General features: G+C 37.6%; 1 protein-coding gene across 1 annotated transcript; it reads left to right on the top strand.

The window, feature by feature from the left end:
* The first annotated feature begins 36447 nt into the window (after positions 1-36447).
* MANEA (mannosidase endo-alpha) lies at positions 36448-110336 on the top strand. The gene is made up of 5 exons (XM_055535457.1): positions 36448-36604; positions 45087-45665; positions 84105-84214; positions 104047-104123; positions 104971-110336. Exons 2-5 carry the CDS (start codon positions 45125-45127, stop codon positions 105638-105640), a joined length of 1398 nt encoding a protein of 465 aa, XP_055391432.1. The 5' UTR covers positions 36448-36604; positions 45087-45124; the 3' UTR covers positions 105641-110336.
* The last annotated feature ends 33843 nt before the right edge of the window (positions 110337-144179 follow it).

Here is a 144179-nt window from a genome sequence, read left to right as displayed (position 1 = left end):
AATCTGCCTACTATGTGAGAGACCTGGGTTCAATCCCTGGGTTGGGAAGATCCCCTAGAGGAGGGCATGGCAACCCACTCCAGTATTCTTGCCTGGAGAATCCCCATGGCCAGAGGAGCCTGGTGGGCTATAGTCCATGGGGTCGCAAAGAGTCAGACATGACTGAGCAACTAAGCACAGCACAGCACATGGACTGAATATTTGTCACTGTTTTATTATAACAAAGATGTCCTTCAAGACTGAGATGAGTAGGGGTGGGGTGAGGTTCACAGAGCAAGTGGGTAATTGCAAAGGGAGAAATACGGCAAATATTCAGGGATAAGAGAAAATTATTTCTCAAAAGTACAAGTATTTTGAAATATGTATCTATGGTTAGTAAGTATACAGAGATTAGGAACAAGAATTATAAGAAAGGAGAAGCAGGATTATGTAATGAATGGACATCTCACAAAAGACTCTGGATGTTTTCCTGAAAATATCAATAGGTTTCATATTTATTTAGCTTTATGACAGGATACAGGGCAGGAAAACACAGGGCTATAATGTCTTCAGCTTATCTTCTTCTCTCTCAGCAATGACATGTGCATAGGTATTTTTGTTTATCTCACCACAAGGATTTTTGGGTCCCACTAATGAGAGCCAACGTATATAGGGGTCACCTTGTCACATGGAAGCTACAAGCTATGTCTTCCATCAATTCTTTATACCATTTCATTCTTCAATCCCAAACCTGCTCATCAACATGTAGTTCTCCCACCCCAGAGCTGACTTCACAAAACAAACAGAAATACTATTTCTCATTTTTCTCAGCTCCACTCCTTCCAAGGAAAGAGTGCTGTGGAAAACTGAGACTGTTCTCTGAGAGGCTGCCTCAGATCAGCTGACATTAATTTCTTTCTCTCAGCTTCACCCCCATGACCTCAAATCAATATTTTCACAAAATATATTCCTTAAGTGTTCTGTGATATTTTTTCTGACTGACACATCTAATGTTTTACATGCAGGAAAAAGCAAGCTAGCACAGCTATAACCATCAAGATTTGTGCTATCCAGTAAAGCGCAGGTAACATTTCCCTAAAATATGTTAATTTGAGCAATGTGCTTCCTAAATCTTTAGACACTTTTTAATCAGTTGCATGTTGCCCTCTCATTCACTAGTACTTGCATCTTTCAAAAATTATTAGAGATATTTATATGTGTGTTTTATTTCTCTAAAGTCAAATTTACCATTTTGTCAGGACAGTTTCCTAAGGGGTAATGTCAATTGGGGGTTTTAAATTGGTTTCCCAAAATATCTCTTCATCCTGGGGGTCATCATTAGTATCCATTTCATTTTCTTTGATTTCCATATGTAAGCCCATAAAATACTTTATTATGCCATATAGCAGTAGATGAGACACTAAAGCAATGCTTAGCACACAAACCACTTGTTAATATTACACCAAATGGCAGTCGATAAGATAGTACAATAATACTTAGCACACCAAACATTTGTTTGTATTGCAGTGTAATTTCCCAATACTTCCAGCAGAATCATCTCTTGCCCATAGACTATATATTTTCAGTGACAGGGATGGTCACTAGAGCAGTCAATAAATTCAGGATTCCTTCTGGCCTGGAGGCCTAATCATTCTCATCTGTGAAGGAACAGGTTTTTATTGACACTGGTTCCCACATATTAATGTAGAGTACAACTCATTTACCCTGTAAAGAGAACACGGTGTTGTTCTTTTATCTGCTCCATATCCACTAACTGTACAGCATGAAATGCTTCCTCCTTTCAAATTCATGGCACATATGCAATAAGGGAATGATAAAGAGTGTGCATTCCCGCAGTACCCTACTATAATTTAGGTGGCCCTTAGCATTTCAATAGCTGGTGTGGGCTCTAAAACACCCCAGCATTGCTCTTTAAACACAATAGCCATCAAGCACAGTAGAGAGCCCTTCTGGGTGAAAATACAGCCCCTTCCCAGAGTTGTTGCTGGGCAGAATGTCCCAAGTGGCTTTTTCTTCCCTCCAGGTAGCAACAGAGCCTCATTAGGTCCTTCTTTCCCCATTCCTGGAAGTAGATGGTAGGTCCGCAGAGATAAAAGATAACAGGTCAGTCTCTACCACTGGGCAATAAAGCTACATTTAAGTTGAGTCTTAGCTTGTTCACATTAGGCAAAGTGACCATCTAATCTAGGATTGCCTTAGGAATAAATATAATTAAATTGAAAGGAATACAGTATCTTAAGTAGTAAGGCTCCATTCAACAGGAAGAGTAAATGCAATCCTGGTCTAAACCACTAGATCATGGCCATGTCCGACTCTGTGTGATCCTATGGACTGTAGCCCGCCAGGCTCTTCTGCCCATGGGATTCTCCAGGCAAAAATATTGGAGTGGATTGCCATGCCCTCCTCCAGGGGATCTTCCTGACCCAGGGATAGAGCCTGTGTCTCTTACATCTCCTACATTAGCAGGCAGGTTCGTTACCACTAACACCACTTGGGAAGCCCAAACCACTAGATCAGATAACTCAAAAGAAAGGAAAATTTTGTGAAGTCTGAAAGAAAAAGATTAGTGCTACAGCTTCATTCCCACCCATTTACTCCTATCACATAGAAACCTTCCCTAAAGGGTTTTCATATTCCAATGAAGCACATACTCACTGAGCCAGACTTTCTTATCCTTCTAAACATTTGCACACACTGTCATTCAAATCCAAATGTTTTAACTGCCAATTCTAATTTTCAATTAAGCCACTCCTGTGTAACTGATAGGAATCCATGTCCATTATACATTGTGATTTTTGTCCCATTTTGATAAACAGGCTATGGTGAATGTATTCCCTATGAAATATGAACATAGGACCCCAAATACTTATCTATTCCAGAAAAGACCCAATGAAATACCCCAAGAGCCGTGAGCAGTGTTCTATGTAATTTGCCATTGATGCCCTTGATCCCGTGGAATTCTCCCAGTGCCATTTTTGGACTTTTTTTTCCTCTTGATAGCATTGAGGACAGTCTGTCACCATACTAGTGGCTTTCCTGAATGACACTGATATATGCCATTGTTTCATCCACCATGGCACTGCTTGAGCACTACTGTGCCAGCTCATGTCATATACCCAAATATTTCCCCCCAGGGGCAGACCAGGGCACCTGCCTTGGCTTTCCAGTGCCACAAACAGGTTCTCTTGGTGCACATCCAACAAATGCAGTTCTCCCTAGGGTTATCCACAAATACACCCTTTCACACCAAGCTTCTCTTACGTATGTATTCATCAAGGAACCATTTGCCTGCACATTTATGCAATACAGCCCTGGGCTCTGTATGCATCTCTATAGTCAAACATTTCCCTGAGGCCAAGAACTCAGTTTTTCCTGCTGTGTCACATATGCTACTCTCAATTCAGCCCACTGTGTATACTTACCCTGTATCTAGGACTTTAACAAATGACTCTCAGGTAGCAGTGGGCTTCTATACCAAGTTCCACCATTCAGTAGAACTCCCACCAATGAATTCAGCAGGTGTTATGCCTCAGTAGGTTTCAGACCCTATGACACTAAGAGTGGGTAAAATCTTCAGAAGCTCCACTGTAGAGGCAGAGATGCTACCTACTCTTAGATATTATGGCACCCTTAGAGCCAATCTCTCTAACATGTTCCTAAATGCACTATTTGTATTTTATCAGGAAACTTGTGCAGCTCCTTCCTGTTGAGATCTCTTTGTAATACAATCCATGACTTTAGAGGTAACTCAAACCTCAGTTGGAGAAGGCAATGGGACCCCACTCTAGAACTGTTGCCCGGAAAATCCCATGGAGGGAGGAGCCTGGTAGGCTGCAGTCCACGGGGTCGCTAAGAGTCGGACACGACTGAGCGACTTCACTTTCACTTTCCACTTTTATGCATTGGAGAAAGAAATGGCAGCCCACTCCAGTGTTCTTGCCTGGAGAATCCCATGGACGGAGAAGCCTGGTAGGCTGCAGTCCATGGGGTCGCACAGAGTCGGACACGACTGAAGCGACTTAGTAGTAGCAAACCTCAGTATCATCTGATGCTGCTCAGGTATGAGGGCCGTTTCTACAAGACCAAATGGTGTGCTAATACCTGACTCTCACATGAGCTCTTTTTAGACACAATATCAGGAATATATTGGTCTGGAAATCTAGCAATCACCTTCAAGTAGCATTCTAAGGCTTTTGCCAGGGACACATCCATGTGTGTTTTAGTAGTGGCCTTACCTAAAATTCCTGGCTGTTATGTCAAGATTATAAATCCAAGATGGGCAACTTGGGCTACCCTCTGCTCTGGACCACATTCAAGCCCATTTCTTTCACTAGTCTCTTTGTAGATCAGGGCCAACAGGATTCCCAAATATGGCATATGTGTCCTCCAGAATTCAAACAGCCCTTTGAGGCTTTGTGTCTGTCTCTTACTGAAAAAGACCCAGAAAGGATAGCAATTTGCTCTTCACTGTTTGTGAAATGCCTCTGGTAGTCCTAGCCCAGATCATTTCTAAAAAAAGGGCTGACTGAGCTGGGCCCTGATGCTTAGCCAGATTATTCAGGGATCCTCAGCCAGTCTCATCTCGACTATAGTTTTTAAATTACCCCACCTCCTGTCTCAACTTCCTTTCTGAGAAGGAAAGTATATTATCAACTCCATGAATCAATAGATAGGGCAGTAACTGAGTCCTGCAGAAAGTGAGTTACCTTAAAGGAAGATGGTAAAGTATATGTAACATAATCTCTGTGGTGTGGATACACACAGTGGTTCATATACTGGGGAGATTTTGAGTCTATGACCAAATGCCATCAACACTGGCCTGCTTAACTTCCTGAAAATTTTTACCCTCTCTGGAACATAGAAACTTTAGGCAGAGTTGTTTTATTTCTGGGTTTTCTCACAGGCCATACAGGATGAAGATGAACACTAGATCCCAAGACTTCTTTAATCAGGACCAAGACTTCCTGTTGCCTTCCTAGAAGGTGGTACAGTTTAGTCTTTGCTAAAAAAAAATGTTTAAGGGAATTATAAGGACTGCCATTAAGCTGATCCAAACCTGACAACGGGCAGGTGTCTCGAACATTCAGCTACAGACCAGTAAGGGCAAGACCTTTGTTCATGTAGCATATCCTTTCCATTTATAGATTCAGGCAAAGGGAATGGCACTACTGGGTAGCTCTTCCTTTATCACATTTCTTTCAGGAGTCTTACTCGGACCATGGCGCCTCCTATCAAAACATCTCCATCTCTCCTTAGCTTCCTTTTTTGACCTCTTAGTGTTGTCCTCTTGCTCCCTGGAGATGTATAGTACGTTATATAACTTATTGTACTTATAACACTTATTTCAAAAAGTTTTTATCAACTCTAGGATATTCTGCTTTAACCAAAGCACATGGCTTTGGAATTTCCACTGGGATAGGGCAAAATGTCCTAGCCTTCATGTTAATCCTCTATGATTTCTACTGCCTTAGTCACAGGGTACATTTAGCAGCCTGAATCAACAACTTTTGTTATTGTTCCCTAACAGCATCACTGGACTTAAATTCATCCAGGATGGGTTAAAGGGAACATATCTCACGGGATTTACTAAGGAAAGCAGCTGCCCAGATATGGAGCAGATTTTCCTCTTTACACCTATTGTTAGTGAGCTAATAAATCTTTTGAAAGAACACCTTAAATTTCTTCTTTTTTTAATCCCTTGTCCTAACTGCCACCTAATAATAAGCATATCTAATTTACCCTTTCCTCAATTCTTTAGCTGCCTCTCTCCCAACCTGTCCCACTTTGCCTCTCTTTGACTTTTGTTTACCAGTAATCCAAGAGAGAAATCTATGTAATGCAGCTACCCTGGCATCAAATTCTCAGCAGAATCCCTTCTGTTTCTTACATCACTATATTTTGACTCAAGGATCCGAAAGCCAAACCTATTTCTAACGCCATTCTCTAGCACCACAGATGTATGTGGGTATGAGTTGGCAAGCAGGCTTAAGAGGCACAGAGAGGATTTAACATAGTACTGGATGCTTGAAAGTGAAAGTGAAGTTGCTCAGTTGTGTCCGATACTTTGCGACCCCATGGACTGTAGCCTATCAGGCTCCTCTGTCCATGGGATTTTCCAGGCAAGAGTGCTGGAGTGGATTGCCATTTCCTTCTCCAGGGGACGGTCCCAATCCAGGAATCAAACTCGGGTCTCCTGCATTGTAGGCAGAAGCTTTACTGTCTGAGCCACCAGGGAAGCCCTGGTGGCTTCCCTGTATGCTTACTTGGCATTATACAAGGGCCTAACGCAGAACATGCAGTAAGTTCAGCATGTCTATCTCATTTTCATCTCATTTAAGCAGCTACTCAGGTATACAAAAGAAGAGGTTTCATTCGCAGCCTCAGCCACATGGACAGGATGGCTGCCACAGATGAGAGCCAAGGTACGTGTGGAGGGTGTGCAAGGGTACATCCTTGATACATAGAGGTTTCTCAGCCTCTATTCCCACCAAGTTTTAGATCACAGTCATCACATAGGCTTTTTGTTAACTCAGCTCTCCCCCGCCGCCCCCCGCAACCCAAGGCAGATGTGTATAACCCAGACAACAAATGAGACAGACAAAATATTCCTCATTTATCTTAACTCTACTGTTTCCAAGGAAACAGTACTATGAGAATTGAAGATTTTTCTGAAAGAGGCTTGATATTCAGAACTGATAGTTACCCTTTATTCACAACAGCTCTCTCTCTGCTGCTGCTGCTGCTAAGTCACTTCAGTCGTGTCCGACCCTGTGTGACCCCATAGACAGCAGCCCACCAGGCTCCTCTGTCCCTTGGATTCTCTAGGCAAGAACACTGGAGTGGGTTGTCATTTCCTTCTCCAAAGCATGAGAGTGAAAAGTGAAAGTAAAGTCGCTCAGTCGTGTCCAACTCCTGGCAACCCCGTGGACCGAGCCCACCAGGCTCCTCCGTCCATGGGATTCTCCAGGCAGGAGTACTGGAGTGGGCTGCCATTGCTCTCTCTCTACATATAAACAAAGTTGTTGTTTAGGCAAGAAATCTGGGCTAGAAACATGAATCTGAAAGCTGTCTGTATATACATGCCCACAAATGCTTGGAAATGGATGAATTAACCCCTGAGGAATGAGTAGCTTGACCAGAGTTGTCAGCTTTCTATGAAACTCATACAGTTTCTATGAAACTCATGTTAGAGTCATTAGGATGAGTGGGTGAGCTTTTATATTCTTAGGTCAGTAGTTCTTAGCCAGAAAAAAAAAAAATTCATCCCCTCCTGGCCCCCCACCTCTGGACATTGAGCAGTGTCTGGACATTTTTTGATCACTGTGACTGAAGATGAGTACCACTGGTGACTAATGGGTAAAGAACAGGTATGCTGCTAAACATCCTGCAATGCATAGAACAGAACTCCACGATAAAGAATTGTCCTGTCCAAAATGTCAATAATACATGTATATTAGTTGCTCAGTCATGTCCTACTCTTTGCGACCCCATGGACTATAAGCCCACCAGGCGCCACCGTCCATGGAATTCTCCAAGCAAGAGTACTGAAGTTTGTAGCCCTTTCCCTCTTGAGGGGCTCTTCCCAATCTATGAATCGAACCCAGGTCTCCTGCATTGCAGGTGGATTCATTACCATCTGAGCCACCAGGGAAGCCAAAGTTTAAAAAACCCTGTGCTAGCGACTTCACTTTCACTTTTCACTTTCATGCATTGGGGAAGGAAATGGCAACCCACTCCAGTGTTCTTGCCTGGAGAGTCCCAGGGACAGGGGAGCCTGGTGGGCTGCCATCTATGGGGTCACACAGAGTCAGACACGACTGAAGCGACTTGGCAGCAGCAGCAGAGCACAGATTAGTCATTAGATGTAGGTCAGCCTAGAGAAAGTGATGCAGGTGAGGATACTCTTCAGCTTTGAGGTGTCTGCTGGCAGCATTTCCAGCAGCTGGGTAAGTCATTTGTTTCTGAGTAGAAATGCAGTAGTGCATCATGGCATCTGCCATGTCTGTGGAAGCCTGCTTTTGACCAACTGTTGGGATCAGCAGTGTATTGATCATGCCTCTTTAATTTCTGTGAGTTCCAATGCTTTGGTATCTTGGAGTCTTGCTGACTCTGGAGAGATTGCCCTTTGCATGTGCAAGCCAGTTCTTAGGGATGTTAAGTGATTAGCTCAGGAGCACACTTTTGTATGCAACCCAACCAATCTTGGAGCTCTCACACTTCACCCCCTCCTCTCTCTCTCAGGGCCGTTACCTCCCTTCCCTAATCATTCCAGATTGACATACTATCTCCTTTCCCTACTCACCCCAGAGCTAGAGACAGTTTGAGACAGCCCCAAAGCCTCTGACATTATTCAAACTAGCCAATCCTAAACCTGCTTTTCCTGACATGCCTATCCCTTCACACAGATATGGAAATAAAGGCTCTTGCCCAGGTTTTTTTTTCCTGTAACCTCTGCTTTCAGACCATCCCTGTGCTTCCTGACATGGCCCTGTGTATCATGTTATGTGCCTCCTCTTGAGAACTGAGAGTAATAAGCTATCTTTTTCATGGTAATCATCTCCTTTTCTTTTTGCCTAACCATAACTAAATAACGAAACCTGCATTTTAAAACAAGTAGGTGACTTGTTTAATATACTGAGTAAATAATATATTAAATAATTAAAATATATTAGGAATGATTGATATATTTTTATTCAGTTTTTTGGCTTATTTTCTTCCTTTTCTTATTTTTTTGTATTTAAAGCATTTTTAAAATAACAGTTCGGCTGCAGAATAAGTATTAATTTTTTCTACCATGAAGTGAAAGTATTGTGACCCCATGGACTGTAGCCAGCCAGGCTCCTCTGTCCATGAGGATTCTTCAGGCAAGAATACTGGAGTGGGTTGCCATTCTCTTCTCCAGGGGATCTTCCTGACCCAGGGATTGAACCTGGGTCTCCTTCATTGCAAGCAGATTCTTTATTGTCTGAGTCACCAGGGAGCTGTAACTGAGTATTAGTTATTAGTACATTCCATCTTTATGGACACAGAGCTTCTATCAAATATTTAGTAACATATTCTCATTGATATTGCCTTGTAAACAATCAATAATCCCCCTTGATCCATATAAATGAGCCATGCATTGTTTATTTCCAAATAATTAATTTTCAGCATTTGGTATTAATGACTATTCTTGTATTATGATCTAATATCATAACATGCACAATTTCAGCTTTTCTGTAATTTAACTGTTTTGTGACCTGTTATTTTTCCAGTAAATGATCCATTAGTTTTATTTGTTGGAGGTTTTTTAATCAGAGTTGCAGTTTCAGTATCTGTGATTGGTGTGTTCATATTTTTTATGACTTCTTAGTTCAGTCTTAGAAGGTTGACCCTTTCTAAGAATTTGCCCTTTTCTTCTATGTTGTCCATTTTATTGGCATATAATTGTTTGTAGTAGCCTCTTATCATCCTTCCTATTTCTGTGGTGTCAGTTGTAACTTCTCTGATCCATTAGCTTTGGGAAGGAAATATACATACCACCTATTTAGAACATACTTGGTCTGTCATTTAAATAAATTATAAATGAAAGTATTATCTAGCCTTTATATTTTTACCATGTTTTCTACATGGTTCTTTAAAACTTGGAAGATCTATCTCCAAAGCTGCATTATAATTTTCCAATTTTTCCTTGTAAAGTTTTATTGCACAGTTTTTACTTCAAATGTTTTGTAATTATTTCTCATATCAAGGTTTATGCCTCTAATATCTTCATGGTGAATGTATCATTTTCCAATATAAAATGACAGTCAATTTCTTCTGATTCTGTGATGATTTATTTGCCTCAAAATCTAATATAGCTGATTTTAATATTATCCACTCTCTTTTGTTTGCCTTTATACAATATATCTTTGGCAGGTTTTTTCCTTATCTTTTTATTATTATTTGGATGGGTCTTGGTGTTGACTTCTGACAAAATGTAGTCCACTGGAGAAGGGAATGGCAAACTACTTCAGTATTCTTGCCTTGAGAACCCCATGAACAGTATGCAAAAGCAGAAAGATAAGACACTGAAAGATGAACAGCCCAGGTAGGTAGGTATCCAATAAGCTACTGGAGATCAGTAGAGAATAACTACAGAAAGAATGAAGAGACGGAGACAAAGCAAAAACAACACCAAGTTGTGAATGTGACTGGTGATGGAAGCAAGGTCTGATGCTGTAAAGAGCAATATTGCATAGGAACCTGGAATGTTAGGTCCATGAATCAAGGCAAATTGGAAGTGGTCAAACAGGAGATGGCAAGAGTGAACGTGGACATTCTAGGAATCAGCAAACTAAAATGGACTGGAATGGGTGAATTTAACTCAGATGAACATTATATCTACTACTGTGGGCAAGAATCCCTTAGAAGAAATGGAGTAGCCATTATAGTCAACAAAAGAGTCCGAGATGCAGTACTTGGATGCAATCTCAAAAATGACAGAATGATCTCTGTTCATTTCCAAGGCAAACCATTCAATATCACAGTAATCCAAGTCTATGCCCTGACCAGTAATGCTGAAGAAGTTGAAGTTGAATGGTTCTATGAAGACCTACAAGACCTTCTTGGGGACTGGAATGCAAAAAAAAAGAAGTCAAGAAACACCTGGAGTGACAGACAAATTTGGCCTTGTAGTACAGAATGAAGCAGGGCAAAGGCTAATAGAGTTTCGGTAAGAGAAAGAACTGGTCATAGCAAACACCCTCTTCCAACAATGCAAGAGAAGGCACTACACATGGACATCACCAGATGGTCAACACTGAAACCAGTCAGCAAAACAAGACCAGGAGCTGACTGGCTCAGATCATGAAATTCTTACTGCCAAATTCAGACTTAAATTGAAGAAAGTAGGGAAAACCACTAGACCATTCAGGTATGACCTAAATCAAATCCCTTATGACTATACAGTGGAAGTGAGAAATAGATTTAAGGGACTAGATCTGATAGACAGAGTGCCTGACGAACTATGGACGGAGGTTCATGACATTGTACAGGAGACAGGGATCAAGACCATCCCCAAGGAAAAGAAATGCAAAAAGGCAAAATGGCTGTCTCAGGAGGACTTACAAATAGCTGTGAAAAGAAGAGAAGTGTAAAGCAAAGCAGAAAAGAAAAGATATACGCATCTGAATGCAGAGTTCCAGAGAATAGCAAGGAGACATAAGAAAGCCTTCCTCAGAGATCAATGCAAAGAAACAGAGGAAAACAACAGAGTGGGAAAGACTAGAGATCTCTTCAAGAAAATTAGAGATACCAATGGAACATTTCATGCAAAGATGGGCTCGATAATGGACAGAAATGGTATGGACCTAACAGAAGCAGAAGATATTAAGAAGACATGGCAAGAATAAACAGAAGAATTGTACAAAAAAATCTTCATGACTCAGATAATCATGAAGGTGTGATCACTCATCTAGAGCCAGACATCCTGGAATGTGAAGTCAAGTGGGCCTTAGAAAGCATTACTACAAACAAAGCTAGTGGAGGTGAAGGAATTCCAATTGAGCTATTTCAAATCCTGAAAGATGATGCTGTAAAAGTGCTGCAGTCAATATGCCAGCAAATTTGGGAAACTCAGCAGTGGCCACAGGATTGGAAAAGGTCAGTTTTCATTCCAATGTCAAAGAAAGGCAATGCCAAAGAATGCTCAAAGTGCCGCACAATTGCACTCATCTCACACACTAGTAGAATAGTGCTCAAAATTCTCCAAGCCAGGCTTCAGCAATACGTGAATCGTGAACTTCCAGATGTTCAAGCTGGTTTTAGAAAAGGCAGAGGAACCAGAGACCAAATTGCCAACATCTACTGGATCATGGAAAAAGCAAGAGAGTTCCAGAAAAACATCTACTTCTGCTTTATTGACTATGCCAAAGTCTCTGACTGTGTGGATCACAATAAACTGTGGAAAATTCTGAAAGAGATGGGAATACCAGACCACCTGATCTGTCTTTTGAGAAACGTATATGCAGGTAAGGAAGCAACAGTTAGAACTGGACATGGAACAACAGACTGGTTCCAAATAAGAAAAGGAGTATGTCAAGGTTTTATATTGTCACCTTGCTTATTTAATTTATATGCAGAGTACATCATGAGAAATGCTGGGCTGGAAGAAGCACAAGCTGGAATCAACATTGCTGGGAGAAATATCAATAACCTCAGAAATGCAGATGAGACTACCCTTATTGCAGAAAGTGAAGTGGAACTAAAAAGCCTCTTGATGAAAGTGAAAGAGGACAGTGAAAAAGTTGGCTTAAAGCTCAACATTCAGAAAACTAATATCATGGCATGCAGTCCCATCACTTCATGGGAAATAGATGGGAAAATAGTCGAAACAGTGTCAGACTTTATTTTTTGGGGCTCCAAAATCACTGCAGATGGTGATTGCAGCCATGAAATTAAAAGACGCTTACTCCTTGGAAGGAAAGTAATGACCAACCTAGATAGCATATTCAAAAGCAGAGATATTACTTTGCCAACAAAGGTCCGTCTAGTCAAGGCTATGGTTTTTCCAGTGGTCATGTATGGATGTGAGAGTTGGACTGTGAAGAAAGCTGAGCATGGAAGAATTGATGTTTTTGAACTGTGGTGTTGGAGAAGACTCTTGAGAGTCCCTTGGACTGCAAGGAGATCCAATCAGTCCATTCTAAAGGAGATCAGTCCTGGGTGTTCATTCAAAGGACTGATGCTAAAGCTGAAACTCCAGTACTTTGGCCACCTCATGCGAAGAGTTGACTCATTGGAAAAGACCCTGATGCTCTGAGGGATTGGGGACAGGAGGAGAAGGGGACAACAGAGGATGAGATGGTTGGATGGCATCACCGACTCAATGGACATGAGTTTGAGTAAACTCTGGGAGTTGGTGATGGACAGGGAGGCCTGGCGTGCTTCGATTCATGGGGTCACAAAGAGTCAGACAAAACTGAGTGACTGAATTGAACTGAACTGAGTGGTTTTGTATATTCTAGAAAGCAGCTCTTTCCTTCATGTTACAGGAAAAATTAGTGTTGTGGCTGGTGCAGACATTGGGCATTGAGACCTAGAAGCTAAGGCTAATGACATTTAGGCTTACACATTATTTATATGTTGTGATAGTTGACTATATGTGTCAACCTGTCTGGATCAGGAGATGCCGATTTATTTCTGGGTGTGTTTGGGAGGTTGTTTCCAGATGTGATTTGCATCTGAATCTGTGAATTCAGTAGAGTAGATAAATTTCCCCATAGTTGGCATCATCCAATACACAGAAGACCCGAATAGGACATAAAAGAGTAGTGAGGAATTTGTCCCTTCTTTTCTACCTCAGTGCTTGAGCTGGTGCATCTCATTTCATCTTCTCTTACTCTTGGAGTGGGACTTACATCACCAACTTCCCTTGAGTCTTGGGTCTTCACATTTAGACTGAATTACACCACTTATTTTTCTGGATCCCTGCTTTGTAAGATGGCTGATTGTGAGTTTTCCTGACCTTTATAATCTCATGAGACATTTCCCTACAATCAGTCTGTGTATCTATGTCTATCTAACCTACTGGTTCTGTTTCTCTGGAGACTGCTTCCTTCCAAAGGCAAAGTATCATCATTACTTATGCTTCCTTTTTAAGTTCAAAGAAAATTGTAATTTGTAAAGATAATACTGCTTGTCTTGATTTGGGGGTTATGAATATATTAATATTTTTATGGATATCATACTTGGAATTTGGGAAGACGTCATCAAGCATTGCTAACAGAATTGATTCTGATGCTTATGTTCATTACTTTAATGCACAGCACAAATCCTTACAACATTTTAGGTTTCTGTAGCATTTACTCCAATAATTTGCCCAACACTATCATCACCCAGTGATTTAAAATAGAACATTTTTTTTACCTATAAGTCCCTATCAGCTTGTTTCCCATTTCCCTACAACTGGTGTCTCCCAACCCCCACCCACAACACTGCAGTTTCCAGAACAAGCCTATTCTAATGACTTCTAGCCAAAGCTTCTGACAGTAACCTTCGTCACCTGTGCCGCTTGTCGTGCTATAGTTTTTAAAAATTTGCCTTTGTTTCATTCTCACATATGAGTTACAGCAACTGGGCACTGTGTTTTCCCCTGAGGCCTCAAATCCCTCTCTTGGTTACTTACCCAGTATTTTAAATCCTCTGGGTTTACTTATCTCCTGAAACAATGGGAGGGGCCGTAATCTTGCCCTGTTTAAGGTCTGCTGCCTGGTCTGAGGAAGACATTCAGCTGCTGCCTGTCTGCCTCTCTGCTTTCTGGCTGGAATTTCTAAACCTGGTCCTCTCAGTAGGCTTCCTCTGACACCACAGCTTCTAAAGTTGCCATCTATTATGATTTCTTTTCAACATTATAATCTATTTCCCAAAATACACTCTTCCTGACTCCTGGAAACAAGCTCTGTTTCAAAATTTTCATTATACCTGGGTCAAGGTCAGGATTTCTCTAGGATTATCCAAACTCTATTTCCTGGGCCATACTGGTCATATTAAAAAAATGAGAATGTGCCACATAAACAACACATTCTTATCTTTGAGATACACTTGATGTTTCCTTCCTTCTCCTTCCAGCCAAGTCCATAGCTAGTCCATCCCTAAATATATTTCTAATTCCATTAGAAGACCCAGGATGAAGTCACCATTATATTTACCTAGAATAAAATAGCCTCTAAGGTGCTCCCCAAGTTAACTATTATCTCTTCCCCCATCTCTTCTGCATAGACAGCAAAGAGGATACAATCACCCCCTGTTTCAAAGCCTTCAGGGTCCTCCTCATTGTTTTCACTTAGGCCTTCTGAGCCTTTTCTTTGACTAATACCTTCAGCTTCAACTTCTTTTCCAGTTACTGTTTCTCTCTCATTCATTAAGTTCCAGCCATACTGGACTGCCTTCTGGATTGTGAAAGTGTGATTTATAGGTCTGTGTATTCAGAACCCTTTCACCTTCACTCTTGTGGACAAATAGTAGTAAATCTATCCTTTAGGTACCAGTATCTCTTCATATAGGACCGAACTTTCTGTTGGATTACTGTTATATTCTCTGAGAGCACCCTGTACATTTTGTTAGTAGCATTTCTAGCTTTTAGAAAAGTTCTTAGTTTCCACGCTTGTCTGATATTTGTTTCTGCCATTATCCTGTAAACTTCATGGTGCTATTTGGTTCATCAGTTCCAGACTAGACCTAGCAGTATCTTGTACAAGTAGAGACTCAAAATATTTGATCAATGAATGAAGAAAAATACATGAATGTGAAATGTAAATGAAATGTTAGCAATTTACCAATAACATTAACTATTTCTTATTAATAAATTATATACTTAGTGATGGGGCTTCCCTGGTGACTCAGATGATAAAGAACCTGTCTGCAATGCAGCAGACCCGCATTTGATCCCTGAGTCAGGAAGACCCCCTTGAGAAGGGAGTGGCAACCCCCTCCGGTATTCTTGCCTGGAGAATCTCATGGACAGAGGAGTCTCCAGGCTACAGTCCATGGAGTCGAAAAGAGTCAGACAGGACTGAATGACTAAGCATGAATATGATGCTTGGTGACAATGCTAGGTATTGTGTTAAAATATTAGTCCACAAGGAAGTCTATCAGGATTTTCTTTGTATATAGGTGGGAAAAAAAGAGAGAGGGGTCGAGTATTGGGGGTGGGATATAGTTTAGTGAAAGGAAACAGTTGATTTAATAAATAGTGGGCCTAGTTAAGTCAGTTCTGTAAACATAACCAAAGCTTCTTAAAATACTTAATTTTCATAAAAAGTTTTATCTGTAGTTGGGAGAATGTAAACATTTTTATTCTTTATACATGATACTGAAATAGATATAAAAACATATTTTACCAAAATTCATATAGCAAGTAAGAAGATGAGTACATTTCTGAATTTTCATTCCTAAATTTTCTCTGCAAAACTGCTGATAAAGCAGGTTCCTTCACCCTCCTCTCACAACTTATTCTGAGACATCTAAATAAGTCTGAATAACTCTCCTGATATCTGTCTTTCTAATGCAATTTCCAAAGACTCTGTGGAGTTATGCATCACAGGTATGAGATGTGTGATGTCAGCTGCTCTCAGAGAATCAGCTAGTGACCTGTGTTTAGCTCCCTGTGCTTTTCCCTTTCCCCTACTATAGATTCTTGTTTCTCATCCTATGAGTACTGGTTTTGAGACTTCTTGAAGGTGTTGGAAAGGTTTTGGCAAAGATGCAGATGTAAAGATGTAAAGATGATTACAAAGATGTAATTCCTGGGTTTTACCTCATAAATTTGAATTTGGTCATCCTGAACCAGGGCCTGAATATCTGAATGAACACTCACTAAAAGGTCACAGCTGGTCCTCCTTATGCAGATGGTCCATGCTGACTAAAAAACCATCAGCTAACTTCTGTTGTTTTTCATCTAATCCTCTATTATCTGAAGTTAGCACAAGCATTCTTTGGCTTAAGGTCACCAAATTTTGTCACTGAAGCTAGTTGCTGCTGTACAGGGTCAGCCTTATTTAAAAGAAATATTGGTTTCTACAAATTAGCATTCATTAAATTAGTATTACTTTTGAGAACTCATATGAATTTTTCAATTAACTTTTTAAAAAGCTTAAATTCTTTTATTCAACTATCAACTTAATGAATACAGACACTATGGGTTCAATTTTTGAATTTGTATATAAATTTTTTATTCTACCACTTTGACAGTACAGGTTCAAATATTTTCAAAGAATGAAAGCATGATTTAATAAACTGTAAATGAATTTGGCAAGAAAAGTAAATGTCCATTAATTTTCTTTAACATTGTTTTAATAGCTCAAAACACAGTTTTATATAGATAAAAGTGGCATTCTGCTACAGTTTCACGGACATATTATGCTGGATTACCTGTAAGAATCCCCTTTCCTATCAAAAATGGTGATAGAAAAACGACTTTACATCAAACACTTGACTAAAATATCTTTACTCATCAGACTTCTAAGAGTCAAACTGCAGGTGGTCCAGAATTTACTTTAGATGTCTCTATTTTTCTCCATTTTAAACTCCTTTCAAGCAAAACAACTTAAAGGACTATCAGGAAGCAATTTGTTGGAGATTATGTCTTTAATCAACATAGAGAATTAATTCAATGACTATAATACATCATCTGGATTCAGTTACACATCTAGTTTTCTTTCTAGATGAAATACCTAATTTTCCTGCAGTTCATTAAGTATGATATAATGTCTTCTCTTTTAAATTAAATTTAAATCTAAGTCAATTATTATTTTTCACATTAAATACTATTCTTTACTCCAGGTCAAGACATATAACCTTATATTCTATCTAAAAATCATGTCAGTACATGATCTCAGTACAATTTTTCATAATTCTAAAAATCCTTATAAATTCTACCTTTATGATTTGCAAAAACAAAATTTAATCTATATTTCTTTAATTATCTATGTCAAAACTAAGGCAGTATGTATTTATTTACTTCAAGATGAGTAAATCAGTATAGGTTGAGCTTACCCTTCTAATTTTTAATTTATACATCTACATGATTGAAACAATTTATTATAATGTTTAAAACTTACTATAATTTTTAATTTTGCCTATTTTTTCTTTCAAAATGTTCTATGTCATTTTCCTTGTTTTATACCAAATTAGAATTATTTTTGCAATTATATATTTAAATGTTTAGTGATGCCAGGCACAATTAAATGCCCTAAATCATATTAATTTAAAATAAAATGCTTTTTCTTGATTTTAATAGAACTGTGAGCTCATTAACGTCCCTGGTGGCTTAGACGGTGTCTGCCTGCAATGTGGGAGACCCGGTCTCGATCCCTGAGTTGGGAAGATTCTCTGGAGAAGGAAATGGCAACCCACTCCAGCACTCTTGCCTGGAAAATCTCATGTACGGAGGAGACGTAGGCTACAGTCCATGGGGTCGCAAAGAGTCTGACACGACTGAGCGACTGAGCGATGAGCTCATTGTTAAAAAAATAAAAGATGTAGCAACAAATTTAAAATTTTCTGTAATCCAGAGAAAAGTATCTTTTTGGTTTTATTTTCTGACTTTATAACATATATGTAAAAAATATTCTATAGGTACCCATAGTATTTCACTGTTATCGTATAGCCTGTTTTTCACTTAGCAAAGACTCATGGTTATCTTTCCATATTATTCTGTATCTTTATATATGATATGGATGTGTTTACATGTATATGCTGCTGCTAAGTCGCTTCAGTCGTGTCCGACTCTGTGCGACCCCATAGACGGCAGCCCACCAGACTTCCTGTCCCTGGGATTTTCCAGGCAAGAACACTGGTGTGGGTTGCCATTTCCTTCTCCAATGCATGAAAGTGAAAAGTCAAAGTGAAGTCGCTCAGTCGTGTCCGACTCTAGTGACCCCATGGACTGCAGCCTACCAGGCTCCTCCGTCCATGGGATTTTCTAGGCAAAAGCACTAGAGTGGGGGTGCCATTGCCTTCTCCGTTATATATGTATATACAATATATCTAATATTTCAATTAAAACACAATATGCAATTATGTAAATATATCTTTCCATATATAATCAATAATGTTATGGACAGTTAGATTTGCTGATGGTTTTTGCTATTATTAACAGTACTATGATAAATATCCTTATTTTTACATATGGGTCCAGTTACCTTCTGTAGGTCTAATTGTGGAGGAAAAATTGAACCAAGGTATTATTTTAAAGAGTGGCATATACTTTAGAATGTTCACAAATGTTTGAAAAAAATGTAGGCGAATGCTGCTTTATCTATACTATGGATATAATAGTCTATAAAGTTATTTTATCTTTTTCAATCTGAAAACAATTTTTGAACTCTTGAATTTGAATTGTATTTTGTTGACTGTATGTGAAGATTAATTGAAACTGGGTACATAACGTGCAGAACCTGATACAAAATGAAAGTGCAAGGACTTTGTTGGAAAAAATATTAAGAATTTCAAGCCTGTGACAGAAAAATATCATATCGAGCATGAGGCCTTTATAAGCTTGGGACCCACTGTGATATTGAAAGTTTCAGACTCACAAGTCTGGTTCTGGCCTGGGCTTTTTAAATGTATGTTAGCCCTTTCAGTTAGATTTCTGTTTCTGACTGCTATTTGACCATGGTTTTTACCAAGTTTTTAAAATTCTAGTGTATTTTTTTCAGTTCATTTCAGACAGTCAGTGGTGTCCCACTCTTTGCAACCCCATGGACTGCAGCATGCAGGCTTGCCTGTCCATTACCAACTCCTGGAGCTTGCTGAAACTCGTGTCCATGGAATTAGTGATGCTATCCAACCACTTCATCCTCTGTTTTCCCCTTCTCCACCTGCTTTCAATCATTCCCCATATCAGGGTATTTTCCAACAAGTCAGTTCTTTGCATCAGGTGGCCAAAGTGTTGGAGTTTCAGCATGAGTCCTTCCAATGAATATTCAGGACTGACTTCCTTTAGGAATGACTAATTTGATCTCCTTGCAGTCCAAGGGACTCTCAAAAGTCTTCTCTAACACCACGTTCAAAAGCATCAATTCGCTCAGCTTTCTTTATGATCCAACTCTCACATCCATACATGACTACTAGAAAAACCATAGCTTTGATAGATGGGCCTTTTTTGGCAAAGTGATGTCTCTGCTTTTTAATATGCTGCCTAGGTTGGTCATAGCTTTTTTTCAAGGAGCAAGGGTCTTTAATTTCATGGCTGCAGTCACTATCTGCAGTGATTTTGGAGCCCAAAAAGATAAAGTCTGACACTGTTTCCATTTTCCCCCCATCTATTTGCCATGCAGTGATGGGACCAGATGCTATGATCTTAGTTTTTTGAATGTTCAGTTTTAAGCCAACTTGTTCACTCTCTTATTTCATTTTCATCAAGAGGCTCTTTAGTTCTTCACTTTCTGCCATAAGGGTGGTGTCATCTGCATATCTGAGGTTATTGATATTTCTCCTGGCAATCTTGATTCCAGTTTGTACTTCATCCAGCCCATCATTTCACATGATGTACTATACATATAAATTAAATAAGCAGGGTGACAATATATAGCCTTGACGTACTCCGTTACCAATTTGGAACCAGTCTGTTGTCCCATGTCTGGTTCTAACTGTTGTTTATTGACCTACATACAGATTTCTCAGGAGCTAGATAAGGTGGTCTTGTATTCCCATTTCTTGAAGAATTTTCCACAGTTTGTTGGGATCCACACAGTCAAAGGCTTTGACATAGTCAATAAAGCAGAAGTAGATGTTTTTCTGGAACTCTCTTGGTTTTTCAATGTACAAAGGATGTTAGCAATTTAATATCTGGTTCCTCTGCCTTTTCTAAATCCAGGTTGAACATCTGGAAGTTCACAGTTCACATATTGCTGAAGCCTGGCTTGGAGAATTTTGAGCATTGCTTTGCTAGCATGTGAGATGAGTGCAATTGTGCAATAGTTTGAGCATTCTTTGGCATTGCCTTTCTCTGGGATTGGAATGAAAACTGACCTTTTCCAGTCCTGTGGCCACTGCTGAGTTTTCCAAATTTGCTGGCATACTGAGTGCGGGACTTTCACAGCATCATCTTTTAGGACTTGAAATAGCTCTACTGGAATTCCATCACCTCCACTAGCTTTGTTCATAGTGATGCTTCCTAAGGCCCACTTAACTTCACATTCCAGGATGTCTGGCTCTAGGAGAGTGATCACACCATCATGGTTATCTGAGTCATGAAGATCTTTTTTGTATAGTTCTTCTGTGTATTCTTGCCAGCTCTTATTAATATCTCCTGCTTCTGTTAGGTCCATACCATTTCTGTCCTTTATCGAGCCCATCTTTGCATGAAATGTTCCCTTGGTATCTCTAATTTTCTTAAGAGGTCTTTAATCTTTCCCATTCTATTGTTTTCCTCTATTTCTTTGTATTGATCACTGAAGAAGGCTTTCTTATTTCTCCTTGCTATTCTTTGGAACTCTGCATTCACTTGGGTATATCTTTTCTTTTCTCCTTTGCCTTTCGCTTCTCTTCCTTTCTCAACTATTTGCAAGGCCTCCTCAGAAAACCATTTTGCCTTTTGCATTTCTTTTTCTTGGGGATGGTCTTGATCACTGCCTCCTGTACAATGTCACGACCCTCTGTACACAGCTCTTCAGGCACTCTGTGCATTAGATCGAATCCCTTGAATCTATTTGTCCCTTCCACTATATAATCCTAAGGGATTTCATTTAGGTCATACCTGAATGGTCTAGTGGTTTTCCCTTCTTTCTTCAATTTAAGTTTGAATTTGGCAGTAAGAAGTTCATTATCTGAGCCACAGTCAGCTCTTGGTCTTGTTTTTGCTGACTGTAGAGAGCTTCTCCATAGTTGGCTGCAAGGAATATATTCAACCTGATTTTGGTATTGAGCATCTGGTGATGTCCAGGTGTAAAGTCTTTTCTTGTGTTGTTGGAAGAGGGTGTTTGCTATGACCAGTGTATCTTTTCAGTTATTTGTAAAAAATTTAGTCTCATGCCTAAATTATGTAAGCATTATCTAATTTTTCTTATATGTATATGATTTTTTCTTTATACTTAAATTGCATGTAAATATTTAATCTTGTTATATGTCTTTTTTTACTTCAGGTCAGAATTTAACTGTATTTTCTTTTCACCAAACTAGTTATTCAGTAGACCTGATATCATTTATCTTGTAATCTATATTTTCCCCAATGATTAGAAATGCTACATTTTTTTCACATGCCAATAAAAATATAGGAACAAATTTCTAGATTTTCTATTCAGTTCCATTGATCTAACTTGTTTTTCCCCCAAGCCGTGCTATTTTAATTACTGTAGCTCTATGATTCCTTTTATTCCTCTACTTTCAATAATATTCGTTTATTTTCTTGTTAATTTTCTAACCTGTATTTTTTGTTTCATCAAGTTGGTAATGGAACCTTTCAGATTTTGATTGCAAAAGCAGTGAATATGTTGATCCAACTGCATAAATGAATGCCTTTTTATTGTTTATTTTTAATTGGAGTATAATTACTTTACAATGTTGTGTTACTTTCTGCTGTACAGCATTGTGAATCAGCTATATGTGTACATATACTCCCTGCCTCATGAACCTCCCTCCCACGCCTCATCCCAACCTTAGGTCATCATGGAGCACTGAGCTGAGCTCCCTGTGCTTCCACTAGCTGTCTTCTTTACACATCAATGTCTTCAAACATTAACGTTTCACACATGAAAACAAGATGTAAACCTCCATATTTGTGTTTATTCATGTATTTCATTAACATATATTTTTTTTCTTATGGGCCCCACATATTTTTAAGTCAATTCTTTTAGATTTGATCTTTTCGAAGGAAAAAAAAAAAACATGCAGGCTGTTTTGCATGTTACTCGTGTTCGTGGTCATCATGTCCTTTCTTCTAGAGGTCTGTTTTTCACCTTCTGTGCCAAAGGGAAAGTCCACCATGGACTGTATCAGGTTCTTGTAACTGGCTGTCAGTTGAATTCATAAGAAAAGGATAGCTTCAAGTACTTGTCAGAATGTCATTTACAATTTGCAGATGAGTGACTTTTCTGCTAGAAGAATTTGGTTGAATTCTCAAGTTTTCTCTTCAGTGGGCCCCATTTGATCATTCACTTAGAACTTCAGTTTAACAGATTGGCAGGGTGTAAGATTTTATTACCTATTCACCTACTCATTTGTTTAGCTGCCTAAAGAGAGAATCAAGAGCTATACTCTCAGACCACCAAAGTCTAGGGAATTTTATTTTTTAAATTACTTCATCCAGTACAGTATCAACTACCTATTACAAAATTGCTTAATATAGATTACTCTTTCATTTTGTTGTGAACTTGCCACACTGGTAAAAATTTTAAAGAGACTGAAAAGAAACAAACAAACAAAAACCTCCCTGCTGGCTTTCTCTTTGTCGCATGCATGTATATTTTGCCTGCACTTGTACCTTTTTATCTATAGGCCTTCATTTATGGACTCTGGTCTAAGCAATTTGGATGTACCTTTGTATTTGGACTTTACACATCCCTTTTCTATTGAAACTCCTTGCTATTAGTCAGACAGATTAGAGAAGTATGACAAACTGTCCCTTAGGGTACTTTCCTGTCTACTCTTAACTGTGTTGAATCAGTAGTCTCTGGTTATTGACCTGTGGTAGGGAGTAAGGCATGAATTATAGCACACATCTTCAGCCCAAATCCTTGAAACCTAGAATACAGAGACTTTTATAGGATTTGAAATTAGTATTTTGATTATCATTTTGTCTTACTTTTTTTTTTTTACTTCGAGTCCATTTAAATTTTTGACAGTGTAAGACAGACACTTTTATATTTATCTCATTTGACTAATTGATAGGGCATACTATTTTAATTAATTCCCTAATGTCAAACTATTATTCCACTGTGAAAATGAATCTAAATGTGTTGTGGTGTATTATTTTTTTAATGTACTAGTGGGTTCTGTTTCATTTTTAGCTCTCATCTTTTTTTCTATATTTCCTATATATAATTTCATCCAGTTTCCCATCTCTACTTTATGGATAAATCCCAGATCTTAGGCTTCCCAGGTGGCTCAGTGGTAAAGACTCTGCCTGCCAATGAAGGAGATTCAAGAGATTCCAGTTCAATCCCTCCAGTGTTTCCTCTGTCCTTTTGAATAAAGTACAAATTCTTTAACATGACTTAGAGAGCCCTTATGGATTTGGCTCCTGATTCCTTTTCCGGTGTGAAAACTTACTATTTCATATCCCTAAGAAGCATCCAGATATAATGAAGATCCCCTGGAGAAGGAAATGGCAACCCATTCCAGTATTCTTGCCTGGGAAATCACATGGACAGAGGAGCCTGGTGAGCTATAGTCCATGGGGTCACAAAGAACCCAACATGACTGAGCACACGTGACACACGTTGCACACATGCACCCACCCATCCACCCACATATACCCAGATCTACCTACTTTTGCTTTTCCCATAGGCTCTGGTTCCACCATTCAGATGAGTGTTTACTCCTGCTTTGCATATTATGATGATGCTTTTAAATCAAAGCAACAGGTTCAAAACTCCATATTTTTCCATATCCATTGCCTTTCCATATCTATCTCTCTGTATGCTCATTCATCTGTTCATTTATACCTTTATTCATTGTTGTATTTATTGAATACTTCCTTTGTATCAAGTCTTGTTGCTGGATATATATTAGTGAAGATAGCTGACAAGTTCAGTCCTCTGAGGAGATTTTCACAGAATCAAGAGACATGCATGCAGCATACAAGTTAGCAGTATGGGATGGCATGAAAAGTGCCAAGTCATGATGATATTGGGATAGAATAAAAGAACAAAGGGAGCACCTAATCCTGACTTGGGTGTCAGCAAAAGCTTCTTAAAGGAAGTAACATCTAAGTTAAGTGCTAAAGCTCGAGTAATACTTTATCCATGTAAAAGAGAGAAGGTAAGGAAGTACCTTCCTTCCTTCCAGGTAAGGAAGACAGTGAGTATAACAGTAAAACAAAACAAAACAAAAATCATGGCACACAAGCATGTCTAGAAAATAGAAAGAAAGAAAGTGAAATCACTCGGTCGTGTCTGACTCTTTGTGACCCCATGGACTGTAGCCTACCAGGCTCCTCCGTCCATGGAATTTTCCATGCAAGAGTGCTGGAGTGGATTGCCATTTCCTTCTCCAGGGGATCTTCATTATATCTGGATGCTTCTTAGGGGTATGAAATAGTAAGTTTTCACACTGGAAAAGGAATCAGGAGCCAAATCCATAAGGGCTCTTTAAGTCGTGTTAAAGAATTTGTACTTTATTCAAAAGGATAGAGGAAACATTGGAGGATTAAAAAGAAGGATAATTTGATCAAATTTGAAGTTACAAATATCATTTTGACTGCACTATGAAGGTTACATTCACACTGAAAGGCCAAAGACAGAGGAAATAACAATTAGAATGAAATGAGAGATGATGAAATCTTTGATTGAAGCAATGACATTAGAAATGGAGAAAAGCTAAGGACATTAAAATATATTTTGGAGGTCATGGTGATTTCATTAATTGGGGCTTTAGAGGGAGAAAATTCAATGATTTCTATCTTGAATAATAGGATGTATAAGGATATCTGTGTGTGTGTGTGTGTGTGTGTGTGTGTTTTCTTCTGACCAACTGGGTGTCCTACAATTCAGTTAAATTCTGATACAGACTACCCTGGAGGTAGCAGCAGATGCCACAGACCTAAAGGCTCAGTCCTCAAGTTTTCCATCACTTCAGATGCCAGTTGCAAGAACTGAGTTACCATGTTATCCTCACTTCTGTCTCACTAAGCTAGAGAGTTGGCGTTTCCACAGTATGCACATCCTCTATTTTCTAGTCTCAATAATTTCCTAGAATAACTCATGAGGATCAGGAACACACTGTACCCACTATTACTGCTTTATTATAAAGGATAAAACTCAGGATTAGCCAATGAAAGAAATGCATAAGGCAAGGCATATGGGAAGCGACACATAGCTTCCGTGCCCTCTCCAGGTGTACCACCCTCTTAACACCTTGGCATGTTCACCAGCCCAGTAACTCTCTGAACTCTGTGGTTGAGGGGGTTTTATGGAGGTTTCATCAGTTACCTCATTAGAATAAAAGTTGTTTCTATAACCCCTATCAGTCAGGAAATTTCAAGGATTTTAGGAGCTGGGTGTCAGGAATGGGGAACTAAGACCAAATATTTATTTTTGTTATACTACAGCCTTCTACTAAGAAGTGGAACAGAAGAACAGCAGGTTTAGAAAGGAAAAATTTGAGTTCAATCTTAAACATGTTGCACTTGAGTTTCTTTAAGTATAAGCATAAATAATCAGTAGAAAGTGAATGGGTCTGGAGTTTAAGAGAAAAATTTAAATTGGAAACTTTGCCTTAGTGAGCCTTAGGGCATGAAAGGTTATTAAAAGCATGAAACTAAATGAAGATTGCCAACAGTGAGTACACCACATGAAAAGAGAGAGGCTCCAGATTCTTCAACCAAGAAATGGAAGCCTGCAAAGAAGATGGGGAAGGTGAGTCATCAAAAAAATAACAGGAAGAATCAGGACTAAGCTAATATATTTTGAGCATGTATGTTCACTGAGCATTGAGTGCAGTAAGCACTTTGCATGGATTGGTTTATGTAAAACCACGGAGTGTAGAGTCAAGAAGTCAAAGGAAGAAATTGTTCAATATAGATGAAACCAACTATAGAGCTGATTACAACCAAGACCTTAATTATGGTAGAGACTGCCGTGTGTTTATTGTATTTAGTGCAAGGAAGCCTCTGGAAAACTTGAGAAAAGCAATTTCTGAAAAGTATTAGAAGCAATAACCATCCGACATTAGGTCTAGGAAGTAATGAAGGGCAAGTAAATGTTTCTTATGAGTACTGCTAGTTCAGTTCAGTTCACTCAGTGGTGTCCAACTATTTGAGACCCCATGAGCTGCAGCACGCCAGGCTTCCCTGTCCATCACCAACTCCCAGAGCTTGCTCAAACTCATGTCCATCTAGTCGGTGATGCCATCCGACCATCTCATCCTCTGTTGTCCCCTTCTCCTCCTGCCTTCAGTCTTTCCCAGCATCAGGGTGTTTTCTAATGAATACTGCTAAAAGTGAAAAGTGCAAGTGAAGTCGCTTAGTCATGTCTGACTCTTTGCGACCCCATGGACTGTAGCCTATCAGGCTTCTCCGTTCATGGGATTTTCCAGGCAAGAGTACTGGAGTGGGTTGCCATTTCCTTCTCCAGGAGATCTAACCCAGGGATCAAACCCAGACCTCCCACATTGTAGGCAGACACTTTACCCTCTGAGCCACCAGGGAAGTCTACTATTCTACGTATCCAGAATTGAAAACTTGTCTTCATTTTGGATCTATTTCTTTCATTTGTTTTCTGATATTAATTCTAATTGCACAATGATTGTTGCTTCTCTCAGGCTTGTCCTTGTCGTTGACACTAAGAGGGCCACTGTTGTTCAATCCTGGTCTCATACTCCCGCACCTCAAATTCGGCTCCTGTTTAGGTAAAATCATACCATAGTTATTATTTAAAGTCTAGTTCAAACGCTGCTTATTTGACCAATAATTTCATACTCAAGCAATTATCTTTTCTCTAAACTCTTATAAGGCTTCATAGGTACCCTTTTTGTGATTTTCACAGCTTTCAGCTTTGAGTATGACCACCCACATACATGTCTTCTCTCCATTTCTACGTGTTAACTTCATTAGAACAGAAGTCATACTTATTTTTAAATTGTACACAGTTCCTTAAATGGAACATTTAAGTACTTATTTTGTTTCTGTATAATTTTGAACTTTTGGACCTTGGGCAACTCCTAAGGCTTCTGAATATTATTTCTTCCAAAAAGGGATGATAATATTATCTGTTCTGCCTATTAATATTGCAGAATGGTTTTGAGAATTTACAAAATGAACGCTTTTAAAAATGCTTTAAAAATGGTAGCATATACCCCATTAAGATATAAACAATTTATTATTTATACTGTTACTATCACTGTGGCATAATAGTGTTATTAGAATTATTATTATAGTGATACCAATATGACTATTCTATGCTAAAAATGGCTGGTCTATTTAGTTATGTAACAATTCAGCCAATTAGTAGTTTAAAGGTTAATGTCCTCAATTCATAGCATATAACACCTGTGGGAAAGTATCTGCCAATTGATTTTCATGAATAATTCAAGAAACATATATTTTATTCAGAGACCATTTCTTTCCCTGGATGTTTATATTAGGAGATAACTCTGGTGATTTTGATTAAGTGTCTTGAGCCTCATTCATCACTTTGCTATTCTTTTACTTTTTAAGTGCAAAATTAATGTGTGCTTATTGTAAAAATGCAAACCATTCTTAAGAGTACACATAAAAACTAAAACTCCAATTCCCAGAAATAACCACTGTTAAAAAGTTCTGCTGCTGCTAAGTCTCTTCAGTCGTGTCCGACTCTGTGCGACCCCATAGACGGCAGCCCACCAGGCTCCCCTGTCCCTGGGATTCTCCAGGCAAGAACACTGGAGTGGGTTGCCATTTCCTTTTCCAATGCATGAAAGTGAAAAGTGAAAATGAAGTCGCTCAGTCATGTCCCACTCTTAGCGACCCCATGGACTACAGCCCACCAGGCTCCTCCGTCCATGGGATTTTCCAGGCAAGAGTGCTGGAGTGGGGTGCCATTGCCTTCTCCGTAAAAAGTGCTTGGTATGTGTATTTCCAGAAAATTGTTCTATATGCACACATATTTATTTTTTATTATCATCAATATTGTTCCCTATTTTTCTCTTTCCTCATCCCTGTGGTTCTGTGTATATATTTGTGTGACATGACTTAGTGACTAAACAACAACAATGTACATACACACAAAGGTATATATATGTATGTGTTAGTCACTCAGTCGTGCCCAACTCTTTGCGATCTCATGGATGGCAGCCTGCCAGGTTCCTCTGTCCATGAGATTTTCCAGGCAAGGATACTGGAGTTTGCCATGTCCTTCTCCAGGGGATCTTCCTGACCCAGGGATCTAACCCAGGTCTTCTGCACCACAGGGAGATTCTTTACCAACTGAGCTACACACACACACACACACGCACGTGCGTGCACATATATGTATATTAAGTGTAATATAAATATTGTGGTTGGAGAAGACTCTTGAGAGTCCCTTGGACTGAAATGAGATCCAACCAGTCCATCCTAAAGGAGATCAGTCCTGGGTGTTCATTGGAAGGACTGACGTTGAAGCTGAAACTCCAATTCTTTGGCCACCTGATGAGAAGAGCTGACTCATTGGAATAGACCCTGATGCTGGGAAAGATTGAGGGCAGGAGGAGAAGGGGACGACAGAGGATGAGATGGTTGGATGGTGTCACTGACTCGATGGACATGAGTTTGAGTGAACTCTGGGAGTTGGTGATGGATTGGGAGGCCTGGAGTGCTGCGATTCATGGGGTCACAAAGAGTCAGACACGAATGAGTGGCTGAACTGAACTGAACTGAGTGGTTTTGTATATTCTAGAAAGCAGCTCTTTCCTGCGGTTAATGAGGTTGCAAAGAGTTGGACACGACTGAGCGACTGAACCTAACTGAACTGATTCATTTTTGATTCTCACATGTATTCTAATGTGATATGTTAGAGGGCCACCTATGATTTTGTGAGAACATACTTGACGTAGTAGATTTTCTTGGGCTTCCCTGGTGGCTCAATAGTAAAGAATCTGCCTGCAATGCAAGAGACTTGCAGGGGATGTGGATTTGATTCCTGGGTTGGGAAGATCCCCCTGGAGAAGGAAATGCAACCCACTCCAGTATTTCTGTTGGGATTATCACATGGACAGAGGAACCAGGCAGGCTACAGTCCATGGGTTACAAAGAGTTGTAGACAACTGAGCAACAAACCAACCAACCAATCAATTCATCTTCCAAAAAGCACTTACTATATGTTGGATGTAGGAGACACTGCTGTGAGTCAGACATCTCTGCATCTGCAGAGATGGAGCTTAATACAGTGGGAGGTAGACAAGATGTATTATACAAGGCACCGACCTACTTTTTAATTGAGCTCTCTAACAGAAAAATGTTTTATCAGAGAGTAAATGCATGTTGTTTCCTTTTCTCTTTTAACAAGAGAAATTGCCAGGTACTTCTTAGAATAAGCAGGCACAGAAAAATCACCTTGCAGCAGACACTGTTGAGAAGAATTATTTGCAGACTCTCATGTATAAATAGAGAATGAGTGGGCTCATCTATCTTAGGAAATGGCAAGCCTTCACCCCCCCAACCCCACCTTTCAGTGACTTTATAAACTGCTCCTGTTTTATGTAAGGAGAGGGTGGTGTTATGGAAGAAGACAAGTTGGGTCAATTTGGTTAAGGAACCTAGGGCATTCTAAAAAGGAAGAAACCCAAACACTAATGCCTTAGGAAATAACTCTAATAAAACCTAGATTTCAGTGGTGTAACATTGGGAGTTTGGCTGATTAGGATATGAAGCTAATACACTATCACAATATGTGAAACTTCCTCCCCTCAAAACACCAAGAGGTTCTGGATCAACCCATAGAGTAGTTTCACTCAGGAAGTGCTCCATCTCTAGGCTGGCCCAGCTTTCAACTAAAGGCATGTATCTGTCTCAACTCCCACCATTCCTGTGAAAGGAACAGGGTCTCCCTCAGAAAAGCTGGTCAATACCCAGCATTGGTGCATTCACATCTAGCATCGCCCGATACCCAGAGGTGAACAATCTGCCACCTCTATATGGGAAGTTACGACACTGGAACTCTCTTCTGTCTCCATCAGTCAGGACTACCAGGACCCAGGATAGTGCTTGAATCAGAGAATGAAAAGTGCTTTTGTCAAGGGATTTAACCTGTTTAGTTAGTGTCTTAATTTGCTCAGGGATGCTATAACCAAATACTATAGACAAGATGGCATATATATATCATTTATTTCTCATAGTTCTGGATGCAGCTGGATATCCAAGATTAGGGTGCCAGTGTGGTCAGGTGATGATTCTCTTCTGGGTTGTAAAATTCTCATTTTATCCTCCTATGGCAGAAAGGGGCAAGGGATCTCTCTGAAGCCTCTTTTATAAGGGCACTAATCCCATTCATGAGGGCTCTGCTCTCATGACCTTATAACTTCCCAAAGGCCCCCACCTTCTAATACCACGACGTGGGGAAGCTAAGGAGATACACACATATAACCTAGGCTTAGCTAAGCAGATTATTCCTGTCCAAAATTTAAATCTTGAAGAAATGAGAGAAATAATACAGGCAGAATTGAGAAATTATTCACTGTGGTATTAACGACTTTGAGGGTTCAGTACATCCTGAAACTATCAGTGCCTTAATCTGTACTGTGGTATGAGACTGTGCTCCCAATGCCCAGCTCCTCTGGGTTCCTGTCCATTGCCATTGCCTAAGTACTGATACTAGCCTTTACCTTCATGCAGTACTGTATAGCTTTTCATATAAAGTCTATCTGTGTTTAGCTGACAGATTCAGCTTCTATTCTCTGCAAAAAGTAACTGACTAATGGGAGAGTCATGCGTGCATGCTCAGTTGTATCTGACTCTTTGCAACCCCATGGACTGTAGACCACCATGTAGAAATTTCCATGTAGAAATTCCATGGAATTTCCCAGGTAATAATACTGGAGTGGTTTGCCATTTCCTACTCCAGAGGATCTTCCTGTCCCAGGGGTTGAACTTGGGTCTCTTGCATCTCCTGCATTGACTGGAGGATTCTTTAACACTGAGCCACCAGGGAAGTCCAGTGGGAATAGAGAGGATGTAAAAATGAACTAAAAAGACATCTCAAGTGAATGGCAATAAAATGGCGTGATTTAATCTAGGAGATTCTAATAAAACTTCCAAGACTGGAGGGGAAAAACAGACTTGAAATATAGCTGGTCTTCTCTATCCACAGGTTCCACATTTAAAAAAATTAAAATTACTGACAGTTCCAGAAAACAAAACTTGAATATGCCACATGCTGGCAACTCTTTACAGAGCACTTAAATTGTATTCACAACTATTTACATAGCTTTTACATTGAATTAGGTATTATAAACAAACTAGGTGTGATTTAAAGTATAAGGGAGGATGTTCCTGGGTTATATGCAAATATACCATTTTATATAAGGTTCTTGAGCATACTAAGATTTTGGTATGGGGGGGACGTGGTTCTGGAACTTGTCAATCCTCTGCAGATACTGAAGAACAACAACTGTATTCAGGAGACAGATAATAAGGACAGTTTGGGGACTAGGCAAATAGTACATATCAGGAAGTAGGGTTAAATAATAATGACCTGTGTGTGTGTGTGTGTGTGTGTGCGTGTGTGCTCCATCATGTCTGACTCTTTGTTGGCCATGGACTATAGCCTGCCAGGCTCTTCTGTCCATGGGATTTCCCAGGCAAGAATACTGGAGTGGGTTGCCATTTCCTACTCCGGGGGATCTTCCCAATCCCATGTCTTGAACCCATGTCTCCTGCTTGGTAGGTGGATTCTTTACAACTAGCACCACCTAGGGAGCCCAATAATGACTAAGTGATCTCCTAATTGTTCACTCTTTTATCACTCCCAAAAATTGTTTGTTGGATTCTTGTTATATGGCAACAATTTTTTTGGCTCTGGACACTTAAAGATAAAATGGCAAAATCTATGTAGTCAAGGAGACACTAGTCTTTTCCAGAGGAGTAGTGAATTTCAAGGCACAAATTTCTTTCATTAAAAAAAATTTTTTTTTCTATTCGATTTTCTTTTTTTCAGTTTTATTTATTTTTTTACTTTACAATATTTTATTGGTTTTACCATACATTGACATGTATCGCCATGGGTGTACATGTGTTCCCCATCCTGAATCCCCCTCCCACCTCCCTCCCCATCCCATCCCTCTGGGTCATCCCAGTGCACCAGCCCCAAGCACCCTGTCTCATGCATTAAACCTGGACTGGCGGTTTGTTTCACATATGATAATTTACATGTTTCAGTGCCATTCTCCCATATCATCCCACCCTTGCCCTCTCCCTCAGAGTCCAAAACACTGTTCTATACATCTGTGTCTCTTTTGCTGTCTCGCATATAGGGTTATCATTACCATCTTTCTAAATTCCATATATATGTGTTAGAATACTGTATTGGTGTTTTTCTTTCTGGCTTACTTCACTCTGTATAATAGGCTCCAGTTTCATCTACCTCATTAGAACTGATTCAAATGTATTCTTTTTAATGGCTGAGTAATACTCCATTATGTATATATACCACAGCTTTCTTATCCATTCATCTGCTGATGGACATCTAGTTTGCTTCCATGTCCTGGCTATTATAAACAGTGCTGCAATGAACATTGGGGTACACGTGTCTCTTTCAATTCTGGTTTCCTTGGTGTGTATGCCCAGCAGTGGGATTGCTGGGTCATATGGCAGTTCTATTTCCAGTTTTTTAAGGAATCTCTACACTGTTCTCCATAGTGGCTGTACTAGTTTGCATTCCCACCAACAGTGGAAGAGGGTTCCCTTTTCTCCACACCCTCTCCAGCATTTATTGCTTGTAGACTCTTGGATAGCAGCCATTCTGACTGGCATGGCTGTTTGGCTGTGCTAGGTCTTCATTGCTGTGTGCAGTCTTTCTCTGGTTGCAGCAAGTGGGGACTAATCTCTAGTTGCAGTGCATAGGCTTCTCACTGCGGTGGCTTCTCTTGTTGTAGAGCATGGGCTCTAGGGCACATGGGCTTCAGTAGTTGTGGCACATGGGATTCATTGCCCCACAGCATGTGGGATCTTCCCAGACCAGGGATTGAACCTACATCCTCTACATTGGCAGGCAGATTCTTAACCACTGAACCACCAGGGAAGTCTTCCTTTCAATTTTTAATTTGACCATTTTGATATCTCTCTCTCTCTTGGGCAAATTATTGTAATCCATTTATTACTTTTAAAAATTGACAGAAATAGAAATTAAGTAAAATTTCCTATGTCAAATAATACTAGAAGAATGAAAGTAAAAGAATGTGGATCTTAAGGGCTACATTCTCTATTTTATGAATACATACCTATTTGCTAGTTATGATTAATCATAAATTTAAAAGTTTATGTAAAATAATACAGTACAGAAAATAAGGAAGTGAGATTCCACATATGACAGTAGAAAGGCTGGTGCCATCAACTCTGCCCTGCTAGTTACCACTTGACCCAGCTGTCCCGAGCATGTATCAACTTGGACTCTCAGAAAATCCTTCTTCCTGAGATACCCAGGCTTGGATTAAAATTCTATTGCTACAATTCTAATAGCCCTCTTGAAACTGTAATTGAATAGAATAGGGAGTTTAAAGCATGAAGTGGTATAAACTCACTAGCCAATCAGAAAAGGAAGAAGACAAAATGTATCTCTCATGACCAAAATGATACTGATGTCTCACCATTTTCCAATTCCCCCATTACTTCAAAAGAAAATAAAGGCATGCACTATATTATAAAACAAAATTACATGATGCAGAGCTGGGAAATAACACTAGTACATGGAAGATTCACAGGGGTTTACTTACAAAGAGTACTCAAAAGGAGACTGTGCAAACCTCGTCCTCCCTCATAGATGGATGTTACTAATGGATGGTTTCCCAATCTAGCCTCAAGCCACAGTGGCATACACTGTGGTCTTCTGCCAGCATAACTGTTGGAGCCCCAGTTTCCTGAGACTCTTTATAGAGTGGTGTCTTTTGGTGAAGTGAAATTAATTAGTTACGGAAGAGCTTCTCATCTAGGGTGCCATCAATATGTGTGCCAAAATATCAGTCTCCTTCACTCTAGGATTTACCCTGTAGAGTCTGGGATATTCAGAGCCACAGATCCATCATGTTCACTGCAAGCAGGCTGTTTGCCTCAAAGCTTTATGAAAATATTCTTTTTATCTGTTTGGCAAAATGTAAACAAGGATGGGAAACACCAGGCAGAACCAATACTCACTAGTCTCTCTAGGAACTCTGGGAGTCTGGTGGCACAATCCAGTCATTATTTACATAGACCTCAGTAGGCCTCTGCCAATTCCATTCCAATTAAATTCAAGCAGAATTTTTGGGTCTTGGGTGATTCATCTTAATCTTTATATGAAAAAGCAAAGAGCCAAGAATAGCCAAGGTAATTTTAGAGAAGAATCATATGGAAGCAGGACTTGGAAAATGTTTGTATAGGGTGCATGGGAGTTCATTATTTTATCTGTATTTTTCTGTGTTTGTCTAAAATATTTCACAATTAACTTAAATTTAGAAGAAAATAAAAGAGTGTAGTTATAGACTCTGATTGTTAAGACTCTTGTAAACAAGAAAGTAGAGAGCACAAAATATAACCTAAAAAGTTGTTCAATTCAGCTAGCAGTACCTTAAAATATATAGCATTTAGTCATCAAAAGACACCATAAAAAATTAAAAGACAACCTGCAAACTAAGAAACACTATATGTAACACATACATCTGACAAAAGAGGAGTAATTAAACTTTAAAAATATATAAAGATTATCTGCAAATTAATTTTAAAAAACAAGTCAACCAAAAAATGAGCCAAAATAGAGAACAGGCATTTCACAGAAACCCAAATAGCCACTAAACATATAAAGATGCACAACCATATTAGCAAGACAGAAAATACAAATTAAAAGATCAATCAGATGCTACCACCATCTGATTATAACAATCAGTGTAGGTTGATTACAATAGTAATCAACAATAGTGTGGGTGTTACAAATAATGATGTGACAGTCCAGTTCATGTGAAATGGATTTATGTGTAGATGAACCTCAAAAACTGAATGTGCAGTGAAAAAAAGAGGGAAAAATGTAGTGTAAACTTATTAGATCAAAATACAATACCAGGATAGCTATATTTTTAGGGAATTACATACATAAATATTTTCAAAAAGAGCAAGTAAATGAGTAATATAAAATTCAGAGTAATAATTATTTCTGGCTGGGATGGAAAAAGTTTTAAAGAGGCCTCTTAGAAGTCTTCAAAAATGCTGGCACTTTTCTGGATCTTCCTGTCTGTAGTGAGTACCTGGGTATTCTTTTTTATTATTATCCTTTAAAATGTGCACATATGGGATACATTCACATATATATATATATATATATTTCACAATTAACATTTGTTTAGAAAATCCAGTGAGATTTAAAGAAGAACTCTTACAAAATGTTCGTATCAGCAACTTCTAGACTGTCAGTGAGGATTTCCTTGCTTCTAGGTAACCAAACAAGAGAGAATTCTCTTGGTTTCTAATGTAAAGTGAAAACCTTCAGCTGTAACCGCTATTTCAAAAGTTCTTTTTCTTCACAGCTGCCTCATTATTTTCAGTTATTTCTAAAAGCATTCCAATACGTGATTTTACGCAATCTGTTTGCAAATAATAAGTGTCATTTCTGTCTTTTAGCTTCCAAGTAAAGTTTCATATATATAGAGAGAGATCTATATCTATTTTTTTGGAGGGCAAGATGTTCTCTAATTTACAATGTTTGAAAACTGCCAATGTAATCCAGTTAAAAGGAACTTTTGGATACCTCTGCTTCCCTTGTGGCTCAGCTGGTCAAGAATCCGCCTGCAATGTGGGAGACCTGGGTTCAATCCCTGGGTTGGGAAGATCCCCTGGAGAAAGGAAAAGCTACCCACTCCAGTATTCTGGCCTGGAGAATTCACAAAGAGACGGACACCACTGAACGACTTTCACTTTCCCTTTCAAAGCTTTCCAGCAGAACCTTAGAACACCAGTTTCTAAGGAATGGGTTTCTCTAGTTGGGGAAAGGGGTCGCGGGGAGTCCAGCTTTAACTCAACTCTGAAAAATCTCGCCCTGCATGCATCTACACCCCTTTCCATTCCTTACAGACCAGAGTGACCTGTGCCGGAAAACCAGAGCCCCGCCCACCCAGCGAGCCCCACCCCACTCTGGCCCCGCCCCTAGGGTCTTCCAGTACACGGTGCGCGCGCCCTTCGGGAGGCGGGGCTGCTCAGGCTCACTGCCGGGCAGCAGCGGGCTACCTCTGCTCTCAGCTTCAACGACTCCGCTGGCTGATCCTCTTCTGGTATCTGGAATCCCAGACCCTGGTGAGTACCTGGAGATTTCTGGGCCCAGCTGGTTCAGTCGTGGCCGGCACTGGGACCACCCTCAGCGCCTGCGCTCTTACCCGCCAGCCAATCTGCTCGCCTGCAGATGGCCTTTGACCCTGCGCCCCAACGCCCTGCGCCGGCCGCGGCGGGCTGCGTCTCGCTGCGAGCCTCGAGAACTCGGGAACCCCACTCCGTTGCTCTTATACCTAATTTTGCTAGGGTTAGTTTTGTTGTCTTCTATCCTACTTTATCCCGAGCCTGTCGGCCTCGTCTCCGCCACTGTTTTGCAGCGGAACCTCTTGTCGCCTTGGTATTTTTCCCTCCCCAGGAAGTTGGGAATTTTAGGAGTAAATGAAAAGCCTTTCAGCGCCTTTTCCTTTTGTCCCCAAACTCGGCCTTGTGCCTCAGAGGCAAGTGGGAAGGTCGAGGCCTACCTGGCTTGGGCTGCAGCAGGAAGGTGGCAGGCTCCGGTCTCCGGACGCCGAGGCGTGGGGAGAGGAGAGCCAGAGTGGGGAGGCCAACGCATAGATGCTATTTCCATTCACCTGTTCCACGTTTGGGACTGTCATTTTAGCCTGTTACCGTTTGCTGAATCGAAGGATGCAACTCTGCTGGAATAGTATCTTTTCCTATGTTCCAGAGGAACCAATGAAAATTTAGGCAGTTAGGACTGTTGGTTTCTGTTTCAACAGTTAGAGACCCTGCAGATATGAGTTAAGGAAAAATGTGGAAGTACTTTAAAAAAATAAAACAAGGGAAGATAATGTTAATTATATGACTTCAGAAAAAGGCAACTAAGCCTGGAAAGAGTTGGTTATGTTAAAGTATTAAGACAGGAGCTTCCAGGTGTCTCAGTGGTAAAAAATCCACCTGCAGTGCAAGAGATCCTGGTTTGATCCCTGGGTTGGGAAGATCCCGTGGAGAAGGGAATGGGAACTCACTCTAGGATTCTTGCTTGGGAAATCCCATGGACAGAGGAGTGGGCTACATACAATTCATGGAGTCGCAAAGAGTCAGACATGTTTAGCAACTAAACAACAACAACCAAATTTAGACAATAGTTGAAAGAAAAATACAAAATAAAATCTAGATATTGGTAATATTAAGTCACACGATTGCACATCATTTTCATGACAGTATGTTGCTCCATATATATTGAACTATATGTAAACCTTGAAAAAATAGTGTTGTGTAGGGAATCTTGTGGATTTCTAGGTTCTATGCATAAAACATTACCAGAGCTGTTGCTGTCAGTCACACGATGAGTATTGAGTACGTAAGAAAATAAACTTTCTTCAGATTTAATTTGGACTACAGTTTATGAGTAGGAAATAACAGATAATCGTCTTTAAGCGAAAACATAATCACATGTCAGCAGTTTTCATCTGTCACAAAATTTATGGTGGTGTATTCTCTAAGCTTGCTTTGTCTAAAATGTAGGAAGGTGTGATAATAGGAGGAGTTTGAGTTCTAGAACTGTATTTCTCTGCTCTTTGCTCATTGCTTAACCTCAGGATACTCAGCCATTTGTTAGCCCTGTTGCTGCTGTTGCTAAGTCGCTTCAGTCGTGTCCGACTCTATGCAACCCCATAGACGGCAGCCCTCCAGGCTCAGCCGTCCCTGGGATTCTCCAGGCAAGAACACTGGAGTGGGTTGCCATTTCCTTCTCCAATGCATGAAAGTGAAAAGTGAAAGTGAAGTTGCTCAGTTGTGTCCGACTCTTCGCGACCCCATGGACTGCAGCCCACCAGGCTCTCCACCCATGGGATTTTCCAGGCAAGAGTACTGGAGTGGGGTGCCATCTCCTTCTCCGATTGGTTAGCCCAGGTACTGGGAAAAAGTTGGCAACTGCTCTGTTGGCAGTTTAGTTCAGTTCAGTTCAGTTGCTGCGACCCCATGGACTGCAGCATGCCAGGCTTCACTGTACATTACCATCCCCCCGAGCTTGCTCAAGCTCATGTCCATCGAGTCGGTGATGCCATCCAACAATCTCATCCTCTGTCGTCCCCTTCTCCTCCTGTCTTCAATCTGTCCCAGCATCAGGGTTTTTTCCAGTGAGTCAGTTCTTCTTCGCATCAGGTCGCCAAAGTATTGGAGCTTCAGCATCAGTCCTTCCAATTCATATTCAGGGCTGATTTCCTTTAGAATTGACTGCTTTGATCTCCTTGCAGTCTAAGGGACTCGAAAGAGTCTTCTCCAACACCACAGTCAAAAGCTAGAATTATATTTCTCTTCAATGGTTTCTTAGAAAATAATGTCAGGAAAACAACTAGAAAAAGAAAGCAATCAGAAATCTGTATAACATAATAATAAAAGTTAAAAAATTAGGTTCTTGGGGGCTTTCTGCATAGCAGGATGGGAGGTAATCCTTTTTGAAATCATAGTATCACAGTGATTCTGGATCTCTTATATCTCGCTAGACCTACAAGTTAAAGTCAATCATTTCAAAGACTGAAAGACCTCCAAATCACAAAAAGCAAAAGTAGAAGCCGTAGAGTTTCAAAAGAACAAGTGTATTACTTCTGTGTGTTATTTTATCATGTGCCCTTTGAAGATGCTAGATTGTCTCTTATCTAATACCCTGAGTATTGAGTAGGTTACTCCTTTGGAAATCTATACATCGGTAATTAACTTGGAACTTTTTTCCTCTGAGGTGACTTCTGGAACTTTTTTGTGTTGAAACCAATTAAGTAGTTCCACCACAGTTTTTCTACTAAAGATCATTAGACCTGTTAGGCATCTCAAGTTTCATTGTTTTGCTAATTTGGACACAATAATTTTTAATAAAATGGATTTTAAAAATTATTGGATCTATCTATTTAGCTATGATTCTTCCTATATAATATGTTCAGTATAGACTGGGCATGTCAACTATATGTATAGTCTGTAGAACCTGTTTGTACACATACTGCCCCAATAGATACCAATGTCAAAAACAAAAGGGCCAGAAATTAAATTTTCTAAGTTGAACATTTAATGGTCATTGACTAAATATAAGATATATTGGGTTCTACTATATTGTAAAGATAAGGACTCCATTTTTGGATCTTATGGAACAATCTAGTAGGATGTGTAATGCATTAAATAGCATGGTGCAATAGATAAATGCCAATTTAAAAAGTAGATAATAGTGTCATAATAGACTATATGGGAAAGTGAGTATTTTTCAGTTTGGAATCATTGGGAGAAGTATCACGAAGAGGCAACAGTTTAGCTTTGTCTTGATGGATTAGTGGATTAGTCCAGAAATTAGCCATATGGAGAATAGGTATTTAGAGAGAGTAAACTGTGAGTTAACTGATTGCTTGCCAGACACCTATCTTTAATAACAAAGCCAGAAATGATTCCAAGGATTTTGTAATATTAACTTATTTCATCCTCATAAAAATCCTTTGAGTGAGGTAATAACTCATTGTAAAGATGAGAAAGGAAGGGAAATTTTCAAGTCACTTATATAGGTGAAATGGCTAAAAAAAAGCCCAGCCAGAATTTGAACCGCAGAGTCCAAATTTTAAGCACAGGAGGCCTCTCTTTATTTAGGTAGATTAGACTTATTGGAACTAATATGAAAGGAAAAGAGAAATAGATTTAGAGGTAAAGGAGGGAGCCTATTAAAATACCTATTCCATATAAATTTTTCTTCCTTATGAAATATTATGTTCTAACTTTAGAAGACAGCATAAGAGAATATCACTAAGTAAATGATTACCCACAGGTAGTCATTATGCTTGTTTAAGTGCACTTCTTTCCTCTCTGTCTCCTTAATATAGTTGAGCTCCTATTACATCCATATTTTTTTTTCCTACTTAATGACTTGTCAGTAATTCTCAGTTTCTTTAAGTAAAGGGAAGGATTTGTTTTCATTTTGTCAACTTTGAAATTTTAGGACAACAAATCATAGAGGCAGGTCAGAATGGTTATATCATCCCTTTATTCCTATGCACAAGACTGTCACATTCCATACAAAGGAATGTTAACTCCCTAGAGTCCTGCAGTGCAGTGTATGGGTTGGTCCTTCCTGGAAATAAGCAGGTTTATATTAAGAGTTCATGTCCTCCAGTTTGCTGGTGATAGCTGTTTTCCTTTCTTACCTGTTCTTAAATGATTTTAGACTTAAAAGTTTCAAAAAATAAACAACTTGAAAATCTCTGTATATTTTTCCTGTAGATTCACCAAATGGTAATATTTTGCTGTAAACATTTGCTTTATTGTGACACAGACATACACACTTATATATTACATTGTATATAATTTTACATACACATTGTATGTAATATGTGTACATATGCATATATGTATACATATATGTGTAGGTACATATACGTGTATGCTGCTACTGCTACTGCTAAGTCACTTCAGTCGTGTCCGACTCTGTGCGACCCCATAGATGGCAGCCCACCAGGCTCCCCCGTCCCTGGGGTTCTCCAGGCAAGAACACTGGAGTGGGTTGCCATTTCCTTCTCCAATGCATAAAAGTGAAAAGTGAAACTGAAGTCACTCAGTCATGTCCGACCTTCAGCGACCCCGTGGACTGCAGCCTTCCAGGCTCCTCTGTCCATGGGATTTTCCAGACAAGGTCACTGGAGTGGGGTGCCATTGCCTTCTCCTATATGTGTATGAGAGTATCTTAATATATTGTGTGATGTTTCTTCATGATTAGATCCAGATTAATGTTGACAGAAATACTGCAGCAATGATTGTATGTTTTTCTTAGGGCATTCACTCTATAGACTCATGTTAATCTATTTATTCAAATCAACTGATAAAGTTAATTTTGATCACTTGTGTAAGGTGGTGTCTACTAGGTTCCGCACTGTTAAGTTGCTGTATATATCTCCCTTTGTAGTTAATTTGGTATATTTTTGGGGGGAGGGATACTCTGCCAATATGTAGATATCCTGTTTCTCATAAACCCTATTTCTTTGAACCCCTCATTAATATCCATTAATGATTCTTGCTTGATATAGTAGTAGCCAAGTGGTGATAGTCTAATTCCATTATTCCATCTAAATTTATTAATTGGTATTCCATTATCTTTTTTATTCCATTTATTTATTTTCACATTTTAAAAATATCAGTATAGATTCATAAAGTCTTATTTTATGTCTGTAATTTATTATTCTTATTCATAATTTTGATGTTGAAAGCGTCCCAGATTTAGTCAGTAGTTGCCTCTTTACTGTGTCCTATGAACATATCTCTACGTTTTTTGAGTAATTCCTGATTTTCAGGCCATACTGGTTTTCATTTCAGGCTGATTTTCCTTTACAAGTTGTTCCAAGCTCATCTTGTACTTTCTTAGCCACATTCTTGAAATCAACCTGGTTCTATTAAGTAGAGAAGGATATGTAAAATACAAAATCTTGGCATCAGATGGGTTTATTGCTGCAAGGATTTCTTTGGTTTTAGACTCTCAGTGGACAGAACTAGGAAATAATGTGCATGTATTTGTATGTGTACACACCCATTTACCCATCCCTACACATGAATTTGTTTATCTTTTAAAAGCCATGCATCCATATTGATACTGCCAATTGCAGTCTGACAACACAAGTTTCATTTTAGCTTCCTACTTTCTGTTTGTAACACTTTTTTCTTTTTTTGTCAGTAAACAACCTGAGCCCCATTTTCTGGCTTATATTGCTTATTTTTACAATGCACATTAAATATTTTAAGAATTGCTAGCCTTCATCATAGCATAAAAAATTTACTTATTAACTGGAATTTAACCTTTAATATATTTTGTTTGTTTTGAGTATGTGAAATGTAACATAACTTAAAATGACAAACCTATATAAAAAGTTATACTCAGTTACTTTCATTATCCACACTTCTACCCTGTTTTAATCACCCTGTATTTTTCAGTTTCTCTTTACCCTCTGTAGATAATCAACCTTATTAGATTCTTGTTTTTCTGTTTCTTTTGCTCACTTGGGAAAATCTGTTTTTTCTTATTGTCAGTTTGCTTTTTTCACTTAGCAGTATATCCACAGAATCACTTCCGTCCATCTCAGAGCCCTTCCTCATTTTTTCTGAATACTCAGTATTTAACAAACAATGCTGCATATTAACTTATGTACTTACTTATTGGTTGTGGATTTTCAAGGTAAATTCTGTGAAGTAGGAGTCTTGAATCAAAGGAAAATGGATGTGTAATTTTGTTATATACTGCCAAATTCCAAAAAAGGTTGTACAGATTTCATTCACTATCAATGCATAAGAGTGATTATTTTCTCAGTGTTCTTGCCAACAGGATGTAGTTTCATGCTTTTTATTTTTTGCCAACCTCATAGATAAGAAATGTTACATTTGTGTGGTTTTAATTTACATTTTTCTAATATTGAATGATACAGAAGATCTTTCAAATATTTTCATTAAGATTGTCAGTTGTCTTTTCACTTTATTTTGTGGTGTTTTTTGATATATATATATATTTAAAAATTTATGTAGTTAATATTTTTTTTTATTTATTGCATCTGAATTTTGAGTCTTAGGTATAGAAAGTCTTTTATTACACTAAGGATATAAGCGAATTCAGGTGGGATTATATGAACATTTGAATGATTCTGAACCCTACAACTTACATTATTCTTTGAGAGATTAAGGTGGGAAATAGGGGCATTATTTAAAACCTCTGCTTCAAAAGTAGCATCAGAGAAGCTGGGAATATAAGGAAAAAATGGCAGCTGAGAAAATGAAAAGAGCTTTCGGTAGTTTCATGGCTCTTTGGGGACCAAAATTGGAATTCAGGGCCCTTCTAAAGCCCATCCTAGAGAAGGAATCTTGGTAAATACTTGTGACTCTGATTTCAGAACCTGTAAGTATAATGGAGTAAAGATGAATCAGAAATACACCAAATATTTGCAAGGGCTTAAACCCAGTTTTGGAGAAGGCAATGGCACCCCACTCCAGTACTCTTGCCTGGAAAATCCCATGGACGGAGGAGCCTGGTAGGTTGCAGTCCATGAGGTCGCTAAGAGTCGGACACGACTGAGCGACTTCACTTTCACTTTTCACTCTCATACGTTGGAGGAGGAAATGGCAACCCACTCCAGTGTTCTTGCCTGGAGAATCCCATGGACAGAGGAGCCTGGTGGGCTGCCGTCTATGGGGTCGCATGGAGTCGGACACGACTGAAGCGACTTAGCAGCAGCAGCAAACCCAGTTTTGAAGATTTCCATCTGTGATTGCTGTTGTTCAATCATTAAGTTGTGTCCAACTTTTTGTGACCCCATGAACTATAGCACACTAGGCTTCCCTGTTCTTCACTATCTCCCTCAGTTTGCTCAAACTCATGTCTCTTTGAGTTAGTGGTGCCATCCAACCATCTCATCCTCTGTTGCCCTCTTCTCTTGACCTCAATCTTTGCCAGCATCATAGTCTTTTCGAATGAGTTAGCTGTTTGCATCACGTGTCCAAAGTATTGGAGCTTCAGCTTCAGCACCAGCCCTTCCAATGTGATTATACTAAGATAACCTTCTTCTACCCTAAAGTCTTCAAGAAATAAAAATAAGCTTTCTTTGAAGGAAGATGACATGTAGAGCCTCACATTATCTCTGAAATTTTTCATATTCTATGTATAGCATTTAGTAAAAATAATAATTTAGCCTATACAAAAAATAGTTACTGTCTGGATATTAAGAGGAAAAACCAAACAGGCAGTAGAAACAGAATCCTAAGATTCAAATTCAGGTTATTAGAGGTAGACTTTAAATAAATGGTATTACAAAATTCAAGGAATAGGAAATTTTAGCATAAAACTGATATCTTTGAGAAGAATTAAATGAAAATTTTAAGACTAAATTTATAACTGAAATTAGTTGCCACTGAAGAGAGTCAGGAAATTGAAGATAGTTCAGAAGAAGATATTCAGACTGAACCATAGAGAGACAAAAGGAGGTAAATTTTAAAAATGTTTAAGGAACACATGGGACATAAAATTCTGATGTGTGTAATTTATTCCATAATGCGAGATGAGAGACAAGATCAAAATTGAGTATAACACTTGAGTTGGTGAAATGGGGTGGGGGGAAAAAGGTGATTATAATTGAGGCAGTCAAATAATAAGTTTGTTGAATGACTAGGCTTTTTATATATTCCTAAATATTTCCTTTTTATATCTGAAGTTTTTATTTTATATTTAGAAAATTTTAGTCTCTGGGTGGAATGTTTCTTTTCTATATCAGTATATGTAAAATCTGTCCAAAGGATGAAGAATATATTTACTTTTTAAAAAACATGCTTAAAATCTTTATCTGACAAAAATGTAATTGTAATATTTCCAAATAAATACTGCTATTCAGTCTAATTATGTATAGATTCTTTCTGTAGCTATTAATGTTTGATTATATAATTAACATCATAATACTCTTTAAAATTTTTCAGTGTAACAAACTTTATGAATTTTAGTTTTCCTTTTGAATTATTGGAAAATATTATTAATACCACTTACTAATAGTTGTTTTTCAATACATTACAGCTAAACATTTACCATTTTGGAGTTTAAAGGATGACATCATGGCAAAATTTCGAAGAAGGACTTGCTTCATTTTGTCACTTTTTATTCTATTTATTTTCTCTCTGATGATGGGTTTAAAAATGCTGAGACCAAATAAAGCAGCTTTTGGAGATCCTTTTGGACTTGACCTTCTGCCAGAAATCCGGCAACAAACTCATTTGACGAAAGTTTTTGATTCCCAAAAGAGTGACAAAATCAGCAGTGAAACAAACATCAAGAACTTAAAAGCTGAGGAAATCTCTGTGAAAGCTTCTGTAGCCTCTGAACCTCATCCAGAAGAAACGCCACCTCTGAATTATTACTTACATGTATTTTATTACAGTTGGTATGGAAATCCACAATTTGATGGTAAATATATACATTGGAACCATCCAGTTCTCTCACACTGGGACCCTCAGATAACCAAGAAATATCCCAAAGGGAAGCACAACCCCCCTGATGACATTGGCTCCAGGTTTTATCCTGAGTTGGGAAGTTACAGCTCTCGGGATCCTTCTGTCATTGAAACTCACATGAAACAAATGTACTCAGCTTCAATTGGTAAGTATTTTAGATATGTATGTGAATATATAAGTACATTTTTGTAGAACATTAATTACTAATTGACCTTACCTGCTGGCTCAGTGGCAAACATTTTGCCTGCAATGCAGGAGACAGGGGTTCGATCCCTGGGTTGGAAAGATACCCTGGAGAAGGAAATGGAAACCCACACCAGTATTCTTGCTAGGAAAATCCCATGGACAGAGGAGCCTGGCGGACTATAGTCCATGGGGTCAGAAATTATTAATTAGTCTCGTGTTATAAGTTTATAATTTTAAACTTACAAACTCTAGATTAAACTGTTGTTATGTTAACACTAAAATTTCTGGGTGTATTTTTATTGATTTCTAATTTAATACTTTGTAAATTTTATTAAATTATGATTGACATAAGATACAATGAATTCTCTCACTTTATGTTATACTTCTGTGTAGATACCGCCCCAATTATGAAGTAAAATATTCTATAGCCCCCAAATTTTTGTCTGCTATTTAGCTCTCCCTACATTCAAGGAAACTATGTATCATATAGAGTAGTTGTTGTAAATGTTTTACTATTATATAAAAATAGAATCATTAAATATTTGTGTGTATCCACGTCCAAGGTAAGAGAAACCCAAGTAAGATGGTAGATGTTGCAAGAGGGCATCAGAGGGCAGACACACTGAAACCATACTCAAAGAAAACTAGTCAATCTAATCACACTAGGACCACAGCCTTGTCTAACTCATTGAAACTAAGCCATGCCTGTGGGGCCACCCAAGATGGGCGGGTCACGGTGGAGAGGTCTGACAGAATGTGGTCCACTGGAGAAGGGAATGGCAAACCACTTCAGTATTCTTGCCTTGAGAACCCCATGAAAAGGCAAAATGATAGGATACTGAAAGAGGAACTCCCCAAGTCAGTAGGTACCCAATATGCTACTGGAGATCAGTGGAGAAATAACTCCAGAAAGAATGAAGGGATGGAGCCAAAGCAAAAACAATACCTACTTGTAGATGTGACTGGTGATAGAAGCAAGGTCTGATGCTGTAAAGAGCAATATTGCATAGGAACCTGGAATGTCAGGTCCATGAATCAAGGCAAATTGGAAGTGGTCAAACAAGAGATAGCAAGAGTGAACGTTGACATTCTAGGAATCAGCAAACTAAAATGGACTGGAATGGGTGAATTTAACTCAGATGACCATTATATCTACTACTGCGGGCAGGAATCCCTCAGAAGAAGTGGAGTAGCCATCATGGTCAACAAAAGAGTCCGAAATGCAGTACTTGGATGCAATCTCAAAAACGACAGAATGATCTCTGTTCGTTTCCAAGGCAAACCATTCAATATCACAGTAATCCAAGTCTATGCCCCAACCAGTAACATTGAAGAAGCTGAAGTTGAAGAGTTCTAGGAAGACCTACAAGACCTTTTAGAACTAACACCGAAAAAAGATGTCCTTTTCATTGTAGGGGACTGGGATGCAAAAGTAGGAAGTCAAGAAACACCTAGAGTAACAGGCAACCTTGGACTTGGAATACGGAATGAAGCAGGGCAAAGACTAATACAGTTTTGCCAAGAGAATGCACTGGTCATAGCACACACCCTCTTCCAACAATACAAGACAAGACTCTACACATGGACATCACCAGATGGTCAATTCCGAAATCAGATTGATTATATTCTTTGCAGCCAAAGATGGAGAAGCTCTATACAGTCAACAAAATCAAGACCAGGAGCTGACTGTGGCTCAGATCATGAACTCCTTATTGCCAAATTTGGACTGAAATTGAAGAAAGTAGGGAAAACCACTAGACCATTCAGGTATGACCTAAATCAAATCCCTTATGATTATACAGTGGAGTGAGAAATAGATTTAAGGGACTAGATCTGATAGATAGAGTGCCTGATGAACTATGGACGGGGGTTCGTGACATTGTACAGGAGACAGGGATCAAGACCATCCCCATTGAAAGAAATGCAAAAAAGTAAAATGGCTGTGTGAGGAGGCCTTACAAATAGCTGTGAAAAGAAGAGAAGTGAAAAGCATAGGAGAAAAGGAAAGATATAAGCATCTGAATGCAGAGTTCCAAAGAATAGCAAGAAGAGATAAGAAAGCCTTCCTCAGTGATCAGTGCAAAGAAATAGAGGAAAACAACAGAATGGGAAAGACTAGAGATCTCTTCAAGAAAATTAGAGATACCAAGAGAACATTTCATGCAAAGATGGGCTTGATAAAGGACAGAAATGATATTGACCTAACCATAAGAAGAAGATACTAAGAAGATGTGGCAAAAATACACAGAACTGTACAAAAAAGATCTTCATTACCAAGATAATCACGATGGTGTGATCACTGACCTAGAGCCAGACATCCTGGAATGTGAAGTCAAGTGGGCCTTAGAAAGCATCACTATGAACAAAGCTAGTGGAGGTGATGGAATTCCAGTTGAGCTATTTCAAATCCTGAAAGATGATGCTGTGAAAGTGCTGCACTCAATATGCCAGCAAATTTGGAAAACTCAGCAGTGGCCACAGGACTGGAAAAGGTCAGTTTTCATTCCAATGCCAAAGAAAGGCAATGCCAAAGAATGCTCAAACTGCCGCACAATTGCACTCATCTCACACGCTAGTAAAGTAATGCTCAAAATTCTACAAGCTTGGCTTCAGCAATACGTGAACCGTGAACTTCCAGATGTTCAAGCTGGTTTTAGAAAAGGCAGAGGAACCAGAGATCAAATTGCCAACATCCGCTGGATCATCGAAAAAGCAAGAGGGTTCCAGAAAAACATCTATTTCTGTTTTATTGACTATGCCGAAGCCTTTGACTATGTGGATCACAATAAACTGTGGAAAATTCTGAAAGAGATGGGAATACCAGACCACCTGACCTGCTTCCTGAGAAATCTGTATGCAGGTCAGGAAGCAACAGTTAGAACTGGACATGGAACAATAGACTGGTTCCAAATAGGAAAAGGAGTTCGTCAAGGCTGTATACTGTCACCCTGCTTATTTAACTTATATGCAGAGTAGTAAATCATGAGAAATGCTGGACTGGAAGAAGCACAAGCTGGAATCAAGATTGCTGAGAGAAATATCAATAATCTCAGATATGCAGATGATACCACCCTTATGGCAGAGAGTGAAGAGGAACTAAAAAGCCTCTTGATGAAAGTGAAAGAGGAGAGTGAAAAAGTTGGCTTAAAACTCAACATTCAGAAAACTAAGATCATGGAATCTGGTCCCATCACTCCATGGCAAATAGATGGAGAAACAGTGGAAACAGTGTCAGACTTTATTTTTTGGGCTCCAAAATCACTGCAGATGGTGACTGCAGCCATGAAATTAAAAGACGCTTACTCCTAGGAAGAAAAGTTATGACCAACCTAGATAGCATATTGAAAAGCAGAGACATTACTTTGCCAACAAAGGTCCGTCTATTCAGGGCTATGGTTTTTCCAGTGGTCATGTATGAATGTGAGAGTTGGACTGTGAAGAAAGCTGAGCATGGAAGAATTGATGTTTTTGAACTGTGGTGTTGGAGAAGACTCTTGGGAGTCCCTTGGACTGCAAGGAGATCCAGCCAGTCCATTCTGAAGGAGATCAGCCCTGGGATTTCTTTGGAAGGAGTGATGCTAAAGCTGAAACTCCAGTATTTTGGCCACCTCATGTGAAGAGTTGACTCATTGGAAAAGACTCTGATGCTGGGGGGGATTGCGGGCAGGAGGGGAAGGGGACGACAGAGGATGAGATGGCTGGATGGCATCACTGACTTGATGGACGTGAGTCTGAGTGAACTCTGGGATTTGGTGATGGACAGGGAGGCCTGGCGTGGTGAGATTCATGGGGTCGCAAAGAGTCGGACACGACTGAGCGACTGAACTGAAGTGATGTGTGTCGGGGGTAGTCTTTTACTTAGCATGCTATTTTGAAATTTAGTCATTATTGCCTAGTCGTATTCCATTGTATAACTATAGCGCTTTGTTTCTGCATTTATTTTGGTGCACATTTGTACTGTTTCAAATTTTAGGCATGTAGCATATAATTTGGTCTTTAAAAAAAAAAAACAACTAGTTTGACAATCTCTTCTTTTTTAACACCTGTTTATTTCATTTATTTTAATATTGATATAGTTTATTTTACATGTTTCATTTTGCTATTTGTCTTCCATTTATCACATCTGTTCAAGTCCTTCGCCCAATTTTTTCTGCCTCTACTTGTATTGAAAATGTTTAGTCCATTTTATATTCTTTTCTGACTTATTAGATATATTCCTTCATTTTATGATTGGTCTCACATTTAAAATATGCACCTTTAAGTGATGGGAAGTCACAAAGTATTACTACTGTTTTCCCCTCTTCCCATCAACTTTTTCTTCCCTCTAATTTCTGGCACTTCAGTTACATGTATTTACATAGAATCATGTCCCACAGATAAATAATATAGAAAAATATGTAGTCAAGTGTATGAAAATTCAACTCATTAGTATACCATTTATAAAACTCTCCCTGTTTTGATTCTGTCTTCTTAGTGTCTCTACCACTAGGGCCAAAAGGAGAAATTGAGTGTTCTTAAATATTTCTGAGTCTTCAAAAGGTGCCAACTCACTGTTAAGCTGATATGGGTAGAGAAACACGTAAGATTTTTTCATGAACAAAATAATACAGAAACCTGTGAATCTATTATATATCAACTTTGTGCGAGATGACTTTTTGTTTTAATTGGAGTATAGTTGCTTTGTAGTGTTTCTGTTGCACAGCAAAGTGAATCAGCCATACCTATACATATATTCCCCCAGTTTTGGATGTCCTTCCCATGTAGGTCACCACAGAGCACTGAATAGAGTTCCCTGTGCTATAGTAGGCCTCATCAGTTACCTGTTTCACACATAGTGTGTACAAATGTCAGTCCCAATCTCCCAATCAGTTTCACTCCCTCTTCACCTCTTGGTATCCATACATTTGTTCTCTATGTCTTTGTCTCTATTTCTACTTTGCAAATAGTTCATCTATACCATTTTTCTAGATTGCACATATATGCCTTAATATACGATATTAGCTTTTCTGACTGACTTCGTGCTCTACAACAGTCTCTAGGTCCATCCATGTCTCCACTAATGGCACAATTTTGTTCCTTTTTATGGCTGCGTAATCCATTGTGTTTATGTGCCACTTCTTTATCCATTCCTCTGTTGATGAAAATTTAGGTTGCTGCAGTGAACACTGGGTGCGTGCATCCTTTTGAATATCATTTTCTCCAGGTGTATGCCCAGGAGTTGGATTACTGAGTCATCTAGTATTTCTAGTTTTAGTTTTTTTAAGGACCCTCCATACTGTTCTTCATAGTGACTGTGTCAGTTTACATTGATAGAGTATAAGAGGATTCTCTTTTCTCTATATCTTCAATAACACTTGTTATGTCTTGTTTTTTTGATGGTAGCTGTTGATACAGGTACAAAAGGGTATCTCACTGTGGTTTTGACTTGTAAATATTTTCCAGGTGATTAGTAATTTTTTCATATATCTGTTGGCCATTTGTAAATCTTCTTTGAAAAAAGGCCTGGTTTTTGTTACTGTTGCTGCTGCTGCTGCTGGTGCTACATCACCTCAGTTGTGTCTGACTCTGTCCAACTCTGTGCAACCCCACAGACAGCAGCCCACCAGGCTCCGCTGTCCCTGGAATTCTCCAGGCAAGAACACTGGAGTGGGTTGCCATTTCCTTCTCCAGTGCATGAAAGTGAAAAATGAAAGTGAAGTCACTCAGTTGTGTCCGACTCTTCACGACCCCATGGATTGCAGCCTACCAGGCTCCTCCATCCATGAGATTTCCAGGCAAGAGTCCTTTTGTTACTGAGTTATATGAATTTTTGTAAATGATGGCTATTAACCCCATATTTATTATATGATATGCAAAATAATTTCTCCTATTCAGTATATATCTTTTAATTGTGTTATTGCTGCTTTTGCTCTGTAGAAGCTTTTAAGATTGATATAGTCCTACTTTAAGATTTTTTTCTTTTTTTATTTGTGCTTTTGGTGTCATATGCAAAATATCAGTGCCAAGACCAGTGTCAAGGATCTTCTTTCCTGTGTTTACTTCAGGGAGTTTTATATCAGGTCTGTCTTATAATTTTAAGTCTTTGATCTCTTTGAAGGTGCTTCTTGTGAGTAGTATAGGATAGACTCAACTTTCTTTTCTGTGTATGGCTATCCAGTTTTCCCAGTGCCAAAGGATGTTCTTGATCCTCTTGTCATGCATTAGCTCCTCAAGGTATAAAGCCAGATTGTTTCTTTGTAAGTTTTCCCATTTCTTAACATCTTCATTTTATGACTACAAATATCCCTTTCAGAATGGCTTTTGGAGCATCCCATAGCAAAGTGAAAGAGGAGTGTGAAAAAGTTGACTTAAAACTCAACATTCAGAAAACTAAGATCATGGCATCTGGTCCCATCACTTCCTGGAAAATGGATAGCGAAACAGTGGAAACAGTGAGAGACTTTATTTTGGGGCTCCAAAATCACTGCAGATGGTGACTGCAGCCATGAAATTAAAAGATGCTTGCTTCTTGGAAGAAAAGTTATGACCAACCTAGACAGTATATTAAAAAGCAGAGATATTATTTTGCCAACAAAGGTCCGTCTAGTCAAAGCTATGATTTTTCCAGTAGTCATGTATGGATGTGAGAGTTGGACTATAAAGAAAGCTGAGCTCTGAAGAATTGATGCTTTTGAACTGTGCTGTTGGAGAAGACCCTTGGACTGCAAGGAGATCCAACCAGTCAATTCTAAAGGAAATTAGTCCTGAATATTCATTGGAAGGACTGATGCTGAAGCTGAAACTCCAGTACTTTGGCCACCTGATGCGAAGAACTGACTCATTGGAAAAGACTTTGATGCTTGGAAAGATTGAAAGCATGAGGAGAAGGGGACGACAGAGGGTGAGATGGTTGGATGGCATTCCCGACATGATGGACATGAGTTTGAGGTGGTTCCAGGGGTTGGTGATGAACAGGGAGGCCTTGAGTGCATGGGATTACAAAGAGTTGGACATAACTGAGTGACTGAACTGATAGGTTTAGGAGAAAGGGATTTTATTTTCATTTGTTTTAAGGTAATCTTTGGTTCCTATTTTGATTTCTTCTTTTACCCATTGGTTGTTCAGGAGTTTCTTGTTTATTTTTCATGTATCTGTAGATTTTTCAACTCTTTTGATTGTTAGAAGTATAGCTGCCATGGCTTCCTTTTGGTTCCCACCTGAATGGAATGCCTTTTCATCCTTTCACTTTGAGTTTATGGGGATCCTTAAAGCTTTCTTGTTGGAACCATAGAGTTGGCTATTGTTTTTCATCCTTCCAGGCCCTCATGTGCCTTTTGATTGCTGAATTCAATCTACTTTTGTTTAGAGTAGTTATTAATACTTAAGGATTTACTCAGTTCAGTCACTCAGTTGTGTCCGACTCTTTGCGACCCCATGGACTGCAGCATGTCAGGCTTCCCTGTCCATCACAAAGTCCTAGAGCATGCTCAAACTCATGTCCATCAAGTCAGTGATGCCATCCTACCATCTCATCCTATGTTGTCCCCTCCTCCTCCTGCCTTCAGTCTTTTCCAGCATCAGGGTCTTTCCAATGAGTCAGTTATTCGCATCAAGTGGCCAAAGTATTGGAGCTTCAGCTTTAGCATTAGTCCTTCCAATGAGTATTCAGGACTGATTTCCTTTAGGATTGAATGGTTTGATCACCTTGCAGTCCAAGAAACTCTCAAAGAGTCTTCTCTGACAGCACAGTTTCTTCAATGCTCAGCTTTCTCTATGGTCCAACTCTCACATCCATACATGATTACTGGAAAAACATAGCTTTGACTTGATGGACCTTTGTCAGCAAATAATGTCTCTGCTTTTCAGTATGCTGTCTAGATTGGTCATAGCTTTTCTTCCAAGGAGCAAGTGTCTTTTAATTTCATGGCTGCTGTCACCATCTGCAGTGAATTTGGAGCCCACGAAATAAAGTCTGTCACTGTTTCCATTGTTTCCTCCTCTCTTTACTATTAAATAATGGGACCTGATTCCATGAGCTTAGTTTTTTAAATGTTGAGTTTTAAGTCAGCTTTTTCACTCTCCTCTTTCATTTTCATCAAGAGGCTCTTTAGTTTCTTTTCACTTTCTGCCATATGGGTGGTGTCATCTGTGTATCTGAGATTATTGATATTTCTCCTGGCAATCATGATTTCAGCTTGTGCTTCATCCAGCCCGGCATTTTGCATGATGTACTCTGCATATAAGTTAAATAAGCAGGGTAGCAATATACAGCCTTGACATACTCCTTTCCCAATTTGGAAGCAGTCTGTTGTTCCGTGTCCAATTCTAACTGTTGCTTCTTGACCTGCATACAGATAGCTCAGGAGGCAGCTAAGGTGGTCTGGTATTCCCATCTCTTTAAAAATTTTCCACAGTTTGTTGTGATCCATACAGTCAAAGGCTTTGATGTAGTCAATAAAGCAGAAGTAGATGTTTTTCTGGAACTCTTGCTTTTTCAATGATCCAGTAGATGTCAATTTGATCTCTGGTTCCTCTGTCTTTTCTAAATACAGCTTGAACATCTGGAAGTTCTCAGTTCACATACTGTTGAAGCCTAGCTTGGAGAATTTAAAGCATTACTTTGCTAGCGTGTGAGATGGATACAATTGTGTGGTACTTTGAACATTCTTTGGCATTGCCTTCTTTGGGATTGGAATGAAAACTGACCTTTTCCAGTCCTGTGGCCACTGCTGCGTTTTCCAAATTTGCTGGCATATTGAGTGCAGCACTTTCACACCATCATCTTTTAGGATTTGAAATAGCTCAACTCAGATTCCATCACCTCCACTAGCTTTGTTCGTCGTTTCTCCTGTGGCCCACTTGACTTCATATTTCAGGATGTCTGGCTCTAGGTGAGTGATCACACCAATCGTGGTTATCTGGGTCATTAAGATGTTTTTCTGTATAGTTCTTGTGTGTATTCTTGCCACCTCTTCTTCATGTCTTCTGCTTCTGTTAGGTCCATTCCATTTCTGTCGTTTATTGTGCCTATCTTTGCATGAAATGTTCCCTTGGTATCTCTAATTTTCTTGAAGATACCTCCAGTCTTTCCCATTCTGTTGTCCTCTATTTCTTTGCATTGATCACTGAGGAAGGCTTTCTTATCTCTCCTGCTATTCTTTGGAACTCTGCATTCAAATGGGTGTATCTTTCCTTTTCTCCTTTGCCTTTAGCTTCTCTTATTAATGGCATTAAATTAAAAGCATTTATTAATGCTACCTTATTGTGTGTTGGTTTTGTATTTCCATTATTATCTTTTCTGCCTGCATTTGTAAAGGTTATTTTCCATGATGGTATGCTCTTTCTCCTCCTTTTTTGTCTTTTATTGATCTGCTCTTGATTTTTGTTTTATTTTTACCAAAGGGTTAGTTATAACATCTTACAGATAAAACAGTCCAGTTTAGGCTAATAGCAATTTCTTTTTAACTTGTAAAGTTTTTCTTTAGTGTGCAGAGGATGAGATGGTTAGATAGTATTACCGACTCAATGGACATGAATTTGAGCAAACTCCAGGAGATGGTGGAAGACAGAGGAACCTCATGTGCTGCATTCCGTGGGGTCACAGAGAGACAAACACAGCTTAGAGACTGAGCAACAATAAAGTGTCTACCATTTTGCTCCTCCCTTTATATTACTGATGTCACAGTTTACCTCTTTTTGTTGTATCTTTATGAATAACTTATAGTAGCTATACTTTTCCTCCTCTTTCATTTAGACTTTGTACTCTTGTTGAGTGGTTAACACACCATGCTACTACATAGTTACAGTTTTCTAAATCTAACTGCACGTTTCTCTTCTTTCCCAGTGTACTGTGCAATTTTGTGTGCTTTCATGTGACTGATTAGCTTGTTTTCATTTTGCTTGTACTCCTTTTAGCATTAAGTACAAGGCTGATGTAGTGGTGGTGAACTCCCTTAGATGTTGTTTGTCTGGAAGTCTTTACTTCTTTGTATCTGAAGGGTAACTTTGCTAGATAAACCATTCATGGTTGGAAACTTTTATCTTGCACCTCTTCAAATATGTCATTCCACTGTCCCCCTGGCCTAAAGAGTTTCTGCAGAGAAATTAGTCATTCAGTCGTGTTCAACTTTTTGAGACCCCATGGAATGTAGCCCACCAGGCTCCTCTGTCCAAGGAATTCTCCGGAAGCAGGTAGCCATTCCCTTCTCCAGAAGAATCTTTCTGACCCACAGATCAAACCCAAGTCTCCTGCATTGCAGGCAGATTCTTTACCATCTGAGCCACCAGGGAAGCACAACTTTGCTTGATAAACCCTTCTTTGCTGGGCATTTTTATCTTTGAACTCTTCAAACATGTCTTTCCACTGTCCCCTGGCCTGAAGGGTGTCTGCAGAGAAATCCTAATGGCAGTCCATTGTAGCTTCCATTGCTTTCTTCCCCCTCCCCCACCTGCCTTTAAAATCTTAGAGGGTGTCTTTTGCTTTGAGATAGCAGGATGATCTATTAGCTTTGTAAACTTACATGTCCAAGTCTTTCCTCAGATTTTGGAAATTTTCACCTATCATTTCTTTAACTCCCTGCCTTCCCCCTTCTCTGTCTGGAATCCTGATTATCCTGATATTTGTCTTTTTGATGGATTTCCATTGATCATGTAGAGTTTCTTTGTTCTCTTTTAGTTTAAATTCCCTCTTTTCTTCTATCATTTTAAAATTCCTACCCTCTAAGTTACTTTTTTTTTTCTTCCATATGGTCAGCCTTGTTGCACTGCATACTTCAGGTCATTCATTGAATTTCATTTGGTTCTTTTTAACACTTTTAATAACTTCCTTCTCTTTAATAAAGAATCATTTGTTCATCTTTTTATTCTTGAATTCATTGATATGTCTTTCTAAGTTTTCTTGTAATTTGTTGAGTTCCTTTAGAACAACTAATTTGAATTATTTATTAGATTGTATATTTGGCATGTTCTAGCTTTCTTGCTGGAAAATATCAATGCTATTTTCTTTTTGTGATGCTGTATTTCCTTGAATTTTTTTGTTGTTGTTGTTCTTGTGGATATATGTTGATGCTGTCACATTTGAAGTAGTTGATACCTCCTTAACTCTGCTTGTGCCTTTCGCATATGCCATTGTATCTTTATAATGTTGATATTTGAGGTTTTTTCCCCTGTAAAGCTGTATCTGCTCCAGTATATTTCTTACCCTTTGGGGAAAATTTTTAAGCATAAATGCCTACTCAGCTTTTAACATTTTCCCAGGCTGGCTTTTGGAAACCTCGTGTTATGCAGAAAGTGGCCACTGTAGATCAAGGTTTTTGTGGTTTCTCACTCATGCGTTGATTGTGGTGGTTTGTTTTCTTAGTGGGCTTCCTGTTTGCCAGAATACATTTCTGGAGGCTTACACAGGAGCAAGCACAAGGAGCCCATGGCAAAGTGGGAGGAGGTGTGGGCTGTAGCGTTGAGGTACATTGAGGGGGAGGTGTGGGCTGTAGCATTGCGGTGCATTGAGGGTGCTGATAGGCCCGGTGAGCCACATCAGTGGGTGATTTCCAGTAGGCTCGTGGGTAGACTTTCTGCCCATTGGTGTCCCTTTCCTCCTCTTTGCCATCATCCCCTCTTTCCTGAGTTGTGAAGCTCCCACCTTAGTACTCCAGGTGAAGAGAAATGAGCTTCTCCAGGCATATCCTGCCCAGCTGCTTTCTTTATCCCGTGAGGGAGCAGTTGCCTCCACTGGATAAATCAGCCTTGTTCAGTGTTTGCAGCACCAGGAAGTTCTTCATACTTCATACTATCTGACCAAATTCAGATCCTTTGGTGAAAGCTGGGCTTATGCAAGTTTTCTTTCATGCCTAAGTGCCTGCCAGGGATAGCATTCTGTCAGATTTTGCCTGATAGCAGCCAGTGGAAGTCTAGGCAGATTTACTGGCCTCGTAAAGAATCCACCTGCAATGCAGGAGATTTGGGTTCAATCCCTGGGTTGGGAAGATGCCCTGGAGGAGGAAATAGCAACCCACTCCAGTATTCGTGCCTGGAAAATCCCATGAACAGAGGAGTCTAGTGGGCTTCAGTCCATGGAGTTGCAAAGAGTTGGACATGGCTGTGTGCCTCAGCACACACTGGTTTGGTAGCCCTGTTTGTCTGTTTCTTACTTGCCATATTATTGGAAGAGATTCCTCACAGGTCCCTTGGAGTAAGGTACTAGATCCCAAAATAACCACAAAAGTAATATAAGGATGTCTCATTCGCTGACCATCTTATGGCACCATGTTGCTGATGTCACTTCCTATTATACTTATCATTATTAGACAAAGAATAACTGGACTTGTTATAGAAATTGTGAACATAGAACACGATTTTGGTCCATGGACTTTTCCTGCTGACACTGGCATTTTTTGAATTGAAGGAGATAGTCACTGAAGGCTATTTAAATTGCTATATGAATGTGCTTGTTTAAAATTCATATTTTTCCTTTGATATAAATGGCCTTGTTTTTCCTTTTATTGAAATTGCTGTGTGAAATAATTATACTTTTGTATCACCCAGTACAAGCTCGTTAATTATTTGTTTTACAATTAAAGTGTTATGTGTTTGAATATTAGTGGTCTAACCTTTTCCCCACCCCCCCCCCCCGAGAATGATGAAATTAGAATGAAGTATTAATGCAATATTTAAACTCTAACCATTATAATCATGTATCAGATAGAAGTAGCCACTGATAGATATATATCCTTTTCAAGTCTTTAAAGTACCATAGGCAAGTACTTTCCATTTTTTAATTTTCTATAAAATGCTCAAAAAAACATAGAGGGGTATTCAGAATAATACCCCCAAGATGTACACATTCTAATCTCTGGAATCTTTGAATATGTTGTCTTACAAGTCAAAAGGAATTAAGGTTGCAGATGTATAATTAGTGTTGCTAATCAGTTGACCTTGAAATAGGACTAGTATAATCACTGGAGTCCCTAAAAGTAGAAAAGGGAAAAGAGAGATAAGTGATCTAAATAAGAGATAAGTGATCTAAGCTGGAGATGAGTGATCTAAAAAGGACTTAGTTTGCGGGGCCTGTCTTTGAAAATGGGGTTAGAAAAGTCAACAGCCAAACAATGTGGTGTCTTCTGTAAGCTAACAACAGCAAGGAAACAGCTTTTTCTTGAAACCTCTAGAAAGGAGTGTAGTTCACTGAACCCTCTTGATGTTAGCCTAGTAGACCCATGTCAAATTCTGACCTATAAAACTGTAAGGTTATAAATTTTCATTGTTTTAAGCCATTAAATTTGTGTTAATTCATTATGGCAGTAATAGAAAACTAATACACTTAAGCAAAACATAATTTACTCTATATCTTTAAAATTATCTTCCCTTTCCTTCCGTTTAGCACTGTTTATTTATTAAGTTTCTACCATGTCCCAGCTTTGTGCTGGATTCAAGATGAGTAAGTCACATCTCCTGGGTTTCCTTTTGTTTTCTTTATTGGTACTTGAAAAGCACTAGATGGAAACAAAGCTGAAAATTATCAGTTTTTATAAGGCAACACTTTGAATTTCTGAAACTCCTGCCTTTAAAATTTGTACATAAAAGTAGAAGAAACAGAACTTATAGTAAGACAGTTCAGTTCAGTCACACAGGCATATCCAGCTCTTTGCGACCCCATGGACTGCAGCAGGCCTGGCTTCACCAACTCCCACAGCATGCTCAGACTCATGTCCATTGAGTCAGTGATGCCATCCAACCATTTCATCTCGTGTTGTCCTTGTCTCCTTCTGCCTTCAATCTTTCCCAGCATCAGGGTCTTTTCCAATGAGTCAGTTCTTTGCATCAGCTGGCCAAAGTATTGGAGTTTCAGCTTCAGCATCAGTCCTTCCAATGAATATTCAGGACTGATCTCGTTTAGGATTGACTGGTTTTATCTCCTTGCAATCCAAGAGACTCTCAAGAGTCTTCTCCAATACCACAGTTCAAAAGCATCAATTCTTCCATGCTCAGCTTTCTCTATAGTCCAGCTCTCACATCCATACATGACTACTGGAAAAACCATAGCTTTGACTATATGGACCTTTGTCAGCTAAGTAATGTCTCTGCTTTTTAATATGCTATCTAGCTTGGTCATAGTTTCTTAAGCTTCTTTTAATTTCATGACTGCAGTCACCATCTGCAGTGATTTTGGAGCCCAAGAAAATAAAGTCTCTCACTGTTTCCATTGTTCTCCATCTATTTGCCATGAAGTGATGGGACCAGATGCTATGATCTTCATTTTCTGAATGTTGAGTTTTGAGCCACTTTTTCACTATCCTCTTTCATTTTTATCAAGAGGCTCTTTAGTTCTTAGCTTTCTGCCATAAGGGTGGTGTCATCTGCTTATCTGAGGTTACTGATATTTATCCTGGCAATCTTTTTTTTTTTTAAATTAATTTCTCCCAGCAATCTTGATTCCAGGTTGTGCTTCATTCAGCCCGGCATTTTGCATGATGCATTCTGCACATAAGTTAAATAAGCAGGGTGACAATATACAACCTTGATGTACTCCTTTCCTGATTTGTAACCAGTGTGTTGTTCCATGTCCAGCTCTAATTGTTGCTTCATGACCTTCATACAGATAGCTCAGGAGACAGGTTGGGTGGTCTGGTATTCCTATCTCTTTAAGAATTTTCCACAGTTTGTTGTGATCCAAATAGTCAAAGGCTTTGATGTAGTCAATAAAGCAGAAGTAGATGTTTTTCTGGAACTCTCTTGCTTTTTCAGTGATCCAGTGGATGTTGGCAATTTGGTCTCTGGTTCCTCTGTCTTTTCTAAATATAGCTTGAACATTTGGAAGTTCATGGTTCACGAATTGTTGAAGCCTGCTTGGAGAATTTTGAGCATTGCTTTGCTAGCCTGTGAGATGAGTGCAATTGTGCAGTAGCTTGAACATTGTTTGGCATTGCCTTTCTTTGGGATTGGAATGAAAACTGACCTCTTCCAGTCCTGTGGCCACTGCTGAGTTTTCCAAATTTGCTAGCATATTGAGTGCAGCACTTTCACACCGTCATCTTTTAGGATTTGAAATATTTGAAACAGCTCAACTGAATTCCATCACCTCCACCAGCTTTGATCGTGGTGATGCTTCCCAAGGCCCACTTGATTTTGCATTCCAGGATGTCTGGCTCTAGGTGAGTTATCACACCATCATGATTATCTGGGTCATGAAGATATTTTTTGTATAGTTCTTCTGTGTATTCTTGCCACCTCTTCTTATTATTATATTCTGCTTCTGTTAGGTCCCTACCATTTCTCTCCTTAATTGTACCCATCTTTGCGTGAAATGGTCCCTTGGTATCTCTGATTCTTGAAGATATAGTCTTTCCCATTCTATTGTTTTTCTCTATTTCTTTGCACTGATCACCGAGGGAACGCTTTCCTATCTCTCCTTGCTATTCTTTGAAACTCTCCATTCAAATGGGTATATCTTTTCTTTGCTCTTTTGACTTTTGCTTCTCTTCTTTTCATAGCTATTTATAAGGCCTCCTCAGACAACCATTTTACCTTTTTACATTTCTTTTTGTTGGAGATGGTCTTGACACTGCCTCTTGTACAATGTCACGAGCCTCTGTCCATAGTTCTTCAGACACTCTTTGTCTATCAGCTCTAATCCCTTGAATCTATTTGTCATTTGTACTGTATAGTCGTAAGAGATTTGATTTAGGTCATACCTGAATGGTCTAGTGGTTTTCCATACTTTCTTCAGTTTAAGTCTGAATTTGGCAATAAGGAGTTCATGATCTGAACCACAGTCAGCTCCTGGTCTTGTTTTTTCTCACTGTACAAGAGCTTCTCCATCTTCGGTGCAAAGAATATAATCAATCTGATTTTGATATCGACCATGTGGTGCTGTTCATGTGTAGAGTTGTCTCTTGTGTTGTTGGAAGAGGGTGTTTGCTATGACCAGTGCATTCTCTTGGCAAAACTCTATTAGCCTTTGCCTTGCTTCATTTTGTATTACAAGGCCAAATTTGCCTTTTACTCCAGGTATCTCTTGACTTCCTACTTTTGCATTCCAGTCCCCTATAATGAAAAGGACATCTTTTTTGGGTGTTAGTTCTAGAAACTCTTATAGGTCTTCATAGAACCATTCAACCTTAGCTTCTTCAGCATTAGTGGTTGGTGCATAGACTGAATTACTGTGATATTGAATGGTTGCCTTGGAAATGAACAGATATCATTGTATTGTTTTTGAGATTGCAACTGAGTAATGCATTTAGGACTCTTTTGTTGACTATGAGGGCTACTCCATCTCTTCTAAGAAATTCTTGCCCACATTAGTAGATATAATGGTTATCTGAATTAAATTCACCCATTCCAGTCTGTTTTAGTTCACTGATTCCTAAAATGTTGATATTCACTCTTGTCATCTCCTGGTTGACCACTTCCAGTTTACCTTGGTTCATGGGCCTAACATTCCAGGTTCCTATGTAATAATGTTCTTTACTGCATTGGACTTTACTTCCATCACCAGTCACATCCACAACTAGGCATTGTTTTCCCTTTGGCTCCACCTCTTCATTCTTTGTGGAGTTATTTCTCCACTCTTCTCAAGTAGCATATTGGGCACCTACTGACCTGGGGAGTTCATCTTTCAGTGTCTTATCTTTTGCCATTTCATACTGTTCATGGGATTCTCAAGGCAAGAATACTGAAGTGTTTTGCAATTCCCTTGTCCAGTGGACCACGTTTTGTCAGAACTCTCCACCGTGACCTGTTTGTCTTGTGTGGCCCTACACGGAACATAGTTTCATTGAATTAGATGAGGCTGTGGTCCTTGTGATCAGTTTGATTAGTTTTCTGTGATTGTGGTTTTCCTTCTGTCTGCCTTCTGAAGGATAAGGAGAAGAGGCTTATGGAAGCTTCCTGAAGAGACTGACTGTGAGGGAAACTGGGTCTTGTTCTGATGGGCAGGGACAAGTTCAGTAAATCTTTAATACAATTTTCTGTTGGCTGTGTTCCGTCCCTGTTGTTTGGCCTGAGAACAAACTGTGGTGGAGGTAGTGAAGAAAACGGCGACCTCCTTCCAAAGGTCTCGTGCACGCACTGCTGCACTCAGTGTTCCCGACCCTGAGGCATGCACTGCTGACCCACACCTCCACCGGAGACTCCGGGACACTCAGAGGCAGGTCTGCATTAGTCTCTTGTGGGGTCACTGCTCCTTTCTCCTGGGTCCTGTTGTGCATGAAGTTTCGTTTGAGCCCTCCAAACATCTCTGGCAGGTACGGGGTTTGATTCTAAAGTTTTGCCCCTCCTACCATCTTGCTGGGGCCTCTCCTTTAGTAAGACAAATTAGATTTTTGAAGTTTGAATGAACCCATTAGGATCTAACATAATGTAAAATTTCCTTTTAGAATAACTCTGTTTGTATTAAGTTTAAAGTTCATATTTAAATGTAGGTTGATGATAGTTTCATATTGCTATAGATACCTGAGTTTAATTCTATTGATAGCTTCCTCTAGGGAGTGTGCCAGGATTTTCCTTGTTTTTCCAATTGCCTTGCCATTTTTTTCTTGAAAGCATATTATCTTTTGTAGGTTCAGAGTTGTTGTTCAGTTGCTTACTCATGTCTGACTCTGCAACACCAGGGACTGAAGCACGCCAGGCATCCATTTCCTTCGCCACCTGCTGGCGCTTGCTCAAACTCATGTCCATTGAGTCAGTGATGCCATCCTGCCATCTCGTCCTCTGTCGTCCCCTTCTTCCAGTCTTTTCCAGCAACGGTGTCTTTTCTAATGAGTCAGCTCTTACCATCAGGTGGCCAAAGTATTGGAGCTTCAGCATCAATCCTTCCAAGTGAATATTCAGCGTTGATTTCCTTTAGGATTGACTGGTTTGATTTTCTTTCAGTCCAAGGGATTTGCAAGAGTCTTCTCCAACACCACAGTTCAAAAGCATGAAATCTTCAGCATTCAGTCTTCTTTATGGTCCAGTTCTCACATCCATGGCATGAGTACTAGGAAAACCATAGCTTTGACTATATGGACTTTTGTCACAAAGTAATGATGCTGCCTTTTAATACACTGTCTAGGTTTGTCATGGGCTTCCCTAGTGGCTCAGATGGTAAAGAATCTGCCTACCGGTGTAAGAAGACCCAGGTTCGATCCCTGGGTTGGGAAGATCCCTGGAGAAGGGAATGGCAACTCACTCCAGTATTCTTGCCTGGAGAATCCCATGGGCAAAGGAGCCTGGCAGGCTATAGCCCATGGAGTAGCACAGAGTCAGACACAACTGAGCAACTAACACTTAGGTTTGTCATAGCTTTCCATCCAAGGAACAAACATTTTTTAATATCGTGGCTGCAGTCACCACCTGTCATGATTTTGAAGCAAAAGAAAATAAAGTCTGTCACTGTTTCCATTGTTTTCCCATCTGTTTACCATGAAGTGATATGACTGTTTGCCATGATCTTAGTTTTTTGAATGTTGACTTTTAAGCCAGCTTTTTCACTATCCTCTTTCACCATCATAAAGAGGCTCTTTAGTTCCTCTTCATTTTCTGCCATAAGGGTAGTGTCATCTGCATATCTGAGGTTATTGATATTTCTCCCTGCAATCTTTATTCCAGCTTGTGCTTTCCAGCCTGACATCTTGCATGATGTACTTTGCATAGAAGTTAAATAAGCGGGTGACTGTATACAGCCTTGACGTACTCCTTTCCCAATTTGGAACCATTCTGTTGTTCCATGTCTGGTTCTAACTGTTGCTTCTTAACCTGCATACTGGTTTCTCAGAGGGCAGGTAAGGTGGTCTGGTATTCCCATTTCTTTAAGAATTTTCCACAGTTTGTTGTGATCCATACAGTCAAAGGCTTTAGTGTAGTCAGTGAAGCAGAAGTAGATGTTTTTCTGGAACACTCTTTTTCTATGATCCAGTGGATGTTGGCAATTTGATTTCTGGTTCCTCTGCCTTTTCTAAATCCAGCTTGAACATCTGGAAGTTCTTGTTTAATGTACTGTTGAAGCTTGGCTTGGAGCATTTTAAGCATTACTTTGCTAGCATGTCAAATGTGTGCAATTGTGTGATAGTTTGAAAATTCTTTGGCATTGCCCTTCTTTGGGATTGGAATGAAACCAACATTTTCCAGTCCTGTGGCCACTGCTGAGTTTCCATATTTGCTTGCATATTGAGTGTAGCCCTTTCACAGCATCATCTTTTAGGATTTGGTATAACTCAACTGGAATTCCGTCACCCCCATTAGCATTGTTCATTATGATGTTTCCTATGGCCCACTTGACTTCGTACTCCAGGATGTCTGGCTGTAGGTGAATGATCACACCCATCGTGGTTATCTGCATCAGATGTTTTTTGTATAGTTCTTCTGTGTATTCTTGCCACCTCTTCTTAATGTCTTCTGCTTCTATTTGGTCCCTACCGTTTCTGTCTTTTATTGTGACTATCTTTGCATGAAATATTCCTTTGCTATCTTTAATTTTCTTGAAGATATCTCTAGTCTTTCCCATTCTATTATTTTCCTCTATTTCTCTGAGTTGATTACTGAGGAAGGCTTTCTTATCTCTCCTTGCTATTCTTTGAAAGTCTGCATTCTGATCGTGTATCTTTCCTTTTCTCCTTTGCCTTTAGCTTCTCTGGTCAGCTATTTGTAAGGACTCCTCAAACAGCCATTTTGCCTTTTTGCATTTCTTTTTCTTGGGGATAGTCCTGGTCACTGCCTCCTGTACAGTGTCATGAACCACCATCTGTAGTTCTTCAGACCTGGTATCAGCTCTTATCCCTTGAATTTGTTTATCACTTCCACAGTATAATTGACAGGAATTTGATTTAACCTATACCTAATGGCCTAGTGGTTTTCCCTACTTTCTTCAATTTAGTCTGAATTTGGCAATAAGGAATTCATGATCTGAGCCACAGTCAGCTCCTAGTCTTGATTTTGCTAACTGTATAGAGCTTCTCCACCTTCGACTGCAAAGAATGTTATCAATCTGATTTCGTTATTTCTATCTGGTGATGTTCATGTGTAGAGTCTTCTCTTGTGTTGCTGGAAGAGGGTGTTTGCTATGACCCCTGTGTTCTCATGACAATACTCTATTAGCCTTTGCCCTGATTCATTTTGTACTCCAAGGCCAAACTTGCCTCTTAACTCCAGATATTTCTTGACTTCTTACTTTAGCATTTCAGTCCCCCATGATGAAAAGAACATCTTTTTTGGTGTTCTCTGTGGAAGGTCTGTAGGTCTTCATAGACCGTTTCAACTTCAGCTTCTTCAGCATTAGTGGTTGGTGCATAGACTTGAGTTACTCTGCTGTTCAGTGGTTTGCCTTGGAAACGAACAGAGACCGTTGTGTCGTTTTTGAGATTGCACTCAAGTACTGCATTTTGGTCTCTTGTGTTGACTTTAGGGCTTTCATCTCTGGAAAATGGGCGTGGCTCTCTTTATGCTAAGAATGTAGTATGGAAGTTTCTCACTTTATTTATTAAGAAAACTGTAGCATCTCCATTTATGTGTTCTTTCACTTTTATCAGATGTCCAATGCCTATATTTATTTGTTTGGGTTTATTTCAGGATTCTTTCCTAATCTATTAATTTATATGTCTATTCCTTTCATCAATACCATCCTGTTTTGATTGCTTTCGCTTCCTGAAAGCAAGTGATATTATTTCTTTTTGTTCTCTGAAAGTTTCTTTTGCTATTTAATTTCTTTGCTTATCTATATCAACTATTCCATATCTTTAAAATATCCTGGTGGAATTTAGAGTGGGATTGCCTTGAATGTATAGATAAATTTGGGTAAAGTTGACATTTTTAAAATAATATAATACCACTATTGAACAATAACAAGTTGAATATTCTATTGCATAAGCACGGTGTATCTTTCCATTTATACAGGGCTTTAATTTTTTTTAACTTACTTTAGGTTTTTATTATTAACCACATACAGGTCCTGTACATATTTTTGTTTTAAGTATTTTGGGGAGGTTTGTTATTGTAAATAAACTATTTCTTAAATTTTTATTTTTTGCCCATCAAAAGTATATAGGAATACTATATATCTATATCTTATGTCTTGTGATTTTAATAAACTCAGCTTATTGATTCTAGGAGCATTTTTGATGGATTTTTTTATGGACAATCAAATGAAAATAAAGACATATTTATGTCTTCCTTTCTAATTTGCACACTTCTGTTTCTTTTTCTCTTCACACTGGTTTGGACTTCTGATGTTATGTGGATATAACTGGTAAGAGAAGAGGATATACTTGACTTGTTTTTGATCTTAGAGGAAAAGAAGTCTTTCTTCTTTAAGTATTATATGAGCTATAGAGTTTTTATAAATGTCATTTGTCAAGTCAAGGAAGTTCACGTGTATTACTAGTTGTGAGCGTTTTATCATGTTGAGTTTTATCGAATGCTTTTTTTCTGTATCCATTGATCTGTAATTTTTTTTTAATTTTCAAATTCTTTTTATTATGATAAAATACATATAACATAAAATTTACCATTTTAAGCATATTTAAATGTGAAATTCAGTGATATTAAATATTAATACATACATAATGTTGTAAATCATCACCCCCGTCCATCTTCATAACAGAAACTTTACCCATTAAATAATAATTCCCTATTCTCCCCACCCCACATTTGGCAGCAATCATTATACTTTCTCTATTATTTTTGATACAGATAATTCATACAGTATTTAAATAATTCATACTGAATTTATCTGTCTGTGACTGGTTTATTTCAGTGGATTCATCCAGTGGATTCATTCATCCATATGTTATAACATATTGCAGAATTTCGTTCTTTTTAAAGATGAATGACATTGAATTATATGTAGATACCACATTTTGCTTATATATGCATGTGTTTATGGATGGACACTTCAGTTGCTCTCACATTTTAGGTATGTGAATAATGCTACTATGAACATAAGTGTAAGGACATAAATATCTCTTTAATAACCTGCCTTCAGTTTTTTTAGTTGTATACTCAGAAGTGAAATTACTAGACTAGGTACTAATTCTATTTTTAATTGTTTCAGGAACCCACCCTACTATGTTCCACAGCAACTCTACTTTTTTACATACCTACCAACAATGCACAAAGATTCCAATCTTACCACATCCTTGCCAGCAATTGTTTTCTGTTTTGTTGTTGTTGTTGTTTTGTTATTTGGTAAAAGCTTGCCTTATGGGTGTGAGGTAGTATCCCATTATACTTTTGATTTGTTTTCCCCTAATGATTTAATACGATCCCTAGTGATGTTGAATATCTGTTCATGTGCTCATTGGCCATTATATATTTTCTTTGGAAAATTTTTTATTTAAGTCCTTTGCTCTTTTTTTCTTTTATGTCTGGTAGTTTATTTTTGTAACTATTGAGTTTTAAGAGTTTTCTCTATACCCTGGATGTTTTAATCCCTTGTCAGATATGTGATTTACATGTGTTTTCTCCCATTCTGTGAGTTGCGTTTTTACTCATTTGATAGTATCTTTTGATGTACACATTTTTAAAAATTTCAGTAAGTCCTGTTTGTTTATATTTCTGATGCCTGTGTTTTTGCTATCATATCCAAATTGTCATTACCAAATGTGATGTCATAAAACTTTTACACTCTGTTTTCTACTAAGAGTTTTATTGTTTTAGGTCTTAAATTTAGATCTGTGGTCCATTTTGAGTTAATTTTTGTGTATGGTGTTAGGGTTCACCTTAATTATTTTGCATGTGAAAGTCTAGTTTTCCCAACAGCTTTTATTAAAAAGACTGTCCTTGCCCCATTGAATGGTGTTGGCATTTTTGTCAAAAAATACTTGAATGTATATGCAAGGGTTTATTTCTGGTCTTTATTCTATTCCATTAGTCTACATGTTTGTGTTTATCCCAGTACGACATGAGGATGATTAATATTGCTTTGTAATAAGTTTTGAAGTCAGGAAATATAAATCCTCTAATTTTGTTCTTTTTCAAGATTATTTTGGCTTTTAGGATTACATGAAATTCCATATGAATTTCAAATGCATTTCCATATGAATTTCAAATGCATTTTTCTGCTTATGTAAAAAAAAAGTCATTGAGAGTTTGGTAGGGATCACATTGAATCTATGCATCACTTTGAATAGGTGTGGCATTTTAGCAAAATTAATTCTTTAAGTCCATGAATATGGGATGTGCTTGCATTTTTTGTATTTTAATTTCTTCTGGCAATGTTTCATAGCTTTCATTGCACAGGTCTTTTACCTCCTTGGTTAAGTTACATCTGAAGTATTTTTTTCTTTTGCATGTTATGTTGGAATTGTTTTTGTAATTTAATTTTCAAATTGCTTGTATAGAAATGAAACTAATTCCTGTGTGTTAACTTTGTATTCTGCAATTTTGATTAATTCAGTTCAGTTCAGTCACTCAGTCTAACTCTTTGCAGCCCCATGGACTGCAGCACGCCAGGCCTCCCTGTCCATCACCAGCTCCCGGAGTTCACTCAAACTCACGTCCATCGAGTCCGTGATGCCACCCAGCCATCTCATCCTCTGTCGTCCCCTTCCCCTCCCGCCTTCAATCTTTCCCAGCATCAGAGTCTTTTCAAATGAGTCAGTTCTTTGCATCAGAGGGCAAAAGTTTTGGAGTTTCATCTTCAGCATCAGTTCTTCCAATGAATTTTCAGGACTGATTTCCTTTTTGATGGACTGGTTGGATCTCGTTGCAGTCCAAGGGACTCTCAAGAGTCTTCTGCAACACCACAGTTCAAAAGCATCTATTTTTCGGCACTCAGCTTTCTTTATAGTCCAAATCTCACATCCATATGACTACCAGAAAAACCATATAGCTTTGACTAGACAGACCTTTGTTGGCAAAGTTTATGTCTAGCTTTTTAATATGCTCTCTAGGTTGATCATAACTTTTCTTCCAAGGAGCAAGCATCTTTTTAATTTAATGGCTGCAATCACCATCTGCAGTGATTTGGGAGCCCCCAACAATAAAGTCTGACACTGTTTCCACTGTTTCCTCATCTATTTGCCATGAAGTGATGGGACCGGATGCCATTGTCTTAGTTTTCTGAATATTGAGTTTTAAGCCAACTTTTTTACTCTCTGTCACTTTCACAAGAGGCTCTTTAGTTCTTCTTTGTTTTCTGACATAAGTGTGGTGTCATCTGCATATAAGGTTATTAATATTTCTCCTGGCAATCTTGATTCCAGTTTGTGCTTCAACCAGCCCAGCGTTTTTCATGACATACTCTGCATATGAATTAAATAAACAGGGTGACAATATACAGCCTTGACATATTCCTTTTTCTGATTTGAAACCAGTCTGTTGTTCCATGTCCAGTTCTAACTGTTGCTTCTTGACCTGCATACAGATTTCTCAGGAGGCAGGTCAGGTGGTCTGGTATTCCCATCTCTTGAAGAATTTTCCACTGTTTGTTGTGATCCACACAGTCAAAGGTTTTGGCATAGTCAACAAAGTAGAAGTAGATGTTTTTTTTGTAACTCTCTTGCTTTTTTGATGATCCAATGGATGTTGGCAATTTGGTCTCTGGTTCCTCTGCTTTTTCTAAATACAGCTTGAACATCTGGAAGTTCATGGTCCACATACTATTGAAGCCTGGCATGGAGAATTTTGAGCATTGCTTTGCTAGCATTTGAGATGAGTGCAATTGTATGGTTTTTGGGCATTCTTTGCCATTGACTTTCTTTGGGATTGGAATGAAAACTGACCTTTTCCAGTCCTGTGGCCACTGCTGAGTTTTCCAAATTTGCAGACATACTGAGTGCAGCACTTTCAGAGCATCATCTTTTAGGATTGGAAATAGCTCAACTGGAATTCCATCACCTCCAGTAGCTTTGATTGTAGCAGTGCTTCCTAAGGCCCACTTGACTTTGCATTCCAGGATGGAATGTGGCTCTAGGTGAGTGATCATAATATCATGGTATCTGGGTCATGAAGATATTTTGTGTATATTTCTTCTGTGTACTCTTGCCTCAGCCTCTTAATAGCTTCTGCTTCTGTTAGGTCCACACCTTTTCTGTCCTTTATTGTGCCCATCTGTGCATGAAATGTTCCCTTGGTATTTCTAATTTTCTTGAACTGATCTAGTCTTTCCCATTCTTTTGTTTTTCTCTATTTTTTTGTGTTGATCACTGAGGAAGGCTTTCTTATCTCTCCTTGCTATTCTTTGAAACTCTGCATTCAAATGAGTGTATCTTTTCTTTGCTCCTTTGATTTTCACTTCTCTTCTTTTCATAGCTATTTGTAAGGTCTCCTCAGACAACCATTTTGCCTTTTTGCATTTCTTTTTCTTGGAGATGGTCTTGATGATCACTGCCTCATGTACAATGTCACAAACGTCCATCCATAGTACTTCAGGCACTGTCTGTCAGCTCTAATCCCTTGAATCTATTTGTCACTTGTACTGTATAGTCATAAGGGATTTGATTTGGGTCATACCTGAATGGTCTAGTGGTTTTCCCTACCTTCCTCAATTTAGTCTGAATTTGGCAGTAAGGAGTTCATAATCTGAGCCACAGTCAGCTCGTGGTCTTCTTTTTTCTCACTGTACAAGAGCTTCTCCATCTTTGACTGCAAAGAGTAAATCAATATGATTTCAGTATTTACCATCTAGTGATGTTCATGTGTAGAGTCTTCCCTTGTGTTTTTGGACGAGGGTGTTTGCTATTACCCGTGCGTTCTCTTGGCATAACTCTATTAGCCTTTGTCCTGCTTCATTCTGTATTCAAGGTCAAATTTGCCTGTTACTCCAGGTATTTTTTGACTTCCTGCTTTTGCATTCCAGTCCCCTATAATGAAAAGGAATCTTTTTTGGATATTAGTTCTAGAAGGTCTTATAGGTCTTCATAGACCTGTTCAACTTGTGCTTTTTCATTGGTACTGGTCGGGGCATAGACATAGATTACTGTGATATTGAATGGTTTGCCTTGGAAACGAACAGAGATCATTCTGTCGTTTTTGAGATTGAATCCAAGTACTGCATTTCGGACTCTTCTGTTGACTATGTTGGCTACTCCCTTTCTTCTAAGGGATTCTTGCTCACAGTAGTAGATATAATGGTCGTCTGGGTTAAATTCACCCATCCCAGTCCATTTTAGTTCGCTGATTCCTAAAATGTCAATGTTCAGTCTTGTCATCTCCTTTTGACCACTTCCAGGTTACCTTGATTCATGGGCCTAACATTCCAGGTTCCTATGCAGTATTGCTCTTTACAGCATCAGACTTTACTTCCACCACCAGTTACATCCACAACTGGGTGTTGTTTTTGCTTTGGCTCCATCTCTTCATTCTTCCTGGGGCTATTTCTCTACTGATTTCCAGGAGCACATTGGGCACCTACTGACCTGGGGAGTTCATCTTTCAGTGATTCGCTTATTCTAATATTTGTTTTGTGTGGTGGAATCTTTAGAGTTTTATACATATAAGATCATATCATCTGTAAACAAAGATAATTTTGCTTTCTTTCCAATATGAATGCCTTTTACTTCTTTCTGTTTCCTAATTGCTGTCTAGAACTTCTAGTATTGTGTGACATTGAAGTGGTGAAGGTAGACCTCCTTGCCTTGTTCTTAATCTTTGAGGAAAAGCTTTTAGTCTTTTGGTATTGAGTATGCTGTTCAATGTGGCTATTTCATATAAAAATTCTCTTATGGTAGTTTTGTTTTATTTTTTCTATGCCTAGCATTTGAGCATTTTCATGAAAAAGTTTTGCCAGTTGCTTTTTTTTTGCATCATTTGAGATAACCATTTATTTTTCCCTTCATTCTATTAAGGCAGCATATTGCATTGATCGGTTTCCATGTGTTGCATCATCCTAGCACTCCAGGGATAAACCATACCTAGTCATGTTGTGTAATCCTTTTAGTGTGGTGCCAAATTCAACTCGCTAACATTCTATTGAAGAGTTGCATCAATGCTCATAAGGGATAGTAGTTTATAGTTTTCTTGTGTTTTGGTCTTGCTTTGCTATTAAGGTAATACAGATATCATAGAATGAGATCAAAAATGTTTTCTCTTCTTTGGCTTTTGGAACAGTTTGACAATGATTGTTTCATTTCTTCTTTAAATATTTAGTAGAATTCACCCATGTGAAGCCATCTCGTTTAGGGCTTTTTCTTCCTTTGTCAGGAGATGTTTGTTGATTCAATTTCCTGAATAGTGATGTCTATTCAAATTGTTTATTTCTTCATAGTTCAGTCTGGGTAGGTTTTGAGCTTCTAGGAATTTGCCCGTTTTATCTAGGCTATCAAATTTGCTAGTATAAAATTGTTCCTGGTACTTTATAATAATCATTTTGCTCCTGTAGAATCAGTAGTAATACTCTCACTGTCGTCTTTGATTTTAGTAATTTCCACCATCTCTCTTTTCCTCTTAGTTCATCCAGCTAAGGTTTGTTAATTTTATGACCTCTTCTGAAAACCAAAGTTTGGTTTCATTGATTTTCTCCATTATTTTTCTATTTTCTGTTTCATATATATCTTATCTAAGCTTTTATTATCTTCTTCCTCTTCTAGCTTTTGAATTATTTTGTTCTTTTTCTAGTTCCTTAAGTTTGTAAAGTTAACTTGTTTGAGATTTTCATTGTTTTATAGATGTAAGCATTTACAGCTATTAGTTTACCCTTTAGTATCACTTTGGCCACATAAGATTTGTTATATCATATTTTTGTTTTATTCATCTCTTAAGTGTCTTCCAGTTTCCTCTTTAATTTTTTTTTCTTTAATCCTTTGGCTGTTTAATCTTTACTTTTAACATAGTTACCTATATGGATTAGTTTTTAAATGTTGAATCTCATTCTTTATTCCTAGAATAAACCCTATTTGGTGATGATTTATTATCCTATTTGTATATTGCTAAATCCTATTTGCTCATCTTTTGTTGAGACCAGCTCGACAAGCAGGGTTTCTGAAAGTGTGAACCTGCAAGAGAATGAGAAATGAGACACAAGAATTCAGAGAAAAGCGAGGATCAGGGGACCAACACTGCTCCAAGGTGAAGGTGCTGAAACTGAATCCAAGTCAGCTTTATTATACTTTCAGCCATGAATGAAATAATAAGTGGGGAGTTAAACTATAACTCATGTGGCCTTCAGGGCCAAAGAACAAAATGATCATTAACCATTGAGTAATTAGGAAACAGTAATCAATAACAAATCAGTAACTAAGACTAATATTCTTATCTATAGATTTTCCACCAGATACATAAAATATGTGACTCTGAGACGCCAGTTGAGAAACAGTCTGGGGTCAGTTTTCCGACCTCAGGATCATATCTTGTTTTCAAGATTATGAACTGTTCCCTCTGGACTTGTTCCAAGAGTCTCATGCCTTATAGCATCCAGTTTATCAATAATTATAAATTTCTTTTGCGGTCCTTGCTGGAGCCTGCTTTTCTTTTATTCTTCCTGTCTCCTACAGTCTTTTTAAAGGATTTTGCATCCTTTTTCATATGAAATATTGGAGATATTGGTCTGTGGTTTTCCTTTTTTGATGTGTTTTGTCTTTTGTTATTAGATTAGTTTATGACCTCATGAAATTAGTCAGGAAGTCTTCCTTCTTTCATATTCTGGAAGAGATTTCATAGAACTGTTTTTTTTTCTTTCTTACTTGATAGAATTCACCTGTGAAATCCTTTTGGGCTGGTAGGTTCATTATTTTTTTTAACTACAAAATGAATTTCATTAATAGACATAGGACTGTTCATATTATTTATTCTACAGTGACTTTATATACTTTTATTTTTTAAAGAACTGGTCTATTTCATTGAATTTTTTAGATCTTGGACATAGAATTGTATGTATTATTTCTTTCTAATGCTTTTAAAGCCTCTTACAAATCTACTTTTGATAATCCATTTCTGTTCTTCTTTTCTGGTCAGTGTTTGTCGAGTATGATTATTATTGTTGACTCATTCAGTGACCCAACTTTTGGTTTCATTGATTCCTTGGTAAAAGAATGTGTGTTCTGCTGCTGTTGAATGGACCAGCTTATAAATGTCAGTTAGTTCATGTTCTTGACGGTATTGTTCAGATCTTCTTATCTTTTTCTATTTTCTGTTTCCTTTATCAATTACTGATAAAGCAGTTTTCAAGTCTTCAGAAAAAAATTGTGGATTCATCTATTCTGCCTTTCAGATTTGTCAGATTTTGCTTCATATATTTTGAGGTCTTTTTTAAGTACATAATAATTTAGGACTGTTATATCATTGGGGATAATTGGGACCTATACTGTTATAAAATAATCCCTCTTTATGCTGGTAATATTCTTTGTTTTGAAGTCTACATTATTTCACATTGTTACTACAACTGCTCCTCTCTTTGATTAACTTTTGTCTCCTGTATCTTTTATCATTCTTTAGCTTTTAACTTATCTTTGTCTTTATACTTAAAGTGGTTTTCCTGGACACAGCATATGGTTCAGTTCTGTTCAGTCACTCAGTCATGTCTGATTCTTTGCAACCCCATAGACTGCAGCATGCCAGACTTCCCTGTACTTCACCAACTCCCAGAGCCTGCTCTAACTCATATCCATTAAGTTGGTGATCCATCCAACCATCTCAACCTCTGTCATCCCCTTCTCCTCCTGCCTTCAATTTTTCCCCACAACAGGGTCTATTCTGATGAGTCAGCTCTTCATATCAGGTGGCCAAAGCATTGGAGCTTCAGCTTCAGCATCAGACCTTCCAATGAATGTTCAGGACTGATTTCCTTTAGGACTGACTGGTTTGATCACTTTTCAGTCCAAAGGACTCTCAAGAGTCTTCTCCAACACCACAGTTCAAAAGCATCAATTCTTTGGCATTCAGCCTTCTTTATGGTCCAACTCTCACATCCATGCATGAGTACTGGGATTCCCAAAACCATAGCTTTGACTATATGACCTTTTGTCGCAAAGTAATGACTCTGCCTTTTAATATGCTGTCTAGGTTGGTAATAGCTTTTCTTCCAAAGAGCAAGTGTCTTTTAATTTCATAGCTGCAGTCACCATCTGCAGTGATTTTGGAGCCTAAGAAAATAAAGTCTATTATTGTTTCCCCATTTATTTGCTATGAAGTGATGGGACCAGATGCCATGATCTTCACTTTCTGAAAGTTGAATTATAAGCCAGCTTTTTTACTCTCCTCTTTCATCTTCATCACGATGCTCTTTAGTTCTTCTTCGGTTTCTGCCATAAGGGTGGTGTCATCTGCATATCTGAGTTATTGCTATTTCTTCTGGCAATCATGATTCCAGGTTGTACTTTATCCACCTGGTATTTCTCATGATGTACTCTGCATATAAGTTAAATAAGCAGGGTGACAGTATACAGCCTTGACATACTCCTTTCCCAATTTTGAACCAGTCTTTTGTTCTATGTCTGATTCTCACTCTTGCTTCTTGACCTGCATACAGATTTCTCAGGAAGCAAGGAAGGTGGTCTGGTATTCCTATCTCTCTAAGAATTTTTCACAGTTTGTTGTGATCCATACAGTCAAAGGCTTTATTGTAATCAATGAAGCAGAAGTAGATGTTTTTCTGGAATTCTCTTGCTTTTTCTATGATCCAACGGATATTGGGAATTTATTCTGTTACCTCTGCCGTTTCTAAATCTAGTTCTCGGTTCACATACTATTGAAGCCTCTCTTGGAGAATTTTGAGCATTACTTTGCTAGCATGTAAGATGAATGCAATTGTACAATAGTTTGAAATAACTCAGCTGTAATTCCATCACCTCCACTAACTTTGTTTGTGGTGTTGCTTCCTAAGGCCCACTTGACTTCGCACTCCAGGCTTTGTAGCTCTAGGTGAGTGATCACACCATCATGGTTATCTGTGTCATGAAGATCTTTTTTGTGTAGTTCTTCTGTGTATTCTTGCCACCTCATCTTACTATCTTCTGCTTCTGTTAGGTCCATACCATTTCTGTACTTTATTTTGCCCATCTTTGCATGAAGTATTCCCTTGGTATCTCTAATTTTCTTGAAGACATCTCTAGTCTTTCACACTCTACTGTTTTCTTCTTTTTCTTTGCATTAATCACTGACAAAGGCTTTCTTATCTCTCCTTGTAATTCTTTGAAACTCTGCATTTAGGTGGATATATCTTTCCTTTTCTCCTTTGCCTTTCACTTCTCTTCTTTTCTCATAATATGGTTTATTAATGTTCTTGGACTGATTGAAATCTACTGTCTTCTCAGTCTTTGTATTTCTTCCATTTTTTTATTTCTCTTATTCTGTATTCCTTTGGGTTAATTAAACTTTTTATGATTACATTTAGTGCCTGCTATTTGCTTTGTTGTTGTTACTCAGTCACTAAAGCATGTCGATTCTTTGCAACCACGTGAACTAGGGCATGCCATCTTCCCTGTCCTTCGCTATCTGCCAGAGCTTGCTCAAACTCATGTCCATTGAGTTGACAGTGGCATCCAAGCATTTCATGTTTTGTCGCCCCCTTTTCCTCTTGCCCTCAATCTTTCCCAGCATCAGAATCTTTCCCAGTTCGACAGCTCTTTGCATCAGGTAGCCAAAGTATTGGAGCTTCAGCCTCAGTTCTTCCAATGCATATTCAGCATAGATTTCATTTAGGATTGACTGCTTGATTTCCTTGTGTCCGAGGGACTCTCAAGAGTCTTATCTAGCACCATATTGAGAGCATTAATTCTTCAGTGCTCAACCTTCTTTATGGTCCAACTCTCGCATCTGTACATTACTACTGGAAAAAAAAAAAAATTAGCTTTGACCATACAGACCTTTGTTGTCAAAGTGATGTCTCTGCTTTTTTTTAACATGCATTCTAGGTTTGTCATAGGTTTTCTTCCAAGGAGGAGGAATCTTTTAATTTCGTGGCTGCCGTCACCATCCACAATGATTTTGCAGCCCAAGAAGACAAAATCTATTAGTTTCCCCATCTATTTGCCATGAAGTGATGGGACTGGAGGATGCAGTGATCTTTGTGTTTTGAATGTTGAGTTTTAAGCCAGCTTTTTCACTCTTTTTTTACCCCTCATCAGGAGGCCCTTTGGTTCCTCTTCACTTTCTGCCATTAGAGTGGTATCATTTGCATATCTGAGGTTATGGGTATTTCTCCTCTCAATCTTGATTCCAACTTTACAGTCATCCAGCCCAGCATTTCACATGATATAAGTTGAATAAGCAGGGTGACAGTATTCAGCCTTGATGTATTTCTCTCCCAATTTTAAACCAGTCCATTGTTCCATGTCCAGTTCTTACTGTTGCGTCTTGTCCTGAATACGGGTTTCTCAGGAGGCTGGTAAAGTGCTCTGGTATTCCTCTCTCTTTTTAAGAATTTTCCACAGTTTGTTGTGATCCACACAATTAAAGTGTTTAATGTAGTCAATGAACCTGAAGTAGATTTTTTTTTTTTTAATTGCTTGCTTATTCTGTGATCCAGCAAGTGTTGACCATTTGATCTCTGGTTCTTCTGCCTTTTCTAAATCCACCTTTTATATCTGGACGTTCTTGGTACATGTACTGTTGAAGCCTAGCTTGAAGAATTTTGAGCAGTACCTTGCTAGCATGTGAAATGAGGGCAATCGTTTGGTAGTTTGAACATTCTTTGGCATTAGAATTGGGATTAGAATGAAAAATGACCTTTTCCAGTCCTGTGACCACTGCTGAGTCTTCCATATTTGCTGGCATATTGAATAAAGCATTTCAACAGCATTCTCTTTTAGGATTTGAAATAGTTGAGCTTTAATTCCGTCCCCTCCACTAGCTATGGTCCTAGTAGTATATTCTAAGGCCCACGTGATTCATATTCCAGGATCTCTGACTTTATATGAGTGATTACACCATTGTGGTTATCCAGGTCATTAAGAGCTTTTTCGTAGAGTTCTGTGTATTCTTGCCACTTCATCTTAGTCTCTTCTGCTTCTGTTAGGTCCTTGCCATTTCTGTCGTTTATCAGTCCTGTGTTTGCATGAAATGTTCTCTTGGTATCTCTGATTTTCTTGAAGAGGCCTCTAGTCTTTCCCATTCTACTGTTTCCTCTATTTCTTTGCATTGTTCACTTAAGAAGGCTTTCTTATCTCTACTTGCTATTCTCTGGAACCCTGCATTCATTTGTGTATATATGTACCTTTCTTCTTTGACTTTCGCTTTTCTTCTTTTCTCAGCTCTTTGTAAGGCCTTCTCAGACAACCATTCTGCCTTTTTGCCTTTCTTTTTCTTGGGGATGGTTTTGGTCACCGCTTCCTGTACAGTGTTATGAACCTCTGTCCACAGTTCTTCAGGCACTCTGTCTCTCAGATCTAATCCCTTTAATTTGTTTGTCACTTATCCTGTATAATCATAAGGGATTTGATTCAGATCATATCTGAATAGCCTAGTGGTTTTCCGTACTTTCTTCAATTTAAGTCTGAATTTTTCAATTTGTAGCTCATAATCTGAGCCACAGTCAGCTCCAGGTCTTTTTTTTTCTGACTGTATAGAGCTTCTCTGTCTTTGGCTGTAAAGATTATAATCAGTCTGATTTCACTGTTGACCATCTGGTGCTGTCCACGTGTAGAATCATTCTGTTGTTGGAAGAGGGTGTTTGCCATGACCAGTGTGTTCTCTTAGCAAAACTCTTGTTAGCTTTTGCCCTCCTTCATTTTGTACTCCAAATCCAACTTACCTGTTATTCTAAGCATCTCTTGATTTCCTACGTTTGCATTCCAGTCCCTAATATGAAAGGGACATCTTTTTTGGTGTTAATTCTAGACAGTCTTGTAGGTCTTCTTAGAACCATGTAACTTCAACTTCTTCAGCATCAGTCGTTGTGGAATAGACTTGGATTACTGTGATGTTGAATGGTTTGCCTTGGAAATGAACTGAGATCTTTTTGTTGTTTTTGAGATTACACCCAAGTACTGCATTTAGGACTCTCTTGTTGACTCTGAAGACTACTCTATTCTTCTAAGGGTTTCTTGCCCACAATAATAAATACAATGGTCATCTGAATTAAATTCACCCATTCAGGTCCATTTTAGTTCACTGATTACTAAGATGTCAGTGTTCACTCTTTCCATCTCCTGCTTAACAACATCCAATTTACTTTGATTCATGTACCTAACAATCTGGGTTCCTATGCAATATTGTTATTAACAGCATCGGACTCTACTTTCACCACCAGACTCATCCACAACTTAGCATCTTTTCCACTTCAACCCAGCCTCTTCATTCTTCTGGAGCTATTTCTCTGCTCTTCTGGAGTAGCATATTGGACACCTATGGACTTGGGGGGCTTATCTTCTGTTGTCATATCTTTTTGCCTTTTCACACTGTTCACAGAATTCTCAAGGCAAGAATACTGAAGTGGTTTGTCTGTCATTCCCTTCTCCAGTCTCAAATGGTAAGGTTAAAAATATGTATATTAGAGCTTTGAAATTTATCCCAGAGGTATTGGATGCATTTGTTTTGTATTTTTTGCCCCAATCATTTTTTTGGTAATTTCTTGTGACTTGCCTAATTACATGACCCATTCCTCAGCTCTGACGTTCATGAATCTTTTGAAGGCATTTTTTATTATTACCTTTAGTGATTTTTTTGCTTGTTTTTTTACCCCCAGCATTTCTATTTAGTTCTTTTAATTTTCATCTCTCTGCTAGTATTTCCCACCTGACCTTACATGTTGACTATTTTCCTATTAGAGCTTTTAACATTAAATCATAATAATAATTTTAAATTCCTTGTTTAATGATATCAGCATCTATTTCAGATCTGACCCAGTCTTTCTCTATTGAATGCTTTGACTGTGCATTATTTTTCTTGCTTTTTATAATGTCTTATTTTTTTTGAAATTGTCATCCTGTGTAGTAGTGTTTATGTATGGAAACGGCATTTCCATTTTGCCTTTCTTTCTATGAAATCTTTAATTTGAAAGAATGTTTGAGATGTTTGAAAGAAGCACTGTGTTCCCCATATATAAGAGAAACTATCTTTCTGTTGAGGAAGACAAGCTCTGTTGAGGTAAACAAAAACAAATTTACTTACCATTTTACTGTCTTAAATATTTTATTTAATAATTCTTTTTATAAATTTTTTAAATTACTTTTTGGAAGAAGTCCCACTCAGCATAATGCATTCTCTCATGTATGATTTTTAAAATAGACTTTTAGGTTATGAACTAAATTTATTCCCATTTACAAATGTGAAGACTTAAGTAGGCTAACTTACCTAAAGATAAACATCTATCAAATGACAAAATTGGACTGAATTTTCTGGGTCTGTCTGTTTCCTACCTGTATTCTTAAGTATTACCCTGTTTAGAATCACTTAGCTAAACAAAAATATTATTGTTGGGTTTCACTTATATTGAAGGTCTTGTGATAAGTGATGTGGAGGGAGGACGTGATCATTATATGAAGTGATCTGCATTTAATATACTAATGTTCCAAGAATGGACTTTAAAGAGTATCCTTTTTCACTTAGCAATTGGAATGGTAGAAATATGCTCTAATAGATTTTATGTATAAATGATACTTGGTCAACATATTTTAGAGAAACCTTTCAGGTTACTCTGAAGGATTCATTACCATTTTATAAGGACCAGTTCCCCTCCCGAAGTAGGACCATCATTGGCTTGGTTCCCAGGCCATTACTTATTCAAAGCTCATGAGTAACACAGCCCAAAATACACTGTACAAAGATAAATTGGATTATGGAGCACGATATGGGGATATAATTCAACATGTAGAAGTGATAATTGATACAGTAAAACAGCTGAAACACAATAATAGGATAAGGAAGAACAAGGAACATTTTCCCTAAGCCTTAGAGTATATCTAGCAAGAATAAAGAGGAAGAAAAATCACTGGACAAGAACCAGTTGGTAAGTTGTTTGTAGAATCAGTGTATTAGCAATGCTGTACAATAGAAATTTCTGTGATAATGAAAATATGCTGTATCTGTGTTTGTCAATACAGTAGGAAATACTAGCTACTTTACATTCTCTGTGGGGTTAGAGGACTTCCCATGCATTGTCCACCTGGGATTTCATCTGCTGACTTTGACGGCTGGTTTACTTCTGCTAGTTATGCTTAGGGCAGACTGACTTCCTTGCTCAGTTACCTCTCTGACTTCACATTTTCACTTCATTCTAGACAGGTAGGTAGTTCTTTACTTTCTTCAGCTCTTTGACTTTTGGAAGTTTTTTGTTCCCATTTTTATTTAATAATTTGTTTTTGTTGGGAATTTTGGTCTGAGTATCCTAATCTACTATTAGAAACAGGAATCTTGTTTTGCTTTTAATTTCATGGAAACATGCCATGTTCATAATTTTCTGAACTCTGTGGCATAAACTTTCTTTTGTACGTTTCTACTTTATATTGTTTTCTCATGTTCTTTCTCCATTTTTTTTTTTCCAGGGTTTTTCGATAGGTCCCATGTTGAGAAAATTTGTATTGTCACTTTTCATTGGTGACACTTTGCAATCAATTTTTATGAAGTTTACAATCACATTGCAAGAAATTGATGTACTTCTTATAAAGCTGGGAACATTGGCAGCTTAAATGTTTGATCAGTTGTCTCCAGAGTTTCCTCATCAGTTTTTTTTTTTTTTAATGACTGCTTTCAAGGCTAACTAAAAGCTCCCCTGGAGCCCCATGTATTATAATTTTTTTTCTGCCTCAGTATTCTTGTTGCTGTTTTTATATTTTTCATAAAATTGTATAGGGGACAGATACCTTTTTTTATGTTAACTTAACCTCCAAGTTCTGTTTTGTTTCTGTAGGTGGGACTGCTCTGTTTGTATTGGTTTTCTTGTATTTGCTTTGTTTGGTTGGTTGGTAAGTTGTATCCACCTCTTTTTGTGACCCTATGAACTATATAGCCTGCCAGGCTCCTTGTCCACAGGATTTCCCAGGCAAGAATACTGGAGTGGGTTACCATTTACTTCACCAGGGGATATTCCTGACTGAGGGATTGAAGCCATGCCTCATGCATTGGCAGGCAGGTTCTTTATCAGTGAGCCACTGGGGAAGCCCTTCTGTTTGTACATGACGTAGGTAACGCAAGGTTTAAGTCTTAAATTTAGTTCTCTGCCAGTTTCTAACTTTGCCTTTATTGTTTTCTATTTTCATTTCCACATGCTTGTCTTTTGATAACATTGTATTTTTCTTCTTGTCATAAAGAGTTTGTTAAATGATTTAGAGGTGGCTCAGACTAAAGAATCTACCCACAATGTGGGAGACCTGAGTTCGATTCCTGAACATCCCCTAGAAAAAGGGATGGCTACGCACTCCAGTATTTTTGCTGGAAAATTCCACGGACAGAGGAGCCTGTTGGGCTACACTCCACGTGGTGGCAAAGACTCAGACGTGACTGAGCTACTAACACTTCCACTTTCACCATACTTTTAGTGGCCTCTTGCTTTATGTATGTAATGAGACTTTGAATTAGTTGATTTCAAAGATTTCTTCCTCTAGTTAGTAATTTCTTTGCAAGCTTATTGTTTTTAAAACTTTCTTTTTGTAGTTTACTAGTTCAAAAGCAAGTAGGTATTATAGGGATAAACTGTAATTTTAAAATCACTGAGTCTTCTGTTAAGTGATACTGATCCACACACAAATGTGCACTTACATGTTTATAGCAGCTTTATTGTTATAATTGCCAAAAATTTTAAGAAACATAGATGTCTTCAACAGGTAAATGGATAAACTACAGCATATTGATAGAGTGAAATGTTACTTAGCAATAAAAAGAATGAGCTGTCAAGTCATTAAAAGATATGAATGAAACTTCAGTGCACATTTCACAGTATAAGAAGCCCGTCTGAAAATGTTACTTTATGATTCTATCTATATAACATTCTGAAAAAGACAAAATATATAGAGACAGTGAAGAGATCAGTTATTTTCTGGGGGATTGAAAAGAAGAAAGAGGAGTTATTAAGTGGAGTGCAATGGGTTTTGAAGGCAGTAAAACTATCCTTGTGTGATACTGTAATAAATAGTGGGTTCATGACACTATACATTTGTCAAAAGCCATAGAACTGTGCAATACAAAGAGGGAACCCTAATGTAAACTGTGGGCTTTAGCTAATAATGATATATCTACATTGGTTCATCACAGTTGTAACAAATTTACCACACTGATGTAAGATGTAAATATTAATGGAAAAACTGTATGGCATGGGAGGATGGTGAGTAGGAGAGGAGAATACAGAAACTCTTATTTTCTGTACAGCTTTTCAATAAATCTAAAACTTATTTTAAAAACTAAAATCTGTTAATTAAAAGATACTAATGCCTGAGAAAAAGGTTAAAGTATTGAGTATACAAAGTAATCGAATAACTATAAGTGGTATCTAAGTAAAGTTACAAAATAACATTATTTGAATATGTTTCTTTTTATTGTTAATACTGTCCTTGTCTGCCTTTTTTTTTTTTTTTCTTTTAACAACACCTGTAGTCTTTTCTGTTCCTATGTTTATTTTTATTTTCTTTTTGGTTGTTTCTATTAGGTGTACTAGCCCTATCTTGGTACCCACCTGATTTGAATGATGAGAATGGAGAACCTACTGATAACTTGGTGCCAACTATTTTGGATAAAGCTCATAAATATAATCTGAAGGTATTTAATTTATTTTATTGAGATATAATATTAGATTAGTTTAAGGTGTTAAGCATAATGATTTGATATATGTATATATTGTGAAATAACTGTCACAATTAGTCTAGTTAACTTTTATCCCCACACATAGTTCTGTTTTGTTTTTGTTTTTTTTTTTGTCTGTTTGCTATGATGAGGATTTTTAAGTTGTATTCTTTTAGCAAGTTTTAAATATACCATGCAGTATTATTAACTATAGTTATGAAGCTGTACTTTACATCCTGGAAGCTTACTTGTTTTATAACTGGAAGTTTATGCATTTTAACTAACTTCACACACTACCCACCCCCTGTCTCAAGCAGTCACAAACCTGTTCTCTGTATCTATGAGTTGGTTGTTTTATGTTTTGTGTGCATATGTGTGTGTGTGTGTGATTGCTGTTTTGTTTTTGATTCCGTATATAAGCGAGATCATATGGTATTTGTCTTTCTCTGACAGACTTATTTCACTTAGCATAACACCCTCAGGGTTAATTCATGTTGTCACTAGTGGCAACATTTCCTGGTTTGTTTGTTTGTTTGTTTTGACTGAATAATATAATATTTGTGTGTGTGTGTATATATATACACACACCATTTTTCGTTATTCATTCATTCATCATTATGGATGCTTCCAGCATAAGCACTTCCATTTCCTGGGTATTATAAATAATGATGCAGATGTATTTTCAAGTTAGTGCTTTTGCTTCCTTTGGATAAATACCCAGAAGGAGAATTGCAGGATAGTATATTTCTATTTTTAATTATTTCAAGAAGCTCCATGCTATTTTCATAGTGGCTTTATCAATTTATATTCCCACCAAAGTGAACAAGTGTTCCCTTTTCTTCTCATGGTCACTAGCAGTTCTTATTTCTTATTTTTTGATAATAGCCATTCAAACAGGTATAAGGCAATATCTCAGTGTGGTTTTGATTGGCATTTCCCTGATGATTAGTAACATTGAGCACCTTTTCAAATACCTGTTGGCTCTCTGTATATGTTTCTAGGGAGAATGTCTATTCAGAAGTGATGCACGTTTTTCAAAGCGTTTGTTTGGTTTTTGCTAATGTGTTAATAGGACTCATTTATATATTTTGGATATTAACACTTCTTCAGATACATGGTTTGCAGGTATGTTCTCCCATTTATTATGTTGCCTTTTCATTTGTTAGTGGTTTCCTTTGCTGTACTGAAGCTCTGTAGTTTGATGTAGTGTCATTTGTTTATTTTCACTTTTGTTGTTTTTGGTTTTGGTGTCAAATCCAAAAAAGTCACAGCCAACACCAGTTTCAGGGAGCTTACCACCTTTGTTTTCTTCTAAGAATTTTATGTTTTCAGATCTTATGCTTAAGACTTTAGTCCATTTTTAGATATTTTTTGTGTATAGTGTAAGGTGGTTCCGTTTCATTCTTTTGCATGTGGCTGTTCAGTTTTTCCAACACTCTTTATTGACGAGACTGTCCTTTCCCTATTGTATATTCTTAGCTCCTTTGTTGCAGATTAGTTGACCACAGGTGCCTGGATTTATTTCTGGGCTCTGCATTCTATTCCATTGATCTATGTATTTTTATGACAATACCAAACTATTCTGATTACTATAGTTCTGTAATATAGTTTGAAATGAAGTATGGTGCCTCCAACATCATTCCTTTTTCTCAAGATTGCTTTGGCTTTAGATGGCACCCCACTCTGGTACTCTTGCCTGGAAAATCCCATGGACGGAGGAGCCTGGTAGGCTGCAGTCCATGGGGTCGCTAGGAGTTGGACACAACTGAGCAACTTCACTTTCACTTTTCACTTTCATGCATTGGAGGAGGAAATGGCAACCCACTCCAGTGTTCTTGCCTGGAGAATCCCAGGGATGGCGGGGCCTGGTGGGCTGCCGTCTTTGGGTTCACACAGAGTCGGACACGACTGAAGTGACTTAGCAGCAGCAGTAGCAGTAGGGTCTTTTGTGGTTGCATACAAATTTTAGAATTGTTTGTTCTATTTCTGTGAAAAATGCCTTTAGTATCGCATTGAATCTATAAATTGCTTTTGGTAATATGGATATTTTAATAATATTAATTCTTCCAATCCACGAGTGTGGGATATCTTAACATCTACTTGTGTTTTTTTAATGTCTGTCATTAACACATAGTTTTCAGGGTACAGATCATTCACCTCCTCTGTTAAGCTTATTTCTAGGTAGCTTATTCCTTCTGATGCAGTGATAAATGGAATTGTTTCATGAATTTATCTTTCTTCATTCATTCTTAGTGAAATGTAAGAGATTTTTGTATATTGATTTTTATATCCTGCAAGTTTACTGAATTTGTTCGTTTAAAGTTTTTCAATGAAGTCTTAAGAGTTTTCAGGATGTCACATGTTGTTGTCTGTAAATGGAGACAACATATTGTTGTCTGTAAATAGAGACAACAAAGTTTCTATTTTTCTCCTTCTTCTTCTGAATTTGATGCCTTTCATTTGTTGTGTTGTTACATTATTGCTCTGGCTATGAATTCCAGTGCTGTATTGAATAAAAGTGGTGAGAGTAGGTATCCCCAAGTTGTTGCTGATCATGGAGAAAAAAACGTTCGGCTCTTCTCCCTTGAGTCTGATTTTAGCTGCAGTATTGTGATATACAGCCATTATTTTGTTGAAGTACTTTTTCTCTATACTCACTTTGTTGAGAGTTTGTATCATGAATGGGTGTTGAATTTTGTTGAATGTTTTTTTTCTGCTTTTTTTGAGATGCTTATATGAATTGTATGGTTAATTTTGTGAATGTGTATCACATTGATTTGAGGGTGTCAATTCATCCTTGCATCCTGGAAATAAATCCCACTTGATCACAATGTATGATCCTTTTGTTGTATGTTGAATTCAGCTTATTAATATTTGTCGAGAATTTTTGCATCTCTGTTCATCAGGGTTATTGGCTTTTAATTATCTTTTATTGTGGTGTCCTGACTGCTTTTGGTATCAGCATATTGCTTGTCCCATATAATGAGTTTGGAGGTATTCCCTTCTCTTCAAATTTTTGGAGGAATTTGATAGGATTAGTATTAATTCTTCTTTGAATATTTGGTAGAATTCACCAGTTAAGCTGTCTGATGCTGGGTTTTGTTTGTTGGAGATTTTTGATTACTGATTATTTCCTTTCAAGTTACCTACCAGTCTGTTCAGATTTTTCTGTTTCTTGATGATTCAGTCTTGGAAGTTTGTATTTCTAGAAATATATCTATTTGTGATGTCTGTGGAGTATTAAAGTCCTCTGTTATTATTGTATGGCTGTTTTACTCTTTAGGTCTGTTAATATTTGTATTTATATTTAGATGCTCCTATGTTAGGTGCTAACATATTTACAAATGTTCTATCCTCTTATTATATTGATCCCTTTATCACTATGTAATGACCTCTTTCTCCTCTGTCTCTTATTACAGTCTTTGTTTTATGTTCTACTTTGTCTCTTATAAGTGTTGCCACTCCAGCTTTCTCTTGGTTTCCAAGAGTGTGGGATATATTTTTCCATCCCTTTGTTTTCAGTCTGTGTGTGTTTGTACACACATGTTTGTACATTTGTGAGAATCTTGTGGGTAAGATAAAGATGACTTTTTATTATTGATAGGTATGGAGTTCTTGCCATTTTGTTAATAATTTTATAGCTCTTTTATAATTTCTTTTTTTTTTCTTTCTACTTTTCTTGCTACTCTTGTGATTTGATGATTTTCTGTCGTGTCCCTACTCTAGGTTTTGCTCTATAGTTACCATAAGGCCTACATAAAACAATTTATATTTATAATAGTCTATTTTAAGTTGACAACAAATTAACTTTGGTAACAGTCTATAGCTCTATGTTTTTACTTACTCATATTTTATATTTTTGAAGTCTTCATTTACATCATCTTACCTTGCTTATTCACTGACAATTACTGTGCTTATAATTATTTTTACTGTTTGTCTTTTAACCTTCATGCTAGCACTTTATATAAGTGATTAATCTTGTTTACATTAGCTTTTTCTAATTTTACTATATTTTAATTTTTACCAGTGAGGTTTATATGCTTATATTTTTTCCTTTTGTTTCATCTTCAAAAGTCCCTTTAACATTTCTTGTAGGACTGGACTATTGGTCATTACTCTTATGTTTTATTTTTCTGAACAACTTTTTAAATCTCTTTCAACTCTGCATGATAACTTTGTTATGCAGAATATTCTTTTTTGGCTGTTTAATTTTTTTCAGAGCTTTAAAATGCCAGTCCCTTCTATATTTTTTCAATTAGAAAATATGCTAATAGTCTTATAGAGGTTCCCTTTTATATAAGAGGTTTTTCTCTTGCTTCTTCAAAGAGTCTGTCCTTTAACTTTTGACAATTTATTTGTATTATATATTAGTGTGGGTCTTCTTAAATTCATCTTGGTTGGAACTTTCAGGCCAGACTTTGGGCAGCAGCTTTTAAGTTAGACACCTCTTTCCATGGACGTCTGGGAGATGGACCTTTCACTCTGCTCTCTGTGTACGGAGTCCTGCATGATAGTTAAGAACCATTTCTTCCTTTGTGTCATCCAAATAGATCCATGAACTCAAGACCCACCAGCCACTAGAGCCAGGCATCAAGGGTTATTTCTTCTGGACAGCAACCACAAAAGTTGGTGCACCAAATATGGGCAGCAGCTCCTTTCTCAGAGATAACCAGTGACCTGGGGCTGGGCACAGGGTCCTTGTGAAGTTGATGTCCAGTTCGTTCCCGAGATTGCAGCTGGCCCTAGACTTGTGTTTAATTTGATGCCCTCCCCTCAGGCCAAATCTATGAAAATAGGACAATAGTCCTCTTTCACAGAAAGATTGGATGCCTGTCTGTTACCTCTCTGCTTTGTCCACTGAGTTGTTGCTGCTTATGTTCTCTTTCTCCATTTGTTGCAGTCCTGTGGGGCTGACAAATGCTAACCACTGTGACAGCCAGAGCCAGATGATCAAGGTAGTACCTCCTTAGCTGCAGCAGCAAAAACCAGGCCACCAGACATGTGCGCAAGTTTCTTTCTGGGAGATACCGGTGACCTGGAGTGAGATGGAAGAGGACACCAATGTGGCTTTTGCCAGCCTTCTTGGTCTTTGGAGAGTATTCAGTAAGCTTCTAGGTATGCCCTAAATTAGATGCCTGCCACTTAAACTGAAGCTTTAATATAAGTGTCTAAGTCTCTTTTACAGAAAGACTAGGCAATTTTAATTGTCTGTCTTTTTGCTGGGCCTTGGGTGTTGGCATAGTGAATCCTCATGAACTGTCTATGTAATTTTTCTGAGTTCGCTATAGCCTTGTGTGTATCCTGGACACAAGCCTTGTTAACTAACAAAGTTAAATGTTTTAGGTATTTGTTGCTCAGGTGCAGGTCTTAAAAGTTGGGGTACCAGATATAGAGTTCAAATTGTTTGCTCCTCAAAAAGAAGCTCAAGAGTTGTGTGTTTTCCTCCTATTTGTGGGTCTCCATACCAGGAGTGGAGTTTATAGTTAGATTGTGACTCAGCCTCTCCTACCCATTTCAGTATCAGTCTTTTTATTTTTTTCACTAGTATGTAGGAGTCACTCAGCTAGTTTTTGGATTTCTTTCAGAGAAAATTGTTCCTTGTATAGTTGTAGATTTGGTGTGTCCCTGGTAGGAGGTAAGTTATGGATCCCCCTACATTGCTATCAAGAACTAGAACTTCTAAAGGTATTTTAAGGTATTTTATTATCAAATTATTGACAATTTGATAATAAAATACTCATGGATTATTCTTTGGGATATGAGGAGAGTAATTGCAATTTTTGGAGTAGTCATTTTAATTAAAACTTGATGTGAAAATAATGACTTAGAATCTTTTATAATAATATATTTTCTCATGAAAAATTTCTGAGTTCCAAACCTCATCTAGAGTATAATTTGCTAATGTTCCATTCTATTAATATTTTTCTGTATATGTTCTATTTTCATTATGGCAGAAAAGAGAGAATTGCAGTGTTCTTTTATAAAGCTAATGAAATGGCAACCCACTCCCAATATTCTTGCCTCGAGAATCCGGTGGACAGAGGAGCCTGGCAGGCTACAGTCAAGGGGGTCGCAAGAGTTGGACACGACTGAGTGACTAAACCATCTAGTGAGATTTACATATCTAAGTGTCTTGGATGCCAAAGATTTACTAAAAATACATTTTGTTAACCATATGAGTTTAAATATTTCTAAGATAGAAAACAAACTACTGTCTAAAAATCTGTCAAAATTGGATTTTAATTTAAACCTTGTATACACATACATACATGTATGTACACACACACATACACACTCATACACTCATGTACCTAAAAAATGCAGGTGAAAGTCTGAAGGCAGTTATAAGATCAAGTATATTCTACCCATATAGTAAGATGTGTTACAACTATGGTAAAATTTCATTTATTTCAGAAATTAATGAATCATGGAAGCAAATAGAAGTAATGATTAAAAGGATTTTGAATAGCACTACAAAGGAAATTTTTATAATGAATAGCAAAAGAATAGAAATTATTTTTAAAATCCAAGGATACTTTTCAAAAATTGGTTATGTAGTAGTTAGCAACATTAATCTTAATAAATTCACAAAAAAACATAACCATACAGGCTGCATTCTCTGTCCATATTCAGTTCAACTGAACATTAAAAGTAATGCCAAAATAAACATTTCATTAATCATTTAGTTGCTAAGTTGTGTTGGACTCTTTGATCCCATGGACTAGCCTGCCAGGCTTCTCTGTCTGTGGGATTTCCCAGGCAAGAATATACTGGAGTGGGTTGCCATTTCCTTCTCCAGGGGATCTTTCTGATGCAGGGACTGAACTGGGGTCTCTGCATTGCAGGCAGATTCTTTACTGTCTGAGCCACCAGGGAAGCCCTCAAACATTTTTTTCAACTTTTTAGTATAAAATTGTCTAAAATTTTAATTATAACATTATAACTGAAAATAACACTTCTTTTAAAGTAAAGATCAGAAGTGAAAATTTAGGATGATATAAAAATAAACAGCACTAAGATTATCAATACCAATGTGGGACATGGATGATGAAATAAATGAAAATTACAAGGAGGGATTAATAAGGATGACATAAGCAATTAATTAAATAAATACAAGACCTTCAAAATCGGTAGCCTTGATAAATTATTTTTCCACTCTGGGGAAGAATAAAATAAACCACTAGCAAGATTAAAAAAAAAAAGGAAAAATAGACAAAACATAATATCAAAACTTGAAAGAGAATACTAGACCTATAGAGATAGAAGTGCATTTAAGATTGTATATTGCCATATTTAAAATATGGGCTCCCCTGCTGGCTCAGATGGTCAAGAATCTGCCTGCAATGCAGGAGACCCAGGTTCAATCCCTGGGTTGGGAAGATCACCTGGAGAAGGAAACAGCAACCCATTCCAGTGTCCTTGCCTGGACAATTCCATGGACAAAGGAGCCTGGTGGGCTACGTCCCTGGGGTCTTAAGAGTCGGACACGACTAAGTGACCAACACTTCCATATTTAAAATATATAAAAAAATGGATAGTATTCTTGGAAAACACAAAGTTTATTTTTTTGTAGAGAGAAGTTTAAAAAATCTAAATTGACTTATGTCCTAGAAAACTTTTATTGGATGTATGTCTTCCTCAAATACCAGATCTTATCTAGCAGTTCTATTCAACCTTTCAGAACCAGTTGATGCTTGTAGTGAAATACAGTGGAAGGTTTTCTCATTATCTATTGCTTTATAACAAATTACCTCAAAACTCGGCAGTTTAAAATTACAAAGACTTTGTATCTCGCAGTTTCTAAAGATCAGAAATCCGGAAGTGGTTTAGCCTGGTGAGTCTGGTTCAGGATTTCTTAGAAGGTTGTAATCAAGCTGTTGGCTGGTACTATAGTTATCTGAAGCTAGAGGATCTACTTCCAAGTTTTCTTATGTGGTAGTTGACATACCTTATTTTCTTTTAGCTGTTGGAATGAGACTCAGTCCTTTTGGGGGTTTTTTTGTTTGTTTTTTTTAATTAAAGTGTAGTTGATTTACAATTTTTCAGGTATATGAGACATAGTTTGTGGACAGCCTCTCCACAAGACTCCCTATGTCTCCTTACGGTTGCTGGCTTCTCCCATAATGATGGCTTGAGAGAGTGCAGTGGAAGGTGGCTTGTAGAAGGTGCAGTGTTTTGTGATCTAATTGAGGAATTGATTGTCACGTATGCCCTATTTTATTGGTTTTTCTGCTGATAAACCTGTCCTCATACAGTGTGCAAGGCAAATGCACAGGTTTTGAAATATCAGGAGATGGGATCATCGGTGTCCATGTTGGAAACTGGTTATCAAGGAAGACTTGCAAATTTATTCTATAATGATAACACAATTCTGATTCAAAAAATAAACAAGGATAGCACAAGAAATTTATAGAGTGACCTCATTAATGAAAATATATGCAAAATTTCCAAATAAAACTTATATGAGAAGTGTTTATTAACAAGAATCTATGAGTGGATTCAGTAGTATGAAATCTTAATCCAAATCGCCTGCATTCAGTCCTAGTTCAACCACTTACTAGCTGTGCTTCAGTTTCCTCATTTCTCAGTGAAAAAAGTAACAAAATCTATTAATACCTTACATAGGGTAATACATGTGAAACACTTAGTTACTGGCACGTGTTAAGTAAATCAAGTTTTATTGATTATTTAAAGGAGACATGATTATCTTGATATTAAACTTTTGAGGGAATTAAAACTCTTTACTGATAGAATTCATAATAACCAACATTCTTTAACTTGATAAAGGATATTCTTTAGTAACCTATATCAAACACCATACTTAATGGATAAACATTAATGCTCAGTAAACCACAATCAGTCAAGAACGGCCTCAATAGTCAATGTCACTTAATATTGTAATAGAAAGTCTGAACAAAGTGGTTTAACTTAAATATAAAAATGTTTTCTAAGTAAAATTTTCATTTTTGTACATGGAAAATATTTACAAAACCTGTAAATATACTAGATTTAATAAGTCTAGTAAGGTAACTAGAACCAAAGAAATATGCAAGTCAATAGGATTCATATATTACAAGAGAAAATATGGGAAAAACTACATTGAGAATAACATTAGCAGTAGATGCACAAAGATTTGTTAGCATTTTATTGAAGGAAATGAAAGACTTACATAAATGGGAAAACATGAATTTTATGGAAAGATTCAAAAGTAACCATTCTCTCTAACATTTGTATTTCATTTTCAATATAATTTATAAATTGAATGCAGTCCCAGATAAAAGTTTCAGTGAGATTTTAAATGAAGAATTTGACAGGCTATTCCAAAGTTTATAAATGTTAGGAAAGTGTTTATTAAACATTTAAAACTTGTCTTCCCAGATACTAAAGTGTGTTTTAAAATGACAGAAATTAAGAGTATGGCATTAGCATCAGTATACACACAGAGATCAGTGAAAATAATAGAGGGTCTAGAAACAAGTCATTTTATATGAGAATCTAACGTTATTCAAGAATCATTGAGAGTGAGGTGTAAAAGGAATGTTTATTTATGATCTTAACTTCATGATACTGGTTTAGTTTTTTGAATTATCTACCCTGCTGTTTTGTGTCCTTGGGCATTAATTTACATGTCTAATAATTCTACTTCTCAAATTGTTCTTTCTTCAAGTTTATTCTTTTTCAGTGTAGTGTGTTTGCAAATCTTACTGAAAACATGCATTAGAATATCTTTTAACCAGAGACTTATGTGCCCTGAGGTTGTTCTCACTCTTAAAAACTTCTTGCAGTTTATATAGCTAAATGGAACATAGGCTGATTTGTCCAATACAGGTAATTGAGTAAGTCCTTTTAAGAGATAATACGGAATCCCAGTTGAAATATTAATGTCCAAATTAAAATGTGGAAAATTAGTCTTAATATTCTTTTTGCAGCTTAAAGACTCGGTAGCTACTGAGGAATATAAGTGGAACTCTAGAGAAAGAGAAATAGCTAAATAGGCAAGAATTTTTTATTCCTGTCAATGAAACCTCCTACTTTATAATCCTGAAGGTAAGGAAGCATCTCTTAAATTAGCTGACTGGCAAGAGCTGTCATATGCCATGTCCTCAGTTTCTTTCAGTGAGCTCTTATTGGTGCTTGAAATCTGTGAGTAGACAGACATCAGGTCTGAGTCTGGATGGTTAGTAGTATAGTGTTAGTCGCTCAGTCGTGTCCAACTCTTTGCGATCCCGTGGACTGTAGTCTGCCAGGCTCCTCTGTCCATGGGATTCTTCAGGCAAGATTACTGGAGTGGATTGCCATTCCCTTCTCCAGAGGATCTTCCCAACCCAGGGATCGAACCTGGATCTCCTACATTGCAGGCAGATTCTTTACCATTTGAGTACAGGGAAGTCCGTCGATTCTGGACAAACATGATTTATTTTCCATAAAACAGATCCAAAGGCCACTTTTTTTGTCCAGGCTCTACTGTTATCCTGGGAGATGGGAAGTAAGAAGCCACCACAATTCAAGAGAGGTGGCAGTTTTAGTACTTTCAGGACATTCTTAAAGGTAAAGTGAAATGTTCTGATGCATGAAGATAGCTGTCAAGAGTACTGGAGTGGGGTGCCATCGCCTTCTCCGAGATAGCTGGCTAGTTCTATTTAAAGCCTCTGTGCAGAAGGAGAATGTGGCCAAGAGGTGTGGTCACCAGCATACTTAATTTCTCTGTGCTTCAGATTGTATATGTCATGATCAGAAAAATATGGAACCAGTCAGGGTAATAATTTGAAAAAATTTTAGAAACATTTCTTGGCCTTGTGTCTGGTAAATGAACTCTATCCAGTGCCAAAAAATAGACCAGGAATCACGAGACTGGAGTTCTTGTCCCAGCTGAGTACTCTGGAATCTTCAATTACTTACTTCATCTTTTTGGCTTATCTGCTTCATTTGTAGAATGATAGGATGAAGTGATAAGATGGTTTTATTTATTATACTTTTGTGTGATTTCTGTTGTGTTGACGTTCACCATCAACATTTTTTATAATTTGATGAAAATTTTGTTTGTAGTAAAATTTTGTTTCTGTAAAGAGTGAAAAGCTTTGCTTCCAAATAGGGGGGAAAGTTAATGTTTAATTAATGATAATAATTTACTAGAATAACTGAAACTTCTAAGGCAATATGATACAAATAGAAGAATTATAGTATTATGAGTTCTGTGCTGATAAACTTGGATCTAAATTCACATAACTGTTCACACCTGAAAACTTAAATGTAAAATAAATGGGTTCATTATTAACACTTTTTGCCTGCTAATCTAAGGAAATAATCTGCCCTTTCCCCCAATTTAATTAGTATAGATTTACTTCACCCCTTTCCCCCCAAAATGACCCTTCAATTTATCAATGATTTTACTTTTAAAATATTCTAATGATTATATCATCTACTTCATTCTTGATTAATGTGTTTAATTTGCTTGAGTTTGTTTTACTCTATTTTTTGAGATGAAAATGTTTTTATTTTCATTCTTTGTTTGTTTAGGAATAGAGAGTTTTTAAGGAATTAGCCTCACAGTTAAGCTTTTGTCATAGCTCAGTAGTTTTGATTACATAATGCTTTAATATTCATCTCTAAATACATTGTGATTGCAATTTTGATTTATTAACTTCAACTGAAAGTCATTTAGTGGGTGCCTTTTAAGTCATAAGAAAAATAAAAATGTTTGACAATAATAAAAATGTTATTCTACATTATATTTTGCAAATGTACACTAATTTCTTTTGGAAGAGTAATTGAGTAAAAGTGAAAGTCGCTCAGTACTGAAATGTAAATCATGATTTTTCAAAAAGATTTAGCGATCTGCTCTTTTATATACTTGCCTGCATATTCACTAGAACAAGTATTATAGCAGTTTTAACTGTCATTGAGTAGTCTGGTTTTGTAGAGACTATAAATTTCACAGCTGGGTATTTACCACTGTATCATTAATAACGCAGCAGTGAAATAATCTTTTGATGAAGCAACAACTATTCCTGTTTTCCTTCTTTTCTATGGGAAGAGCAAATATACCTCTCATCCCATTGATGTTGGGCTTGGCCTGATGGCTTGCTTTGACTAATGAGATGTTAAAAAAGTCATGTATACCATGTCTGAGCAGTAGTACTATGTGTTTCCATGGTTGTGTTCCTCTTCCATGCGAACAGCATGCCCCACATGCTCCTTCTGTCTGGGACCCAGCATGACAGACATTGAGCAAAACTGAACTTGATCCATAGTCTGGAACAAAACCAGCATAGCCAGTGCAAAGACCTATGTGTAGTAAACAAATGTTTGTCTTTGAAGACACTCAGATTGTGGGTTGTTATTACTGTAAAACATCATTACCTTAAACCTGACTGAATTAAATTATCCAACTAGGTAAAAGAAAATCAGAATTATAGGGGAAAGAACTAACTCAGCCACTGATGATGTTCTTGCATTTAAATAAATTTATTTTAAAAGAGCAAGTTTTATTTATTTTAAAATAAAATCATATTTTAAAAGAGCAAGTTTTTTCTACTTTATATATAAATTATATTTCTTACACTATTGACTTATCACCATCCATTATTTATTTGACTTATTGCTCAGAAGTCATCATAATGTCTGCTACTCAGGCTTCTGCAGATTTTTGACCATGTAAAACTTAAAATTATGAGTATTACATCTATGGTTCTTTTCTAAAAGATTTTTCAGTTTCATTTGGAAAACATTTCACTGTTTATGACGTTTTTTTTTTTTTTTTTTTTTTTTTTTACCTTATTGCTCTTTATATAATAAAGTGAATTTATGGTGAAAACTTTATGAATGTTACCTAAATGGGGTATGTAAATGGCATACCTAGAATTTAATTTGATGGTTGTCTGTTTCATGGAAATCATTCAGGGTCTGCTATGTGGCAGGTACTATTGGAGATGCTGGTAGTACTAAGAAAGGTATTCTTCTTGTACTTGAGACCTTGCAATCTCGTGGTGGTCAGAGACAAACACAAGTAATTGGAGGAGGAGTACGATGGCAGCACATAAGAGTAGGACGATCTGCCTCGTTCTAATTGCAGTGGGGGATGGAGGGTGCGCAGGAGTGAAGCAGGGAGTAGACGGCTTTGAGAAGCAGAAAAGCGTATCAGATTTTTGCCTTTTTTTTTTTAATTTTACTGAGGTATAATTGACATAAAATTGTGTAAGTTTAAAATTATAACATTTATTTATATTGTAATATCACTCATTGATAGCTAATACTTCTCTATCATGACACACAATTATCATTTCTTCTCATGATGAGAACAGTTAAGATCTAGTTTCTTAGCAAGTTTGCTGTAATACAGTTTTGTTGTTTATAATCATGGTTAGATTAGATCTCCATAACTTAATTATCTACTAGCTGCAAGTATATATTCTTAGTGAAAGTAAAAAGTGAAAGTTGCTCAGTCGTCTCTGACTGTTTGTGACCCCATGTACTGTACAGTCCAGGTAATTCTCTAGGCCAGAATACTGGAGTGGGTAGCCTTTCGCTTCTCCAGGGGATCTTCCCAACCCAGGGATTGAACCCAGGTCTCCCGCATTGCAGGCAGATTCTTTATACCAGCTGAGCCACAAGGGAATCCCAAGAATCCTGGAGTGGGTAGTCTATCCCTTCTCCAGCAGATTTTCCCAACCCAGGAATTGAACCCAGGGTCTCCTGCATTGCAGGCGAATTCTTTACCAACTGAGCTATCAGGGAAGCCCAAATATATTCTTAAACACCATCTATTTCATTCCCCCACCGCCCAGCCTCTGGTAACCATCATTCCTCTCTGAGTTTTCAAGTTCATTTTATTTTGGATTCCAGAAACAGTGGAAACAGTGTCAGACTTTATTTTTCTGGGCTCCAAAATCACTACAGATGGTGACTGCAGCCATGAAATTAAAAGACACTTACTCCTTGGAAGAAAGGTTATGACCAACCTAGATAGCATATTCAAAAGCAGAGACATTACTTTGCCAACAAAGGTCCATCTAGTCAAGGCTATGGTTTTTCCTGTGGTCATGTATGGATGTGAGAGTTAGACTGTGAAGAAGGCTGAGCGCTGAAGAATTGATGCTTTTGAACTGTGGTGTTGGAGAAGGCTCTTGGACTGCAAGGAGATCCCACCAGTCCATTCTGAAGGAGATCAGCCCTGGGATTTCTTTGGAAGGAATGATGCTAAAAAGCTGAAACTCCAGTACTTTGGCCACCTCATGCGAAGAATTGACTCATTGGAAAAGACTCTGATGCTGGGAGGGATTAGGGGCAGGAGGAGAAGGGGACGACAGAGGATGAGATGGCTGGATGGCATCAATGACTCGATGGACGTGAGTCTCAGTGAACTCCGGGAGTTGGTGATGGACAGGGAGCCCTGGCGTGCTGCTATTCATGGGGTCCCAAAGAGTCGGACACGACTGAGCGACTGAACTGAACTGAATAGGATAATCTACTAGCTTTGTGGACTTGTATGTCCAAGTCTTTCCTCAGATTTTCGAAGTTCTCATCTATTATTTCTTTAACTCCCTGACCCTGCCTTCTGTGTCTGGAATCCCATTTATCCTGACATTTTTCAGGATATATGGATGAATATCTGTAGATCATGTAGGCTTTCTTTGATCTTTTCTCTTTTTTTCTCTTTCAGTTCTCTCTTCTCCTTTATGTGATTTCAAAATTTTCCTCCAAGTCAGTCATTCTATCTTCATCTTCTCTGCCCTGCTAAATATTCTCTGTACTGCATGCTATCTAGTTCTAGAATTTTTGTTTGATTCTTTTGAAAACTTCAGTCTCTCTAATAAAGAATTGTTTTATTCACATATATTATTCATGATTTTATTGAATTGTCTTGAGTTTTCTTGTAACCTGTTGATTAACATCTATTTTCAATTCTGTCAGATAGTTTGCAATATTCTGTGCCTCTGAGTTTGACCGCTAGAAATAGATAATTTTTCTGTGATGCCATGTTTCCTTGATATTTCTTATGTGTTTTAGATTTGCACTTTTCTTTTTGCATATGAATTACTAGATGCCTCCTTCACTCTTTTCTTGTTGCCTTCAGCAGATGGTATGTTATTGTAGTGTTGATATTAGAGTTTTTACTTTGTTTTCGTGAATTTGTATCTGCTCTAGTCTTCTGTGTTTCCTCTTTTGAGTGAATTTTTAAGCATTTCTGCCCTCTCTTTTGCTTTTTAAAAAGTTTCTTTACCTCCAGTTTGTAGATTCTGAACACGTCCTCACTCTACTGGAGCTTTCTCTTGGCAGTGGCACTGGGAACCCATACATGGAGCCAACATAGAGTGGCAGTAAAGTGTGAGTTTAGCACTGGGTACATTGGGGGTGCCTGCAGATCCAATAGGGTAATCCCGGTGGCTCCTAGGTGGACTTCTGCTAAGAACAGTCCCTTTCCCACCAAATGAAGTTCTTATTTGCATCTTTCCTAATATCCTCCCTTCCCCTAGTTATAAATTTCATATCTTAGTACTCTAGGTACTGGTGGAGAGAATGGATTTTTTCAGCCACTTTCCAGTCCAGCTAGAAAGGCACTTAGCCAGGCACTTAATTACCAGCTTTCTTTTCCCCTCTCAGTGTTTCCTTGGGCAGAACTGGATGCTTAGAAAGTTTGTCTACTGCCACCAAACTAGCATTTATCTGTTTACTTATGTACTTACTTTTGGTCTCCAGTTATGTGCTGAAGTCTCTCTTTGGGAGGATTGGACTTCGGCAGGTTCTGTCTCATATGTGAGTGCCTGCCTGGGTCTTCACTGACCCAGTTTTTGCCTGATGGGAACAAAAGTCTAGGCAGTTTGGCTGACTCCTCTGTTTCCCAGCTCAAATAGAAGTTTGTCTCTTATCATCTTCACGGTGGGTGAGACAACTCCTGGGTTCCTTGGCGTAAGACACTAGGTCCTAAAAACACCACGGAGGCACTTTTGCTCATGCATGAATATCTCATATGTTGATTTAAAAGGGAATAAATAATAGGAACATTTTATGCCATCATGTTTCTAATCCCACTCTCCAGGATCATCAGGTTTTCACTTAAAAGGTTCACTTTGGGTGCATGGTTAAAATTGGAAGCATGAAATGAGGAAGCATCTATATGACTCTTACTTCCCCTTCTAAAGATATTATAAAGATCTGATTTTATATATATATATATATGATTCTGTCATTTTTAAAGTGGTAGTATTAGTCTAATAGATTTTTTTCCAAACAGAATAGTGAAATGGTGATATATCACATTATTAATTAAACCTATAAAGAAATATTATTACCACTAATGAGTTAGAAATATGAAGGATAATGAGTGTTGTATATCAATAATAGCTTTTTGAATTACTATAAATGTATTGATCTGCATTTTATAGAAAGAAAGCCATTTATAGTTTGCAACTTTACAAGCAGATTCATTTTAATGTAGGATATTTGTTTAAATATGGTGTCCTTTAATATAAAATGAAACTTCCTTAGAAAGTGTTGCATCTAAAGGGAGATTATCCAAGGTTACATTATGTAAGAGTATGAAAATACAAATATCCTTGTCAATTTTCTTTCATTTGAAGTTAAAAAGCAACTATCAGAGCTACTGCAAAGTCTGCCCTAGTAGTACTTAGAGTATACTGCAGAAATGAATATATTTTGTTACTACGAAAACCTTTTTTTGTATAATATTACTGAAATTTTACTAAAAGTGGGAAATGAGTTACACTGAATGTTGTCTGCTGCTGCTGCTAAGTCGCTTTAGTTGTGTCTGACTCTGTGCGACCCCATAGACGGCAGCCCACCAGGCTCCGCCATCCCTGGGATTCTCCAGGCAAGAACACGGGAGTGGGTTGCCATTTCCTTCTCCAGTGCATGAAAGTGAAAAGTGAAAGTGAAGTCGCTCAGTCGTGTCTGACTCAGCGACCCCGTGGACTGCAGCCTACCAGGCTCCTCCGTCCATGGGATTTTCTAGGCGTACTGGAGTGGGGTGCCACTGCCTTCTCCGGAATGTTGTCTGACTTTAAAATTAATTCTGTGAGAACTAGTAGCACTGATTAATGCAAAATACATTTCACTTTAATTAAGGTAGTTGAAAACAAAGACATTTTATATTGCAGTAGCACATAAGTCTGGAATTCCATACATGCTTCATAGGAACCACTCTAAAATTAAAATATTATCAATAAGTTTATCAGATTTCCATAAAGATTTTTAATGGTAAGTCAGTAAAATTAGTAATAAAAATGAAAATTCTCATAGTTGTTTTGCAAATCTTAAGTAGATAGTACACATGATCTTTGCTTTAAATGACAGTCTATTCTGCTAGTAATAAATGACCTACAGAATGGTTTTGGTAGCCAAAATTAGTTTTTCTTGATTTATATATAACCTTTTTTTGGTTAGAAAAATTGAATTTTCTGTGCACAGTACTTTAAAAGTATTTTTGGTTTCTGCTTTCTATCATCATGGTAGTGATGTATAAACCACATCAATAATGAGTATTTAATAATGAGTATTCTGAAAATTATTGTTCAGTATAATATGTTTTTGATTTTTAAGTAATTTTGTTATAAATTATTTGAATAGTACATATTAAATGTGTGTTATTTTGTAAAATGCTATTTTAATTGTATAGGAGAATCTGTCATTTAAAGACATTTGCTATTGACTGCATTTAAATGTTGGAGAAGGCAATGGCACCGCACTCCAGTAGGCTTCCCATGGATGGAGGAGCCTGGAAGGCTGCAGTCCATGGGGTCACTGAGGGTCAGACCCGACTGAGCGACTTCACTTGCACTTTTCACTTTCATCCATTGGAAAAGGAAATGGCAACCCACTCCAGTGTTCTTGCCTGGAGAATCCCAGGGACGGGGGAGCCCGGTGGGCTGCCATCTATGGGGTCGCATAGAGTCGGACACAACTGAAGCGACTTAGCAGCAGCAGCATTTAAATGTAAACCTAATGTTCACGCATGAAAAAAGAATCCAGGTTTTTCTAGATCATACTTTGTTTTGCCTTTTTTTAAAGAAAGATATATCTGAATATAGAATATATTCCTATTTATTTTTTAAAAGGAATAAGTATATAGGATGAACCACTGCAAGGTGATCAAACATTTGCCCTTTGAATTCAGATTGCTTATATTGCCTCCAGCTGGCTAGGTGACAACTCATTGAACTGCCTTATCTTTGCTTCATATGGAGATACTAATTGTAACTACCTTATAGAGTTGTGAGAATTAACTGAAGTTAAAAAGTATAAAATATTTAGAGCATTATTTAAAAGAGAAAGCACTTAGTAAACATTATTACTGTTAGAATTCTCTAGCAACTTCTGTGTTCAGTAAGTATACATCTTACCTTGCCAAGAAAGACTTAACACCCTGAAAACTGTAAAACATTAATAAAGGAAACTGAAGATAATTCAAAGAAAAATCTCTTCAGCAAGTGTTACTGGTAAAGTTGTAAAGCTGCATGTAAATCAATAAAGTTAGAACACAGCCTCACACCATACACAAAAACAAACTCAAAATGGCTGAAAGGCTTAAGACATGATACCATAAAACTCCTAGAAGAGAACATAGGCAAAACATTCTCTGATGTAAATTATACCAGTATTTTCTTGGGCCAGTCTCTCAAGGCAATAGAAATGAAAACAAACAATGAGACCTAATTAGATTATAAGCTTTTGCATAGCAAAGGAAACCTAAAGAATGGAAGAACATGTTTGCAAATGATGCAACCAACAAGGGTATAATTTCCAAAATACATAAACAGCTCATACAATTCAGTAACAGAAAAACAAGCAACCCAATCCAAAAATGGGCAGAAGGTCTAAATTAGACATTTCTCCAAAGAAGAAATACAGATGGCAGTAGCTGAATGAAAAGATGCTCAACCTACTAATTATTAGAGAAATATAAATGAAAACTATAATGAGATGCCACCTCACACAAGTCAGAATGACCAACATCAAAAAGTCTATAAATAGCAAATGCTGGAGAAGGTGTGGAGAAAAGGAACCCTCCTACACTCTTGGTGGGAATGTAACTTGGTGCAACCACTGTGGAAAACACTGTGGAGGTTCCTCAGAAACTGAATATAATTATATTATCTAGCAATTCCACTCCTGGGTTTATATCTAGACAAAACTATAATTCAAAAAGATACTTGCACCCCTGTGTTCATAGCAGCCCTGTTCCCAATAGCCAAGACATGGAAGCACCCTAAATGTCTTATCAATAGATGAATGGATAAAGAAGATGTGGTACATATACACAATGGGATACCACTCAGCCATTAAAAAGGAATGAAATGATGCCATTTGCAGCAACATGGATGGACCTAGAGATTATCATACAACATGAAGTAAGAAAGAGACAAATACCACATGCTGTCACTTATATGTGGAATCTAAAACATGACACAAATGAACCCATCTATGAAGCAGAATCACAGACATGGAGAGCAGACTGTTGGGTGCTGTAGGGTGGGGAGAAATAGAATGGAAAGTTGGGTTAGTATATGTAAGCTTTTATATAAAGAATGGATAAACAACAAGCTCCTACTGCATAGCACAAAGAACTATATTCAATGTCCCATGGTACACCATGGAAAAGAATATGAATATAAAAAAGAATGTATATATGTATAATTGAGTCACTTCACTGTACAACAATAATTAACACATTGTTATTCAACTATATAAGTCAACTTCAATAAGGTTAAGGTAAGTCAGTTTATTAAGTCAGTTTATTATTTCATTTTCATTTTTAATCATAATTTTTTCTCTATCAATATTTTTTGTTTTAGGTCACTTTTCATATTGAACCATATAAGAATCGAGATGATAAAACCATGTACCAAAATGTCAAGTACATTATAGACAAGTGAGTTTCTTCTCTCCTATAATTGCTGTTATAAGTATATTTAAATTATATTTGAGAGATTTGAATGACATAGTATGACATTAATATCAATTTATTTTTGTAATGAATATTGCAAGCATTTTGAGGAACTTTTCTGAATTTTCTTATAATTCAATTTCTCTATGAATAATTATAAGTTGCTGTTTTTACTCTTATGTGTATATTAGACTATGATGTTTGTCATCTAATATTTTAAATTCTTACAAAATTGTTTGTAACATATTTGTAAAAATAATTTACAAAATTATTCTGTAAATTTTATGAATATAAAGTTGTCTTTTTTTAAAAAAAATGTTAATATGAAATGTGAATTGGCATTAGATATGGTAGATTCACATCTAATATTTTCATTTATGTTTCAGTATGTTTACAAGAAAAGAATTTATTAGCACAGTTTCATTTTGTTTAAGGGTTTACTGATAATAGTCTGTGACAGATGCCATACTCTTATAAAGAAACATGTCAGCAACAGTTGGGACATGTATCATTTAGAACACACACAGACACAAAAGCAGTATTTTCATGTAGAAAAATGGATTTTTTATTGTGTTAGTCGTAATTTTTAAACCTCAATATAAGTAATTACTTTCTTGTTTGTTAATGTCTTAATGTATCCAGTATCTCATTTCCCAATGTGTAAAATTAAAAATGTGTTTTTATTGATTATACTTACATAGCTAATTCCACAAAGAAGGTGAACAATACACTTAAACTGTACTGATTACCTTCATTTTCAGTACATAAATAATTGACTATGGGAAATAAGGCATGAATTTTCATTTTATTTTCATATATGTTTATATTCTAGGTATGGAAATCATCCTGCCTTTTATAGGTACAAGACTAAGAACGGCAATGCTCTTCCAATGTTTTACGTCTATGATTCCTATATCACAGCATCTCAAAAATGGGCCAATCTTTTAACCAGCTCAGGGTCTCAGAGCATTCGCAACTCTCCTTATGATGCATTGTTTATTGCACTTCTAGTAGATAAAAAGCATAGATACAGAATTCTTCGAGGTGGTTTTGATGGAATTTATACATACTTTGCCACAAATGGCTTTACTTATGGCTCATCCTATGAAAACTGGGCTAAGATAAAATATTTTTGTGATCAGTTCGACCTAATGTTCATCCCAAGTGTGGGCCCAGGATACATAGATACCAGCATCCGACCATGGAACTCTCATAACACTCGTAACCGAATCAACGGGAAATATTATGAGACTGCTCTGAGTGCTGCACTCCAAGCCCACCCCAGTATAATTTCCATCACCTCTTTTAATGAGTGGCATGAAGGAACTCAGATTGAAAGTGCTGTTCCCAAAAGAACCAGTAATATCGTGTACCTGGATTACCAGCCTCATAAACCAAGTCTTTATCTAGAGCTAACTCGCAAGTGGTCTGAAAAATACAGAAAGGAAAGAGCAAATTATGCATTAGGTCACCAGGAACTTAGCACACAACCTGTTTCTTAATGGATTGACTTAAGTTTAATAATTACAGAAATTACCTAATTTCAATACATTCCTTTTGTTTTGAGTTATGGGAAGAAAACTGTCAAAATCAATATGTACTGTTACCATTATCTAATAAAAATAATTTGTACATTGTTAAGGATCGTAATATCATTGCCACCTTTCACAGTGTTACACTGAGAGAAAAGCTGTGCAAATAATATTCCTTATGGCATAAATTTGCTGAATCTGTGACTGGAATTGAAATCTTGCTTTGATAGCTGTTTTTATTTCACAATAGGCAATTGCTTGTGTTTCAGAGAGTAGTTAGCACACAATTAATCCTACTAGTATTCTGCGCCCAAAGAAATAGAACTGTGTATATATTTGATACCTCTGTTGAAGAACAAAGATGTAAAAGATAATAACATGGTTCATTTTTTAATGATCTAATCAACTTTGTCCTATTAGCATTCAGACTCTGGAAAACATTCCAATAATTCTTCAGAAGAAAATATGCCTTAAGCCTTACTGAGATGAAGGCCTGCTTTCTGTAACACAATATATATCATCATATGCAGATTTCTGGTTTCCTAGAGCTTGCTAGGTATTTTGCATGTCTAATGTTTCTACTTTGTAGTGATGAATTCCAGACTTCAGAAGGAAAATCTTTTCATAAAGGCTTTTCATAAAAGTTAAGAATTGCTTCTCAGTTATTGAAAAAATATAGCCAATTTACAATTATTATGGAAATACAATGCCTAAAATACTATTTTTAGGGTATCTTGTCAATCTTTAACTTGTTTTATTATTCATGATTTTAAATTTAATATTAATTACAGATGAATTGTTAAGAAAAAGTTGATACTAACATTGGATTGCCACCTTTTAAGTTTTTAAGCTATTTTTACCAAAACTAATAGAGAAAATTTACTTAGCATTTCAGATTTTAAGGATTATGGAAATAAAATTTCATTCCTAAGTTTGACTTTTTATTAGATGTAACATTTAATAATGGAAATATTTTATTTAAAAGACTTTAAATTACTGTATATAATAATATCCCCATCTAAAAACATTATACTTTTATGTTACCTAACAGGATAAAGACTTGTGGTCTGTTGTCATATTGTGACAAATTGATCATCTGTAAAAAATGAATCTCTTTAAAAACTAGAGAATAAAAGACACTCTGTTATTTTAGTTAATATTTGTAACTAGAACTATAGAAAAAAACTAATATATATGCTCTTACATGAATATTTTTTAGATATTTATTAAATGTTAGCAATACAGAATACATATAGTCAGAATATAAGGACATTCATTCAGAAACAAATAGTGGGATTTGTCATAAATGTCATTGTCTAATGAGTTATTTTTAAGCAGTGCTTTCAAAGCAAACTAGCATGTCTTTGAAAAGAGGCATGATTAATGTTAAATTGATTTATAACTTGAGAATTTGCTATATCTCAGAATATTCAGACCATGGGAAATTAGTATAATGGTAATTAGTAAATTCACTTTCTAGAGGAAATTACAAGAATAATTCACTATTATATTATAACTAACCATATTCATAGGAACACTCATGCTGATATAACCAGTGGATTTTTTTTGTTTTTATTATAGTCAGTTTGCCACTATATGTTTTATTAGGGATAAACTCTAAATATGTCATACCTAATAATTTTTATTACTTACTATATTTTATTAAAGTTTAGTTAGATATCTACCACACAGGAACTTTTGTCTTTGCTTATGTTATATGCTTGAACCCATAATAGACAATTTTATGAAATAGTTCTGAGGTTAAGAGAAAGTATAAAAAACAAGGTCAGAAATCCTCAGCATGGACACCACCATTTGTCTCCTGCTCTCATTACGGATATAGATCATGTAGGATCAGACTCACCTCTGAGCTTTGTTGTGGTTCCCAACACACATTACCCCAACCAGCCACTAATAGTCAGATTTCAAATTAAGATAAAATAGATTCTGTCTTCATTGCAGAAAGTTAATTCTCAAGGGAAGAATGTTTGGAATCAGCTCTAAAGATAGTTTACTAATTTATAATTCTTTGAATATGTTTATTTTCTTTTTAAAAAAAAGTTATTTGAAAGCATTATCTCTAATAATTTTGTTATTCTTAGGGAAGAATGCTTCAAAATCTTCCTCAGGTATTCATTACCATTTAACTCACAACAAGTTTAGACTGTATAATCACAAAAATTATTTGCTTTTATTTAATTCAATAAACTAAAGGAACCGTTTAAAGGGAGAAATAGTATAATATATATAATGCATGGATTAAAATGAATTATTATTTTAAGGTTTAATCAGGCTATTTTTTTGACTGTATAGAAACCAAATCTTTCTTTTACTACTCCCTTTTTAAGGACTGATATTATAAAAAACTGCTGTTATTAATGTTGATCTCAGTTCTATATTAATTTTTTTAAGAGTACAATTTAAAAATGACTATTTTGTTATATAAAATAGTTAACTTTCATCTTATAAGAGCATGCACAGAATAAATTTTATCTTAGATATAAAAAATTATTTATGAAATATTTACTTTCTGATTAACAGTTAAAAAGTAGTATTCAGTCTGCACTCTATATAGCATTTAAAAAGAAGACATCTTTTAACTGTACATACTTTTAAAATCTGTGAATTTGTGTTATATACAGAAAAATAAGAAACCATTTCCCAAATTTAAAAATTTCCTATTTTTTATTCTTTGGGCATAATCGTATTGCTCTGACATCCTTTAGGAAATTGATCCTTCCTAAACCAGCTCAGTTGGTAAAAAGTCTGCCTGTAATGCAGGAGATACAGATTTCATCCCTGGGTTGGGAAGATCCCCTGGAGAAGGAAATGGCAATCCGTTCAATATTCTTGTCTGGAGAATTCCAGGGACAGAGGAGCCTGAGTGACTAACAATTTCAGTTTCACTTGAAAACATCAAAGTAACAAACCACTAGAGAACCTACTAACTTCCTGTGCTGTACTGTACTTAGTCGCTCAGTCATGTTGGACTCTTTGCAACCCTATGGACTGCAGCCCACCAGGCTCCTCTGTACATAGGGATTCTCCAGGCAAGAATACTGGAGTGGGTTGCCATGCCCTCCTCCAAGGGAACTTCCCAACCCAGGTCTCCCACATTGCAGGTGGATTCTTTACTGATTGAGCCATAACCAAACCTTTTTTGAAACTGACCAGAGTTATGAAATTTAAACATAATGACTGCTTATAAACTCTACAGTGCTTACATGTGGAAGCAATCCTTAAAAGTTTTTACCTAAATTTAGAATTAAGGGTGGACACTTATGTCCCCTAGTGTAGAAGCAAAATTTTTTTTTACTACCAGCAAAATTTCAGTTATTTTTACAAATATTTACAATTTCAAGATGAAAAATTGAACCAAAAAGAATTTTTTGGCTCAGCTATTTCTTTTTTTTAAAAAAATGTACTTTAAATTGTATGCTGATTGTTATATGTCCACATAAAGGCTAAATGTTACTGTATGTTTAATGTAAGATTACTATCCTGGAAAATTCAAGTACTACTTTGGCTTACTTAATTCCTCCTTAGTCAAATCAAAGAACTTAGTGGTAGTGCTGTTATATTCCAACTATCAGTGAAGGGAAGAACAGTTTTCAATGTGACTAGATTTTGCTGTTGTTATAATTACTATTTATGAATCAAAAGGCAGAATAATTTAAGACCTAATAGGCAAGTAGTTGCAGATCTAAAATTTATTAAGCTCAAAACTTGTAGCACTTTTCATATTGTATGTTCTAAACTTCATTTAAGGTAGCTTATATATTGAATTGATATAACCATAAATGTAACCATGAAGTTAAAATGCCTTTTAGAGTCTATCCCATTGAAATAATTATTTCACTCTACAAAATAATCATGTACCACAGTAGCAATAATTCTACACACAGTTCATTTATAGTTTATGATTGTATCATCATGCTTTTGTGTTTTTGACTTTTTAAAAGAATAGGTTAAAAATCTGAACAATCATAAACAACACAAAGTGGCAGTCTTCAGCTACTTAACAGCATTTAAAATAAATATATTAAGGAATTATGTCCCTGGATAAAAGTATTTTTGAGTCAGTTTTACAAAAGCCATTTTGAAAACACTGTATATCACCATGTTAATTTGATTATAGTATCTAAAGTGACCTTTATCCTGATCTTGAAAATATCAAATCCAAAAGAGAAAATACTTTAAAGGAAATTCAGTTGTAATACATGCAATACATTTTAGAAATTTATGTTCGAACAGAGTCACTGAAGAGTAGCTGCCATACTTATTCAGTTTATACACACTAAATTTATATTTCTTGACCACCATTGTATAATAACGTTTTTTAATCACCCATATTATCCATATGACAGACTATTAAGCTATTAGTATTATGATAGAGCAGTCCAATCTGACATCATGTAAAAGTCAACTGCAAATCTGATTACTAAATTCTTCCTTGAAAATTTGCTGTGTTGTTATATCTATTTAAAGTACATTCTTGAAAATTATGTTCTTGGTTTTTCAGATATCGTGTAAGAACAATATGTAGTGACAGTCATTATATGAACAGTAGTTGAACTCAAATTTTATTTTTCTTCATATGAGTATTATGTGTTTGTAGCTTAAGGCTTAATTTAATTTGCAAATAAAATGTTCCATTAACACAGTATTTTGTCATTTCATTTTTTTACTTGAGTCATCCTCAACTAAAATTTATTTAATGTTTCCTCTTATAAGAATATGTGCACACTGACTCTGCAGAAAGGATTTGACATATTTTTTCTAAGAAATAGTTACAAAATTAATATATAATCAATGATGAAATTTTAAAAGGAATGTATATATGATACTAGTGTATATGGTTGACTACACATTTGGTAGTGAGAGAGCTTCTAAGCAGTGAATGCAAGATGTTATATGGCTCTTGTTGCCAGAAAAGAAGCACCCCCTCCCCTCTGAAGACAGACTTTGCCTTGTCAATACATTTTAAAATACATTTCTCAAACAGGCATTATACCTAGGACCAAAACTGCAGAAACCTACTGGAAACTACTAGGTAATGTAAGTAAATGCATGGAGTACCTGCAACTGTGGACAATTGTAACCTAACAGGAGTAGATGCTAACAGCTCCTGTCTGTGTTGCCCCCTCTGTAGCTCTGCATCCCTAAAATGGGGATGTATGTCTGCGTATTTGGGGATTTTTCTAATTATACCTGTTGGCAAATATTGCAAAATATTTTTAAAATATTTTCTGGTTGGACCAGTTCATTGGTCACTATTTTTGTGACTAATTTGTGACTTCTCATGTAAAGAAGGCAAAATTGTATCATGAAAAACGTCAACATTTTATAACACTCAAGGGAATTCCATAAGACTAGTTATTGTGATGATTATTACACAATAGATTCCAAGTATATAACAGCAAAACACAAGTCAGTGAAACTGAATCCTTGTGGCTCTGATTATGTGTTAGCTTTCCCTAGGTCCTATCAAAAATTAAAGCATCAAAAAGTGAGTTAGGTACATATCTCTCAGCCAGTCATCTCTATTATTCCTCCTAATTTGACTTCTGAAGAGCTGATTTGAATTAGTATTCACTGAGAGAGACTTGGAATGCTTTTATTCTATTGCTATTTAGATATGGATCCATTGTTGATGCCTGGCAAGTAGGTAGGGAAAAAACAAAAACTAGGTAATTGAGTGTAATTCTAGTCTCCACTTCTCAGGTGACTCAGCAGTAAAGAATCTCCCTGCTAAGGCAGGAGACACAGGTTGGATCCTTGGGTCAGGAAGATCCCCTGGAGGAGGGCATGGAAACCCACTCCAGTATTCTTGCCTGGAGAATCCCATGGACAGAGGGGCCTGGTAGGCCACAGTCCACAAGGTTGCAAAGAGTCGGACATGACCGAGCGACTACAGCACCACCAGCACCACCACCCCTTGTGAAGCCTCTTTTCTCTCCTTTTGCTGCCTGCTGCCCCTGCCTACCTACCTGCCATTCACCTTTCCTTAGTCTCAAATCATCTGCCGTTCTTACCTGCTTTGTTTCCAAAAGGATATTAGTGATTTGCTGGAATATTTAACATGTAGCAATATATTCCCAAGAAGAGAGCAAGAATAAAAATATTGAACCCAGCATTAAATGAAAACTAAATAATGTAAATACACTGATACACTGGTGGTCACAAATTTAAGCTTTCAAGTGGCCAGTATGTAAAAGCACATGTAATTATCTACACATTGTAAAAATGTCTATAGTATAACACAGAAATTAATTTCTCAAGAGAAAAGTGTAGGTGCTTTGCTATTAGAGGAATTTCTCCTGAGAATTCTGATAAAGAGGATACTATTACTATATGATGTATTTATCAGCACCTTCCCTAAAATGCATGAAGATCAAGTTTCATAAGACTTTTTTACAAATATCTTTATAGTATGTGATTACAGTATCATGCCATGCACCATTTACTGATAGCAGTTATGTCTCCATCTATCTATATCCATCCCAAGGAGTGGATGGGCCTCAAACAGTGCTTCATGTAATTTATTTTTGAGTATCCATTAATTAAATATTTCTTCACTTTCTGTCAGAGAGTGTAGTGGTGCTAGCTTTCTTTCATGATAAGTTTTTAAGTTATTAAACTTATAAGTTAAAACTTAAACATAAGTTTTTAACTTATAAAGCATTATATTTTAAGTGATGCAGTTTACATTTTCTGATTCCTTGTGTCTGATCAGCTATATCCATGACAGAACTTTTCTCATAATCAAAATGAGAGGAACTGAGTCAAATATACATTAGTTCCAGAAGGGAAAGTGAAATTATATAGCTCAGAATTTTATATAGAAAAAGATTTCCACTTGCTGAATCAGTAGTATATTAACCATGGCTCATCATTCTTTAACAAAAAATAAACCAAAATGTTTACTAAAAACTGATCTGCCCAGTTTCCATATCTTTATAATTAAAGGATTGGTTTAGATGATGGCTAAGATTGCTAATCAGCACTAAAATTATTCTTGTGTTAATGTTATCAACAGCATCAAGAGAAAAAGAAAAAGTCTTCATTTCTATTATAATCAAGAAATAAAATCTGCCATGGGGGGAAGAAGTCTATAAAATTATACCAACTTTAAAATTTTGTCTTCTACTCTATATTTTATTACTCTAATCTTTTCCTTTCAGTTACCATTGTGAATATTAAATATGTTAATACAAATAAAGTGCCTTAAACAGTCCTGAAACATGGTAATGTTCAACAAATGTTGGCCATTACTGTCATTTTTATACTCAAAATAGGAACAACCCAAATGTCTTTCAGTGGGTCAAAGGAAAAGTGAACTCTTGTATATTGATACAGTACTGCTTGGCAATAATAAATAATAATGCACTGATACATACAACCACATGGATGAATCTCAAATGCATTAAGTAGAAGAAGTCAGCCTCCACGGATTATGTATTTTATGATTCTATTTATATGCTATTCTGCAAAAGACAAATCTACCAACAGATTAAATTAGCGGTCACCAAGGTTTAGGAGTGGGAACTACTCTGTATCCTAACTGGATAGTGACTACCTGAGTCTCAACATCTGCCAAAACTCACAGCTATACATCTCCACCAACAGACACAAAAACAGATAAACTATCTGATATATTAAAATTTTAAAAAACCCAAAATATGGTGTTACTACACACTGACACAATGGCTAAAATTGAAACGACTGACAATGCTAAAGTTCTCATTATTTTCTGGTAGTAGTAAAAAATATTTCACCTACTTTAAAAACCATTTGGCAATTTCTTATTAAGTTAATCACATCTTTACCACATAACCAACAATTCCACTTCCACTAATGGTGGAATTTCTCAACTTACCTTCTCATTCTCTCAGTTTACCACACTGTCATTCATGCCACACCACCAGAAACCCGGGGTCATTCTTTGCCTTCTCACACTCTTGTGCCTTAAGTCCCATCAAACATTAAGTTCTACTTCCTTTTTTTCCTGTGGATATCTCATAAGTGTTTATGCTATTCTCCATGTGTACTGTGTCTTGTCATACCCAGGACCTCATCATTTTTCACCTGACCTATTATATCCTCTCAACTAGTGTATAAAGCTGCAGTATTGTCTAATTCAAATCAACCTCCAAAGTCAAAGTCAAGGCCATTTTCTTGCTTCAAATTATTTAGTGATTCCCAATTTCCTATATACACAATAAAGCACAAACTTTTTCACAAGGTATACAAGGTGTCCCATTACTGTTCCATGCCTATATAAAGAGTGTATCTTCTAGTTCTTTTTTTTCCCTCAGAATTTCTGCTACAATAATATTATCCTTCAGAGGGATACTTTTTATGTTATAACTGCATGAAGAATGGGGGCTTTTTTTTTTTTAAAGTGATAACTTTTCTATTTTTCTTCATTTAGTTTACTCCTACTGGAAGTTCAATTCAGTTCAGTTGCTCAGTCGTGTCCGACTCTTCGCGATCCCATGGACTGCAGCATGCCAGGCTTCCCTGTCCTTCACCAGCTCCCAGAGCTTACTGAAACTCATGTCCATTGAGTCAGAGATGCCATCCAACTATCTCATCCTCTGTCGTCCCCTCCTCCACCTGCCTTTTTAACCTTTCCCAGTTTCAGGGTCTTTTCCAAGGAGTCAGTTCTTTGCATCAGGTGGCCAAAGTATTGGAGTTTCAGCATCAGTCCTTCCAATGAATATACAGGACTGATTTCCTTTAGGATGGACTGGTTGGATTTCCTTGTGGTAGAAGGGACTCTCAAGAGGCTTCACAACACCACAGTTCAAAAGCATCAATTCTTCAGCACTCAGCTGTCTTTACAGTCCAACTCTCACATCCATACATGACTACTGGAAAAACTATAGCTTTGACTAGATGGACCTTTGTTGGCAAAGTAATGTCGCTCCTTTTTAATATGCTGTCTAGGTTGGTCATAGCTTTTCTTCCAAGGAGCAAGTGTCTTAATTTTATGGCTGAAGTCACCATCTGCAATGATTTGGGAGCCCAATATAGTAAAGTCTGTCACTGTTTCCATTGTTTCCCCATCTGTTTGCCATAAAGTGATAGGACTAGATGCCATGATCTTAGTTTTTTGAATGTTGAGTTTTAGCCAACTTTTTCACTCTCCTCTTTCACTTTCATAAACAGGCTCTTCAATTCTTATTCTCTTTCTGCCATAAGGGGGGTGTCATCTGCATATCAGAGGTTATTGATATTTCTCCCAGAAATCTTGACTCCAGCTCGTGCTTCATCCAGCCTAGCATTTTGCATGGTGTACTCTGCATATAAGTCAAATGAGCAGTGTGATAATAAATAGCCTTGACATACTCCTTTCCCAATTTTGAACCAGTCTGTTGTTCCATGTCCAGTTCTAACTGTTGCTTCTAACCTGCATACAGATTTCTCAAGAGGCAGGTCAGGTGGTCTTGTATTCCCATCTCTTGAAGAATTTTCCACAGTTTCTTCTGATTCATATAGTCAAAGGCTTGGCATAGTCAATAAAGCAGAAGTAGATGTTTTTCTGGAACTCTCTTGCTTTCTCGAATATCCAATGGATGTTGGCAATTCGATCTCTAGTTCCTCTGCCTTTTCTAAATCCAGCTTGAATATCTAGAAATTAACAGTTCATGTACTGTTGAAGCCTGGCTTGGAGAATTTTGAGTATTACTTTGCTAGCATGTGAAATGAGTGCAATTGTGTGGAGGATTGAACATTCTTTGGTATTGCCTTTCTTTGGGATTGGAATGAAAACTGGCCTTTTCCAGTCCTGTGGCCACTGCTGAGTTTTCCAAACTTGCTGACATATTGAGTTCAGCACTTTCACAGCATCATCTTTTAGGATTTGAAATAGCTCAACTGGAATTCCATCACCTACACTAGCTTTGTTCACAGTGATGCTTCCTAAGGCCCACTTAGGCATTCCAGGATATCTGGCTCTAGGTGGGTAATCACACCATTGTGGTTATCTGAGTCATGAAGATCTTTTTTGTATAGTTCTTCTGTGTATTCTTGCCATGTCTTCTTAATATCTTCTGCTTCTGTTAGGTCCATACCATTTCTGTCCTTTATTGTGCCCATCTTTGCATGCAATGTTCCCTTAGTATCTCTAATTTTCTTGAAAATATCTCTAGTCTTTCAAATTATTCTATTGTTTTCCTCTTTTTCTTTGCATTGATCACGAGGAAGCCTTTCTTATCTCTCCTTACTTTTCTTTGGAACTCTGCATTCAAATGGGTATATCTATCCTTTTCTCCTTTGCCTTTGCCTTAGCTTCTGTTCTTTTCTCAGCTATTTGTAAGGCCTCCTTAGACAACCATTTTGCCTTTTTGCATTTCTTTTTCTTGTGGATTATCTTGATCAGTGTCTCGTGTACAAGGTCACAAACCTCCGTCCATAGTTCTTCAGGCGCTTTGTCTGTCAGATCTAATCCCTTGAATCTATTTGTCACTTCTACCATAGAATCATAAGGGATTTGATTTAGGTCATACCTGAATAGTCTAGTGGTTTTCCCTACTTCCTTCAATTTAAGTCAGAGTTTGGCAGTAAGAAGTTCATGGTCTGAGCCACAGTCAGCTCCTGGTCTTGCTTTTGCTGACTGTATAGAGTTTCTCCATCATTGGCTGCAGAGAATATAATCAATCTCATTTTGGTATTGACCATCTGGTGATGCCCATGTGTAGAGTCTTCTGTTGTTTTGTTGGAAGAAGATGTATGCTATGACCAGTGCATTCTCTTAGCAAAATTCTGTTAGCCTTTTCCATGCTTCCATTTTGTACTCAAAGGCCAAATTTGCCTATTACTCCAGGTATCTCTTGAATGGAGATATTGACTCTCTTGATTTCTACTGGAAAGAGGATGAGAATAGAACAGAAAAGCAAAGGAATAAGGAAATAAATATTTCTAACAAATATCTAATGTGTATGAACAACTGTGTTAAGTTCTGTCCATGTTATTCCAGCGACACTGAAAGATATGACACTAAAAGATGAATTCCCCAGGTCAGTAGGTGCCCAATATGTAACTGGAGAAGGATGAAGAAATAACTCCAGAAGGAATGAAGTGGCTGATTTAAAGTGGAAACAATGCCCAGTTGTGGATGTGTCTGGTGGTGAAAGTAAACTCCAAGGATGTAAAGAACAATATTGCATAGGAACCTGGAAAGTTAGGTCCATGAATCAAGGCAAATTGGAAGTGGTCAAAAAGGAGATGGCAAGAGTGAACATCGACATTCTAGGAATCAGTGAACTGAAATGGACCAGAATGGTCCATTTAATTCAGATGACCATTATATCTACTACTGTGGGCAAGAATCCCTTAGAAGAAATGCAGTAGCCCTCATAGTCAACAAAGATTCCAAAATGAAGTACTTGGGTGCAATCTCAAAAATGACAGACTGATCTCTGTTCATTTTCAAGGGAAACCATTCAATATCATAGTAATCCTAGTGTATGCCTCAACCACTAATGCTTAAGAAGCTAAAGTTGATCAATTCAATGAAGACCTATAAGACCTTCTAGAACTAACACCCAGAAAAGAAGTCCTTGTCATTATAGGGGACTGGAATGCAAAAGTAGGAAGTCAAGAAATACCTGGAGTAACAGGCAAGTTTGGCTTTAGAGTACAAAATGAGGCAGGACAAAGGCTAACATAATTTTGCCAAGAGAAACTTGGTCATACCAAACATCTTCCAACAGCACAAGAGACTACTCTACACATGGAAATCACAAGATGGCCAATACAGAAATCAGACTGAATATATTCTTTGCAGCTGAAGATGGAGAAGCTCTATACAGTCAGCAAAAAACAAGACTGGGAACTGACTGTGGCTCAGATAATAAACTCCTTATTGCCAAATTCAGATGTAAATTGAAGAAAGTAGGAAAAAACCCCACTAGAACATTGAGGTATGACCTAATCAAATCCCTTACAATTATATAGTAGAAGTGACAAATAGATTCAAGGGGTTAAACCTGATAGAATGCCTGAAAACTGTGGACAGAGGTTCATGACATTGTACAGGAGGCAGTGATCAAAACCATCCCTAAGAAAAAGAAATGCAAAAAGGCAAAATGATTGTGTGAGGAGGTCTTACAAATAGCTGAATAAAGAGAAGTGAGAAGCAAAGGAGAAAAGGACAGATATACCCATCTAAATGCAGAGTTCTAAAGCATAGAAAGGAGACATAAAAAAGCCTTCCTCAGTGAACAATGCAAAGAAATAGAGGGAAACAATAGAATGGGAAAGACTAGAGATCTCTTCAAGAAAATTAGAGATACCAAGGGAACATTGCATGCAAAGATGGGCAAAATAAAGGACAGAAAGAGTATGGAGATACTAAGAAGAGGTGGCAAGAGTACACAGAAGAGCTATACAAAAAAGATCTTCATAACCCAGATAATCACAATGGAGTGATCACTCACTTAGAGCCAGACATCCTGGAATGCAAAGTCAAGTGGGCCTTTGGAATCATCACTACAAACAAAGCTAGTGGAGGTGATAGAATTCCAGTTGACCTATTTCAAATCCTGAAAGATGATGCTGTGAAAGTGCTGCACTCAATATGCCAACAAATTTGGAAAACTCAGCAGTAGCTACAGAACTGGAAAAGGTCAGTTTTCATTCCAATCGCAAATGAAGGACAATGCCAAAGAATGTTTAGACTACTACACAGTTGCACTCATTTCACATGCTAGCAAAGTAATACTCAAACTTCTCCAAGCCAGGCTTCAACAGTATGTGAACTATGAACTTCCAGATGTTCAAGCTGGATTTAGAAAAGGCAGAGGGAACCAGAGATCAAATTGCCAACATCTGTTGGATCATTGAAAAAGCAAGAAAATTCCAGAAAAAACATTTGCTTCATTGACAATGCTAAAGCCTTTGACTGTGTGGATCAGAACAAACTGTGGAAAATTCTTCAAGAGACGGGAATACCAGACTACCTTACCTGCCTCCTGAGAAATCTGTATGCAGGTCACAAAGCAGCCATTAGAAAGGGACATGGAACAACAGACTGGTTCAAAATTGGGAAAGGAGTACACCAAGGCTGTATATTGTCACCCTTATTTAACTTATATGCAGAGTGCATCATGCGAAATTCCAGGCTGGATGAAGCACAAGCTGGAAGCAAGATTACTGTGAGAAATATTAATAACCTCTGATATGCCGATAACACTACCCTTATGGCAGAAAGGGAAGAGGAACTAAAGAGCCTTGTGATAAAGGTGAAAGAAGAGAATGAAAAAGCTGGCTTAAAACAACATTAAAAAACTAAGATCGTGGCAGCCAGTCCTATCACTTCATGGCAGATAGATGGGGAGAAAATGGGAACAGTGACAGACTCTATTTTCCTGGATTCCAAAATCACTGTGGACAATGACTGCAGCCATGAATTTAAAAGATGCTTGCTCCTTGGAAGAAAAGCTATGACAAATTTGGAGAGCATATTAAAAAGCAGAGAGATTACTTTGCCAACAAAGATGTGTATAGTCAAAGCTATGGTTTTTCCTGTAGTCATGTATGGATGTGAGAGTTCGACCATAAGAAAGTCTGAGTGCCAAAGAATTAATGCTTTCGAATGGTGGTGTTGGAGAAGACCCTTGAGAGTCCCTTGGATGCAAGGAGATCAAACCAGTCAATCCTAAAAGAAATGAATCCTAATATTCATTGGAAGGACTGATGCTGAAGCTCCAATACTTTGGCCACTGGCTGTGAAGAGCCGACTCTTTAGGAAAGACCTTGCTGCTGGGAATGATTAAAGGCAGGAGGAGAAGGGGCTGAGAGGACAAGATGGTTGGATGGCATCACTGACTCAGTGGACATGAGTTGGAGGAAACTCCAGGAGATGGTGAAGGACAGGAAAGCCTTGTTTGCTGCAAAGAGTTGGACACGACTGAGCGACTGAACAACAGCAGCAGCAATTCATCCAACATTCTTAGTTGGCTTTCATTTCATAATTAAGAAAATATATGTACTGAAGTTGCCAATGTCCCACAGTTGAGTAGAGACAGAGCTGAACAAACTCTGTCATTCAGTTTTAGTGGTATTATTTCCCTACACCCAACCTTTTTCCAATATGCACCAGGCTAGGCACTCAGAGTACACTTCTAGTCTTAACTTCTACTTCTTTGTTTGGAAAGAAGTTTCATACATGTGTATCTCTTACCATAAGCACCTTGAGGGTAGAAAATATCTTTGGTTTCGGGGAGGGAGGAGGGAGGAGGGTTCAGGGTGGGGAACACATGTATACCTGTGGCGGATTCATTTTGATATTTGGCAAAACTAATACAATTATGTAAAGTTTAAAAATAAAATAAAATTAAAAAAAAAAGAAAATATCTTTGGTTTCAATTCTTTTAAGAATATATAATACAGAAAACAGAACATAATAAAATAGAAGTTAAAAAAATACAGTCATTGATTCAACACTAAGTTTAATGAAATGCAGCATTTCCTGGAGCTTTTAAAACTGGCCTTAATTAGTGAGTATCTTTTCCACCATTACAGTCCCGGTGCTTGACATAGAGTAAGTGTGAATTAGATGTTTGCTGAGCTGAAGAAAGATTCACATGAAGCTCTGCATATACAAAACATGGTATTCACACGAGGTTTGTGTTGAACATTGCCTGTTGTTTTCCTATTTCTCTTGGGCTTCTTGTAAGAAGATTGTAAATTCATCACATATTTGATTGTTGTAACCAAATAATATTGGCATATGTAATTTCATTTTATTCATTAACTAAGATATTAAAAATAAAACTGTAGCTCTATTTCATATGTTATTATTTTTAATGAGCTTTTTATACAAAGTCAATTTTAGGGGAGTTCTATAAAGCAAACAGAAGCAATACACAAAAACTCCACTCCTTCCATAAAAGTAAGGCTATTGTATTGATTTAACATATTAGTGGGAGAAATTCTAGAAGTGTCCTAGTTAAATAGAATTTTAATCTGTCATTTACTTTAAGAGTATAATGCTTGAGAGAGTCATAGTTTCTGGGTTATTTGCATAATCCCTGTGCTCCTTCCACCAAACATTTTGCTAAATTTAACACAGCTATTAAAACAGCATGGACCACAAATTTTTTTAAAGTAAATCTTGACATGTGTATCAATCAGTATTAAGATTTAGAAGACCATGAGTTGACTATTAACCTCATTTCTCCATTAATCATAATTCCTCCTAGATCACTAAATCTTAGGGACAGTAAAATTAATTCTTACTATTTGTGACAAAGCCCCACAAATATCTTTTGGAATATTTAGTAGCTGGCTACAGTATGAGGATTGGGTTGGATAAGCAGTTATACTAGAAAACTACATGCTGGAGAAGCCCTGCACATCTTTTTTTTTCTTTTTTTTTTTTTAATTTTATTTTTAAACTTTACATAATTGTATTAGTTTTGCCAAATATCAAAATGAATCCACCACAGGTATACATGTGTTCCCCATCCTGAACCCTCCTCCCTCCTCCCTCCCCATTCCATCCCTCTGGGTCATCCCAGTGCACTAGCCCCAAGCATCCAGTATCGTGCATCGAACCTGGACTGGCAACTCGTTTCATACATGATATTTTACATGTTTCAATGCCATTCTCCCAAATCTTCCCACCCTCTCCCTCTCCACAGAGTCCATAAGACTGTTCTATACATCAGTGTCTCTTTTGCTGTCGTACACAGGGTTATTGTTACCATCTTTCTAAATTCCATATATATGTGTTAGTATACTGTATTGGTGTTTTTCTTTCTGGTTTACTTCACTCTGTATAATAGGCTCCAGTTTCATCCACCTCATTGGAACTGATTCAAATGAATTCTTTTTAATGGCTGAGTAATACTCCATTGTGTATATGTACCACTGCTTTCTTATCCATTCATCTGCTGATGGACATCTAGGTTGCTTCCATGTCCTGGCTATTATAAACAGTGCTGCGATGAACATTGGGGTACACGTGTCTCTTTCCCTTCTGGTTTCCTCAGTGTGTATGCCCAGCAGTGGGATTGCTGGATCATAAGGCGGTTCTATTTTCAGTTTTTTAAGGAATCTCCACACTGTTCTCCATAGTGGCTGTACTAGTTTGCATTCCCACCAACAGTGTAAGAGGGTTCCCTTTTCTCCACACCCTCTCCAGCATTTATTACTTGTAGACTTTTAGATCGCAGCCATTCTGACTGGTGTGAAATGGTACCTCATAGTGGTTTTGATTTGCATTTCTCTGATAATGAGTGATGTTGAGCATCTTTTCATGTGTTTGTTAGCCATATGTATGTCTTCTTTGGAGAAATGTCTATTTAGTTCTTTGGCCCATTTTTTGATTGGGTCATTTATTTTTCTGGAGTTGAGCTGTAGGAGTTGCTTGTATATTCTCGAGATTAGTTGTTTGTCAGTTGCTTCATTTGCTATTATCTTCTCCCATTCTGAAGGCTGTCTTTTCACCTTGCTAATAGTTTCCTTTGATGTGCAGAAGCTTTTAAGGTTAATTAGGTCCCATTTGTTTATTTTTGCTTTTATTTCCAATATTCTGGGAGGTGGGTCATAGAGGATCCTGCTGTGATGTATGTCAGAGAGTGTTTTGCCTATGTTCTCCTCTAGGAGTTTTATAGTTTCTGGTCTTATGTTTAGATCTTTAATCCATTTTGAGTTTATTTTTGTGTATGGTGTTAGAAAGTGTTCTAGTTTCATTCTTTTACAAGTGGTTGACCAGATTTCCCAGCACCACTTGTTAAAGAGATTGTCTTTAATCCATTGTGTATTCTTGCCTCCTTTGTCAAAGATAAGGTGTCCATATGTGCGTGGATTTATCTCTGGGCTTTCTATTTTGTTCCATTGATCTATATTTCTGTCTTTGTGCCAGTACCATACTGTCTTGATAACAGTGGCTTTGTAGTAGAGCCTGAAGTCAGGTAGGTTGATTCCTCCAGTTCCCTTCTTCTTTCTCAAGATTGCTTTGGCTATTCGAGGTTTTTTGTATTTCCATACAAATTGTGAAATTATTTGTTCTAGCTCTGTGAAGAATACTGTTGGTAGCTTGATAGGGATTGCATTGAATCTATAAATTGCTTTGTGTAGTATACTCATTTTCACTATATTGATTCTTCCAATCCATGAACATGGTATATTTCTCCATCTATTAGTAGCCCTGCACATCTTGAAGAGATTGTTTAGAGTCAGACTACACACATTCTTAGATACATTTCATCCTCTTTTCCATTTCCTCAAACCTCCACTACTTTCTCCTCCATCCAAACAATGTGTGATCTTGCTTCTTGCTTACCTAAGAAAGTAGAAGCTATTGAAGATGATTCCAGTGAGCCATGCCCTTATAGAATCACCTTCCCTTGTATATGGGTAAGATGTATAATTTACCTCTAAAAGAAGAAGGCAACGTTAATGAGTTATCATTCCTGTAATTATTAAATGGCCAAGGTGAAGAGCTTTTGAGGATGATAATTTGAGATTGCTAATAGTTGACTTTAAATTAATCAAAAAGTAGATAATCCTTGGTGGAACTACCTAATCACTTGAAACCTTTAAAAGAAAGTCCAGAGGTTAAAGACAGAAGACAGAGATATTCTCTTGCTGGCTTAAAGAAGCAAACCACCATGAGTCTAGAGCTTCAAGGAAATGAAATTCCCCAAAGACCACGGGAGTGGGGAAGAGGGCTCTGAACTTTACATGAGTCTTCAGCACCAGTTGACACCTAAATTACAGCAGGTGAGACCCTAGGCAGAGAAGCAGGTTAAGCTATGCCAGGTATCCTAACTTATGGAAACTGAGATAATAAAATATATGTTGTCTTAAACTGCTAAATTTGTGATAATTTGTTACACAGCAATAGGAAACGAATACCTGATGAAAGGAAAATAAACCCAATCTTCCAACACCACAGTCTTAACTTGTATCATCTGTGCTCAGAAACTCTGTCAACCCTTCTTTTAACTATGAGTAATCTTCTAAAATTTGCTCTTGTTTGCTCCAAGACATTCCTCTGGCAATTGTCCCCTTTCACTTCTACATCATTAAGTCTACCCTCTCCTAGTGAATCATTCCCATCACCAAACAGGATCTGTTTTCTTCCAACTTCCAAAAGCATGCTCCCTCTGTATTATTCTTTCCAAATATATAACCCCAGTCTAGTCATGAGAAACCATAACAGACTCACTCTAATTGAGGGGCATTCTGAAAAATAACCAGAACTCCACAAAACTGTCAAGGTCATGAAACAAAGGAAGACTGAGAAACTGTCATAGACCAGGGAAGACTAAGACAATATAGATATGAAATGAAAATGGTATCTAGGATGGATCCTGGAACAGTAAAAGACATTAAGGAAACAACTGCTGAAATCTGAATAAAGTCAGAAGCAACCTACTTTAGTTCTCGGCTTTGATACAGATACCAGGGTGATTCCTCACCTTCTTGACATCTTTGCTCAAATATTATCTTCCTAATGAAGCCTCTTTTGACTGCTCTATTTTACTTTAGATTACACCCCGCTATTTCCATTTAACATACACAGAGTGCTTACTTTTAGATGATGAGGAATGAAATTAATGTGATATGTCCATGTCCAAGGAGTTCACAAACTTAAAAGGAAAGAATCATTTCTTCACAAGTTATCAGTTGTCTCTGATTGCCTAGTGTCCCTGAACCCCACTGATAAAAATTCTGTCCTTTTTATTTGAAGAACCACTCTGTATATTCCTCATAGGATTATTAATCTCTATATTTTGGAGTTGGACATATGATATCAACTGGCAAATGAGTTTCCTCCCTTTGCTAAGTGATAGCTCCAGGGCTAGGCATGTGAATCAAGCTCAGTTGAGCTCTAGTAATACAGGCGGGGAACATTTCATATATATATATTTTGTCTGACATGGAAAGTTTCTGTCTGAGCAAAAAGGCAACACATTGAAGAAAACAGAAGAAACAGGTAAAGAAATAAAGCCTTGATAGTGTGTTTTGAACCCTCAAGTTCTACCCTGAACCATGCCTGCCTTTTGGCTCCACTCCATTAGCCAGGAAATCTTCTTTATCAAGTTAATTTTAGTTAGGTTTATTTCATGGAACAGAAAGAGTCCTGATTAATATAACTGCATATAGTCACATAAGTCTCAAAATAGAGGTTGATATGAAGAAGGCATGGGCTTCCCAGGTGGCACTAGTGGTAAAGAACCCACCTGCCAGTGCAGGAGACATATGAGGCCCAGGTTTGATCCCTGACTTGGGAAGATCCCCTGGAGGAGGACATGGCAACCCATTCAGTACTTTTCCCTGGAGAATCCTATGGACAGAGGAGCCTGACTGGCTACAGTCCATAGGGTAGCAAAGAGTCGGACAGGACTAAAATGACTTAGCATGCATGTATGCATGAAGAAGGCATTAGGAAAAGAAAGTTCAGTCCCTTCTGAAGGATTACAGAAACATTCACAGAGGAGTCACTGAAGTCTTAAAGTCTAAGGGCTCAACGTACAGGCAAACAGAGTTCTCACTATGTGCCAAGCACTATTTTAAGTACATTGCATACATTATGAAACAGATTCTAGTATTTTCACCAGTTTCGAGGTAGAAAGCAATACCTTGCCCAAGTTTACATCAGCTGAATTCCACAATATGTTTTTTTTTTTTCAAGGAAAACAAGTTTAATGATGCGTAGGTCTTGAAATTTTTTCCATGTGTTCTGAGAATTCAAACTAATAAACAGTTTATTCATCGTGGATGGATTTCCTTATGCGTGTGTGCTAAGTCACTTCAGTTGTTTCTTTTTTTTTTTTTTTTTTTAATTTTATTTTATTTTTAAACTTTACATAACTGTATTAGATTTGCCAAATATCAAAATGAATCCTGACTTTTTGTGACCCCATGGACTGTAGCCCTCCAGGTTCCTCCATCCATGAGATTCTCCAGGCAGGAAAACTGGAAGTAGGTTACCATTTCCTTCTCCAGGGGATCTTCCTGACCCAGAGATTGAATCCCTGTCTCTTATGTCTCCTGGCTTGGCAGGCGGGTTCTTTACTAGCGTCACCTGGGAAGCCCAGGTTTCCTTATAAAGGGGTACAATTTGGGGCCTGAAATCATCGAACTTTGGTTTAATTAAGATGAACAACCTACTAGAGACCAATGGGTAAAACAGAAATGTGGCTTGAGAAAAATAATTATAAAGTTGTATAAGACTGTAAGTCTACTATCTATGGGCTGCTAATGCCTGAGTGGAACTACTATTGCTGAGTACATACAATATCCTCAGATAGGCAGATGACACCACTCTCAATGGCAGAAAGTAAAGAAGAACTAAAAAGCCTCTTTTTGAAGGTGAAAGAGTAGAGTGAAAAAGCTGGCTTAAAACTCAACATTCAAAAAACTTAAGATCTTGGCATCTCATCCCATCACTTCATGGCATATAGATGGAGAAACAATGGAAACAGTGACAGACTCTATTTTCTTGAGCTCCAAAATCACCGTGGATGGCGACTGCAGCCATGAAATTAAAAGATGCTTACTCCTTAGAAGAAAAGCTATGACAAACCTAGACAGCATATTCAAAAGCAGAGACATTACCTGCTGACAGAGGTCCCTGTAGTCAAAGCTATGTTTTTCCAGTAGTCATGTATGGATATGAGAGTTGGGTCATAAAGAAGGCTGAGCACCAAAGAACTGATGCTTGAACTATAGTTTTGGAGAAGACTCTTGAGACTCCCTTGGACTGCAAAGAGATTAAACTAGTCAATCCTAAAGGAAATCAATCCTGAATATTCACTGGAAGGACTGATGCTGAAGCTGAAGCCCCAATTCTTTGGCCACCTGATGCGAAGAGCTGATTCACTGGAAAAGACCCTGATGCTGGGAAATATAGAAGGCAGAAGAAGGGGATAACAGAAGATGAGATGGTTGAATGGTATCACCGACTCAAAGGACAGGAGCTTGAGCATGCTCCAGGAGATGGTAAAGGACAGGCAAGCCTAATGCGCTGCAGTCTTTGAGGTCACAAAGAGTCAGACATGACTGAGCAACTGCACAACAAAACATACAATTTTGTACAGTTTCTTATGAAAATCAAGGATTTCCCCTACTGTGGCTGAACCACGGAATCAGATAGTACTCATGACAACTGCTTGGATGGGTTTGCAGGCATTCTCTCCATGAATGCAATTTAGTCAAGCAAAGGAAAATAAACTGAGACACAGTAGTGTGATATTTTCAAATGCCTTATGTCTGAGTAGTAGTAGGGTGTTTTACAACAATTTTAATTTCTATGGAGAAAAGTAAGTATTTCTGAGGATGTCTTATGGTCTTATAAGAGCTGATGGTTTTGAGAGAGATTCAGATTTATTTGCTCACAGAATCTAGTAAAATCTAATACCGATTGATATAGGTTTTTTTTTCCTATGTGCTACAGCTTCTTAAACTTTTTCTCTTCTAAATAGCCCTTATAAAATATTCATTTTATTTAAATAATATCTGCTTTTCTGCAGACATGATTATAATGCCATGTAGACTGATTTCAGTCATCTCTTTATCATTAATGAAACTCCCAAAACTTTTCTCTAATTAAGATATCTCTCATTAATCGACAGTGTTCTTTTGTTTCTTAGCATTATGGCATCATATATTATTACAATAGCTGAGAAAATACCTATTTTCTTTAATGATACCCTGCAACACTTCAGTCTTTTTGAATTTTTAACTTTTGTAGGCATAAATCCAAGCATTCATAAGCTGAAATAATTCTTCTTTATTGTGCACAGATTTCCAAGAACTCCAGAAAATGTGTTTTTATTCACCATTTAGAAGCATCATGCTTTCTTAATGATAATTACTGTGCTCTAGGAAATAAAATATTTTCTACTCTGAATATGAGAAACGTATTTTACCTAACTAGCTTCAAGTGAGCTAACAATTCATTAGTGACACTAACACTTTAAAAAAATAATAAGCACTTTGGAAATAAACTTAAATGTATTTTCAAACTTTAAAAATTTTATCTTTTTATATTTGACTTTCTTTCTCTTTATTTCTTCCTTGCTTTATGCTTTTGCCCCTTCTTTTCCCTTCTTCTCTTCCTAGTTTCCCTTTTTTCCTTTCTTTAAAAAAAAAAAAGCTTAGTGTTGCAAATGACATTTCTACAGATCAGATTTTTTTATAGGCAGAACTATCAGGATCCAGAGTAGACGCCATCAGAACTACAATGAGGTACTACCTCCTACTGGTCAGAATGGCCATCATTCAAATGTCTACAAATAAAAATCCTGGGGAGAGTATACATAAAAGGGAACCCTCCTACACTGATGCTGGGAATGTAAGTTGGTACAGGCACTATGGAAAGCAGTATGGAGGTTCCTCAAAAAACTAAAACTAGAGTTGCCATATGATCCAGCAATACCACTCCTGGACATATATCTGGACAAAACTATAATTCAAAAAAATGAAATAGAGTTCATAGTGGCACTATTCACAATAGCCAAGACACAGAAGCAACATTAATGTCCACTGACAGATGAATGACTGAGCGACTGAACTGAACTGAACTGACAGATGAATGGATAAAGAGGATGTGGTACATACATACAATGAAATATTAGTCATAAAAAGAACAAAATAATGCCATTTACAGCATCATGAATGGACCAAGAGATCGTCAAACTAACTGAAATCAGAAAGAGGAAGACAAATATTATATGATATCACTCATATGTGGAATCTAAAAAAATAATACAAATGAATCTGTCTACAAAACAGAAACAGACTCACAGACATGTAGAATAGAGTTGTGGTTCCTGGAGAAGGAGGCAGAGGAGGGATGGATTGAGAGTTTGGGGTAAACAGATACAAACTATTACATATAGAGTTGATAAACAACAAGGGGACTATATTCAATATCCTATGTAAACCATAATGGAAAAAATATAAAAAAGAATACTTATGCATATTTATGTATGTATGTATAACTGAATCACTTTGATGTACAGCAGAAATTAATACAACATTGTAAATCAACTATGGTTCAATTTAAAAAAAGCAGGATGACATATCTTTTTTAACACTCCATAACACCATGCACAAAAATGAAATCAAAATGGATTAAGCTTGGGGGCACTCTCCGCCCTCCTTCTGATGTCTATGTCAGAAGCTTTCTCTGTCCCTTTTCATACTTTAATAAAACTCTGCTAAACACACACACACACACACACACACACACACACAAGGATTAAGCCTGAATTTAAGGCCAGACACTATAAAACTCATAGAGAAAAATATAGGCAGAACACTCTTTGACATAAATTTGAGCAAGATATTTCTTGACCCATCTCCTAGTGTAATGAAAATAAAAACAAATGGGACCTACTTAAACTTAAAAGCTTTTGCACAGCAAATAAAACCATAGACAACACAAAAAGACAACCATTGGAATGGGAGAAAATATCTGCAAACAAAGAAACTGACAAAGGATTAATATCCAAAATATACAAGTAGCTCAATATCAAGATAACAAACCCAATCAAAAACAAACAACAAAAAAATAAAAACAGTGGAAGACCTAAATAGACATTTCTCCAAAGACATACAGATGGTCAACAAACACATGAAATGGTACTCAACATCACTAGTTATTAGAGAAATGTGAATCAAAACTACAGTGAGGTATTACCTCATACCAGTCAGAATGGCCAACATCAAAAAATCTACAAACAATAAATGCTGGAGAGGGTGTGGATAAAGGGGAACCCTCATGCACTATTTTTGGGAATGTAAATTGATACATCCAGAATGGGCAACAGTATTGAGGGTCCTTAAAAAACTAAAAATAGAACTATCATATGACCCAGAAGTTCCACTACTGGGCATATGCCTGGAGAAAACCATAATTCAAAAAGATACATGCACCCCAATGTTCATTGCAGCACTATGTACAATAATGCTGTACATGGAAGCAACCTAAATGTCCATCAACAGAGGAATGTATAAAGACGTTTTAGCGCATATATACAGTGGAATATTATTCAGCCATTAAAAGGAACAAAACTGAGTCATCAGTAGACATGTGGATGGATTTAAAGAGTGCCATACAGAATGAAGAAAGAGAAAAACAAATATTGTGTGTGTGTGTGTATCATATATTAACACAGTTGTGGAATCTAGAAAAAAATGGCATGCTGCTGCTAAGTCGCCTCAGTCGTGTCCAACTCTGTGCGACCCCATAGATGGCAGCCCACCAGGCTCCCCCGTCCCTGGGATTCTCCACGCAAGAACACTGGAGTGGGTTGCCATTTCCTTCTCCAATGCATGAAAGTGAAAAGTGAAAGTGAAGTTGCTCAGTCGTGTGGGACTCTTAGCAACCCCATGGACTGCAACATACCAGGCTCCTCCGTCCATGGGATTTTCCAGGCAAGAGTACTGGAGTGGGGTGCCATTGCCTTCTCTGAAAAAATAATATAGATGATCTTATTTGCAAAGCACAAATAGAGACACAGATGTAGAGAACAAATGTATGGATACCAAAAGGGAAAGGGGGAACAACTGGGAGATTGGTATTTATACATATACAGTATTGATACTATGTATAAAATAGATAACTAAAGAGAATATACTGTATAGCACAGGGAACTTATCTTAATGCACAGTGGTGACCTGAATGGGAAGAAAGTCCAAGAGGGATGGGATATATGTATGCACATGTGTGGGGGATTCATTTTGCTGTACAGAAGAAACTAACAAAACATTTTAAAACAACAATAATCCAATAAAATTAATTTAAAAAGAAATTAATAGAAGAATTAAAAGTAGGAGAAAAATAAAATTCTCTTTTCAATTCTTAAATCTAAACACCACAATAATTTTCATATTTTACATTTTATAATATGTTTTGAACTTTATGGACTATGAATAGTCCACAACATATTTTCATGAATTACAAGCTCTAAATAAGAATAGTTGAAATTGCATCACTCCCTAAATATATTTTTGATTAGAGAATGTTTATTCATCATAGATGAGGATGATATTTCTGGCTAATATTTTCTGAGTGTCTATGGTTTTGCTTTAACTTTATTGTTTCATAAACCTTTAGAACATCCTTGTAGGGTAAAGGAGCTAATTTTAGCTCCACTTTTAGTTTCCTTATCTATAAAACACAAGTAATTGTAGCACTTACCTCCTGGAATTATGTGTTATTAAAGTAAGTGATAGTAACCTAATTAGGGTTGCAAAGCTCACGAGGGATAGGACCAGGATTTAAACCCAGACCTAGAAAATTCTAGAGCTTGCATACTTGTACTATAATGACATACTGTAAGCTAACTGCGGCTGGAAAGAACACCTTCCACTAGCTCCTTTAATTCTCCCTCTCAACTTAATTATGAGGAGGGTGACAGAGCTTGGCTTACTTTCACCATGACCATGACTTTCCAAGCTCTAATCACCCCCACCTTATCTTAAACCAGATCCAAAAAGGGTTTACCTTTCAATTTAATCATCTATCTCTCCATAAGACACTAGCATTATGAAAAACATTGTGTGCTATATTCCTGTTTGTGTTAGCCCTTCTGATAGTAAGTCCAAACCCCATTAGCCTTTCTCAATTCATATGGCACTAACTCTTCTTATTCAAGCTCCCATTCTTTCCTGTAGTTGACAGACTCTAAGACAACTTTAGTTTTCCTAACCTCGTGGTACTCAAGTTGTGCTATAATCTGTTCCCCCTGAGTGTGGATGTGGCCTGTGACTTGATTCTACACAGTGAGTAAATATCACATCTGTGAATATGATATATAGGATTGTATTGTCTGTTTTTCTAGAAGACTCTCTCCCTTGCTGGTTTTCCTGTTTGTTAAAATTTTATCCCATTCTGTGATTTTATTTATTTATATATTTTTGGCTTTGCTCAGTCTTTGTTGCTACATGTGGGCTTTCTCCAGTTGGAAGGAGCAGGGGCTACTCTCTAGTTGCAGTGTGTGGGCTTTTCATTGCAGTGACTTCCCTTGTTGCAGAGCACAGGCTCTAGATCTCAGGCTCAGGAGTTGTGGCACATGGGCCACTAAGCATGAAGAATCTTCCTGGACGAGGTACCAAACCAGTGTCCCCCTGCACTGGCAGGTGAATTCTTAATCACTGAACTACCAGGGAAGACCCCTTGCTGGTTTCATTTGGAATAGATGGCAAAGAACTGAGGGTGACCTCAGGTTACCAGGCAGGTTACCAGGAAGCAAGAAACGAAGGCCCTGAATCCATTGGTCTTTAAGTCTGAATTCTGCCAACAATCACAGGAGTTTGGAAAAGAATCCTTCCCCTGTCAAGTCATAAGAACAGAACATAGTTTTGGCTGCCACCTTGATTGCAGCCTTTCAGAGAATCATATTAACCATGCTTAGACTCCTGACCCACAGAAATTGGAAGATGATAAATATTCATTGTTTAAAGCTGCTAAATTATGATGATGTTTCCCAGCATTAAGCAACTGCTGCTGCTGCTGCTGCTGCTAAATCACTTCATTCATGTCCGACTCTGTGTGACCCCATAGATGGCAGCCTACCAGGCTCCCCCGTCCCTGGGATTCTCTGGGCAAGAACACTGGAGTGGGTTGCCATTGCCTTCTCCAATGCATGAAAGGAAAAGTGAAAGTGAAGTCCCTCAGTCGTGTCCAACTCTGTGCGACCCATGGACTGCAGCCTACCAGGCTCCTCTGTCCATAGGATTTTCCAGGCGAGAGTACTGGAGTGGGTTGCCATTGCCTTCTCCTAGTGAAAGCAAAAGTTGCTCAATCATGTCCAACTCTTTGCAACCCATGGACCATATAGTCCATGGAATTCTCCAGGCCAGAATACTGGAGTGGGTAGCCTTTCCCTTCTCCTGGGGCTCTTCCCAACCCAGGGATCAAACCCATGTTTCCCACATTGCAGGCGGATTCTTTGCCAGCTGAGCCACAAATTGACACTTAAAACCCCAATTCCTTGTCTGTGCCTTCAGGAGCTCACTGGGGAAATAGGGGTCATCAGAGAGAATTTCTACCTCCATAATCAAGTATTCCAATCTACCTACATTTTTTTCTTGATGATTCAACTTTTTCTTCTGTTAAAATGAATTAACTTTCCATACTCCTAAAACCATCTTTTGAATTGTGCATTTGATTTTGTTGCCTTTCTCCATCTCCATCTCAAATCATCCTGTAATTATTTTTCCCTTGCCATCATTTTTCCTTTCTATTGGATAATTCTTATGTTCATAGAAGCATGTATAATATCCCCATCATAAAATGATAACAAAAATTTCCATGGAATTCATCTCTCACCAGTTACAGACCCTCATTCCCTGATATACCAAATATTTCAGAAGAGTTGTTTATATTTTCTTATCTACTTCTCCTATTCTCCTTTCATTCAATTCATCTTTCTTTCCTACCAGTCAACTATAAAGTGCCCTTATTTGGGTCCTTAATAACCTCCAAACTGACAATAGAAAAGGTATTTCCCAGTCTCCATCTTATTGAAATTCTCAGCAGTGACACAGTTGATTACTTCCTAGTCCTTGAAGCACCGTCTTCTAGTTTTGGTGACATCCTCCACTTACAGTTTTCTTTCAAACACTGACTGCTCCTTTTCACTACCTTGCTGTATCCTTCTGCCTTTCTTAATGACTAAAAGTCTCAGTGCTCTGGGCTTTGTTCTTGCATATCTTCTCTTCTCTATTCACATTCCCTTCCTAGGCAGTCTTTTCTAGTTTTATGGCTTTAATAAGTCTCATGGATATGCATGTTATTTCCCCAAATATATCTATAGCCCTGACTTTCCATGTGAACTCGGCTGCTGCTGCTGCTGCTAAGTCGCTTCAGTCATGTCCGACTCTGTGCAACCCCATAGATGGCAGCCCACCAGGCTCCCCCGTCCCTGGGCTTCTCCAGGCAAGAATACTGGAGTGGTTTGCCATTTCCTTCTCCAATGCATGAAAGTGAAAAGTGAAAGTGAAGTCACTCAGTCGTGTCTGACTCTTAGCGACCCTGTGGACTGCAGCCTACCAGGCTCCTCCATCCATGGGATATTCCAGGCAAGAGTACTGGAGTGGGGTGCCATTGTCTTCTCCATCATGTGAACTCTAAGCTCATATATCTAATCTGCATTTGGATTTCTAACAGGTAACTTTTAGAACTTAACTTTTTAAAAGCTGAACTCTAAATTTCTTGCATCCCATAAATACTTACAGAAAGTGACACCAGAATATTCTCTCTTTCTCTTGCCACAATCCTGGAATCAATCTTGATTCTTCTCTTTATTTCCCACCCCACACCAATTCCTTTGCTGATAATCTGTCAATTCTATCTTCAAAAAGTGTTCTCAATATGAACCTTTCTCATTCTATTACCTAAGTCATTTTGGTTCAAGCCACCACCTTTTCTTCCCTGGCTGTACATTTCCATGTAGGTTTTATTTTCAGAAACTTAAAGTTTATCCACCCTTTTGTAGCTGAATGTCCCTTTATAATATATTCAATTATATTACGATATCTTCTTTCTTAAAACCATCTGGTGACTCCTTTCAGCACTGGGAATAAAATCCAAAGTATATACATAGTCATGTAAGCCTGCATGATCTAGCCCTTTGCTTCTGGCCTGACCATTCTTCCTTCATTCTTCCCCTGTTCCCTCCAACCCAGTTACACAGACCTCTGACTATCTCTGGAGTACTCTGTGCAGGTACATGCCTCAGGTACATGCCTCCTCTTCCCTTTGCCCTTATCGTTTCCCCTTCCCAGAATGATGCTCCCTAAGATATCTGCAAGGCTCACTGCTACCCACAGTTTATATAACACCTCTGTCCACAAAGTTCCAAAATCCTTTCTCCAAGTATCAGGTATATTATGAAACTAGCAGCCATATTACTTTCTTCTCCCTGTACTCCCTATATTCATCTTCAAGGCTCTTTTACTAAAAGACAATGTTCTACAGCTAAATTTAGAGTCTGGCCTCCTTTCTGCTATGTAAGTTTCCTTTCCTAGTGGATCCTTGTTTTACGAATTGCTGTTTCACGACACAGACAAGTTCATGGGGGTAGATGAAGCATGAGCGCAGCAGCAAATCATGAAAATGAAAGTATCAAAATATCACCATTTGTTGAGTTATAGAAAGGCAGATTTCCATTAAAATGTTTGCTGTTATGCAATAGATCCATCACCTATGTGCTACAATTTATTTGTAGCTATTTAATGTAGAGATGATCTTATCACATTTCTGATAGGTTTATTTTTTTCTTCTGGGAAATAAGGAGATTTGTCTCCATTCTCCTTGTTCCTGACCACCATGATTCATTTAAAATAACATAGCAGCATTTACCCAAGCTTTTAAGAAATTCTCATCAATCGATCCTTTTCTGCTCCAAGAGTTTCACTAAGGAAAAATAATTGGTTAGAGCATTTTGTAAGATTCATTACCTAATCAGTAATCCTCTAGTTAGCTTTGATCTTTAGCAGATAGAGAAAATGTCAAAAAGATTTTTCAAAACTTTTTAAAAACCTTTTCTTTGTCCTGGCTGGCAATGTTTCTTACTTCCTTCCAACTTATTCTTTGTATGTGCAAACATACCCATGAATGTTTTTGAAATTGTCACAAAGCTTTTTCCTTTTTTCCCCATTTCCTTTTCATTATGTGAAGTCACTTCAGTAGTGTCCAACTCTGTGCGACCCTATGGACAGCAGCCTGCCAGGCTCCTCTGTCCACAGGATTCTCTAGGCAAGATTGGAGTGGGTTGCCATTTCCTCTTCCATTTTTCATTATAAATATTACAAAAGAGTTCTACTTACTTATTCTGATACTTCATTTGTTGAACACACTTCTCACACTCCTGCCCATCCTTATAAGTTTAACACACAACCAATTTGTCATTTGGTGCCTAAGAATAGCGTTATGCTTCCACAGAGATGAGTCAATGCAAGGTTCCATAACCCCATTGTACATAATCACAAAATTGTCCCTTCATTATATTTTTCCTCTTAAATGGCATTCTCAAATTCCCCCTAAAAATGAAGATGAGAGTCTCTTACTAAAAATGCTTCACTTACAATGTGCCTGGACTGCTGACAAAATCAAATCTGGACACACTGTTGGTAAACTGTATACATACAACAAATATAACTTTTGTATAAAGTTTAAAATTTGCAGAAAACACTTTGTGCCTTCCGATTAGCATTTCTTCCACTCCTCTTCTTCATTTTGAATGTATAGTTCTGTGCTTCTTGCATTTGAGATTAAAACCTAAGTTTTTCTTAAAACTGCAAGCCGTTTCCATGGAAACACAGCATGGCTTCTCAAATGTCAGCTTTCTCAAACTGGCACTTTCAGCTTATGAACGATCTTCCACTGAAGTGTGACAATCTCTTCCACCTCTGTGAAGTAGGTACACAACATTGGAACAATATTGAGATACTGAGATACAAAAAAGATACTAGGGATGACTATACACTTAAATGGTATTTCCATACATAAAAGTTACAAGGTAAAATCCCATCAATTAAAAATTGGTGTCTGGTGAAAGGATAACTACCCTCCTGCCTATGCATCAAAAATCAGCACCCGAGGAACAAACACAGGAAACATATTGATTTCCTTTTCCACAAAATATTATCAGAAGAGCTACGTTCTGCCTCCTTGACGGGCTCTCAAATCTACTTCACAAAGTACAGGTTCCTCCTTGAGATGGGAGCTCCTGAATCTGGACAAGCACTGTGTTAAAATAAGGAAACTGGGTACTGCAAAGCCGAGAGAAAAGTGGGCAATTGGGCCTGAGGATGTCACACACTGAGCAGGCTCTGGTTTCTTTCTGCTGGATGATAATGCCCCAGGGAAGAAGATCAAACACATGGATATGTGTACATCTGTATTTCCTTTCCAGAGCACAACCAGAAGCTCCTCACTGGGGTCCCAGACCACAGAGTGGGTCTGTTTCTCCATCTGATGACTCTACTGTTGCATCAGACAGATTTGCCGTGATCCTTCCACTTTACACATCCAACAGGCCCTTCATCACAGAATTCTAGAAAAGACAAGGGGTACACCAGTGTTTTTCCCAATATAGGTGTAACTCTAGCCTTTATAATTATCCCTGCAAGTCCCCTAGAAGACCTCTAGGTATATGAAAGGATTGTTTGGGGCTTTCTGCTGGATCAGTTCCAAAACAGACAATGAAAAAAGAAAAAAAAAAGAATTCAGCATGTTCGTTTCACTGTAGTCAGAATTCTGTTAACAAATTGAGGCCATGAACTCAAATAACCATGAGCAAAACAAGTCTTTACATAAAAATTCATTATCAATTCTTACTTTAGAAGTTTCTTTGAATATTCCTTGAACCTAAAATTCACCTGCTTTGTTATATTGTTTGTTTGATTTCTTCATGTTGAAGAAAAAAAAAAAAATGAACTGCTCAGTTAGCACAGAAAGTTTTCTTTCTAGACACTGGTTGATTGAAATTTGGTTCAGTTCACTACATCCATTACCCAGAGAGTGGTCTCCTCTTCCTCTCCTTTCTCCTTCACATTCTTTCATCCCTATACTTCCTCCTCATCTTTCCAAAACTTTTTGTTCATTCTTTGCTAACTTGTTTTATTTAATATTGGTTTTATTTTTTAAATATTTAATAGTTTTAGAAGTTGAGCATGAAAAAGTATTTTGAAGTTTTTTTTTCTCCCCTTCATTGTCTAGCCTCTGTTTCCTCCAAGATATGTTTTCACCCAGTTTTTTGTTCAGTTTTAGCCATGTCTTTCATATTAAATGCATTGCTCAAATGTTAGATTACCTTTGGCTGTCTACTTATCAGATCAGTCGCTCAGTCATGTCCGACTCTTTGCAACCCCATGAACCGCAGCACGCCAGGCCTCCCTGTCTATCACCAACTCCCGGAGTTCACTCAGACTCACGTCCATCGAGTCAGTGATGCCATCCAGCCATCTCATCATATGTCATCCCCTTCTCCTCCTGCCCCCCAATCCCTCCCAGCATCAGAGTCTTTTCCAATGAGTCAACTCTTCGCATGAGGTGGCCAAAGTATTGGAGTTTCAGCTTTAGCATCATTCCTTCCAAAGAAATCCCAGAGCTGATCTCCTTCAGAATGGACTTATATCAGAGTAAATGATAAAGACCAGATCAGAACATCTGGGTAGGATTTATTGAGTGCCATTTTAATGTGAAATATTCATCTGAACCATTTATTGAGAAACTTCCTGTCAGTATCATTAGATTTTTCCTATGATCCAGGCTACTTGGAGAAGACTCTTTCAATCACCTGCCTGGCTGCTAGCATTCTAGGGGCCAAGTGTGAAAAAGTTCAAGGACTCAACAATCAGTACATACACTTTCACTTCCTCCCTCTTTTCTGTATGGATCCCCACTTTCATCTTGGTCTGCTGCCCCCTAGCCCAGAAACCATCAGTTAGACCCAATCCAAAAACTTGAGCTTCAATCGCTGGATAGAGGAAGAGCCACTGCCTGTTTGCAGAGTAGTAAGGTATGTGGCACTAGACATGGAACAACAGACTGGTTCCAAATAGGAAAAGGAGTTCGTCAAGGCTGTATGTTGTCACCCTGCTTATTTAACTTATATGCAGAGTACATCATGAGAAACGCTGGGCTGGAAGAAGCACAAGCTAGAATCAAGATTGCCGGGAGAAATATCAATAACCTCAGATATGCAGATGATACCACCCTTACGGCAGAAAGTGAGAAGAACTAAAGAGCCTCTTGATGAAAGTGAAAGAGGAGAGTGAAAAAGTTGGCTTAAAGCTCAACATTCAGAAAACTAAGATCATGGCATCTGGTCCCATCACTTCATGGGAAATAGATGGGGAAACAGTGGAAACAGTGTCAGACTTTATTTTGGGGGGCTCCAAAATCACTGCAGATGGTGATTGCAGCCATGAAATTAAAAGACGCTTATTTACTCCTTGGAAGGAAAGTTATGACCAACCTAGATAGCATATTCAAAAGCAGAGACATTACTTTGCCAACAAAGGTCCATTTAGTCAAGGCTATGGTTTTTCCAGTGGTCATGTATGAATGTGAGAGTTGGACTGTGAAGAAGGCTGAGCGCTGAAGAATTGATGCTTTTGAACTGTGGTGTTGGAGAAGACTCTTGAGAGTCCCTTGGACTGCAAGGAGATCCAACCAGTCCATCCTAAAGGAGATCAGTCCTGGGTGTTCTTTGGAAGGAATGATGCTAAAGCTGAAACTCCAGTACTTTGGCCACCTCATGCGAAGAGTTGACTCATTGGAAAAAAACTCTGATGCTGGGAGGGATTGGGGGCAGGAGGAGAAGGGGACGACAGAGGATGAGATGGCTGGATGGCATCACTGACTCGATGGACATGAGTTTGTGTGAACTCTGGGAATTAGTGATGGACAGGGAGGCCTGAAGTGTTGCAATTCATGGGGTCGCAAAGAGTTGGATACGACTGAGTGACTGAACTGAACTGAACTGAACTGCAGGTATGTGGCAGCTCAGGTGGCAAAGAATCCACCTGCAATGCAGGAGACCCTGGTTCAATTCCTGTGTCAGGAAGATCTGCTGGAGAAGGGATAGGCTATCCACTCCAGTATTCTTGGGCTTCCCTTGTGGCTCAGCTGGTAAAGAATCTGCCTGCAATGCTGGAGACTGGGGTCCAATCCCTAGGTTGGCAAGATCCCCTGGAGAAGGGAAAAGCTACCCACTCCTGTATTCTGGCCTGGTCACAAAGAGTCGGACACAACTGACCAACTTTCACAACTCCAACTGGTATGTGGAGGTCTGTACCAGTACCTTAAAGGGATTTTCAGTCAGCCTTGTGTAGCCCTATTTTCACTCTGTTTCCAGAGTCAACTATGAAATTCTGGAGCCCTTTGAAGCATCCATGATATAAATACAGTTGCCCCTCTGCTTTTCCCACTGTTGACTTTGGGTTCAGTTTTCTCGGGCATACTGAGTCAAATCAATTCTTCTTTATGCCTCTGCTTTCCAGCTTCCAAATCTTGTTGCCCATTCTCATTGTTTTGTCACATTCTACCTTATGAACATTATTTTGGTGTCGTGTAATGGGATTTTAGGAAGGAGCAGAACTTAATGTGTGTATTCAACATGAAGTTTTATTATTTATTTTGGTGCTACTACACATGAACCATTGCAGATGGTGACTGCAGCCATGAAATTAAAAGACGCTTACTCCTTGGAAGGAAAGTTATGACCAACCTAGATAGCATATTCAAAAGCAGAGGCATTACTTTGCCAACAAAGGTTCGTCTAGTCAAGGCTATGGTTTTTCCAGTGGTCATGTATGGATGTGAGAATTGGACTATGAAGAAGGCTGAGCGCTGAAGAATTGATCATTTGAACTATGGTGTTAGAGAAGACTCTTGAGAGTCCCTTGGACTGCAAGGAGATCCAACCAGTCCATCCTAAAGGAGATCAGCCCTGGGATTTCTTTGGAGGGAATGATGCTGAAGCTGATACTCCAGTACTTTGGCCACCTCATGCAAAGAGTTGACTCATTGGAAAAGACTCTGATGCTGGAAGGGATTGGGGGCAGGAGGAGAAGGGGATGACAGAGGATGAGATAGCTGGATGGCATCAATGACTCGATGGACGTGAGTCTGAGTGAACTCTGGGAGATGGTGATGGACAGGGAGGCCTGGCGTGCTGCGATTCATGGGGTCACAAAGAGTCAGACACGACTGAGCAACTGAAATGAACTGAACTGAACTGAACTGAACACATGAGTCTAGTAGACTATGTTAGATTTATACCAGGGAAAATGTTAAACCAGGGAAAGCCTATGGAGATTAGATACTCTCTTTTGCTTCACAGATGAAAAGCCTAACTTGAAGGCGGTTAATAGACAATTGATAGTTTGTGAGAGTAGATTTGGGATATGGACATGGGTCTTTTGACATTGAAATTTCAGTTCTTTAGAATCTCAGAATTTTAAAAGAAGACCCTATAAATAATCTCAACAAAACTCTTATACTATGAACCAAATACCAAAAAATCTAAGAGACTTCTATCTGTCAGACTGCCGGGTAGAACTTGGGTCTCTTGACAACCAATCCATATTGTCACAATTGCTTTTTTAGAATATTTTCTTCAAAGTTAGTAAAGTTGAATTTAGAAGAGAAACTAGACATGTTTTATGTCTTGGAAAGTAAATGATGTCAGTGCTTTGATGTTCTCCTTGAGTTCTTAAATTTAGTAAAACTGGTTGAGTCTATGCTGGTGTTAGCCCTGAGCATAGTTCTGCTAAGGTCAATTTGGATTGCAAGAAATCCACTCAGAAATAGTTGCATTATTCAGAACTCACAGAAATCAGAAGATAGTAGTGATGAGTTAACATGAAAACTTTTGATGTAGAAAATGTATCTTCAGATATACATAACACAAACTACTGGTAGCAATGATAAAACACGTGTTCATGATGTTTTATTAACTTCAGTCATTGTAAAACTGAAGTAAATTTCAAACTGAGAGTAAGACATGAAAACAAAGCCAAAATATAAAACTTTCTGAACTTTTTACTATTTCCAAACTTAGGAAACACACACAGACAAATACAGACTCACATACACAATTATACATCTATATATAAAAAGGAAATATAAATAATTGAGGTCAGGATTAGCTTCAGGGAATATTTACTGATATGCTATAAAACCTAAAATATAGGATTTCATAATGAAGTGCTAACATTACAGCAAAGAGAAGAGCAGCATGACACAGAATATGCAAATAGACTATTATGTTAAAAATCAAGCTAAGGTTCAGTGAAAAATCTGCATGTTTAGTGAAAAACAAATAAAAATTATGTTATTGTAGTCTCAGAGTAGCTTCAGAAAATATCATAGAAGTTCAAAGAAATAAAGGAAAGGAGTGGACTTAATGATTTATTTTAATAAACTTTGAAAGAGATGGGAATGCCAGACCACCTGACCTGCCTCTTGAGAAATCTGTATGCAGGTCAGGAAGCAACAGTTAGAACTGTACATGGAACAACAGACTGGTTCCAAATAGGAAAAGGCTGTATATTGTCACCCTGCTTATTTAACTTCTATGCAGAGTACATCATGAGAAACGCTGGGCTAGAAGAAGCACAAGCTAGAATCAAGATTGCCGGGAGCAATATCAATAACCTCAGATATGCAGATGACACCACCCTTATGGCAGAAAGTGAAGAGGAACTAAAAAGCCTCTTGATGAAAGTGAAAGAGGAGAGTGAAAAAGTTGGCTTAAGGCTCAACATTCAGAAAACTAAGATCATGGCATCTGGCCCCATCACTTCATGGGAAATAGATGGGGAAACAGTGGACACAGTATCTGACTTTATTTTTTGGGGCTCCAAAATCACTGCAGATGGTGACTGCAGCCATGAAATTAAAAGATGCTTACTCCTTGGAAGGAAAGTTATGACCAACCTAGATAGCATATTCAAAAGCAGAGACATTACTTTGCCAACAGAGGTCCGTCTAGTCAAGGCTATGGTTTTTCCAGTGGTCATGTATGGATGTGGGAGTTGGACTATAAAGAAGGCTGAGTGCTGAAGAATTGATGCTTTTGAACTGTGGTGTTGGAGAAGACTCTTGAGAGTCCCTTGGACTGCAAGGAGATCCAACCAGTCCATCCTAAAAGAAATCAGTCCTGGTTGTTCATTGAAGACTCTTGAGAGTCCCTTGGACTGCAAGGAGATCCAACCAGTCCATCCTAAAAGAAATCAGTCCTGGTTGTTCATTGGAGGGACTGATGTTGAAACTGAAACTCCAATACTTTGGCCACCTGATGATAAGAGCTGACTCATTTGAAAAGACCCTGATGCTGGGAAAGATCGAGGGCAGGAGGAGAAGGGGATGACAGAGGATGAGAAGGTTGGATGGCATCACCGACTCGATGGACATGAGTTTGGGTGGACTCCAGGAGTTGGTGATGGACAGGGAGGCCTGGAGTGCTGTGGTTCATGGGGTCGCAAAGAGTCAGACATGACTGAGTGATTGAACTGAACTGAACTCTAACTTCTGGATATAATATATAAAACTAACTTAAGTATGGCTTAAAAATAGTGATTTCTCAAATTGATTAAATCCTTAGGTTGGAATCAATATCTTAAATACATTATTTTTCTGGTTAATAAATGTGAAAGTTCCCTGCCTATTTATTAAGTTTGTTTTCTGCTGAATAAAAAAGGAAATAAGTTAGAAGTCAGCTAGCCTGTTTCTTGCAGTAGCCCTTGTCCTGGGCCCTTCTGGAGCCCTGATGTTCTGAACAGACCAATACCCAGAGTCATGATTGATGCAAGAGAGGTGTGTGTTACCTAATCATGTTGTTCATTAAACAATTTCTGTTGGACCTTGCCAAAAATATACGGGCTTCTGAGCAGGACTGATTTTGTCTTTCCTGGATCTGAGGTCAAGTGCTGCTATTGAGAATGAAATATGAGCCAGCCAAAGAAAGCATTCAGGAAAATTGTGATTCGTTTTCTTTATCTCATGGTTCACTCTTCCTTTCGGTCTCTATTATAATTTGTTGCTATTTCAAGTGGTCAGAATGGCTTTCTCTTTAATTTTTTTCTTGTCTCTCTAGTCAGAAATTTTTATTTGTAATCTTTCCTAAACTCCAAATTAGGGGAAATTTCTGGATCATTTAAAAGGTCTGCATGTTTGTGTTCCCCCTACCCCACAAATTGTTGAAAACCTAATGCCCCAAAATGTTGGGATTAGGAAGTGAGGTTCTTGGGAAGTGCTTGTGTGATGCAGGTGGAGGCCTCTTGAAGGACACGGTATTTTCATAAGAGTGTCCAGAGAGCTCCTTGACACTCTGCCACATGAGGATACATGACAAGTTTGTGACCTAAAAGAGAGCCCTCACCCAACAATGGAGGTACTTTCATCTCCAACTTCCAGTTCAGAACTATAGAAATAAATTTCTGTTATTTATAAGCTACTCTGTCATTGGTATTTTGTTGCAGAAGCTTGAACTAAGTCATTCATCATAATAGTGGTGATTATGATTTGGACAGTAACCTAAGTCTGTTTCTATACTAATGGACCTATGGTATTACATGTATCAAGGAACTATATCCTGAAGTATGAATTAATCCAGTTAATTCTTTAATTCTCTCTCTTCTATTCTCACATTTTTAATCCAGGGGCTGTTTCCTTTCCATCCATTTTATACTAAAGAAAAAAGAAATACTGAAAGAAAGAGCCAACCTAAGGGGGAAAATGATTTTTTTTCAGAGATAAGCTTTATTAAAATTTGTATGGAAACACAAAATACAAAACAATCCTGAAAAAGAAAAATGGAGTTGGAGGAATCAGGCTCCCTGACTTCACACTCCAAAGCTACAGTAGCCAAAATAGTATACTATTGGCACAAAAACAGAAATTTAGATGAATGGATAGGATAGAAAGCCCAGAAATTAATTCAAACACCTATGATCAATTACTCTGTGCAAAGAGGCAAGAATATACAATGGAGAAAAGACAATCTCTTCAATAAGT

Source organism: Bubalus kerabau, chromosome 9 (assembly GCF_029407905.1).
Source record: "Bubalus kerabau isolate K-KA32 ecotype Philippines breed swamp buffalo chromosome 9, PCC_UOA_SB_1v2, whole genome shotgun sequence".
Taxonomy (NCBI): domain Eukaryota; kingdom Metazoa; phylum Chordata; class Mammalia; order Artiodactyla; family Bovidae; genus Bubalus; species Bubalus kerabau.
Note: the sequence above shows the minus strand (reverse complement) of the source record. Positions and strands in the feature narration are given on the sequence as shown.

Bases quoted from the DNA above. Each gene is read 5' to 3' on its own strand.
- MANEA (XM_055535457.1), top strand. From the start codon at position 45,125: ATGGCAAAATTTCGAAGAAGGACTTGCTTCATTTTGTCACTTTTTATT. The intron at 84,215-104,046 runs GTATTTAATTTA...TTTTTGTTTTAG, and splicing joins CTCATAAATATAATCTGAAG to GTCACTTTTCATATTGAACC. The intron at 104,124-104,970 runs GTGAGTTTCTTC...TTTATATTCTAG, and splicing joins GTCAAGTACATTATAGACAA to GTATGGAAATCATCCTGCCT.